This window comes from Paralichthys olivaceus, chromosome 15 (assembly GCF_024713975.1).
Source record: "Paralichthys olivaceus isolate ysfri-2021 chromosome 15, ASM2471397v2, whole genome shotgun sequence".
In the NCBI taxonomy this organism is placed as follows: Eukaryota; Metazoa; Chordata; class Actinopteri; order Pleuronectiformes; family Paralichthyidae; genus Paralichthys; species Paralichthys olivaceus.
The window spans coordinates 12896129-13032993 of NC_091107.1; the positions used below are offsets into that span (position 1 = coordinate 12896129).

Sequence of the window (136865 nt, forward strand, 5' to 3'; positions counted from 1 at the left end):
GGTGTTCAGAGGAGCTGTGGTTGTAGCAGTGGTGGAGCTCTTTGTGGATTTATTTGTTATTGAAGAGGAAGACATCAATGGAGCTGAAAGACTTGGACTCCTGACAGGAGTCTTTGAAAGTTCTGTTGCGGTGGGTGTAGGAGTTGATTTAATCATTACGCTGGAGGCAGAAGTAGAATCCGAGCTCAGTTTGACTGAGGGAGTTGTCAGAGTGGAAGATTTGGTCAATGTTGTGATGATTGTGCTCGGCTTGGAAATGGGTGAGGAGGTTGGAGCTGTCTTTGTCAGAGGAGTAAAGGATTGGCTGGAGGCCGTTGTGGGGAAACAGGGTTTTGCCGTAGCAGCTGTGCTGACCGAGATAGAAGTCAGCGGAGAGGAGATGGTGGGTTTGGTGAAGAGAGATGCAGATGATGGCGTGACTTCACTCACTGCTGCACTGATGGCATTGCTGGCTTTCCCCCACTCTGCCTCCACATCAGCCATGATGTCACCACCCCCTGAGATAGAGTCAAAGGTCAGGAGAGAGGAGATGTCTGCCAGCAAGGTGCTCAGGCTGTTATCACCGGGTACCAGGGGCGGTGCAGAGACAGGTTCATCAGTTCTATTCACATTCCCTGCTGTCAACTGGGGGGTTATGGTCTCTGACGGGGTCGGAACTTCCCTGTCCTGTGTTGTCAAGCTTGTGATGGGCTCAGAGCTGTCTGTCTCTGAGCTGTCCTGTGATCGAGGCTGGAACTTGGGGGTGAGGGTGAGGTCCTCTTTGATGATTTCCACGCTGTTGGCCCGGGACGACATGAGTAGTGGACTCGGAGGGGTATCCTCCTTGTCCTCTTTATCTTTTGAGCGGAACCTAACAGTGCCAAAGAGACCCTTCAGCCCACGACGTTGCCTACCTACAGGCTGTGACACAGTGTGGACCCGCCGGTCCCCCATTCCTCTCCGGCCACCCCTCAGTAGCGACAGAAAGCTGAGGGACTTGGCCGAGCTTGCCGAAGAAATGGAGGTGCGAGCAGGGGCTGCAGCCAGAACGCCATCTTCAACACCAAGTGGCTCCTCTTCTGCCTGCTCCCTCTCTTCTTGACTCACCTGTCTTTTTTCCTTGTCTGACTCTGGCTCCAAATCTGCTGCAGCCATGTATGGTAATCCATCTTGGGTTTTGCTACTGTTAACAGGTGACTTGTTGTTTCCATCACCTTTGCTTCGAATAGAAAAGATGTTACCTGGCTTGCGTTTGCCAAACAGCTTGAATCCTTTTCTGATTTTTCCACTCGGCTGGGATTCACCAGGCGGGGGGTCCATGTTCTCCGTTTGTACATCCATCTTCTCTCTGCCTCCCCCTTTCTCTGTATCCTCCAGTCGCTAGCTGCGGTTTTTATTCCCCAGCCAGTGGAGAGGGCATTTATTTCCTTCGTCCGTAACCTTGCTTTATCTCTGCTGCTCGGTGTGTGTCTTTATCGGTTGTCTGTATCACTCTCTCCCTCTATCTTTCCCATCCAGCCCTTTCTCCTCTATTTCTCCCTTGAAAGCCCCTCCCATTTGCCTCGTTTTTTTTTTTTTTGTCTGGCTGCTCTCCCCGGTTGCCATAGCAACTGAGGAGCTAAGCAGCTTTCGTCAGCAATGCAGAGCCAGGGGCTGTCATCAACCCACCCTGAACGCAGCTTTCTCTGCCTCTCTCTCTCTCCTCCTCTGTGTCTGATGACTCTGTTTACATAAACAGCAAAGACAAATACTCCATTAATATGGCCAAATTTTGAATTCTAAATGATCTGGATTTATATAAACATCTCATCCAGATTAATGCAGTGTGTGTCTATATGCAGCATATTAATCTGGAAGTGGAACAGATTAGATTTTATTCTAAATAGTGTTATTTTCACATCGACTTTGTCGGAGCAACCTAGAATAACCTATGCCAGTCTGTTAAAAAAAACATAAACCTACTGTTCTATAAATAGTTATTATCAAGTGTCACTAGTGTTTCAGCCGACATCTTCATATGAGCAAAATTTTATTTTTTCAATCTGTCATGTTACTATCAGTGTGTTTAAAAGAAACAAACATTTTAAATGCCCATCAGACAAATGTTAAAAAAACTACAATGCTTCCTGTGACAGGAAAACGTTGGTGTTTCTATAATAAAATCAAGATGTTGTTGGAGGCTGTGACCTTTTGAACATTTTCACAGAATCAACACCAGTCCTGCAGACAATGAAGCCATTGAGATTCGATTACATAACAGTAAACGAGTCAGTAGATTTCACTTTGAAGAGTAGAAGGGAAGGTGTATATAGAAGTCATTATCTAAAGCTTGATGTACCATATTGTTTTCAGGTATTTGCCATTCTGTGGGAATAAATACTTGGGCAGTAAAAGTGAATTCAGTTAAATCCGTCATGTGCATCTTGTTGCTATTAGTTTGAATCTCCTGCTTTATGTGAACAGGAATTAATGAATGATAGCAAATTTTAAATAGGTTTAACCAAAAAAAGAAATCAAATTTTGTGCAACTATTTTAAAACATTTTACCCGTTTAATGCCCAAACAAATAATTATTTATTTTACTCTCGGCCTGAATTATATTTGTCAAGATAAAGCTTGTTTCTTGTAATATCAGTGTTGTCTTCCTGCATTTAAGGACCGTGTGAGTGTTTTTAAAGTAGTCGTGAGCCAAGTAAAGGCAACTCTTGTTCATGAACAGGCTAAAGGTTGACGAACAAGTGGAACGAGTGCGGCCTCTTGTGGTGCCTCTGGAAACAAAGCATGGCACAGTTTGGCTGCAGACGGCCCTGAAAATTCACTGAGTCTGAAAATAAAGCTGCTGTCTCATCCACGTGTATTTCCTGGCCCAACTAAATCTGAGCAAGTGGGTCAGCAACCTTTGAACAAATCCCACAGTTTTTCCAGGCCATGTTAAGAAATTTGGTCTTTTGTTCTCTAGTGTTGTGTTTTAACATTGAAACAGGAGCAGTGAGAGCAAAAGGATTAAAATTCCAAGCCAACATATTGATGATGTAATTTAGATGTTCAATTCTAAATAATTTGATTCTCATCATTAACAATTCAATTATCACTGGTGTCAATGTTCATATGAGATCTACTGTTTTGAGATATCTAGAATTATATTTCAGATACGTTAAACTGCATTTCAGATATCTAAAATTGTAACAAAGAGAAAATATACCAAAGATATGTGAATTCCCTTCTGTAGTGATTGGATTTTAGATATTACTAATCAAAAGGTTACCATTGATATCTGCAATGATGAAAATCAATATGCTAATCAGGATCACATCCCAAAATAATATGCAAATTAAGGCACATTTTTCAAAAATGGTTTATTGTCATGTCAAACTAAAGCCTCAGACTCAGTTTCCACTGTTTAATGGTCTCAACTTGACATTTAAAGCCCCCCCGCTGTGTACTTTCTTAGACATCATGCTCCACGAGCGTGTCCAGCTTCTGGTTGTTGTCATGCACCTCAGTTGGAAGTGTGTCATATGTGCGACGGTACAAACACCGAGTGACCAGAGTGATGATGAACATCTCCACGATCATGATCTGCTGACTCAGCACTGCAGGGCAGAGGGAGAGAGAGGAAGAGATAGAATGAACCCTTTTTTTCTTTTCACTTCACACACCAGCAGCAGATGCAGAAAGAGATTCACAGATTTTTTTTATTCTTACTGGATCCCCAAGCTTGAGAAGAGAAGGGAGGGGAACACGGGATGGTTCCGTTCAAGGCCAGGATGTTAATGATTGACGTCTGCAGCTGACTCAACACAAGTATTAGCTGAGGACCAAAACAATTCCCAATCAGTTAGCTGCAGTAGATTATATTACACTGTGTCTGATTATCAGTCATTTTCTCTTGGATTTCAGGTTCTGGCACCAAACAAAGATCTCACACTAGTGCATATTTGCAGTGATTATGTTGTGTTCTAGTTTGAGACCACCTTTTCCATAATCCTTGTGGCTCTTTTTCTTTTGCTTTGTACAAAAACTGAAAAAGGGAAAAAGTTTTAGTTGTGGAAGAGGCTGGTTATCCTCTCGTTTAGTTTAATTTTTACCTCCACAAAGGAGGATGTGTTTTCACTCCTGTCCATTTCTTTGATTGTTGATGATTCTTGAAAACAAGAATACACCAAAACAAAAGAACAGGTTTTTACATGAAAATGTCAGGAAAAAATTTCTTTAACCTTACGAGATCAGGAAACTTAGTGCAGCTTGATTGAATTTAAGGGAGCTGTGGGGCCATGGTGCCGTGTGGTCTGCTGAGTGACATTAGTTGTTGTTGGTTGTTTTGTTTGTTTGTCATCAGGATTATGAAAAAAACTACTGAACGATTTTCCATGATATTTTGTAGAAGGATGGGACACGGGCCAAGAAATATTTTGGCACGAATCTGAACAGAGTGGTTGATCCAGGAATTCCTTTTTCTTTCTTTAACAGAATCCAAATTTATCAAGGATTCATTCATGGATCTTGATGGGGGAAAAAATCTGACATGTTTAGGGGGCAGATATTTATAACTGTGTGTATTTTGATGCAGAACTAAAAAAAAACCTAAATGCAGATCTAGCAGATTTAAATGTGGTTTCATAAGGGGACTGTTGGGCCTCAGTGGAGTTTAATCTGTAGCATTTAGAGGTTTTAAAGTAGGTTTTCCTCATGCTGTGTGAAGATAAATACAATTGTTTGACTCACTTGGTACATGGCATACTTGGGTATGATGTTGAGCTTGTGTAGATGACTGTTAGTGTTCATGAAGATGATGGCAACAGGCCACAGGGAGGTTATTGTGAGAACGCCAATGAATGGGTTAATCCAGATAGCTGTGCCCGTGATCTCCAGCTGAAAAAGAAGTAAAGAAATACTTAAATTTTATGCCATGCTTATTTATTTAAAAAAAAAATGTGTGTGTGTGTAACCAGATTGGTCGCAAAGTGTTTGAAACACTTACATCAGAGAGGTCAAAGTTGCCGTTTGTCCACAGTATTATGGAGAGGACAGACAGCACTGTCTTTAGGATTGCATACTGAAGAGCAGCCATCTTCAGCAGAAATAACATTCGCCTGCATGATCCCAACCAAAGAAAGATCGCCTTTAGATGCGTATATAACCCTAAGACAATGTCTATTCAATATAGGAAGAAGGATATAGATAAGAGAGTGGGATTTAGTTGCCAAATAAATATCAATTCAGGAACACAGACTTTAGTTATTGGAGCCAGAACAGTGATACTCAGGGTGTATCTGTATAAATACCGTGACATGGGTACACGGGGTAAACAGAGACAGCAGCAGCAGCAGGGTCCCGTGTTGATCCTAAAGGTTTTACCAGAAAACCTCTTCAGAAAAACATCAGTGCCGCCGTACTCCTCGATCATCAGAACCAAGACTTTGTACACGACCACTGCAAAATAACTACAGAGAGGAACAGAGGTCTGTGATGTTATATTCATGCTTCTCTCCCAAGTGCTATTTATTATTTTATTATCACACCTGACATGTGAGGAGTCACAGTCAGGGAACATGAAATGTAGATTTCCTGTATTCTAGTAAAGTTGAGCACATGTTAGCTGGAAATGATCTTTGATCTTTGCATGTAATGAGTCATCGGGTGGTTAAACTGTGCCAATGACATACTTGTAGTAGTAATACTGTATCTCAGGGGTTAGATGGATGGGAACCTTGAAGTCTTTGGCCAAACTCTAATTACCCATGTTTAAGTTTTACAAGATTATACAGTTCATTTCATCATCGGTTATTACCTCCACCAAGGAGGTTATGTTTTCACCCCTTTTTGTTGGTTGGATGGTTTTTTGTAGGAATACGCAAAAACCACAGGAGGAAAGATTAAGGAAAGAACCCATACCATTTTAGTGCTAATCCAAAAGTTAAACTCAGATCTAATGAATCATCATAATGCACTTCATTGAGTGCCTTTCAGTCTTTAAATAAGATAAAAACCAATATCATATTTCAACCTTTTAGAAATGTTAATGAAAGAAACCCTTAAAAGTATTTTGCCATGTGTACACATTTACGTGGTGTAGAGAAAACGTACCAGTTGGACGTCATGTCCGTGAACATGACTGCCCTGGGGATCCACATCCCAAAACAAGCCATGGTAGCAATGACCTAAAAAACAAATCTTCAAGTTTACTGTTGATATAGCATTTTTAGATTTCACATTGTGAAGCCTCTTATCCCACTCATTGAAACCAACTCCACCAAATACAATAGTTCGTAATGATTATATTTCTCTTGGTTAGAGAATTAGCAACACATCCTTACTGGTGCTGCACCATTTATCCAGATGATGGTCGTCTTCTTGGGGTAGGGCAGTTTTTTATAAATATAGATGCACTGCTCCAGGTACAGCAGCAGGGAGATGCAGGACATGAGCGTGAGGATGCCGTACAGACAAAATCCAAATGTATCGAGCTCTGAATAAATAAAAAAGAACAAGTTTTCCTCAGGGCTGAAAAGGGACATTGTTGTGATAACAGTAAACAACTTTATAACAGTGATTGTGAACTGGATGAACACTGATACTTGTTTGAAAAAAGAGGCTGATACATGATAAAAGCAGAAACGAATGTCGCTTAGTACATTCAAGACTTCAGACACAGAGATAAGCTGAGTGAAGTGTCCTGAGCACAAAAGTGCTGATAAGAAAACTACACGCTGCCCCTCAGTGACATCATTAGAGAGCACATTGTGTGTTTCTATGTTTTCAGATGACACTGTCACAACTGTGCAGCAACAAACTCCACGACTTACAGTCTTCTGACGGAAAGAAAATGGATGTGGATGTTCCTGTTACTGTAAATAACTCCCTGGATTAAATCTGACATAACAAGTCACGTGCACATTAAGAAAACGTGATTTTTCACCTTGGACATACACTTTAGTTTCAGCTTTTACAAATCCTAACAATCCTGAAAAGCTGATGCATTATTACCATTAAGATGACGTTATCAGTGAGAAGAATGTAAAGATGTGGGTCACTTACGCTTTATCACATCGATAGCCTGCGGAGGCTCTTGTAAACATGCTGGATCAATGGTGCTGTTGAGAGTTTCCTCCATGGTATATGCAGATATAAATTCCCCAAAAGACTAAAGTTTAAAAAACGAAAGTTCTAGAAAAATCTAATTTCTCCCTTAGCACAAAAAAGTATTTTGTAGTAGTAAAAAAACAAGATCTACTTAAATAACGTGTTTCCTCTTAACATTGCTGTGTCCAGCAGAGGTTTGCAGTAGCAGACAGCAACTGTAGCCCTCAAGTAACTTTTAAGGAATGGAGGGAAGATGACGGGTTCAGAGCTTATATGTTTATGAGAAGTCCTCCATATCATTAACTGTTGCTCATTCATTCACAGACTGAGGTCACAGCTATTAAAATAACTCCAAGGTCAATGAAACTCACTGTGTGTCAACAGACGTGAACTTTGACAAGGCGTGTTGTATTCCTTCCACTAAATATGAAAGCATATAAAGAGATAAAGATAAAAATTACAAGTGCCTTGAGAACATGAAATGATTCTGTTTGTGTTGGTTAATATGTGTTGGTCTGTGTCAGACAGTTCTCCATGCAGATGCTCAGGATATTACTAATGAATGACGTAGAATTAATTATTAAAAACAGTGTGCTGCAGAAGCACTCTCATGCAAGCTAAGGTTGGAGGTATTGTTGTCTTCAGGTTTGACAGAAAGAGAAATTATACCTTTTTATTACAGTAGAAATATCATTTTTAATCCAAAGTTATAGAAAAATGTAAACAAATGATCATGAAATGTCGGCAGGTTTGACAAAGAGGAAAAAGAAAATGACATTATAGGAGAGTGGCTGCATTTATCAGTGTCAGATCAAGTGTTTTTGAAGAAGAAGTATCAAGTGCAAGTCTGAGATTGATCATTTGAAAGTCCTGGTCCTTAAAAGAAGCTTGAAGATGAGGCCATAGTGATGTGGCAGAAAATGATATCAAGATTTAAAAAATCCATTAGAGCTGTTAATGATTATTATCACAATAAATGTCACATTATTATTTATTTTAGGTTTAAAGTCTGATTGTTGCTCCTGAGTGAAGGTTCTGCAACTGATACAGTTATGTTGCATAAATTATTGATATTATTTTATTGCCCAGTCCTAAAATGTAAAGCCTTAATGGATTGACTTTTTCCATTGCAAAGCATGAGTGTTGACTCTCATCAGCTTTTATCTGGAGCCCAGTCAATGAAGAGGTGAACAACACTGTGGTCACTCACCTCTGTGTGGTTCCCACCTCATTATGTTAGTCAGCTCATTATGTGCCCGACACTCCGAGCTTATCAGCAAGGTTCAACTTTTAATGAGCTTGAAAAAGTGAAGAGTTGCCTTGAGTCAGTTCAGTCTTGTGAAATAAATGTGCTTATAAATCTATACATGACCAGCACATCTGAGGGCTATAAATGCATGATGGATTTAATTTTTAACTTTACTTCAAACTGATCCACGTTCCTCATTTGGTATCTCTTCAATTCTTTGACAATGGAACATCCACCACTTTATTTAGCATTTCAGTAAAAATCACAGTCTACAGTCATGCTACTGGCACTATGACACTGTACTTATAGACACAATGGTGTCTATGTAAATTGTGTGAAAATGCTAATGCTGGCAAGCAAGCTCATGGTAATGTGAGCCCTTGTTGGATGTTGTTGATAAGTTTTATAGCATCCATCCAATAGTTAATGAGGAAAATTGAAAAACTGTAGTGGAAACACAAGATTTGGTATTTCTTGCATTGCTCAGGCAAAAATATTAGTTTCAATGACTTTTAACTTCATTTATGAAAACATGGAAGGCACTCTTAAAATAACAAAGTAATAGTTTTGTGAGGTCACAGTGACCTTGACCTTCCAATTCGAATTGATATTTTTAATCCGACTGAACGTTTGAATCAGATTTGAAGAAATTTCCTCAAGGCCTTATATACATAGATATATTGCGTTCACAACGATGGGACGGACAGACTGCTTAAAAACATCACACACACCTCCTCTCACTGGTTGTTGTCAGTGCAGAGACATGAAAATCATAATGAATTGTTATAATAATCACACTTTATAGCTTCTTACATTTATTACTACAGAACAATTCAAATCAACATGAATGATGTTCTCGTGTGTTTAGCCAGGTTTGATCAGTAAAATTAGTTATTCATCTGCCATGAGTACATTCACATGGGCGATCACTCACTCAGTGACATCACAACACATCTGTTATCTTCTGAAACTCATAATCCCACACTGTGCTGAGCATCATTTCTACTAACAGCAATATAATGTAACGACAGAGCTGCCAGGAGCACAGAGAGGAGCATTCATGTCCTCAGTCATAAATTAAGTCCACGTCGTCTATCCTAGTTTGTGCTCAAGGACGCAGGGGAGCAAACGTCTCTGACCGTTCTGACATTGCCTTTAAACATGGTTTCATTTTGTGCTCTTTGCTTTAAATAAATCTCATTCTCAAACGCGAACAATAGATTTAACTCATTATCTTCGGCATTAACACGCAAGACTGATTCATTTTACACAAATCAAAGGATAGATCATGAGTGTGAAAACGCAACAAAGACAAACAATCATATCATTTCTAAGAAAGAAATAAATACATATAAATAAAATCAGTACACATGGAAAGACAATAATTTATAAAAGCTTGATAACAAATAAATTACAAATATTTATGGGACAATGAAAAATGGCAATGTAATTAATAATTATAGGACAACATTATACAGTAGTTTATCTATTGGTTGTGCAAATCATTTGGAATGAGAAACAGTTTAAACTACAGTTAAACTGGATTTTTGGTCCTTGCATTTTAAGTTTCTACACCTGCACATTTACCAATCGTATAAAATTTGAAATGCAAAAATAATACAAAAGTGTAAACAGAAAGACATTTTAAATGTTTGGATCATTTTATAAACTAAATTAGATCCTCTGATAATTGACGACTGGTCTTAATTGCACTGTGCTTGGAGTTAAAAACTGATAACACATTATATCACACACTTTATCAATAGTTTTGAAATGTCTCACCATTCTGAGTGAGTTAAAAAAAATCTCGCTTTAACTGGTGCCACTACTCCACGTCAAACATCACCAGATTCAAGGCGTAGTCACTTATGCATGATTAATACTGACAAAAGGATAAGTCATGTTGAAATATGTAACGTGATTAATCCATGGAGATAAATGCCAATATTCTGTACAGTGGCTCAGAGGGAAAAGCAGTGGTCAAGTCCCAGAGTTTTTCAGATGCAATGATAAAAACTGTTTATCTTTGGCTCAAAACAAAGACAAAACCTTGGAATCACCTCCATGTGGTCCCTGTATTGTCTCAGCTGACATGAAGACAGTATTGTTTGAAGTAGACGAGGGATGATCCATGAGAACATGCGGCTTGAGGCTGCACAGACTCTAAATGAGGGTGGAGGACGGCTCCTGCTGAGGTGCTGATGCTCCCGATTTAAGGCATCCCAGTTGATGAGCTCTCTGAAGAGGTGCCACCTGCGGCGACAGCCACCAAAGTGCAAATAAACACAGGAGAACGACAAACCAGAGGAACTACAGTTATTTATATCATGTCTACTTACCTGCTACGGCTCAGTCTCCACTGTCACTGAGACTTTGAGGGCTTCGTCTGAAACCAAACAGCGAGGACAGAAGAGATGGTTCATTTTGAGCAGAGAGTTAAAGACTAAATTACTCAACATACAAGCTGTGATGACAAAAACAATGTGAGAAATAGCGCCAGCAACACACCAACTGTCTCTTTGCCGTTGTCCACAGTGTGTTGTATATTGTTACTATGGAAACAAGCGCCGGTCTCCACCCCATCAGCAGGGCTGTAATTCAAATCACATGATAGATTAATAAAAATAAACCTGGATGGAATCAGATTAAATAAATAAAAAAAGAGGGGGAAAAAACACTAGCCTTTTTCCATTTTGCTGGAGGACACTGTTTGCTTGTTCAGGATCTATGTGAACCAGTCTGGTAACAAAGGAATGCCCATCTCCCAGACTGGTATAAGAGAAATAAGAAATAGTGAACACATTGGAACTGGATTGATCCGGGTGTGAAACACACTGATTTTCTGCACTCTATTAAAGTAGCTTCAGCGCTGATGACCGCCAGTCGCCTGACTGTTCCAGAAATGTTCCTGTTGTTGTGAAACCATCTGACCCAGACAATCTCTTTCCATGTGAAAGGAACAAAATCTGGGACCATTTTCTGGACATCTTCAACGTTCATGTCTGAAAACAGCTCTTCACCCTGAAGCCCAGTGTGGACTTACACTAGCGCTGCCTATCAGTTTGCATCATTGTGATTGCTAAGGTGACTGCAGCTATATCAGGCCAAAGCACACTCACCTTGAGAAAATGGGACAAATCCAGTACTTTGCTTGGTCTCCAAACACCTCTGCTACATTTCTGCTAAAACCGAGTGAAAACCCATTTTTGTCTGGACCATTTGCGAATACAGGAGCCCTGAAAGCCTCTGGAAAGATTTTTTTTTAAAACACAGTCAGCGGTGACCTTCAAAGCACACAAGCATCAGTTTAATAAAATTGAAATATTTAGGTACAGTTACCTATAGTGGTCCTGTTCTTTCCCACGAGCCACAGATGGTAGCTGAGAAGTGACAAGATGCTGATAAAGAACAGGGCCGCCACGAAGAACAGAAACAAGATATGGAATTTGGCATGCGTGTCCGGTAGCTGTTTCTTTACAGAGGGGAAAAAAAACGGAACAAAGGTTTAAGTCTTGCCACTCTGCATGAGTGAAAGAATATTTGTTGTCCTCTGACTGATCAAGTCATGCAAAACTATCTGTTATTGTGTTTAGCAATTTTCTGACTGTATTTTTTCTGTCATTACACAATAAACTCCTTCACTGTTCGACCACATGACAGGAGCCATTGTCTCATGCAAAGCGGAAAGCTAAAGAGAGAGCACAGATAAGCGATCACATGACGACAGTGACACATTTGCAAACCGATCAGTCGATATCTTACAATGTAATCTGCAGTAGATCACATGCCTCACCAAAGCCTGACTGTACTTAAATTTAATCTAATAATTGATATCTTAAGTTATCTGAATCCTGGCCAAAAAAAATTGAAATATTTAAAAGCTCAAAAGAATTTGATGCTTGTGTTTTTAAAACCCCAAACTGCTGAATGTTGATGTATCTGTACTTACAGTCCAGAATTTGATGAAATACTGGACGACTGTCGCACATATTACGACACAGTAGAGCGAGGCGAAGGCCAAGAACAAGACAAAGAACTTGTAATTTGAGAATCCAACACAGTTATTCACCCTGAAAGAAAACATGATGGAAACGTGAGACAAACAGTGGATCTCTTAATATTTTCTCAGTTTTATTATAAAACAACGTGGCCAAAGGTGACCCACATTGAAGTAATTGAAAATAATTCATGTTTAAAAGAGAAAATCCTACCAGGGGCAGTGATGGTCCATTTTTAACACACACCTTGAGGAATTAGAAGGAAAACAAACATCAAATCAGTCAAATCTAGTAGATGTCTACATGTAAAATAATCAGCATGCTATCATCTTTAAAAAATAAATAGAAATGTATCTACGCTGATTTTGTTTTTAAACATTTTCTTTAAAACAACTATTTGCAGCGTAAATTAAAATTGTTGGAGTATAAATTCTCTATTTTCTTAACAGCAGCACATCTGCTTTTCCTCTTCTGTCTTCTGTTCACTGTCTGTTACCAGATTATGCAGGTCGTAGTAGTAGTGGTATTATTGGTGGTAGCAGTAGTAGTGGTAGTAGTAGTAGTAGTAGTAGTAGTAGATAGGTTAAAGCAAGGCAAAACACTCTTTGTATTAAGTTGTGACTGAAAAGGAAGCGAAACGGTTCCTAAATTCTTATTGATTGCAGCTTCCCCTCCAGAAATAAAATATAAAATAAATCCGATTAGGGTTGCAAATGTCCCCGTTGTGGGACTAATAAAGGATTATCTTATCAGCTTATTTGAGAAAAACATAACATAAAAAATACATCAGCAAGCTGCAATTATAGAGTAAACTGAGAAAACACTCACATTTCACAGGTGGAGCAGTGATGGCAGCGGTCAGGTTTGATCACCTGGCAGATGTCACAGTATCGGACGGCTGTTTAGAGAAAATGAAAGCAGAATTATGAAAGTGCTTCTGTGTGACTGGTGCTTTTCCACACACAGACAAACAAAACCTTGTACTTCTATCTTAGGGAGGACACTCAACTAAATGACTAACGCTAAGCCGAAGACCAAGTCTTAACCCTCAAACAGCCCTTTGAAAGTGGCACAGAAAGTAATGACAGACCAGTACAGTACAAAGACCTGTACAAGCTTGAAGACAAGGCCCCATAATGTGAGAGCAACAGATTTAGGTCCCCACAAGAGTAATACTTGGACCACACGCGCACAGCTCTACTATCAGAGATTGCACCATTAGAGTGTTTGTGAGGCGAAATTTAAGCAGAGTAAGAATTTGAGCTGCATTCTTTAAATCAGACCCTTACCACAATTTAGTTGAAACATTTCTTGTGTTCCTTCTTGTATTTGTCTCTTATTGATTCTGTAGGATATTCTAGTATGAGGGCATTATTTCAGGGTGTCGTTGTAACTTGTCCCTGGTGACATCGTGGCTCTCGATGAGGAGCCAGTTGTGTTCCGTAGAGATACGGAAGCACACCTGAGTCAAATTAATCCTCCTGGTACGCAGGGTTCCATAAACACAGGACGAGGCTGATGCAAACAGCAGCAGAGAAACAACACCTACGAGGATCAAGTTGTTTTTAACACATACAGTGTTGCAATATGATCCTAGAGGGGAAGAGACACGGTGACAACACATTTACACAATTTCGATTGCGCTGCTGATGTGAGTGACAGATATCAGCTGAACAATGAGGACAGTGTCTCTGCGTCCTTTCCACTTTGCTAGAGGCATTAAAAGAGTGAAGCAACCACAGGCCGTTTTGTTCCCGCCTCACCTCCCCCCGCCGTGCGCGTGAACACAGGTAAATTCCTCGCCACTTTCTTCAGGACCTCCTGTTGCCTCTCGGCTCGCTCCTCTCTCTCGTACATTTCCTTTTCTGCTCTGGGGAGACCAAACTGCCAGGAGGAGAAAAGAAAGCTCCTCAGTCGGAGAAAGTACCGTCACACATACAGGAATATATCAGAACGTTTGCTCGCTTCCAATCTGTTCAAGTGACATTTATTTATTTGCAGCGTCGCTTTCAACTTTGGTGAACTTTGACCCATGATATTCGTTTCACATTCACGTAAATGTGACTGTGCCCTTAAACTTAACACTAGAGCCCAGCCAATATGGAGTTTTGGGGGCTGATGCTGATTCCGATTTAGGAGTAAAACATTTCCAATACAGAGCAAGAGTCTCAGAGAGTTTTTTCAAACAGTATTTACAAATATCCTGCCATCCAAAAATGAATAGCATGTATATGTATATTGAAAAAGTGTGAATGGAAGAAATTTTTTTTATTTATTTTGGCTTACTGCTTTTGAGGGGCTGGCTGGTGTGGACCAGATAGTTTTCCAGTAGGACCATATGAACATGGTGATGAAAATGTGAAAGATGACCAAATAGCTGACTGTTGAGAGGGAGAAAAAAAAGGTTTGATTTGTAGCGTTAATCTTTGCTATGACTAATTAGCATGAGGCAAGTTACAGCATTTAATGTGAATTAGTGAGTAGATAGATACAATGAACCATGTGGTGTTGATTCACTTACTTCGTTCTGCATTGTTTGGGATTGTATCTACATGAGGCAGAAAAAGATCAAATCTATTAGTGAGTAGCCCTAAGAGTGCATGACTACACATCCCCCCACCACAGACACACACACTTTCTCTTTCTCACGCCATGTGGCAGCAGCCTGGCACGGCCAGCGGTGACCCACCCATAACAGAGTGCTTTGTTAAAGCAGCAGGGATGTCCCTGTCCTGACCACAGCCACTTGGTTACACACATAACTGCAGCACGTCTATCTACACACTGATAATTGTACAGTTTCACCCAACTATAAAAAGAAACCACTGTGAGTGCATGGATAACGATGCATGATCAATATCTATCTGCTGAATAAAACATACAGTACTCAGGCCCACTGAGCTTCTTTCAGACCTGCTGGTTCAGACTTCAAATAAATATGCATGTACACATTGATCACATTTGATAATAACAAAAGAAGGAACTCTTATCCGCCCCACGGCTGATTGATGATTACATTTTGAGAAGAATCATCAGTGATTTGATTGAAAAATAGTGATAACCAATTGTTCCTATGAATCAATCATTTGTCTATGATGTTTTTTAATTTCAAGAAGTTAAAATAAATCCTGACATTCAACCACTTTGACAGACACAAAAGCTTCTGCTTTATTACCAGTTTTAACTTAACGCATTACTTTGTATAAGTATCAACTATTACATAAATAATACATGTGACTGTTTTAGTAACGCTTTGAGAAGACTTTGAAGGTCTTAACAGTCTTCCTTCTTCTCCAGCCCACAGTAAATCTTCACTGGATAACACATGATAATTCAGATAATTAAATCAGAGCTGTAACCCGACTATTTAACCTCAGGATTTGGCAACTTGTAAATAGAAAATACATAAAGTAAATACATTCAACGTGTTAGTAATTACAGATGCAGATCACAGACACATCAAAGGACAAGAACTTTGGATAGGAATCTGAAACAATATCTTTATTTTAGTGTGCAAACTTGATATTTAAAAATAAATAGCTGATCTCTGTTTTGTTTTTTTAAACTGATTATGACACATTTGTGTTATGATGTATAGTTTCATTAAAATCACTCTCTGAAAATTTTAGCAAGAAAAACAAATAAGGAAGTTTTTCTTTTCAAATCTGTTCCACATTCACCCGAACTCTAATGTCACCTGGTTATTAACGACTAGTTATAATATTTATTTAAGCTTCCTAGACTCTGATAGAAATCTGAGAGAAAACCAAGTTTGACAGGGTAAAGTGATGCATGTGCAGCTGAGGTGAATGAACCGATTCACGTGAAGTGTCAAACTGTGATAAACTGAGGTTTGAAAGCCTGAGTTAAGCCAGAGGTCTGTAAACCTCACTTCCACCGGATGATCAAACTTGGCAAACCCCCCCCTGAAGCTGTCAACTCGAGGTAAACACGGAGGAAAGTGACGGTACTCACACACACACAGCTCCACCACATAGGCGTAGTAGGACCAGCCGATGACCAGGTTAATAAACAGGACAGGTATCCAGTTCAGAGCCCGCTTGCAGCACCTCAGCGCATGAGAGGGCGCCATCTTTAATCCGAGTGCTGCACACAAACTGACGGCGACGTCACAGCCTTGGGTTTAAAGGACGGAGGCACAGAAACTGCAAGTCCCAGAAGCCCCTTCGACTTTGAACGAGCGCAGAGGGTTTTGTAGTTCTGAAGATGTAGTTTGTGTTTTAACGTTTGATCAGAAAGTACATTTGCTGAGGTACTGCATTTAAATATAGATTAAAGTGGTATTTCTACTCAGGGTATTTCATTTAATTACTCCACTACATTTATCTGACAGCTTGTGTTACTTTATACATTTTCACATAAGAAAATACAAAGAGCCTATAAAATGTGACGATTTGTGATACATAAAACTTCTGAACCAAAATACAACTACAGCAGAGAAATTATTTGTGGACTGTCGTGACAGGATGCAACTAAGTTTATTAACTTTGTCACTGTATTTAAGTATTTTTTTATGTTTCTGTACTTAAGCAGGTTTACCGTACTTTCTACTTCATTGCATGTTTACAGCACAAAGCATTATATATTCATTGCTTATCTATATTTTAAAAAAGTAATCAATGATTTTGTAATAAACAGAATATACTGTAGGTGTTAATGGTGTAGTAAACTGTCGTATTAGGGTATAGACTACACTCAGCAAGCGCTCTTTAATACTTTAAATATTTCTCTCAAGTAGAAAAGTGTGGTACTTTAGTACTTCCCCCATCTGGTTGATTGACAAATTATATATTACAGAATATTTATATGATATTTATAAGTAAGCTGTTAGAAGGCTGTGGACCAGTTAGTAGTGAAATTAAGTTCATTTGACTTGAGTTGTGTTGTCATGTTTGAGGCACTTTTAATAGTGCTGGTGGTTTGATTGTTGTTTTGTCCCTCAGTGTTTCCCTGAGAATCTTTAGTATCTTTTGTTGCACAGCACCTCTCAGGCCACAAGAGTGCAGGCCATACCAACATGACACACTGGTGTCAAGCAAAGGTGATACAACCCTTCATTATTCTCTTCATTCTACCCTCCTCACTCCTGGGTCAGGTTAAAAAGTCCTCTGTTATTCCAGGGCACAATCCAACTTTCCCATTCATCCTGTTAATAGGTTGCTTCACTTTTACAACTCTGCCACGACATCTGCATTACATCAGTATCAACTTAAGGCCTCTAATGGCTGAATGATCTGGAATGAGAATTTGATTTGGATTGTACTAACATTGAAGACGTTATTGTGGCCACCAGCAAATTTCATACTGTTCTGCAGTGACGTAGCCTGTCTCCTGTACAGCTACATACAATGATACTCATTACATTACACAAGTCTGAAAACCCCCCTCTGTATAACTGCATTATAACTCCTTAACATTCAGTTGCTGAGTCCAATGAAATTGAGTATTTGTATGGAAGAATAACAAAAAACAGACAGCAAATCACATCAAGCTAAATTTTAATGTTCTTTTTCTTCTCCGTAGTATTATGTACATTAAAATATATTGCACTTGAATAAACCAGTAATGAATTGACGTTCTCATTTTTATTTGTTCCTTTTTTATCATTTTATGAATAGCCTCCTTAGATGGTAACCCATGTGTGAGCTTATTGCACATGTCTACTGTATGTGGAGGTAGCCTTGAGAGAGGAGCGGGTCCCCTTTTTTGGTGAGGAGGGGGAGGAAGGAGGGGAGAGAGAGGAGGGAGAGGCAGAGGGCGAGGCTGAGGCGGATGCAGAGGAGGAATCAGGAGAAACTGAGCGCCGTCTGGTGGGGCTGCTGCTTGGGGAGCCACGGGGTGAGGAGTAGGGTGACAGGGCCTGAAGCATCCTGCCACTCCGCTCCTGAATCACATGCTGAACAAAGACAGAGAGAGACGACCATCACTGAGTTGTTCTGTTGGGTTTTGTAGCAGTGGTTCTGTGGATTATATTGCGTTGAGATGTGTGATCTGGTGTTGTGCTTGCTTGTTTCAGAAGAGAATTGAGCTTTTTGTTTTGCCTAAGGCGAATTTCCTGACTACACTGAAAACATTGATGTAGAGATAACTATCATTTGAATAACTTTGATGAGGAAATCTTCTAAACATAATCTAACATTAAGATCTGATCTGATCTGATCTCCTTTCTTTATGATTTTCACACACATTTCTGGGGATGTATCTGCAAATAGGGGTGTAATCAGAGATGTAGTTTAACTTTCATACAGGGCCCAGTCTTCCACAGTCTTCCTGTTCTGTGAACAGCCACTGCTGCTCTTTCTTGACCCTTTTCTATTGCATTTGTAACTTTTGTAAACTTTTAAAAAGCGATAGCAGAGCGAACTTAACTGGTACCTCTGCTTTGTCTATTATGGGAACAGCTTTTTCTGATTGTTAAATCTTCTTGAGTGATTGTTATATACTATATATATATATATATATATATATATATATATATATACTTAGAACTGAATTGTTCTAAGGATTCAGGGATTTCCCCTCAGTTTCTTGTGGCCTAATGTAAAAGTTGTACCCAGGCTCCATCAGGTCCAAAGAGCTCCAGGAAGTTGCCAATGAATTCTCGTGACTTCTCCTCCCACTTGCTGATGAGGTCCTGGCTCTTCTCTTCCACCCTGTAGACAAAGTGTTTGGACTTCTCCTCCACCGTCCGCACCGTCTCTTTCATCTTGTCCACCTGGTTCTGGAGCCGGTATTTATTCTCCTGTCAGAGAAACACAAAGCATGCAACCGTCAGTACACCTGAAATATTTCTTTATTGTGTTTTGTTTCTTCAGTTTATTAAATAAGACTCTTCCTTACGTTAATAAATCCAACATTTAGTTCTCGGGCTGTGTAGCCTCTTTGCAGGTTGCGTCGCACATAGACGTCGTAGTCACGGACGATGCGAGTGATCAGATCAGATGTGGAGATGCCCTCTGTCCTCTGAGTGGCCACAAACATCCCTGACACGAACAGACAATTCAAACACACAAACACACAATTCAAGTAATATAAGAAGCTACAGAGCTGGAATTCATCATGGTGGTATAAGAATGTATATCTTCACCTGCTTCCTTTATGTGTTTATAGACGTCTTCTGATCCAGCAGAGGTGTACGGGATGTCATCATGGGCCACAAAGTCAATCTGTGAGAGCAACGTGACACAAGTGTTCACAATGATTGAACATCTCTGCCGCTGCCACTGTGAGACATTTTAAAGGTTATATATAAAATAATCCCAGCCACTAGGTGTCACACTAACACTGGCATCTCACATATATATATATAAAGATAGATGACAGGTCTGCTTCCCATTAGAATATGAACACGGCCATTTTGCAAAGGTCTGCTGTAATGATCATTGTGTGGACCCATGGTATCGAGTTAACCATGGTACATATATTTCAGAATTGTGGGATCCCATAAGGTCTAGCGGTTAGGATTCCTGGTTTTCACCCAGGCGGAAGCTGCTGTGGCATCCATGTTTTAATGAAAGGTCAGGACAAAAACAGGGATCACTCACTAATCGGAAGGTCTGTGGTTTGATCACTGGCTCCTCCAGTCCACCTATCAAAGTGTCTTTGAGCAAGACACTGAAATTGACAGCAGTGTTTAAATGGCATGTGTGATAGAGAGGCACTTTATGAATGTGTGTGTGATTGAGTGAATTTTGAAATTAAGACTAGAAAACTGTTATATAAATGCAGTCCATTAACCATTCAACTCCACCCCGCTGTGTTATCAGCAGGGTGTTGCCTGCAGTGTATGGTATGGTTGTTGTAAAGCCCTTTGAAAGTGGTCCGTAAACAAAAATACCACAAAAAAACAGAAGCCCAAATGAATAGATATCTTAATATAGAAATAGATGTTGGCTGTTATACATATAACCTTTAAAAAGCTTTGCTTCTAGACCCTTTGTGACCTTTGACCTTATGTTTCCTGAGGAACTCTGTGGTAAGAGTCCAGGGAGCGTCCCGCACCACCTCGTCAACATAACGGCAGTGCCTCAGGGCTTCGTAGCGTTCGTCCTCTGTCATCACTGTGTAGCCCTTAAACTTGTGGGTGAGTTCATCACTGCAGACTAGAGAGACAAGACATTACATGTCCAAGATCACTAAAATTCTGATCCTCTAAAGGCCTTTTTATTTTAAGCTCTTTTTGAAATGGGCATATTTTAATGTAAGCAGAAGGTTGGACAGTTTTACTCTTCCAGTATTGTTGCTGTACTTCATTGAGAGTGACTGTAACATTCGTTCTTTACCTCCGACTATCAGATGAGTGTTGGGGAACACGTTTTTGGCCTGCATCAGAGCTCGCGCATGCCCCGAATGGAAGAGGTCAAAGATTCCATCAGCGTAGACTCGCACCGGACGATGAGCTTCAAGATATGAAACATGAAAAATAGTCTTCAAGTACCAGCATGACATTACAAAAAAATTTAAAGTGTTTACTGATATGTCCTTCTGAATCAAATACTGATATCTTATCAGCCAGTAAAGATCTTAATACAGTATTTCCTGCTACCACTGGCTGGTTTCCATTCAATTCATTTCAATTTGTTTTGTTTGCATGGTGACAAATCTAGTATGTTATCAAGGCACTTGATCAGAAGACAGTTATGAGCTAATTCTCATTGTAGAAATAGAAGAGATTCTAATGCCATGTTGCAATGGTAAAGAAAATGAAAAAAAATTGCATCTGCTACTTAACCCACAATTGCACGAACGAAGAAATCGTGGTTCCACCTGTTTGGATGGTGGTTTTATAGTTTTTGCGCAATCCTGCTAACTAACAAATAAATGCCAATGAAAACACATAATTCTGATTTCCTCTAGATTTGTAACACAATGTACACACTTATGATACCAACCCGTTAAAACACCCTATCTCATAATATAAAAGAAAGTGAAAACAAATCCTGGATCTGCCCTCTGATCCGGATCCGAACACCAAAATGTAATGAGTTCTTTCCCATACTGCATCCTACCACCATGTTTCATGGTGATCTAGTTTTTGTGTAATGCAGCTAACAAAACATTAAACTATGAACAAACACTGATGAAAACATAACCTCCTTGGCAGAAGTAACAAAAGTTTTTGAGAAGTGTGACCTGGAGTTCCCCTTCGTGCTTGAGCAATGGACAGCTTGTCATGGGGGATCTGTGATTCACAACCTGTAGACTTCGCAAAAGCAGCCGGCTCCCGCAGAGCCTGTACAGGGACACAGAAAACACACAGACAAAAATCTGTTTCCAAAGTTTCCAGTTTATCTATAATCTGCGTTTGGTGAGGGTGGAAAGGCTGTTACTGGGAATCATGCTGCAGGTGAATCATGCTTGCTTTAAAAAGATAAACTGAGTTATTGCAAAATTTATAATTCAAATAATGCAATAATAACAGTGATATTACAAGTTGATTATGATAAAACATGAGCTGATGATTGTAAATGTGCTGGGTGGGGCTGTACATTGTAAAATTAATTACATCATCAACATGAAATAAACTTTGATCTGCTGGGGAGTGTTGAGAAGTCCCAGCTGCATGTTGGAGAACTGGGCATTGTGATTTTTCATGAACTTTGTGTTGTGAAGATACACATATACACACCAGCTTTATCTGCTGTGTTGTAAGATACTTTGAACTTTGAACTATCCGCTCAAACATTATTACAATTATTTCTTGTGTTAAACTATAATGTTGTTCAGTTTATTGACTTTTTAAATTGTTTTTATTTATTTAATTTCTATGTTTTTTTATACATTTTTCTTAGTTAATGTTATTTATATAATAACTAATTTAATAATTTTGCTATGTTTCCATGCTTCTTCTATATATTTGTCTAGATTAAATTTTATTTTATTTTGTTTTGTTTCCATGCTTTTTTTATATATTTTTTCTTATTCAAATTCATTTAATTTAATTTGTTTTGTTTCCATGCTTCATATATATATATATATATATATATATATATATATATATATGTATTGCTTAATTTTATTTAATTTAAAGGATCTTATATATTTTTCTTGGTTAAATACTATTTCCCTCTTTACACCTTCAAGCCTTTAGTGTATGATGGATGTTTCTGCAGTCAAGGCACGAATGTTACATATTAATATGCAGCTAATTTTTTAGAGCAATGCGAACTGAAACAAATTTTATCATAGCAAACAACTGCTGAATATCACTTCAGAATGATCATCAATGTATTACTATACAACACTCAACTGAGTCACTGCCACATTGTTTCACATCAACTAATCAGTAATCTCTCCACTCCCTGGTCAAATAGTCATAGAGGAAATATTTCCCTCTGTAATATTCAATGCCTGTTGTAATAATAAGTTGGATTTATACTTTTCATTTTTTTTTACAGATCTTTTTAAATAACGTGCAAAAGCCAGACAACCAGAATCTGTTTTACAGGACTGGTTATTCCCACATGATCTTTATTTGAAGTGTGAGAGTAAACAGTGGCCACGTTTCATATTGACAGAAGAGGACTCACCCCACGAGGGCCTTGCCTCTGGTTCTGCAGGGCCTGCTGCTGCTGGACGTTGTTTCCTCGACCTCGTCGCCTTCCTGCCATCCTGGACGTTCTGCTGCCGTGTCACTGCACCGGCGTGTCACTCCTCTCAGCTGATTCAAGTCGTGTGAAGGGGGCTGTTTGTGAGTACACTTCCCATCGGCCGGCCTGCCTGTTCACTGATGACGGGAGAACATAGTGAGCAAAGTTCACAGACTCTCTGGTGAAGGCATTTGGAAATGGAGATTGCACTTGTCATCAATACTGAACTTTTGAGGATTTTCCCTTTCTTCATTTGGTATCGCTGACACTTCAAAGTCACACTTTTAGTAAACTTCATGGTCTTCGTGGAACAGTCCAGGTAGAGGTGAAAGTTCAAATTCATGTTGTGAAACATTTCTTAGATTTCCTTCGAGACTATGTTGTGTAGGAAGTATGATATATGGTCCAGAGCTTTCACAACTTGCAGCCTTTGGAACCAAACACTGAAGCACAAAGTGTCCCAACATTGCACTAAACTGTCAGAACTTACCCACAGCAAAGCAGTTTGGGTACATCTTGAAATCAATAACGTGTCGCTGCATGTCATAGCACATTTAGTGTTTTACACCAGCTGCTACTTTATCATACACACTGTTGACTCTGTAGCACCAGCTGCAGATTGACCCTGCTGTTAAAAGATTTACACACAGGTACTGTCTAAAACAACCAAATCATATTACATAGTCTCAAATGCATGTGCAGAAATGCTTTCAATTTTAGTATTTATTTGGACATATATGTCAAGCGAAGAATTTTTAGCCGTATGAGCAAAACCATTAGTTTAAAGGAACAGTGTGTAGAATTTTGTGATATCTAGTGTTGAAGTTGCATGTTGCAGCTGATCACTCCTCACCTCACCCTCTCCTTCCAAACATGAAAAAGAACCTGTGGTAGCCTTTTATTGTCATAAAAACTCAAAAGGTGTTTAGTTTGTCCAGTCTGGACTAATGTAAAAAACATGGCGGCCTCCGTAGAGAGGGTCCCCTCGATGTAAATATAAAGAATTTGAATAGATGAAATGAACTAGTGAAAACATCATGAGGATTATTCTACATGAAATATCTGCCAATAGATCCCTTTCACCTTAATCTTACACAATGGTCCTTTAAATGTCTCAAAAACTATTGTAGTGGATTCATGTGAAATGTTCTGACATTCATGGTGCCCAGAGGATGAAGCTTATATACTGACTCCTCCATCAACACCACAATGAGGTTGACGTCTGTGGTTTTGAGTACACTGTCTCCACAGCTAATCGATGAGTTTCTATTAAATTTAATACAGAAGTTCATGAATTTTTGTAACTTTGGTGATGCCTTAACATTTCATTTGTAGCGCCATCATCACGTCAACAATTCAATCTGTCCAATACATTATGGTTTATGACAAAATAAATTACATTTCCATTAGATGTACTTTGAGTTTAGTGCTACTTCTGTTGCTAACATGGTGAACATGTAGCTGCAACATCAACATGTTAGTGTTGTTATTATAAATATGTTAGATTGAGATACCAAAACTAAAATGTCAATCAGTAGAACGCATAACTCCGCCAAGGTCCAACAGTCCCCTTATGTCAATTCACTAGATCCACATTTTTGTCATCTGCACCAAATCACACACACACTAATAATTATCAGTTCTCTAAACATCTATCTTTTATCTTTATTCATCAAGATTCATGAATCATCTTCTGAGAAATCAATAGCAATAGGGAGAGGGTGGTGGAATGTTTATTTATAAAAGGGAGGGCGGTTCCCTAGCATAATCAATAACAATCAATATAATTAATATCACTTATCAAAAAATTTATGATCAACATGTTGAAAATACAGCCACTGTCATTTGTGAATAAAAAGTTAAAAGATGCAATATTTGATATTTAAATAGATTTTTTTTAAAATACAATAAATAATACAATATAAAGACATGAGACTGAAAAAGTTAAAGCTCCTCCCTGCTCTCCCCTAAAAACTCATACAATCCCACCCAGGACTGATCACTGTGTAAATATAGCCTCAGTGAGACACATGGCTGCTGAATGTAATTAAGGGTGTGTTCTGTGTTCATAGAGGATACTTCTCAAACATTGTCATGAATATTTTTTGAATGGTTGCATAAACACAATGTTGTTTTTGTTGATTGTAAAGGAGGTTATGTTTTCACCCCTGTCCAATTTCCATGCCATTTTTGTAAAGTGGTGGGAAACAAACCAGAGAAGAACCTGTTTTGGTGTGGATCCAGTTCAGGGCGTGGAGCTTTCATCGACAGTTTCACATTACTCAGGGAATCATTCATGGAACTTGATAGAGAAAGAGAAATGAGGCACATTAAGTGAACTGATTACTATGAGTTTGTGAGATTTGGTGCAGCTTGATTGGATTGAAAGACACTGTTGGGCCTTGGCGTATGTATGTTGCTCTACTGAGTGCTGTTGTAGTTACTTATGAATTTAAACATTAATCCAACCTCTTTGTGAACATGCAGGAGACACCCAGAGCAACTGGAACATTCAGGAAAGTTCACAGAAATGTTCTTCACGTGTTTTACTTTCGTTCTAACATCTTCCACATGAATAAGAGTCGACTCAACGCACAGGAACATGGTTAAGGTTCTTTTATAGAATCAAATCAAGTTCAACAGAAACAGAAGAAACAGCCGCCCAACTGGTTTGAGGACACATGGATCAGTGACTTCACAGGAATTTTTCACCTGTGAACATAATGACCTGGAGCAAAGGGGTGGGGCTTTCCCTGTGAGAGCATGCAGGGTGGCAGTATTTCTTTACAGTGCTTCCTCTCACTTCCTGATCTCTGCACAAATATGTGGAGGGACAAACAAAGGACGGCCTGTTGTTATACTCTGGACCTCTGAGATATTACCCAGCAGCAGAGGTGAGACTGTGATGACACTGAAGTTACTCTCTGATTATTGTCAAAACTAAAGGTTGCTGGTTGAACCACAGGGAGATACTGTGCAGTGCTGTAAACGCCAGGTGTCGACAGTAGCAGAATAAATCAGACTGCAACACAGACTGTGATTTCGGCAGATTTCAGTTTCACTTGTTATCACCATGTCATAGGTTGAGATTAATCCAAGTGGGTGGAGCCAGAATAAGAATACAGATTTTCCGTGGATTGAAAACAGTTTTTCACCAGCTTAGTCAGGAGCACATTGTAATTACACTGAGAGGTGAGTAGATAAGTAACTAACTTCTGTCAGTGAAAAGTGTCTCAAAGGTTTTACAACAGTTTTATGTTGTGTGTTTACATCCATGTGATTTTTCGTTTAATTACTTTAATTAATGTCTGACTGATTTATTTTCATGTGAGGATCTGACTCTGATAACTCTCGTCTGTAGATTATTTGCCCGTCGCTGGTGTAAAGTATGTTCTTGTGGAATTATCTGACCGTGCTCCTGCTGATAGCTGCTCAGATATGTGAAGGTAAGGCATGATGCATGTTCACAGACACAAGTATAACATGCACTCCATACACAGTCAATTTGACAATAAGCGATACAACAGCAGCTTCTGGGAAACAGTCAGGAAGAATTTGAGGAAGTGACATTTCTTTGGAAAGCCAACATGTTGTGAGAAAATGACCTGAACTGTGGTATCAGGCTTTTCAGCTGATATACTGAATATGCAGCCATATGATGATTTATTGTGTAACAGCTACAGAGAGCAGCTGATTGTTTTTCCTCAATGTGGTAATACTTTGGATGAACTGTCTGTTTTGACAGTTCATGTTGACCCAAACAAAGCACGACAGTGACTTTAGGCTATGGGATAATAAACGTGTGTCATATTCCCAAACTAAAAATGTTGTAATCTTATTTATTAAGAAGCCTTGTATAATTTAATGATTGTAATAGAAATGTTAACTGTCTGTGAAACCTTGTATGTAATGTCTTTCTAGTCCATGAACAATGGTACTTCCGTTAGCACAGTCAGCACTGGATCAAAGCCAGTTCTAATGGTCACAGATGCATTTGTTTCTTAGGTCAAGGACACAAGGTTTCACAGACAGTTGAAACTTCCATTACAATCATCTGCTGAAAATATTTTTACATTTGAGTTTTCCTTCTTTAAAATCTGCCCCTGCCTTCTGGATCCTGTCTTTTTTTCAGACCATCAGTTTCCGATCAGCGTTGCAGGACAAAGCTGCAAATTAACAAAATGTATGGCGAAACTGAAAAGTGTGTGTTGTAAAATGAACTCTGAAACAACAGACACCAATAGGAGTGGGCATGTATGTCACCCTTTCAGTTCTAACGTTTCAGAATTGTTTTCCAACGTACGTGCACCAATTTTCAGATTAGCATTTACAAGGTTTCAAATCTGGAAAATAAACCGATGCACTGGGAGAAGACTGATACATTTCAAAAATTTGAAAAAAGAGCACTGCAGTTTAGGAAAACTCAAATTCAAAATAATTCAATTTTCATCCTTTTCTCTTCGAATCACATTTTTTAGATAACAAGTTTTGAAAGCCTTTGTTCCAGTTTAAGAAAAAGAGATTGATCCCATATTATAAGTCAGACCCTCTCATAAACCTCACGGTTGCCTCATTATCTGTTTTCCCATTTGAACTTGTTTATATCTGTCCGGGGGTTTCACTCTAGAATTGCTAGTCATTTACTCTGAGTCATTTGGAAATGATGTCATTGATGCAGGCAGAAACTGTGGATGATAAGTCATGAAATAGGTTACGCAACCTTCAGCAAAGCTTGTAAAATCTTAATGTTCCTGTGTCTAATTTATTCTTATTTAAAAGTGTCTCTCTTTTTATCTCTTCGTCCCTCAGCGGCTCACATATGTGACAAATTGGGGAAACTGAATTTTGGCCACGCGTTCTTTGGCACCAACGTCCAAGTTAAGTTGCGGCTGTTCACCAGGGAAAATGTCACCTGCGGCACGCTCCTGTCCCACACCAACCTGTCTGCCCACCCACAGTTCAACTTGTCTCGACCCACCACCTTCATTATTCACGGGTATCGGCCCACAGGGTCTATTCCTCTGTGGATGGACAGCAGCGTGGAGCTGCTGCTGGCCAGAACGGACACCAACGTCATAGTGGTAGACTGGAACCATGGAGCTACCAATGTGAACTATTTAAAGGTGGTGGAAAACTTGCAGGAGGTAGCAGCAAACCTCACTGGGTTCGCTGAAAGGATGCAGGTATGAGATGGGTCTGACACTCTCTGTGATCTCATGTTACTCAGACTGCTGTGTGTAACACGATGTAATAATGATCTCCTCAGGAACACGGGGCATCTCTGAGCTCCATCCACATGATTGGAATCAGTCTCGGAGCTCATATATCAGGTTTCGTAGGCGCCAACCTGAATGGCTCGATTGGAAGAATTACAGGTAAGAACGACTCATTTTGGAACATGGATTCAGATCATTTTGTTTCTTCCTGATCCACAATTACTGATTTTCTGATCACACTGATCACACTGATCACAAATTCATAAATTCATCCACTGATCGTCCGGTTAGTGGATGACCCTCTCTACCTCCTGAGCCACAGCCTCTCCAGCACCTATATCATTTACTGTTGTGTTCAGAAATAAAGGGACATTTCACCTGAGGTCTGCTGATGTGATGTTTGCAGCTCTGGATCCTGCCGGGCCTCAGTTCACTGGCACTGCACCAGAGTTGCGACTGGACTCCACAGATGCCCAGTTTGTGGACGTCCTGCACACAGACATCGATGGTGAGTTGAGCTGAATTTCAGTCAGATATATTCAAAACTATTTCAGATATGTTGTATAACTTCTTTTTCTCCGTATGTGTAAAACACTCATGTTCACGTTCACAGCTCTGGGCTACAGGGAGCCTTTGGGTCACATTGATTTCTACCCAAATGGAGGAACTGACCAACCCGGCTGCCCAAAGACCATCTTCTCTGGTACAGCCTGTAAAATCATGGGACTTGTGTTTCAAGGATACAAACATAATAATAACATTTCTTTCTCCATGTTGCTTCTGTACAGGAACTTCTTATTTCAAATGCGACCACCAGAGATCAGTGTTCCTCTTCCTCGGCTCGGTGAATCAGACGTGTTCCATCAGGGCGTTCCCCTGCTCGTCCTACAGCGACTTTCTGGACGGAAACTGCCTGAGCTGTGAGCAGTTTGGTGCTGCTGGGTGTCCTGTCTTTGGTTAGTACTCACATTATCTAGTTTTTTACTCTCAGAACTTACTAGAAAACAATATGTAAAGATAAGATCTACTGTTAATGGAAACATGAATTGTGTGTGATTCAAGATGTTTACTGTCACACAAGTTTTACAGAAACAATGATGCACTTTTATTAGAACAAACTGTTTATCTCCACAATAAATATTAAAATATGAACACTCAGAATAAACTCTTGAGTGTAGAATGATTTGTACAGTTTGTTGAATATTGCAGTATTGGGTATTTGAGGTATTTTCCATATTGATAGAATCCAAAAGATATTTTCAGGTACAAAGTTCTTTGGAGTATTAGTAAGGTCTGTCAATGTTTCTGAATAGAAACCTTTATTTACAGAATGTTATTGTTGACCTGACGCTGCTGTTTTTGCTCAAACACAGGCTATGACGTCGCACAGTGGAAAGACAGCCTGGTGGGACTGGGCCAAACAAAAATGTTCTTCACAACAAATCCAGAGTCTCCGTTCTGCAGTGAGTAACAGAACATGCATGATAACAATCATACTGGGGGGGGGGACAAAGGAGAGTAATGTAATCTCTGCATCTCTTGCAATAGTTTGAGGAAACACATTCAAGGGAAAAACAGGATTTGATCAAATAATCCCTAAAAAATGTGATGGCACATTCCAGTCTGTGAACCGAGTCAAGGACAATTGAACAGTTTTGTAGAAAAAGAAACAAATAATATCCAACACAATGATCCTTTAATATGACAGCATGAAGAACAACCTCACATTCTAGAATAGAAAAGGATAGAATGCACTGAACCAGCAGTTTAGGAGCAGAAAATAAAGAAGGGAAATTCAAAACTTGATTCCGAGTACACCTCATTTCAGTGAAGAGAAATATTTTAAAGTCAGAAGGATGAACGTGTTGTGTTTTTGTCTCCTCTTAGCTACAGGCTACACAGTGGATGTGGTGATATGGAACACCAATATTCAGTGTGGATACATGACCATTAAACTTCATCATAATGGTACAGAAGCAGTGGCGACCATTGACCAGTGAGCCTTCTCTCCATTTATCATAACGCACCAATACTACTAATAATACTATAATGCATAAACTATGACTTCTTTTGTCGGTGTATTACTGTGTTCTCTCTGTATAATGTGTTTTTTTTTTCACAACAGTAAATCATCAAAGTTTGAGAAGTACACAGAGAGCAAGTTGTTCGCCCAGTTTGACAAAGGCATTGAGTCAGTGGACAAAATCTCTGTCAAGTTCTCCACTAAGAACCTGCTTAAGTCCAAATATAAGCTTCGTGTTCTGCGAATCCGTCTCACGCATCTGGAACTCAAGAAAACGTAAGCAACATATTTTTTTAAATGCAATATCTTATTAATTTGACCTACTTGAGCCGTAATTTCCGTCATTCTTATAGTCGAATTAATCTTTTCTCCCAGCTCTATTAACAGTTATACGTGATCTCTATGTTACAGGGCTCTCTGTCGATATGACATCCTTCTTGAGGACAACACAGAGGTCACATTCAGGCCGATTACCTGTGAAGAATTCAACTTCTGAGGCACAATCAAACCTTGTGTCAGAAACTTTACTGTGTGTTCTGAGGCTGTCAGCTGCCTTGCACAGGAAAACAAAAAGGAAAAGAGAAAAGAAATCACATGGCAGCCAAAAATTTACTTACAAATTCAATGTGATATACCGGTGTATATACTGTATATGTGTTTTTAAGAGAAAATATATATTATATGTGTGTTTGTCTGGGAAAGGGACTGTATTTGACTTTCACTCCTGGTTAAAATCTGAGCCATTTTAAACAATGTAAATTCATTCGTCCTCAATTTTTAAAAAACAAAAACAAAAATACTCTGTCCTTTTGTTCATTCAGCAGTCTCACAAAAAAGTAAATGAAATGACCTAACCTAAGTATTTTTTAATGTTATATAAGTATGTGTATATAATATTTATATGTTTTACTCTTTTTAACTCAAGCATAGAAAAATATTTATCAGATATGGGTTCAACAGGATATTTAAACATAGTTCTTTTTGTCAAATCAGGATCTCATGTCTCCGATGTTGATTTCAGTCATTTAGACATGTGCTTCTTCATACGCTGAATCTCCATCTGCAACAAAACACCACAAAACAAACCATGAGAGTACTTTCTAACATTGAATCTAATGTTCTCAGCTCAGAAAACACAGATTCCACTGTTCTTCGTTTCTTTCGAGTTTCACCTGTAAAGTCAAGCGGATCCTTTTCTCCTCATCCAGCTCGTTCATCAGCAGTTTGATTTCTTTGCTGGAAAAACCAAATATTGTCACATTAGTTCAGCAAAACCAAATGATGGGGTGCAGGGATGGGACAGGCGGGCCATTTAACACAGATTTTGAACATAGATTAGAGCGACAAAGCCGTACTTGTGCTGACTCTTCATCTGCTCAAACTGGTCCCTCAGGTCCCTCAGCTCCGTCTGCAGCTCATCCAGGTTCGCTGACGTGTGTGTTGCTGGATGTCTGCTCGGCCGGGGGTCGGACCTGAGGCCCGGGGGCAGCACAGCAGAGAGAGCCTTTGGTAACAGAGAGGAGAAGGATGGGATGGGCTCACTTTTTGGTGCCGCTGCCTGTAGAGAATAACCCAACATTATTATTTGACAGAAATCTGAGATAATAATTACAAGTATTTTTTTCTCTTTACGCTCACCGGCAGGGCAGAGCCATTGTGACTTGCTTCCTGACAGTTTTCTTTTAGTGTTGAAGCATCCAGCTCTTCACTCAGGTTTTCTTTTCTTTCCTTCTCCATCATGAGTGTTGCCTGTAAGTTGAGTCTAGTTTGAGATGTCTGATAAGTAAAGTACATCTAAATTCTATTCTAAATATATAAAACAAATGTCCCAGAGTTTGGTGCTCTCCAAAGAAACTATTGAAACAAATTATTCTAGTGAAAAGTGAAATGAATATTAAATACAGGGTGAGAATCTTCTGCTGTGTGTGTCAGTGTGTGTCAGAGAGGCAGCTCAGAGAAGTTAAATTTACCTCAAGGACAGATGAAACACAAACAGACCAGACCACACACTCAGCTGAGTTACAATGGTATGTAAGTGGTTAATGTAACATTGCTCTGGTTGGATTCTAAATATATAATTTCAAATGTATACTTCCCAGAGTCTGAAGCTCTGACTGTAACCTCCCATCCCTTGCACCAGCTATCTGCTCATTCAGCTTCTCCGCCACTGACGCAATAGAGGCAAACTCCTCAGTGTCTTTGAGAGAAACGGAGAATTAATGTTAAAGAAAAATCCTCTTAGGACTAATTCAAACCCATCGTTATAGAATATATCGGCCCAATTCTAAAGAATACAGTAACATCCATTCTTTTCAAGCATGCAGCACGGTAGCATTTTATTTCTCATGACTTTGCCACAGATGAAACAGCAGTATGGTTGAGAGGCTTACCAGGAATGAGGGCTGAGCTGTAGCTGCCCATGAGGAATACAAGTGCAGTGAAAGACAGAAAGACCTGCAGAGACTTTAAATCTACATCTACAGACAGAGTGGAGCAGAATTCAACAGTCAGCTCAGTAAAACCTCGTGTTACATCTGAGAGACATTGAAAAGTTCTGAGAACAACTTTTTTCTTTTCTTTACTTCTCTACTTTTTGTGATTTTTAGCCATTTCAGACTTGGATGCTTCTTTATCAAACAGAATTTGGGGGTTTCTCAACAAACAGCTGTTCCTGTCATGCAGTGAACAAATGTGCAGCAAATGCAGGAACAGATGCAGTGACAGATCTGAACAGTCATTAGTGAACATACTGAACCATTTAGAAGATTATTGTGAGTTGCGGTCGAAGGATCTGGAGCAAACACTCACCTTGTTTTGCCAGTGTCACCAGTGAGATACAGCAGCACCTGTGGTCATGGGACACCCTCCATTGTAACCCAGTGTGGTGGTCAGAGCATGTTGTGATGAAGGGTGCTACTGTCAGGTCTAAGTTTAGCTCAGGACAGAGTGGAGCAATAGTGCCCCGCTCACAAATATCACCGGGGCAGAGTGAAGGGCAGCAGCAGAGGTTTAAAGGGGCAAAGACAATGAAGTCACTGATGTTTACACTGCAGAAAACAGGAGGCAGAAGACGTGATCTGCTTTTATTGTGAAAAGTTCTGATTGGCTCTCCTGAACAGCTCTTAAAGGGACAACCAAGATTTCCCACATTAAGTCCAGTTTACTCATCACAGATTATTCTGCCATGTTGCAAAATCATTTGTATATATATTATAGGGTGGGGGTGGTTGGTTTTGAGAAGGGTTTGAAATAAATACATGCATTATGGGAAATTTAGGCCCAAAATGTTTGGGATAAACTGGGAATATAAATTAGAGTCAAGATAACCCTGCTTCTTTTCCTCCCGGCAACTTTATGGACATTCAATTCCAAATTGCTGGAGTGCTTGAAGTTCTGCCACACCCTGAAATGAGTATTGATTTAAATTTTATTGAACAGTAATTAAGGGAATTTAGTAAATAATTGAATGTAGTAATTAAATTTAAAATCTAATATCTATCTGAGGACATAAAATAGTATGAGGTTTGATTAAGACTTAGACATTTCGACCATAGACACTGGCCTGAAAACTCCTGTATCCTCCCCTTTAATCCAATCCAACAGCTAATGGTTTATTCCTTGGCCCATACTGCACCTTTCCACATTCTTTCAGTAAAATTGGTTCAATAGTTTTTGCAGAATCTTGCTGACAGACAAACAGCATTTAAAACAACAGCACTACTAATGAACTGATTCTGCATCTGTTCAAATCAACAGTAAAAATAAACACAACTCTGAAATGAAGTTTGTTAAATCGTTTTTTACTTCAAGTCTCAAACAATAAACTGAACATGTGATTATACAAGTTGTACGTAGTAGTAGCCAAGAGTCAGTTGAGGGGCCACGTTTCCTAATCAGAAACACCCATGAGTGATAAAATAAGACACCTCATTGGATACGTTTTTACAAGCGATGAAGGTGAGATGTTAAAGTAAACATTTCTTGGATTGGACTCAAATGTTGCTGGACTGGTAAACAAACAAACAAAAAATGATAATACTATGTGAAATAAAGAACGCCAAGATCACTAGCAGCAATTCCCAAATCCAAAAATACGTCAGGAAAAAAACGAGACAATAGCATTTCATATAATACCATGTGTTAATCTTCTAAAACAAAGTACTGCAGTACTTCATAGATGAAACTGAAACACAAGTACCAGAGAACAAGTGTAAGCAACCACACTTCCTTATATACAAGCAGGTTGGGATTGTACTGAGAGAAGGGTTTGTGCAGTCCACCCAGCCGAAGAAATCTCAACGTTGTCTGCTTTCCAGTGTCACGTCTGCAGACTGTGCTGGGATACAGAAATAAACCACAGTGAATACATCCACATTTTTTTAATGTAATACAATATTACAAGTACTTTTATGATTATTATATAATCATGATTTATTGAGTTACATAACCTTTTTAATTCGAAGAAATGACATCACAGTAAGCAAAAATACCAATGTAAACGCTAGTGGATGATTGCAGACTTCAAGGGGTTAAATGAGGGATACAGTAGCAAAGCCGATTCATACTATGTACTGAACAGGCCTACTTATGACCTGGTGATGGACGTCAGGACAGTTTCTTACCGGAGGTTGTCACCAGCGTTGTTGGTTGGGTCCTCTGTTGTATGGCGCACGCTGACGCATCACTCTCATGTTGCGGTATTTAGACATGATATTATAACTTTTTCTAAACACGGGTCTCTGATTTAGGAAAGGACGTGGCACCAAGCTCTCCTGATAAGAAAAAACCCCAAATAAATTCACAAATTAGTCATTTTAAAAGAATTTTCCTGAAAAACGCAAGATATCTCTGAAGAGGGGTAAACATACCATGAGCGGTCTTCTTACATTTCCAGACATTTCAGGACCTGGGTTCCTTGGACCACCAGTGAACCTCGGTCTCTGTAAAACAACAGTGAACACTGAATACATAAAGTAAGAAATTACCCTCATTTATTCCTCATGCATTTAAAATTAAAGCAAGACCAGGCAGATGTAAATGTAACTTCATTGTCTAGTGATCATACTGCTGAAATAGTTAAATCTACCAAAAACACCCGTAGCTCACACACTTTTAGTATTTCCACACAATCAAGAATTAAACTTTAAGTTTACAGCTTGAAAGGCCGGACCCCTGTACATTGTACAACTGATTCTTTATGGTTTCATCACACAGAGCTCAACAGTCCATTAAATCAAACGCCTCACTCACCTGAAAGGGTGGTGGTCCTGGTTTTCTGAAGGGCCTCCCAGATCTGTTGCCGTCCACCATCACATTAAACGGCCTGAAAAACAAAGAGAATGTCAGAAACAGCAAAACACTTCCAGCAAAAATCTCACATTTAACAGGTGAACCCCAGGTCTCAAATTGTTGGGTATTATAAGAAATGTACCTGAACATCCTCTTGTCCATATGTCCCCGTTTTCTGTCTTCAGGCAACGATCTTGGATTATTCGTCCTTGAGAGTCGGCTGTCCGATGAGTCTTCTTCATCTGAGCTATGTTCTAAAAAAAACAAGGAGATAAAAAAATTAGAATAAAAGCCTATGGCTGAGAGGCATGTTAAATGATGGCATATAAAAAAACAACTGCACATTTGATTACAAAAATTATATATTTACCACTCTTTGACTTTGGGCTGTGATCTTTGGGAGGTGAGCCATCCTTAGAGGAGCTTGGCCCCGGAGGCCAGTGGGACAAAACAACAAGGTCACGTTTCTCTATGGGAGAAGATCTGTGGAATGTGTGGAAGAGTTAAGATCATAAGCGTTCATATAACAGCATCATGTACAAAACATTTATTAATTTGTCTTGGATACATTAACATGTTATTCAAGTGTTTCAAGAAACAGACTGAAAGTAAAAGGTAAAAATCAACCTGTTGACTCTTAAAAGAAATTTAAACCAGTAATGAACAGAAGTATTTTTCAGGCAGATTAAAGATTATAAAGCCACGCATTACACATGGGTACTTACAAAAAAACCATGGCATGTCCATGCTCCTTCTATTATTATACCCCGAATCAATCTGAGCTCTCTTCATTCACTCAGTGATTGTTGGAGTTGACTTTAAGATAGTGGTCTACATCACATCACCAAATCTTCTATCATCCCTCTCTCAGAGGCACAGGAGGAAAACGCCCTGGTTTTCACTGTCACACTGAAGTTCAGGTGTTTAATCAGGTCATTCTCTGTTGTTCCTTTAGTTTCATTCAATCATTTCCATTGTCCAAACAGGATCCCGACATGTATCTCAGAGAGGCCATGAGAGGTTTGAGTCTTGAAGACGTTTGTAGTTCTGACAGGTCCGGGCTGATGATTATGTAAGTTTCTTATCCATAACTGTGCAGTGGCTTTAAGAGATGAGCCAGTCCAGGGTTCAAAGCTACTTACTACAGGCTTTGTAGAGCTTTCAAGTGAGACGTCCATTTCTTCAGATCTCTTACTCTCCTTAAAATTGTTGGCATTGGGAATGGCCATTCATGAAAATGCCAGATTTTACAAGGATCAGATTAATTCTGCAGTAAAACCACAGTGAAGGAGGTTGTGCAGTGCTCTCTACTCCTCTTCATGTAGTAACTTTAAGTTACAGAAGAATGGATTGAGGACATGTTTTGTCCAAAACACTAGACGTCTTTACAGGTTGACAGGTTGACAGGTGCAGGCTTAGACTTTAAGTGCAGTGGGCTCTGATTGCATTAGCCTTGTAAAGCAGTGACTGAATATTGTGAGTTCCCTCGGGCTCATGATGAGGTGTTCATCATGATTGTTACATTTAGGCCAGACTTCAGATTGGACACAGTAGCTGACAAACAGACCAAGCCAATGTTGACCTGTGGGTCCAGTGCAAACATTTTCACACCGATAAGAATAAACCAGAGGGCGTGGTAAGGCTACACAGAGCAGGCTGATCTTGCTTTCGTCCACATGCAGTATCAAGTTGGAATTTTGGCCACTTGAAATCTCTTCCTTCATTTTGTTCTCATCTATTTCAAATCCAACCTCTTAACGTCTGTCTTAATTTTTCCACTTGTGCTTCGTCCTTTTTGGAGTTCGCCCTTCTGTTGAAGGTATTGCTGATACAATTAAAACAAAGCTGCTCATCTAGTAGCTCAATGGTCCCTGGTTATGCCTCATGTTGGTCATCACAAGGCTTCAAGATGATTCTCTGGCTTTGACATTTTTAACAGGTTCTGATAACGACTCCAGTATTTAAGACACTGTATGAAGTGCAAGTAGTAGTTTGTCTCCTCTTCATTCTGCCCAGTCTGAACAGAAATGATGTCCACAAGGGTTTTTGCTTCGGATGGTGCTGAACCGTGTAGTTTATCCAGATAAGCTGATCCGTTTACTCACTGGAAAAATGTCATTTCCACCCCTTTGTCACACGTGAACTGGGCATTACATTGGGTCATAGCATATGTGTGCATGTTGTTACGCATCGAATGAATGTGAGATAATAAGTATTCTTGGCTGAGTTGACTGCGCTCGATTGGGCCCCAAAAAAAAATCTTTGTCTTGAATGTTAAAAGTCTATACTTAACTTTAGAGCTTTATGAAGCGATTGTTATTGGTAATTTAATGTGCATAGACAAAGAAGTCCGAATTTTCAATCTTAATCTCTTTAGTTATTTTTCCGTGAATTTCTCAGTAAGAGTCAGACGTGTCCTCTAAATCTGACGATGGCTGGTGATGTCCAACAACAGAAATTCCTCTTCACAGTTTAAGGACTTTAAACTGTCTCTGTGACCGTCATCCATCTTGATCATGTTGTGATTACTCAGGGACTCAGGGAGATTAGCTTTGTTTTTGGAAATTCTTTGATAAAAAACGCCTTGACTTTTAATGCTTCTGTCCTGTCTGTTTTAGTTGGAGCCTTGAACGATCACCATTGGACATCCATTTGATGCATCTCTTTTTTCCAGAGTCCAGGTAAAAGGTGACTTTCTGCCAACAATTTAAAAATGGGGACAGTGCGAATTTCTGTGGAGTTTTCATGTCCTTATTTTGCGTACATGGATATACTGCTTTGCAATAGATGTTGTAACTTCAGCTTCAGATTTGTTTTCTACCAACGATGAAGGGTCTTCACGATATGCTGAAGAACAACTCTCTTTAAGATATTCATTGTTGACAAACTGATGAATCCTCAACAGCACAGATCAAATCATTTTCCCATGGACCTCATCACAGCAATAATACTTTTTGTCTGCTTTTAAAAACAGGCGGGCTTTGTGTCGACATGATGCTGTAACTTAGCACTTTCTCTTGAGCCCGGGAAAATATTTTTGAAACACAGGCAGCACGCAGACAGGGAGGCGTTAGAGAACTTTTGTAGCTTTTCATCAACTGAATCAGTGTTGCACATTTAGCCCATCACGACATCTCCATTTTCCACAGCTGGCACCCCCTTCCCATTGAGACATTCTTTCTTGACCTCTTAATCATCATCAAGCCCCTGCGAATAGTGCTACAAGGAAAATACCGTACCTGTGTGTGTTCAAGGACCGGCGAGACTCCACCTGTTCTTTGTCTGTGTCAGAGTCTCTTGAAGACTTGCTGCTAGTGCCTTCTTCTCTGGGGGGTGAATGTTGTGGTGTTGGCCTCCTTGGTTCCACCTTTCTCTGGGGAACTGGATTTGACTGGAAACGTCTCTTTCTGGTAGCAAAAACAGAGCTGAAATTTCCCCGTGGGGTGAAGTCGCCCACGCGGGGCCTGGGATTCACTGATGGGGGGAGCCTGAGCCCCATAAGAGACTCTGCTTTGACTTGTCTGCCTCTAACTAGGTAACTTTTATCACCAAAAGGTTTACCACCAAATGGCCTGGGAAAACTGAAAAACTGAGGTCGGTCTCTCCTGGGATGTTTCAGATTGCCATGCTCTTGTGCAGCGTCTGCAGGGGGCATGCTAACATCAGATATCTTCCTCTTGCGGGGTCCAGGCCCCTGCCTTTCCTGAGGGCTCCTGTGGTAGGATGTTGACTGTGGTGGACCTCCTTTCCATGAGGGAGATCTGAAAGGGAGCTGGTGAGGGACATCTTGTGCTCTCTCTCTACTGTGGGATCTGCTGCCCTGCCTCTCCACTGGACCACGCTGCCGCCTGGAGTCTTGCTCAGATGACCACCTGCATATCCATCAAACAATACAGAAATAATTACAATGACAGATCCATTGTCATGTTAAGTGGGAGGCGGAACTTTTAACTTTTATCTTAATGCAGCCCTTCATATTGTCATGACAGAATGAATCAGGTAGGAGAAGTACATTCACAGAGTAATTACAGATGTAACACTCCTCAATGGCAGGTGAAACCACATTTACATCAGACCCCCATTTATCCCCTCTAATAACTATGGGTTGGGGCAGAGTAGAGGTAATCATTATGACCCCTGTGATTTCGAGGACTGGGCCAGCTTCAGGCCTCCTCCTTACTAATTTTACCCAGCTGGGATAGTTGCATCACTCCTGTACCTCTCTGGACACGGGCCTCTCCCATGCATCTCTCTGGGGCTCCTCTGTGACCCAGAGGGCCTGTGCTCTCCATTGTGTGGATGAGAGAATGCTCCAGCCTCGTTCCAGCGCTTCATGCCATGACCTGAGTGCTCATAGGGCCTTTCTCTGGGGTTGAAATTCCCACGAGGATCTCGACTCCGCTGCTCCTGATGGGAAAAACCTGACTGCCTTTTGTGGCCCCTGAAGGACCCCTGAAAGGCTTGTGAAGAGCCTGGCCTCCTGTCAGCTGGGTGGTTACGAAAATGTCTCGGGGAAGGTGACCTGTGCCCTGAGGGTTGGCCGTGGAAAGGTGGGCCCCTCTGACCTGGGGATCCTTGTGCAGGACTGCGAGAGGTTGATGGGTTCTGGCCATGAGGGGGTCGATTTGGCCTAGATGGAAAAGGCCTCCTCTGGCTATGATGCGGTTCCATTTTGGGAGAGTATGATTGAAAGGAATCCTGATTAGGGGACCTCATGTTATTGAAACGTGGCTCCCTTTGCTCTCCCATCAGGGGGACTCTCTTGACAACTGGGGGTCGTCCTCTACCTCTGGAATCTCTCCAGTTAAAGGGGGTCTTTACTGTGTAACCTGGGGCATCTCTTCTATTTTTAGGGTTATAGTTCCCTTCATTCTGCCCCATTCCATGACCTTCTCCGTATGGTCTGAGAAGACACAAGAAAAACAAAGATGCGTAAATTAAAACACATCATCCCATTCTAAAGTACAATATTTTGCAACAACAACAATCATAAATACCAAAGATTAAGTGGAAAAAAATATATAGTACATAGTTACAAATAAAATGTTGTCAAATTATTACCTATATGTTACAACATATTGCTAGCAAAAACACAAATAAAGAACAACACACTATTGCACACTTATATGCAACTAAATAGCATAACTGTTAAAATCCTGATCTTCCTTGTCTATCTTTTTAATTTTTGCGTCTGCCGCATGTTAGAAGCGTCATTAACCCCCCACTGACTTTATACAAGGAGGCCAAGTGGATAAAGTCTGTAGAAACTGCGGAGCATCTCACTGGAACATTTGTGTTTACATGCACCTCCTCCGGAAAAAATTGCCCAGTGCATGTCTGAAAGTCGCTAGAGAGAACAAACTTGACCCAGTCAAAATACATTACCTGGGCTTTATGCGTGGTGGTCCAAAATGTGGTCGGACCATCTTAGGAAGTATGTGAATAATCTATGGACAAAAAAAAACATGCTCAGTAAATAGATAAAATACTTAATTCCTAAAGCTAGTCACAATCTTTGTCCTGTCGTCACTCCACTGTGGAAAAAAAGCACATTGCAGTCTGAAGTCTGAGTACAGCTGTTATTTCATAGTATAGATTAAAAATAGTTAAACAAATGAGCGGAGTCAAACGAAGCAATGGTGCAAAGTTCTATGGGTGTGACATTGTGGAAGCCAACCCACAGCATTGTTAACTATTGATCTTAGATAGGACAGAGTTCACTCAGTCTGAATCTTATCAGTTTCGTTTCAGACCAAAAAAAATAGACACTGTATTACAGTTGCCTTCATGATAATGTTCGGATGATTAAAACAGAAAACAAACGCGTTGTTTTTCATTTGATCTAGTAGCAAAACACCTTAACAGGACTGTACTAAGAATTGTGTAATTCATAATTCAAAATGACCATAATTTAAAAGAACATATCACAGATTGTATTTGAATATGTTGGGGCATAAAAAACACACCATGGTCCCTTTCCTTCGTTCAACAGGAATATGTGCGATCCTAAATTTAATATCGCAGATTAAACTTTCCCAGATGATTAAATTACAGTAATGCTCCAACTCGGTGTACAAGGGAACAGCGTGTTTAGGTTGGGTCTGTTTCAGAGGTGGCCGCTGTGTCAGCTTCTTCCCGGATCCATTACTCATGCGGACGGGATCATGGAGCCTCCATTTACGGTCAGAGCAACACGACACACATTAGGTTGAAGCCATCGTGTTGTCTGTGTGCGGACACCAGGTCCTACACTGCAGCGGAGGAGGACATTTTATTATCACACGGAGCCTCCATGTTTCCACTGGGTTTATTTTTAGCAACGCACCGTGGAAATACAGGTCGAGTTAACGCTAACAACCTTAACTCGCTGCTAAGTCAGCTAGCATGGGTGTTTCGCTGGTTTGTGACGCTGCGTTTAGAAAAATGGCACCGAGTCGTTCGAATCATCTTATTAACAACTAGACAAATTAAAAAAGGACAGAAAACGTAGTGTGATGTGTCAGTAAGTGTGATTCAACCACGAAGAGCAGAACTTACCCGAGCGCAGCCGTCGATCAGATAAAAGCTACGTGCGACACAGCTGAGCTTCTTCTTCGTCGCACGACACTCGTCTCCTAAAATAGCATTTGACAACCAGACTGCAGCGCCACCTGCTGCCCCGGAGGGTGAACTACGGGCTTTACTCCTAAACATGCTTGAGGTGTTAGTTTGACTTTAAAGGGATAGTTCACCGAAAAATGTAAATTCACTCATTATCTACTCACCACTATGCCGGTGGGTGAAGTGTTTGAGTCCACAAAACACTTTGGGAGTCTTAAGGGTGAACAGTGTTGCACCCAGATCTAGTACAATTGAAGTAACTGGTGTCCACTTATTCTTCAAACATAAAGAAAACGTTCGTAAGCCCTCACATTCAAATTTGACTACAAATTTGCAGCTAAATGTCTCTGGAGGATAACAGCAGACATTTACCTTTACCTTTACCTTTATCTCTACCTTTAACTCTTAGTGTTTGAGGGTGTTTATCTTTTTCCCTCTGTATTTATATCAGTGACATTATAGCCATGTACGAGAAACAGTGTAACAGTGTAATGAAACATGATTTGATTCAATAGCATCTTGAACCACAGCTGCCAAAATGTCACATCAACTGAATCACCTTTAAAAAAAACTCATTATTATGACGTGTGAGGCTTGTAGAGTGGAACATGAACCTATTAGATCTCTAACATTATGCATTGATGTGTCCATGCTTACACTGTGTTGTATGTGTTATTTCAGGTGCTGTTGCCACTGTCTCAATTAATAAGAGAAATAATTACCTCCACAATGTTCTGTTTTCTGCCCTGTCCGGTTTTATGTTGGTTGATTTTTTTTTTTTTAAGCAAGATTACGATAAACTGCTGAAGGATGCTGTATGGGTCAAGGAAGAGCCCATTCAAATTTGGTGTGGATGCAGGATTTTTTTTTAACTTTCTTTAACATTGTGAGATACAGTGTTTCTCAACATTTTAGTTGTTTTCTCAAAGAATAATTCATGGATCTTGATTAACTACAATTTCACGGGTGCCTGCAATCTGGTGCAGATCCAAACAAAAATCTATTGAATGTGAATGTGGTTCCATTAGGGGACTGTTGGGTCTTTGCAGAGGTATGCACTCTACTGAATGCCCTTCTAGTTTCTGTCTGTCTCTGTTCAGGGGATTAAAAACAATTGATTAACAGCCAGAATGATGGGCGTAACCAGGATTAAACAGTTTTCTCTATTGTTCCAATGCAGCTAATTCATCAGGAAGTGTTTCCCCCATCTAGTCAACTGTTTCAAAGCAGGCAGCCTGAGTGATTTCTTTAATTTCTGTAATTTACTTGTCTTTAAAGTTATAAATCTCTTCTCATCTTTGCAATACATCTGTGATCACCTTCTGTTCAGGTTATCAGCTCAATAACACCCATGAACACACACACTGAAAATGCAGAGCTCCAGTTTTTTACTTTTTATTGTTTCTGGTAACATTATCATGACCATGCTAACCATGCACAATGTCTACAGAAGTTACGTCACTTAAAGAGTTAATCTGATTGGGAGAGATTGCTCTTAAGAGCAGACAAACAATGTGGTTGCATGTATGTATCGTATTATCTTTGTATTTTCTTTTCACCCCCCTTGCAAAAAATCCTAAATGTGGAACAGCTGTTTGAATTTGCCCCAAACATATAGAGCAAATCCTGATTCGCAGATGCAATTATTGGCTACTTCACTTACAGCGATTCAGAGAGCTGAAGCAGGGGATGCATTGTCTGAGAGACACATCTTAATGTCACTGTATACAGTGACAATACAGTATAGCTCATAATCATTTGCAGCATGGGGGAAATAACAAGTTTCAAACCAAGGTTCAAGTATTACAGGTCACACACAGTAATTCCAGTGGCCAAACATACACTGTAACACAAAACTAAAGTAGCTCTATCAGTCTAAAATTAAGCATCTCTACTGAAATTACATTTAGACATGACACAGAGAAAGAAAAAAGAAATCAGTGATTAGTGATGTGATGAACTGTTTGTCAATTTACAGGAGGTAATTCCTTCACAAGACCACATGGATGGAGAAAAACATGAGCAGCAAACAGCATCTTTATAGCTACAGGGCACACGTACTTACGGTGATTGTTAACATTGTGCCACTTCAGTCTTGGGGCCTGGTCACATATACACAAATGCAAAGCAAATATTGTTGGTTAAAGTTCATCAAAGTTGAACCCCACACATTCGCATATGCTTGCCCTCAAAATCTACTGAATGGAATCTATGCAATTACTGTACATCTGTTAGATGAATGCATCCATTAGCAACCTTGGAAACACATTTCAGCTAAATCAATCAGGAGTACATGCGAGAGGAACAGGACAGACATTTTTTAAATAAATCAGGAACGTGAGATGCCTCACCCAGCTACACATTAAAGGCTTAAAAGAGATTGTGAAATGCAGAGGTTCAAACAGTCCTCAATGCTCTGCGGTGAGGGGTCTGTGTGGGGACAATTAAAGATTCTTACCGAACAGCTAGCTCACAAAACAATATTTTCTAAAGGCCTATATTTAAAACCCTGATATTTGTTTTTCTGTCGTTACATCCAGAGACGCCTTCTCTCTGTGAGGCTTTCACATGTGCTCATCTTGCACTCACACACATACACTTGTCCCAGTAAAAAGGACTGCATGATAAACAACATTTCTGCCACACAATTTAAATGGTAATTAATTACCTCCGCCAAGGGGGGCAAGTCTTTGCCCCTGTTTTGTTTGTTGATTGGTGGTTTGTTTGTTTGTGAGCAGGATTTAGTAAAAACTACGGAACAGATTATCTCAAAACTTGATGGAAAGATGTGGTATGGGTCAGGGAAAAGGATTCAGACAAAGGGTAGATCCAGGATTTTGTTTTTCACCTTCTTTAGCTTTGGGAGATGAGGTGTTTTACTGACATTTTCACTATTTTCCCAAGGAATAACTCATTTATCGTGATGGAAAAGTTCAGACATACTTAGAGGATTGACATGAGTTTGTGCAACTTGGGACTGTTGGGCCTTAGCAGAGGTATGAACTCTCCAGGTTCGTCAAAGCAAGAAGGTTTTGTTTTCATCAGTTCGGTGGAATAATGCAGAATGGGTCAGGGAAGAAGCCATTACAGTTATGTGCTGATCCAGATTGGGGGCGGATCCAGGAACTTTCTTTAACATTGCGACTTTTCAAAATTTCCTTGATTTTTTACAGAATTGTTTATGGATCTTAATGAAAAATAAATCAATATCCAATAAAAAGTGAATTAAAATGTGGTTTCATGAGGGGACTGTTGGGCCTTGGCGGAGGTTTGAACTCTATGGAGTGCCATTCTATTTGCTATGAGATTAGATTACAGGAGATATTTTGTTTATACTGCAAGTCATGATTTATATATCTTTTTAATTCAATCTCTATGGCTCTAATCCCATAAATGTAGCACAGGGGCACATGCTCAAAATGTGACAACCTGTGAGTGTATGTGCGTGTGGGGAGAAAGAGAGAGAGAGAAGGCAAGCGACAGAGGAAGAGGGAAGGAGATTAATGGACTACTGGATGCTAAATTTATTCGATGACGAAGGCGACATCCCGATGAGCTTAGAGTCTGACATGGGACTAACAACGCCCTCAATGAGGTTCTTGTTGCAGTCGCCCATGTTGCTCTCAGAGGTCAGTTTGGGGAAGGTGACGCCGTCGGTCAGATCCATCAGGTCTTCGAGAGCACGGGTGTTACTCAGACCACTGTGCTGGATCTCAATGACCGGTGAGAACTCTGGGATTGAAATCAGTTCTTCCTTAGAAGCTGGGCTGAAATAAATCATATAAAAAACATGCAATATCAATGGTGCATTAAAGAACACTGATATTCAAAATCAGCTCACCAGAATAACGTTTCCCACTCTAGACGACTCACCCCACTCTAGACGACTCACCTGACCTCCATGGACTGCACCTCATCACATGACCCCTTCCCCTTCACATCCAGCAGCTCCAGCTTGATGATTGACGGCGACAGGCGCCCCACCAGCGGGGGTGTCACAGAGGGTCTTATAACCTCCACCTGGGACCCTCTGTTATCGTTTCCCTCTGCAGCTGACACACGCAGGCTTTGTTGTTTGCTTCCCTCAGCAGTTTGACGGCTACTCGACAAGGCACTTCCACTACCCTTCAGTGCTCCATTCATCACACCCCCCTGCTTTACACTGGTTTTGGCATCTGCTCTCAGCTTTGTTGGCTCTTTATTTATTTGGTCTTTGGCTTTTACATTTTCGACACGCTGCTCGTTTACATTCATTTCCGTCCCTCTTCTCTGCTTCTTCACATCACAGGCCTTGCCTTCCTTGCTAAGTCGTCTGTGATGATCGTCACTGGTTTGTTTGGCATCCGGTCTCTTCTCGGGAACACTGTGTGTTGGTGTTACATGAGTGTTGTTTTTAGCTTGTAAAGTCTTCTGATTGTCCATCTGTGCTGCAGCTGATGCTCCTGCTGCTTCTTTCTTCACCAGGGCACATTCCTTTGAGTTGACCTGGACTGTGACTGGCTCTTTAACCTGAAACTCAACATTTTCGGACGCTTGCCTGTTCACCTGAGCATTCGTTTGAACAGTCTCTATATCCCCTGTGGAGAATGAAAGTAAAATCACAGTGGGGTTCACTTTATTTGGAATGTCCAGTTAAAATGAACTGAATTTCATAAGTAAAGAAACTGATCATTTGCCCAAAGTCCTGTCCTGCTGACACGTACCAGGATTATTGGACAAACTGATACTAAATAATGACGTGAACTGTAAAACCCAAATGTGTAGATCATTATCACAGGACAGTTGAAGTAAAGTGTTGGCTCACACTGTACAGAGCAATCCCCTATTGAGACTGGATATTTCTTCAAGGTCATTTTCAAGTGCAGCTAATTCTACAGTCAAGCCTTCATGGCACTGCTCTGCATTAAAAGGGTCTCTGTCAGCACCAAGAGTATTGTTCTTGGCTGCTGCTCTATATTCCAGAAACTATGTAAAACTGTGTAACCCCAACCTCAATGCACAAAAAATATAACAATATGCACAATTTTGCTCGGCCAACATAAGCTCATGTAGACAAGGATCACTGCTGTTCATTCTTCTGAATAGCCAAAGCAAAAGCATCCTAATGAATTACAAAACAAACACAAGACTGCTGGGAAAAAGAATATTGGTGTCTGTGTCTCCGCCTGACATTTCACAAAAGCCAACTCATAAAAATGTAGATCTATGCCACACATGCTCAAAATAAGCTGATAATGAATCAGATCACAAACCGCACATGCCCTGTTTGCATTTTTACAGCTGCAAGGCATAAAGCGAGTCATGGAGTGAGCACAAGAAGCAAAAAAACTGAAAGCATCGCAGGGCGATTGAAGGACATACTAACCTGAGACAGACTTCGTCTCCACCTGCTCCTCCTTTTGATTTAGTGCAGAGGAGAGACAATCGAGTCATTATTTGTGGTAATCAGGACACAATAACCAAAGTATCACCAACAAAATAATTTAATAAAGGTAATAACAACAGAAAGTCAAAGTTTTCATAAATAAAATTTGAAAAAGAAATCTCATTCGCGTGATGAGCAGGTGCTTAAAGGCAGCAGGTTTACTGTATGAGAGCAGAGGGTGTCTCTTACAGTACCTTGAAGTCAGCTTCACCCTTCCTAGTTCTCTTCATGATCTCCTCAATTCTCTGCAAAAAAACACATCAACACATAATCACAGTGTGAACCTTAAAGGGAGTTTGATTTTTCAAGTGTTACATTCAGTCAGCTTGCAGTGAACGCTTGGACTGTCCTCTCTGAGAGTTTTAATAACCTTTTTTCTCAGTTGCCTCTCCTCCTCTTCTTGTTGTGCAAGTACTTCTCTGTCCTGCCGCTGACGCTCTGCATCCTCCTGAGCCTGAACTTTGGCTTTTTCTCTCTGTTAAGGTCAAGATGAAATCTATTAATATGTTGTACAAACTGTGAGACAGATTTTATAGTTTTGCAGCATTTGCCAAGATCACGTGAAAGTCAAAAGAATTCACCCCAAAATATCAGACCCAGACAAAGTAAGATATCTGGGTCTGTCAGATCTTTAGAAATTATTTATCCGATGTGCAGTGTCAGTGCAAAACTGTATGTACAAGCCGACATGTTGGCACAAAAATGTTTTGTTGTATGTGTAGATGATGTTAGAGCCAACTGTACTCCATTATACACAGCACAATTGGGTGCAGCCATGGTCATGCAAAACTGAAAAAACCTCAGGTGGCTTGTAATGTTAATAGCAAACAATGCCTTCATCTTTCAAGCATAGCTTTATGTTTCTATTAACTCAAAAAGCATGGTCATGAGGGCCTTAACTGAGAATAGGTGCTCACCTTGTTTTTGGAAACACTGGAACAAAAGTCTGAATGTGTTTACAATCACTGTGTAGCCTACTCGTAAAGTGTGATGATTGTATTCTATATATTTTGCGCTGCAATTAGTAACTATTTTTATCTACTATTGTTATGGTCAGCTTAAGGTTTTTTTTATGGTCAGTTTAAGGTTTTTTCTCTAACCTCTTTATCCATCTCTTGCTCCTTCTCCTGCTCCTCCTTCTTTTCTTGGTCTTCTTTTTGTTTCAGCGTGTGAACATTCTCATTCTCCTCATTTTTCTTCTTTTCCTCCGCTTGTTGAGCCTTCACTTCTTGCCGCTGCCGCTGCTCCTCTGCCAGTTGCTTCCTTAGCTTCTCCTGCTCCTGCAGTCTGATCGGCAAGTAAAAATACTCATTACACACATCAAAACATATGACTCATACTGTCTTTAATACAAGAGTCAATCAATAAACTCACCTCTCTTCTTCCTCCTGTTCCCGTTTTTTCTCCTCCAGTTCTTTCTGAGCTCGAGCCTGACGCCTCCGCTCTGCCAGCAACCTGGTAGCCTCCTCTGCGTTTGTTGTGCCAGCTGCCAACTTCCCCATGCATGATGCTGCTTCTGTCACAGGACAGGCTGGTGTAAGAATCATCTAAATTTATTAAAACTGAATGATGAAATTAAAAAAATCTTGGCTAATCACCTTTTTTCTTGTCTCCATCCTGCACATTGCTCTGCAGTGTCTTCTTCTCTGGGGAATCCACTTTGGGAGACAAGTGATCCTTTCTGTCAGGAGACTGAATTCTTTCCGGTGTGTCGCCTCTCAGGAGCTTATCAGACGTTTCAGCCTTAGATGATCTTGTTTTAGTGATTTCAGTGTTCGCCACAGTTTTCTCAGCTTGCAAAAATGGATTAGAGCCATTTGTGTCGGTATTCTTTTTCAATGCTGTCTCAGCTCTGGATCTTTCACCCTGTTTTTCCAACTTCTTGTTTTCTGCTTTCCTGTCATCACTTGACACATTTGGACGATGTCTTGTAGGGGAGCAATGGTACTGGTGTGCGTTGCTCGGAGACTGGGCACGGATCTTAGATGCCAGCCTGCACACAGATAGAGATGTTTGGCTGAAGAATTAAGTTTTATAATAGGAAAGAAAGAAATAGGTTAATAGGTCTAGCTGACCACTGCCATCCCAGATCGCATACGGACATGGGCCACTTCAGGCAATAATGCAGCACTTCTGACCTTCTTGTGGCATGGACAAAACAGATGTGAGCCTAAAGTGGTCCAGCAAATGTGATCCAAATATCCCAAAACAGATGTGGGCCCTTTCGGGCAAACATGCGGTGTTCTAGGTAAGGTTTAATCTGGATTAGAACCTCAAAGGGCCCATGTGGTAAATGGTGAATATGGCCCAAATAGCACAAAACAAATTTGGGCCATGCGCCTTTGGTTGACATGCGGTATTGCCTCGGCTTACTTGTGGCCTAGGTCTGCCAAACAGGAGCAGACCTGGATAAAAGTGTGACAGTGAGGGCAACCATGTGGGATTGTCCGACATTCAAATCAATGAAGAAAATAATCTTACTTGGAGGTATTAGGTGAAGCCAGGTGCTTGGCTACACTAGCTGGAGATTCAGATCTTCTCAGAGGTGATCCACAACCTGGTGATGCGGTTCTTCTCTCTCTGCGCAGCCGCTCTTTCTGCAAGCATGTGTTTCAGTGATTCATTTAAGCTGTATGATCCAGCAGTGAGTGTTTGATGCTGTGTTAGCACATAATACGTTTAAGGACTGACCTTGGGGGTACTGGGAGTGGACTGGGAGCCTCCCTGAAGTCCAGCTCTGTTGTGATCTGCAGGGTTCAGCGAGCTGCAGAAAGGCGATCTGTGAGGACTGCAGGGCGCTGAGTGACGACAAACAGGACGCTTTTCAAACCAAATGATGGTTAAACGGCAAGTGACAGAAGGATATTAATGATAAAGTATAACCAGGGGGAGGGGGGTGTCTGGACAGTGTGTGCTGCATTCAACTGGAGGGTGCAGACTCGATTCTGCAGCTGGCAGGGATGATACTGCGATACAAATTAATATGAGGATTAATATGAGGTTCTGTTTCAGTTTAAACCACAATATTTGGGTATAAATCGAATAGTGATACAGGTATCCATGTTTCAATCCATGTTTTTTCTTGGGGCAGAAAAGCTGCAAACTAACACCTGAAATGAAAATATTTCATCATCACTCATTGTTTATTTTGCTGTAAAGCATTGTGGCCTTTCTGCAGCTCACAAACATCATGTGAAGGGAGACATTAGTTTGTGATTCTGTGAAAAAGTGGTTATTGATTTTCCCCAGAGTCTGACTGTTTCAGGGATAATGAACCCTGACTGACTCAGCCAACAGTCCCGCGTGATGGAGAGTGTTAATGCCCCAGTTAAGTCTGTTTTTTTAATTAATCCCTGTATGTGTTTTACGGCTGTGCAGTATGATGCAAGCACACACATGCCAGCAAAGTCTCTACGAGCAATAATCTCAGACCCAGTCCCGAACATGTTCTCACGCCGCCAAAACAACGACAGCAAATTAAAACACAGACCTTGCGCAAACTCACAATCACAAAAGCAAAGGTCCTAAACGTGTACAACACAAGGAGCGGTTTTCTTAGGCACCTCTTGTAACTCTTGCCATCTGTCACTATCTCTAAAAACTCATCTCTAAAGAGCACAGCCATCTCAGTGGGATGACGGTCTCAGCATCTATTTTAGTGCATGTATTTTTATTCTAGGTCATTTGCGACGATTCACCAAAACTGTCTGCTCCAGGAATCCGGAGTCAACAGCACTTAGCTGCTTCCATTTTGAAACGCTAATCTCGAGACATCAAAAACACAAAAGTGACACAGATCCTGCCCACACAGCTACGCTCTATTAAAATAATATCCCTTGTGGAGGAGATCATTGAGATGTTCTTATGTCCTTTAGCCTGTGTGTAATTACTGAGATGTTACTAATCTGGGGCAACTAATCCAGAGTGTTGACCTCTGGGGAAATTTAACAGAGAGTTGAACATACTGAAAGTACATGTTTACGAAAACAAACATGCCACATAGGAATACTGGGCTGAGGGAAAATGAGTTTCCAGCAGCAAGATTCAGTCTATGAAATAGCTGATGCAGATGCATTTCCTTATTGACCTTTTCTGCATGGTGGTCCATGAGAAGCTGTTCTGCAGAGAGGAAAGAACTAAAGTCCTGCCACAGCATTATGCAGAAGGAAATATTTTGCCTCGGTGTTGTCTGAAAATTTGGATAGATAAGTTTTAACCAATAGCTCAAAGATAAATGCCATTGCAGCAAATCATAAGCACAGCAAACATAATTAAACCTGAAGCACATACAGATTACTTGCAAGCTTTCAATGTATCACACTTGCACAAAAACATAAACCTTTAAATTAACAGAGCAGCTGAACATGCACGCATCCTATGCAGAGAACACATTTGCCTTTGGTTTAAAGGTCCAGTGTGTAAGATTTCGTTGAAAGGGATCTATTGGCAGAAATTGAATAGAATATAATCCTAGTGATGTTTTCACTAGTCTGACTCATCTAAATTGTATGAATTGTTGTTTTATTCACTCTTTTTATTGAAATACTTTATATTGACATCGGGAGCAGGTCCTTTCTACAGAGGCCGCCATGTTTTTTACAGTAACCCAAATTGGACAATCACCACTAGATGTCATTAAATTCTACACACTGAACCTTTAAGTTTAAATTTCAGCTCTGCCCAAAGGCAAACACAACGCAAACACGGTAACTGTTAGATGACCATGAGGGAAGATAGATTTGGGAGGTCATGGGGGGGGGGGCTTAACGTTACCAGATTCGCTGACAGCAGGAAGGGGGGAGGCAATGCCATGGGAAAAGGCGGAGGCAGCAGAGAAAGGGAGTGGTGCATTCTCACTGTCACCTATAGGCAGCAGGCGGAGCAGAGCAGACAGAGCATTATGAACAGTTCATCTGAGCAGTTCCTCATCCAGCTGTACACACCTGGATGGGAGTTAACGCACCAGCAGAGATGTCGTGATGAACTGTAAGTCATATTTTTTTCATTTTTCTGGTTAAAAACCACAATGTGTAGTTTTAGAAAAAGTGCCACATACAGAAATGTACTGTTGTGTTTTGAAAGTCAGGCACAAATGTTCATAACATGTAGTTTAGTTCTGCAGAGACAACAGCAAAGACATAACTCCATCCTGTGTCTGTAGGAAACCAGAAACACATCTCTGCTCATGCGTATACTTCAGCAGCCACGATGCCATCAGCAGTAATCAGGCCAAAGGACAGGCTCTCTCTCTCACACACACACACACACACACACACACACACACACACACACACACACACACACACACACACACACCGGTTGTGTCTCCATTACTCCATCAAACTTTAACCTAACCTCAACATAAACCTAACCATTGTTACTATTTGTACCCTAACTCTTACTTTAACATAAACCATAACCCACAACCCACACTTTAACCTTAACCTAACCTAATACCATCTCTTTTGAAGAAAAGAACAAAATATTCTTCCATTTCCAGCTGTTCCACTTAATTCACATTTATATTAAATCCTCTGCCTGGTATGTATTCACAATAATCTCTGTTTGCCTTTATATTCTTTGTGCTTACCTGCTCCTGAAGAGCAGCCCCTGCTCCAGCGCTTGGTCCTTTGCTCCAGCAGAAGGCTTCTCTCAAAAGAGCGTTTCATCAGGGCCTCCAACCGCTCCTGAAGGCAACACAGCAGAGCCAACCTTTTCAAACACTGTTCTGTCATTACCGGCATAGTTTTTGTTTGGTACTATAATAGAGAATAATATAGAGTCTATCACAGTCCAACATGATATGTCTGTGCATTTGTTCCATTTGTTCCATTTGTTCCTTTCAGGGTCGTAGAGGGAGCTGGTGCTAATCCCAGCTGACATTGAACAAGGTTCACCCTGGACAGGCACAGTCATTGTGTCGCAGGACCAAAATATAGAGATAAACCATCATTCGCTTCACATTCTTACCTATAATCAACTTAGAGTCTTCAATTAATCTAACCCCAATATGCATGACTTTGGACTGTGGGAGGAAAACCCTCACAGACACAGGAACAACATGCAAACTCCACACAGAAAGACCCTGAACCAGGACTATCACTGTGATATCCTGTGAAATCTTTGTGTCCTCCAGAACGTTTTGTACATTCATTGTCAAAACCTCACACCAGCACAGATAACTGGAGTTGCACAGAGATGACCAATTAGTGTTTTATCCAGCTGACCCTCTCCTCCTCCAGCTGCTGCCTCCTCTTCTCCTCCACTGCAGCCCTGCGGAGCTCCTCTTTCTGCCTCTGCTCCTCCAGCCGCCTCCAGCGCTCCTCCACTGTGCGCTCGTACTGCAGCCGAGCTCGACGCTCCTTCTCCCTGATAAGCTGCTCCCTGGCAGCTGAAATAGACAAGACAAAGAATTTTTGGACATATTTTCAATGATTATCCTCTAACTTTACACTCACAGAAAAACATTTGATTTTAATGTGAACTTGTTACAGTGACTTTGATTCTGTCTGTCAGCCCAAACTCTAAATCAAGAAGATAGAACTCCTTGTCACCATGAGGCTAATTCAAGAGCTAGAGGACGAGGTGCAAGTGTGAGACCTACTTTTTTCCACTATTCTGTGACACTGCCACATCCTCTGAAGTGACAACGCTCATCAAATCAGCAAGTCAGTGAACTCAAAATGAATACTCTATTGGTTAGAAAAGCCCCTCTGCAGCCAATTAAACTGTCCAGCCGAACAGAAACCTACAGGCATTTCAGAGCATCTCAGTTCATAAAATGGTTGGTTTCACGGGTACCAAACAAAACCGGGACATCACCCACCCAGGCTTCTCTCCCTCTCCTCACGTCTCTCTTTGGCCAATCGCATCCTATCGTCCGTCTTCATGTAACCCTCGACGGCTGAAAGAAGAACGAAGACATCACAGAACAAAATAACAGACACTGGCAATAAACACATAATTAAAGGACAGAGAAAAGTGGGTGTAAAAGAAAGCAAACAGTGAGACTTACTTTGTTTACCTGCATGGTTTGCTGCTGGGTGCGAAGGAGACGCGTGTCCGTTTATTTGTGGCCTTTTCTCTGTGTTAGATGGAGCTGGAGTCACCGTGACAGAAGAAGGAGAGAGCACACACAGCTTTGTCCAAAGATGCATAGTATCGGTGTCACATTACTGAGCTGCAGTGTAGCTTTAATACCACCAGAGGGAAAGCATCCTGCACTCTGTCTTGAGTGAATTATGTTGCAAAGTGCCCTCGTGCCAAGGGCAAACTGCAGCAATATGCAGCAGAGGGCTGGAAACTGTCCTTGATGAGACAGTTGCTCCACATACGTTCACTGTGAGATGCATTTTTCTGATACGCACATGCCTCTAGACTCATATTAGGCAATGTGCAAGCAGGAAATATACCAAATCATTGTGCTGTAAATGATGATGGAAGGAAAGTGTGTGTCATGTGAGGATTACTCACTCGTTTTTCCTGTTCGGGCTGGAGAGCTTTGACCGTTCGTCGGAGATCTCTTGTCAGGAAGTAGAGTGATGGATGGTGGTGCCATCTTTTCACCTAAATAGCACACACAAAGCAAATGAGAAGAATAAAGAAAATAGTGTTTAGATCAATGAAGAGTATTTAGTACATCAATATTATAAACCACAGTTTTTGTTAATGGTGTTAATGGATAACTTGGCTGGTTTAGATACAGTCGCAAAGTGTGTGTTGTGGATGTGTTGAGGGGTCAGAATTTTCCATTGGGATCAATAACGTATCTATCTATCTGTCTATCTATCTATCCATCCATCCATCCATCCATCCATATGTAAATGAGGGAGGGAGTTGCATGTGACATCACCTTAACACAAAATTTTAATAAATCTATTATAAATGGAGTGAAAAAACATAACCTGAAGTAAATTTGAAAACTTATTTTGATGCAGAATACAAATAAAGAGCAGATGTCTTATATCAATACTTAGGGAAATCTATGACGTAATAAAGATATTGAATAATGAAAAAAATTGGTTTCCAATAATTATACATCTACATCTTGACACAATAAAGAGCAGCAATCAAAGAGAGTTCAAATTGTTAATTAATTCCACAAATTCACTGAATCAGTGTGTGCACTTCAGGCTAAACTGCCAACAGCCGCTTCACTTGGTCAAGTGAATTACTCTTGTGTCAGTCTGGGCTTTCATTGTGTAGTGAAACCTGGCAGACAACCCTGACTCCCACTTAAAGATGGTTTAGAAGCCAGGAGACAGCTGCTGATGCTGCTGTATTTCACTCTGCTCACTTTGACCTCAACTTAACTGACTTAACTAAACATGTTACTGCACTCGTTCGTCATGCTTAACTTGTGTCATTCATCATTTTCCATAATAAGATGTATTATTGATGATTTCAGTGGCCACATGGGTAGACTTCACTGGAATGATGCAGGGTGTGTTTACTACAGCTCTATGGCTTTGAAGCACTCTAGCATCTTGGTTTCAACATTTGTCTTTGTGGGTTGCTAACACAGCGTGGCTACATCTTTCCCTGTACATTCTGTAGTTTCATTCATGCACTTGTATCTTTGTTTACGTTTCATCTTTCCTTATCTCATGTGGAGACTGAAATCCAAATAACAGAGCGAAGGTTTAATCTTATCCTGAACTGCAAAGTGGATGACCCCAGTCTCCACCCCAGTGAGTCACGAAACAATGATGCTTTTAAATTCAGTTTAATCCATGGGTCCTCCTCCTGTGCCACATGCAGCAGTACAGTCTCTCCACCCTCTTAACCCCCCTTTTTCCTAGTCAGTCATGTTATCAGACAAAAGAAAACACTGCTAATACACTGATTGCCTGATTTTGCTTTTGAGTTAAAGTACCACTACTCTCATGGATGAAGACAAAGTGCAGCTAACACAATAACAGGAGATACATGCAGCACATGCTCACTTTCTCTCCTGGTTAAAACCCATTAGACCTGTGATGAGGGTTTATTTGACACGAAATAAACATTTCTCTGAGTATCGACTTTGACCATGCATTTTGCAGCATGTGAATCACAACAACCAGCACAGTTTTATTAAGCGATTAAGGAATATAAAAAACCCAGATCGCCGGATCATCGCTGCGCAACCAGCAGTGCAAATGTCAGTTACGTCATTCAGGTCTGCTTCAAACCGCAATCACAACAACACAGAGCCGAGTGATGGTGAACGTGCGTGGCGCTTACCTGTAACTGCGCTGGATGACGGGACTGTTTTCGCCATGGTCACAAGAAAGAATAGACGCGATATCGTCAGGACGCGCAGTCACCCACGGCTCTGCAGTGGTGCCAATGCGCTGCTGCACCAACCGGGGTCCGCGTCTCTCCACCACCGCAGCAGCAGTGAGAGCAGCCACACCGCATTCAGCTGGGGAGTGTGGAGGTCATTGTGGAGGCTGAGGATGGGGAGCAGCCCGCGGCACAGGAGGGTTTGGTTCGGATGCGGGAGAGAGATGCTGCTCAGGCTGAAGCGGGTGATGATGGTGATGATGGTGCGCGCACACAATCCAGTTTACTACCGTGCGTCGCTGCATAAATCCCGCCCACTTATGAGGGCTATTCACACATTATACTGGTAAAAGGGGGAGGCCCAAACACTGCAGCCAGCGATGACAGCACGTTTTGAGATGAGACTGGGTTGGCTATACACAACATGATCTACCATAAAATAAGATAAGATGAAATAAGACAAGAGAAGTGGAGACAAGATAAGATAAGATGAAGATGAGGTTGGCAAGTATAAAAAAGGCAATACAATAAATTAATATATAGACTATATGAACATACTATACACCTGCATCATCATATGCAATATGCATATCCACACATTATGTCTCCTGCTGCACACTCACCCCCACCAGCCTTAAACACCAAATGTAGCCAATGATGACAGTCAGATATAATCCTACTGCTGACTGGGCTATACACAACATGGTCTACCAATTAAGATTAGAGAAGAGAAGACAAGACCAGAGAAGAGAAGAGAAGAGAAGAGAAGAGAAGAGAAGTGAAGAGAAGAGAAGAGAAGAGAAGAGAAGAGAAGAGAAGAGAAGAGAAGAGAAGAGAATAATTTGCACGAGGATACGTTATATATAAGAAGAAATTGAAATAAATGTATTAGCATATATAGACTGTTATGAGAACAAAGGCAAATACACGATATGTGTGGTGTAAATAATATAACCTTTTATTATTGTTATAGTAGTTGTAGTCGTGACATATACTCAGATTATGAATTAAATGTATTTTATTTTATTTTATTTTATGCATTACTTTTACACGCTGTCTCGGTTGTTCTGCCCTATCGAGACCAGAGAAGAAGAGGGGCAGCAGCACTGCTTCCTGCAGGAATTGACGACAGAGAGGAAGAGTGAGCGGAAGCGGAAGCGCGCAACCTAAGGACAGAAGTGCTGCTGACTGCTGTGAGCTAGTGAGTCCAGGAAAGATGCTGAGCAACATCTCTAACGTGCTGAGAACCTGCGCTTCAAGAAATGTAAGTACACACACTCGAAAGTGTCCCATTCAAACAGTGCAGGACAGCGTGGAACTAAAACCTCCGCTGTTCTCAGGAGACATGACAGCCGCCGCTGTTCTGACCTTGTGAGGCCGGATGATAGCTTGTTTGGCTAACAGCGAAAACTCGGCGTTAAATCCTTCTGACACTTCAGTGTGTTGGTTAATGAAGCTTCTGCTCTTTAAAATGTTCCCTGAACTTTACTCAGTGTATCGCTTTGATTCACATTATGTCGTCAGGAGCGCTGTTATCATAAATGACAGCTAGCGTTCATAACCTGTAAACTAGAGACCAGGCAGCTCATTCTGTGAAGTAGTGGAAATAATACAGAGCTTTAATAAAGTCTTATTTTATGGTCATCTATAACACTTCTGCTGAGATTAATTTCTTTATAAGGACTTAACTAACATGTCTCATTTTTTTGTACTTATTTTCCTAAACTGGCTGATCACATAATCAGAATACTTGCTGGAAGTCCTAAGAAACTGTCAAATACAGTTTTATTTAAATAATAATGTTAGACTTTATCTCAATTATACATATGGGCTGGAGAGGGTGACCAGATATGTGTCTATTGTAAAGAAAACAAAAATGAGAAAGCTGTTTTCTTTATTCATAGTGCTATTTTAAAATATTCTGATTGTTATATGCCGTTTGATAATGTGAAATACAGTAAGGTGTCTTTGACATGCACTGAAGTTGAATATGCAAATTGGTAATGTACAACAAGCATCAGGTACTAAAAGCTACAATCAAATGTGTGGTCAGACAAAAATAATTTTATTTACTCATTGTCTGAAGAAATAATTACATTAAAACATTTTTAAAGTTTCTTTTAAGACAATATTTCATGTATGAAATCTTATTGCTTATTTTGCTGAATAGGAAACTTAAAAGTAATATTGTATCATTTTAGGATTAATACTGACAAGTAATTTTTCAGAAATTTCAAACACTGAAAGCATTTTTTTAATCTATGATATTTTTATATTCCTCTTCTGTCCCATGTCAGGGAGCTGCGGTGGTCATTTCAGCACGCACATATGCTGACTTCACAACCCAGGCTACCTTTGAAGTAAAGGTAGGTGGCATTTTGCACTCAACTGATCAATGCACATGTGAGTTTGTGTCATGAATTATTATGTATTTTTTCTTTTCTATAGAAATGTGATCTGCACAAGCTGGATGAGGCTCCAGCCACTCAGGTGGTTATGACTCGTGATGAGGGTCTGCAGTACTACCGAACCATGCAGACGATGAGGCGTATGGAGCTGAAGGCAGATCAACTCTATAAGCAGAAGATCATTAGAGGGTTTTGCCACTTGTATGATGGCCAGGTAGAGTCAACTATATTTTTTTCCAATTCTTACAACAAATTGCATGGAGGGTTTCATTCCAGTTTAGAGCTGTGTCATATGTTTGGCAGCACAAGATGTGATCACTCAAGATTATTAAAAAGAAAAGTCAGAAAAAGTTGGGTTGTCACTTTTTATTTGAAATTCAATCATACATGCAACAATCTTTTTTCGGGAGCATCGACACACAGACAACATGTCAAGCTGTTTGTTTTCTCCCTCTAGGAAGCTTGTGCAGTTGGTATTGAAGCATCCATTAATCTGTCTGACCACCTGATCACTGCGTACCGCGCCCATGGATACACTTACACCAGAGGAGGGACAGTGAAGCAGATCATGGCTGAGCTCACCGGTGAGTCTGAAATGCTGACACACAGTCTGAGACATTTTCATTCGTGAGACAATTTTGAGCCCTAATCATTTTTGAGTTAAACATATTATTGTTCACTTTTTGTTTCACCTCAACTTTCTTACCCCTGGGTGCTTTTGTTTTTAATGTGCAGGCAGAAGAGGAGGTATTGCAAAGGGCAAAGGAGGATCAATGCACATGTACTGCAAAAACTTCTATGGAGGAAATGGAATTGTTGGAGCACAGGTATGTCACCATAGTCTAGTGTGTTTGATGACAAACATGTCAACTGGTCCTTTTGGTCTCTTCACTACAATTTAGCTAGCTACCAAAGCTACCTTATAAACCAGTGATATTTTAGAATTAGATTTTATTAGAGAAAACCACTTACTCTAATGTTTTCTTAGCACAAATCTATATTTACCAGTATTTTCTCAGTTTGAAGTAACTGGGAACACAGACATGATAAGTGGGTCTTCTTTGACCTTCTTTACACATAATGTGGAATTAAAGCAATGTGACGCTGGTCATTAAATGTTTATTTGGCCTGACTGCTGCCATGGGTACCTTAGCTCTGCTAGAAATCTTATGGCAACAAACCAACATCAACCAAATTCTCAGTTTATAGGAATCCTTTGTATTGATCTAAGCTGCCACTGAACAAAAACCTTTGGGTCATAACAATTGTGATGCACCGTCTTATATTTTATGGTTTATATAGCTTAACCCAGACATATGTTGATTCTCCTCAGGTTCCCCTCGGTGCTGGTGTGGCTCTGGCCTGCAAATTCCAGGGCAACAACCAGTTGTGTGTCTGTCTCTATGGTGATGGTGCTGCCAACCAGGTATGGCACAGAAAACAATGGTTTAGTCAACCTTTCAGTCACAGAGTGGGTTTAACACCAGCTTGTTGTCTTTCAGTGCTTTGTTACACAAAATTCCTTCATATGCTTTACAGGGTCAGATTTTTGAAACCTATAATATGGCCTCACTTTGGAAGTTGCCCCTCATCTTCATCTGTGAGAACAACAGGTATGGTATGGGAACATCAGTGGAGCGAGCTGCAGCCAGCACAGACTACTACAAGAGAGGAGAGTTCATCCCTGGTCTGCGGGTACTGTTCTTACTCTTTTCTTTAAACCTTTTCCTCAACTGATGCACTTTTTGAGTAGCAGGGACAGTCGTCCAAATTGAGGAAAGTTAATTTCACCTTGTCAGTATGTGTTATTGAGTTTAGACAGATGAGGGTGGAAAATGGCAATTTTATTCATTTAAAGGTGAATCAACAACACAAAGTGGGCAAAGGAGCGCTTCTGTATGTAGCTTTATTTAACTTAAGGGGACTGTTGGACCTTATATCTTCAGCCATTCTACTTTAGTATCAACTACTGTAATGAACTCCCTGAAAACGGCACCTCATCATTCAATGACTTTGTGCGTTCAGGTGGATGGGATGGATGTCTTGTGCGTTCGGGAAGCAACCAGGTTTGCTGCTGATCACTGCCGATCTGGAAAGGTAAGTGAATGATATTGAATCACATTACATGACAAATATGATTTTCATTTTCACAGCTTTTTTGTTTTTGTCATACTTTTCTCAGGGTCCCATTCTCATGGAGCTTCAGACTTACCGCTATCATGGACACAGTATGAGTGATCCCGGCGTCAGGTAAATTATCACTGTACCTGGGCCTCTGTAAACTACTGTAAAGATGACTCATCACACTTTCTTGTTTATCTTAATGCCAGTCTACATTGTGCTTTGCTCTACATGAGAAAATAAGTATATTAATTTGACCGACTGATGGTATCTGCACTGTGCTTCCTCTTGCTTCTGCCACTGTCCCACAGTAGTCTTCATGTATTCTCCTTTCCGCTGTAGTGACCTCGCAGTGCCCTGACCACAGCTTAGGGTTGGACTGAACACTGACACTAATATTGATATCCTCTCCACCAGCTTATAGTTGTGATTAGAAATGTAAACACATCACAAATCACATCAAAATGTTTACCAAGCAATGCTATTAATGCAAACTGCAATAGTGTTACAGGGATTATTATGGTTTTGCAACAACCTCAAATCAATCCCCTTAATGCAAATAGTAGTAGTCAGTAAAAAGTTTATATTGGAAGATTTTCCAATACGTGTCTTACAATACAATTGTATTAGTGCATCCCTACAACATCCCTGCACCAATCTGCCCTCTCAGCTACCGCACACGTGAGGAGATCCAGGAGGTCCGCAGCAAGAGTGACCCCATTTCTTTGCTGAAGGATCGCATGCTTAGCAACAACATGGCCAGCGTGGAGGAGCTCAAGGTAGGAAATACTTTGTTTGTAAAATTAAGGGGGAAAAACTGCTAAATGACCAAACCCTTTGAGATCATGTATCTATTGCCAATAATATTAATAACAAAACACAACTATATAATACAAGCAAATTACTATAATTCTCTGCCTTGTGTGTGTTGCGTCTGTAGGAGATTGATATAGAGGTGAGGAAGGAAATTGAAGATGCTGCTCAGTTTGCCACCACAGATCCTGAACCCCCACTGGAAGAATTGTGCAACCACATCTTCTCCAACAACCCGCCTGTGGATGTGCGTGGCACGAACCCGTGGTCCAAGCTGAAGTCTATTAGCTAAAGGTGGTTTTCTTTCTCGCCTTTTCATCACCTCTTCAACTCTAATATATTATCCCCCCTCCCTACCAATCACATGTACGCAAACATCACATAATGTACCGTATGGTGCCTCAAACCCAGGACATAATGCATCAGCAAGTATTTAAAATTTAAATACTTACCTTATTGTCTTGCCAGTTCACTTCATAACATTACTCCACTCCATGTTCTTGAATTTCTCATGAAATTTTGTCTCATATTTATTTATTTCTCATAAAAGCTTTCATTTTATGTTTAGTAAATAAAACTCCATCCATGACAGTAGTGGGTTGTTTAAAGTCATGTATGAAGTACTCGAATTAAAAGCAACGCCGAAGAAATTCTTTACTACTGTCGCTACTGTATTTAAAGTCTCTTAACATTAAGCACTCTGTAATTTTCCCCTTCACAAGGTTTTGCAAATCTGGCCCCAAGTGAATATTCTAAATCTGCCTGGTTGATATTTATCTTGGATCATTCATTTCTGAGGTGTAATTAAACAAACGTTCATCCATCACTGCTTAACTCAAAAACAAATTGAATTAATAATTCAATTTGAGTTAAGCAGCACTTGTTACAAAGACATAAATGGGAGCAAGGTAAAGATTGTTGTCAACATTCTTGATACATCTCCAAATGTTCTTCTTTCTGTGGACTATATGTAATAAAGAGTAAAGACTACCAAGGGAAAGTTTTGAAATATTTTAACTTGCCAAACAAGACACATGCCTGGCAGGTATCATGTCGCTTAGAGGATGACTGTGTAGTCTTGTGTTTGTGTCGCACTCTGAGCTGTGCAGATGATTCTATGAATCACTACAGTCAGTTGTGTGAAGACTGTTTTCCACAGTGTTTTCATTCAGGTGGTTGTGTTGCAGGTGCTCAGGTGCCTTTTTGAGTTTCATGATCATGATACATAAACAGACTTTCAATACATACTTATCCCATTACTTACATGTGTATGTAAGAATATGAATGGTGCTAACCATAGGTGAATGTAAACATGACTTCATGTCTGAATACTTTTGCTAAGTTAAGCTTTTTCAAATCCTCGGGAGATGTCGGGTTACGTACTGTTGCTTCAGCTAGCGGTTCACTTACAGCCACTTCAATGTTTCCATCAGAAAGTGTTTTTTGATATTTCACCACATCAGCAGGGGGACCTGAATGGCTCAAATGTGCAGGAATACATGGACAGTATGAATTTCAGTTTGTTTCTTTTCAAAATCTAAAAGAAATGATTGTGAAAAAACTGACAATTGAGGTAGCACAATGAAAACTGCCTGCATATCAGCATGTTATAGCAGTCAGCTACCGTGAAATCACTTATTAGTGTTAATTAAACTTTGCAGCATTTCTCATAACTCTCTAAAGAATGCCAGGAGTTCCATACCTGCAACTGCACAACTGAAAATGCCTACAGTGTATTTGTTGTGAACTGTTACATTGAAGGGGGCAGATGGCTCAAAGAAGCACTCTCAAGAAATATTAGGTTTATGTGTGAGCCACAAATAAAAAGACTGAACGGTACAGTGTTTGCAGTCTCGTCTTGACAGTAGTATGTTGGGTAAATTCTACAAATTCACAAAAAAGACTAAGGTGGGTATTGGTCTGAGCTCACTGCTGTGCTCATATTTCAAGAACTTTAATAATTTTATATATTTTTATGTTTCTGTCTCCTGGCGTGGGGCCACCACTCCACCAGGTCTTTGATATTGCCAGTTTTTAAAGAGTAACATCACGTGCCTAAGATCATTATGGAGGGACATATATTCCTTTGATCTTTACAGAGATATCACATTCCTGGGACCTTATATGGAAATAAATCAAAAAAGTTAGAACACAGTAGATGTTGGTGAAGCACCTTGACATTGGTTGGCACCCGCTAAATAAAAAATTGAATCATCAAAGCATTTACATGGTAAATTATGGACACATCTAGTGAATCGGAATCATGGGACAGGTCGCAGAGACATAGCTTTAAGAGGGGTGAAGCTCACTTCAGACCTAACAGGGACAGTGGAAGTAACAGTGATCAAGCAGGACATATCTCTAAGAAATTCAAAAACCTTACAGAAACCTTGCAAGACATGAAAAGACAATTGTCCAAAGTAGACCAGAGGCTAGAGCTGTACAGGGACAAGACTGAAGTCACGTCAATGCTCGGAGAAATCCTGAAGGAGTCAAACAACTCAACATCAGAGAGACAAGTTTTAGAACTGAAAAGAGCCATGGATGAGATGAAGGAGAGGGACCAACTCAATAGGGTGGAGAAATTGTCATCAGAGCTAGAAGAATTGAGGGAACTACACAACAGAGGGCAGATGGAGAGAGGGGAGATGGAGGCATCACTCCTGGAGTGCAAGAGCAGCAGAGATGAAATAAAAAGCAGGGCCATTAAGGCTGTGCGCCACTGGACGGCAAAGTGCAAGAGAATTCAGGCTCAATTCCAAACTGAGAAGGCTTTGCAGGCAGCCAGGGAAAAGAGCTTTCAAGACCAAATTAAGGTGCTGAGCCAGCAGACAGACACAATTCACACAGATGTCAATGAAGTCCTAAGCTGTTTGGCCCAGCACAAGGAAGAGCTCAAACACAAAGACTTGTCACTGAAGCAGGAAACACAGGAGTTAAGGGAGACCTTAGCTGCCCTGAAAGAAGAGAATCAGAGTCAGGCTGCCCTCCAAGCATGGCTAATGGAGCACCAGAGGCTGGAGGAACAAACTGACTCCCAAGTCTGTTGTTGTCAAAGATCCCAGGACATGCCAGTTGAATTCCAGGTCATCCTGAAGAAGATGACCCCAGCCCATGCTCAGGTAGCTCAGCGGTTAGCTAAGGAGGATAGCTGCAGGAAGGAGCTCCAGAGAAGCTCTTCAGAGCTAAAAGGTAAACTGACAGTGGTACTGGAGGAGCGGGCTGCACTGGAGCAACAGCTGCAGCTTGAGAGAGAGATGCATCAGAGGCAAGTGCACAACATGAAGGCAATGATGGAGGACAGCAGCATAAATCGGGATCATGAAGTGCAGGCTAAAATGCGGTCACATTTGAAGAAGGTTAAGGCATGTGGAGAGAAAGACAAGGAGCTGTGTGGGGTGCTCCGTGCTATGTTAGCAAGGACACAGGATGAGTCTGATAAGATGGCAGTGCAGCTGAGGACAAAAAATGAGGCATATGCACTTCTGCAAACAAAATGCCAACAATTCCAACAGGAACTGGATGACAAAATTAGTTCAAGTGATCAGAGGTATATTTCAGAACTGGAGGAGAAGTTGTTACAGAAGGAAGAACAAAAGGAAAAAATCCTTGCCATCATTGGTGAGGAACTGGATGCAACATGCTGTAGCTTGGCTAATAATAGTAAATACAAACAGGCAATATCACAGAGCCCTACATTAGTGAAAAACATTCCTCACTGGCTTGCAGAGACAATGGCAAAGCTACGCTGGCTGTGTGAGGAGGTGCAGGGGTGTGTCACAAGAGAACAGTGTCTGAAGAAGCAGCTACAGCAAACCAGGGATCCGTTGGACCAACAGAAGAACCTGAACCAGTCCACTAGCAGTGAAAGAGAGAGCTGGTGTACAGAAGTTTAGGAAAGAGGAAAAAATTGGGGTTCTTCTGGACCACTCTGAGTCAATTCCTAAAAAAACATTATCTGAAGGACAAATTAAATGATTTGAAGGAGTTCATTATAATTATAATCTTGTGCATAGGACAATAAACCCCTTGAACCTTGAACCCTTGAACCCCTGGATTGCTTTCCTGCTGCTATTATGAACAGATTAATTCCCATTATAAACAACATGGGTGTGTGTGTTCCAGACACCCAGAGAGTCCTGGGATTCCACCCTTCTGGACTGATGTATCCATAACCTGTCTTTCATCTATGGATTCTAGAATCTACAATGTGTGTGTGTGTCTCCAGTTAATTCATGGAAGTGTATGGTTACTGCAGGAAAAGTGACCATGAACATTCTGAACGAATTATATCATAATCACTAAACTGCCATAGACAATCATTGATTATTCCTCTTGAAATTGGAAACAAACCATAACTTTATTTTTTAAATGAAATAGTGAAATATCATTAAATTAACAAAAACATTTCACTAAAACTTCTGTTTAAAATATGAAATCCTGAACTATTTTGGTTTCATTCTGAAGAAACTAATATAAGGGACAATTGATACATTCAAATGAAATAAATGAATTGTGTGTCATTTTGACAACAGGAATCCACCCTGTGTCCAAGAAGCTCTGCACACAACGTCCAGCAGGCAAACAATACAAACAAGTCACAGTGTATTGTAGATCTGTTTGAGGTGGACTTACCAATGACAAGAAATAACTAATGTAAATGATGGATAGATAAATAGGTAGATGGATGGATAGATAAACTGATAGACAGAAAGATATATAGATAGATGATAGAGAGACAGACAGATAGATGGATGGATAGATAGACAGAAAGATATATAGATGTATGGATAGATGATAGAGAGACAGACAGATAGATAGACAGAAAGATATACAGATAGATGATAGAGAGACAGAGAGATAGATGGACAGATAGATAGACAGAAAGATATATAGATAGATGATAGAGAGACAGACAGAGAGATGGATGGATAGATAGATGGATCTATAGATAGATAGCTGGACGGACGGATAGTTGGATAGAAAGACAGATAGATGGACAGATGTATAGAGACAGACAGACGGACGGACAGATAGATAGATAGATAGATAGATAGACAGACAGACATACAGATAGATAAATAGATAGAAAGATAGATTGAGAAGTACCTTTATACCTTGTAGTTGGTAAATGGAAACAATAGGTGAAGCAGTGAGCTAATTAAATCCAGAAGGTGGCAGTAATGTGGCAATAAGGACGCAGGCTGCTGCAAAACTTGAACGTAGAAGAAGAGGAGGAGGAAGAAGGCTCCTCAAACAATCCTGCTCTAAAGCCTGATCCCTCTGTAGTTGAGAGAGAGAGAGAGAGACGACACCATGGAGTTAGTTTCCCACACCGGAGTGAAGCGGCAGGAGCCTTTGAGCACCGCTGTCCTCCTCCTCCTCTTCCTCGCCGCCACCACAGTCACATCTGCAGAGGAAGGCGCCAACGTGAGAAACTCCCAGTGTCACAACTACGCGGGAGGACACGTCTATCCCGGGGAGGCTTTCCGTGTGCCCGTGTCCGACCATTCCCTGCACCTCAGCAAAGCCAAGAGTGAGTGTGTCTCTGCGCCTGTACAGCCACATGTGTTTGTGCACAGCGGGTTTTGTTTTCCCGTGAGAACCCAGCAGCTGCAGCTTCATCATGCTGGTCCCGACCCACCGACCCAAACAGTGTCTCAGCCTCTGTCTTATACTGACTGTCGGTCTGTCTGCCGCAGCTTTCAAGACTTTTCTGTCACTTACACTTTAGGCCTCAGTTTGAATCAAATTGATTTTTTTGTAGGACACGTCATTCTGTTCACTTCCCTGGACTGAGTTCCTACCCACATCCACACATGCCCGCCCCTCCGGCACATGACGGTGTGTAGCCCAGCACCAAACTTAGTTTTTAACCCATTAGTGGAATTACACATCATTTTAAAGGGATATTTCACTTAACAATCCAAAGTTCACTCATCATCTACTCACCACTATCTTGAGGGTGAAAGTGTTTGAGCCCACAAAACACTTTACAGGGGTGAACACTGTTGCAGCCAAATCTAATAAAAGTAAAGTAACAGGATCGATTCTAATAAAGCTACTGTCACTCTAATGTTGCAGGACAAGTATGCAACTTAACGAAGATTCATATATCCATGTCCACAAAGGGTGAACTTATAGTTCAGTGGAGTTGTGTCCATTTTTCTTACACACAAACAAGAGAGGGGCATAACACTCACCTTGTCATGCAGTGTTTATTATCAAATGCATATGTTTGACTTAGGTTGGGTGAAGTGGCCAAAAATATTATCAAGATAAAAAATATACAATATCAAATGATATCAATAATTATCATGATAAATGTCACATTATTAGTTATTTTGAATATAAAGATTCAGTTTTGCTGGTTTTTATCTCTTTATAAACAGAGAATGACAAACACTTGATGAACAGTAAAACATTTAATAATCTGAGGTAAATCAATTATGTGTTAGAAACCTGATGACCTGGTGATAGTTCAATAAAAATTGATATCGTTTTATAGCACAGCCCTAGTTTGATTATCATCATTATATTTATGGTGTCTGTGTTGTTCCACTTCAATGAGTTTCTGTTTGTCCTTTGTCGTCATGACTTTTGAGACTTTACCCCATAACACAGCACCTCATTTTTAGCAGCCAAATGCCCCTTTACCCATGCTGCCTGTGGTAATAGAGACAAACATTACAAAATGATGTAATGCCTACACTTTGAGTCGAAAAGTATTGAAAATAATGACATATCTCAAATGCAGGGAAACTGCACCTGCAATGAAGACCTGAGGTCACAAAAAATATATATATATATTATCACGACCAAAATTGGACTAGGGTTTTGATTAAAAATATTTCATCATCAGTCAACTAATCTTATTGTTATTATTATTTATTGATTATTTGCTTTTTCTATAAATGTCTGGAAATAGTGAAAGGGATTGGTTATAATTTCCCCTTGAGCTCTTCAGATTTTGTCCAACTAACAGTCCAGAACAGAAGACACTCAGTCTTCTATCATTTATGACATGTGAGCAGAGCAGCAAGTCTTTCCATTTGAGAAGTTAAGAAGAGTAAATGTTTTGCACAAAAATGATAATTCACTTATAAACATGTATTTAAATATATGTAATATAAATATGCATGTGACGATTTAACATTTGAATAGCAAACATGTTTTTAAGTACTTAATAAAATCCTAGTTCAAACGATCAAACATTTACTTTTCTTTCTACATTAGTTTCAAAGCCTGCACCACATTGGGAAGGAACAGCTGTCATCAACGGTGAATTCAAGGAGGTGAAGCTGTCAGACTACAGGGGGAAATATCTCGTCTTTTTCTTCTATCCCCTGGACTTGTGAGTAACGTCCGAGGCGCAAGTTGCATAATCGTTTTTTGTTTGTGTTGCTAGGATTGCTGCCTGACGGCATAGGTTAATGTGACTGTTGTTTCTTTTGCAGCACATTCGTCTGCCCTACTGAGATCATTGCATTCAGCGATCGCGTGCATGAGTTTCGTGCCATCAACACGGAGGTGGTCGCCTGCTCTGTGGACTCCCAGTTCACCCACCTGGCCTGGTAAGATGGCTGTCCCCATTGAACCCATATGCTGTCAGGCTTCAGTGCCTTAAAACAACCTAGTAATAACAGATGTCCAACTGCAGAAACAACTTTGGAATTTCAGTTGATCTGTTCTACTGGCTCTGGCTTATCTCTGAAGTGAGGTTTTTTTGGGTTGGATAATATCGTGTTCCTCTTGAAATGTTCCTTTTTAACAGGATCAATACGCCCAGGAAGCAGGGGGGACTTGGACAAATGAAAATCCCTCTGTTGTCTGACCTCACTCATCAGATTTCAAAAGATTATGGAGTCTACCTGGAGGACCAGGGACACACTCTGAGGTACAGTTTCACATTTACATTTATTGCTATTATCAGAGTTTGATCAGTAATCAACTTAATGAAACAGGTCATGTTATATAACACTTATGCAACTCTGAGGTGCTGTAAAAGTGAACATTGGGCGATAAGTTATGGGAGCAGTTACAGGTGAATATTTTGGGTGGGATCAGTGGTTCAGTTCCTAAAATGAATATTTGTCCTGAGAGATCTAAACTGGTCAGCTGTAAGTTCATCTGTTCACCTCTGGCATTAAAATGCACCGGAGTGTGTCTCCTCTGATCTCCTGACTTGTCCATGTCTGTACCAGGGGACTCTTCATTATCGATGACAAAGGCATCCTGAGGCAGATCACCATGAACGATCTTCCTGTGGGAAGATCTGTGGATGAGACACTTCGGTTGGTCCAGGCCTTCCAGTACACTGACAAGCACGGAGAAGGTACGAGAGGCTCAATGAAAAAAAATTGGCGTCTGAAATGTCTTTTTTTCATTTGCAAGTTGATTTATAGTTTAACATGTTTTTTTTGACTCTGGAGCTGTTTTTGTTTGTGCTGACTGGAATTCTGTCATTTTTTTACAGTGTGTCCAGCAGGATGGAAGCCAGGCAGCGACACGGTGAGTATCTCTGTGGCAGAGACTGACTTTAATTTTTTTTACCAACTAGTATTGTCCTACATTATACCGGTGCCATATATTTGCAGAACCGTATGTGCAGTCAACACAATAACAAATACTGTGTTTGTCTAAAAGTCCCAGTCTGTCTCAGTCTGTATTGATAAAAAGAAAAGCAATTACGTTAAGAGATACAATCTGTGAGCATCACCAGACAATTTTGCTTGTGCACTCACTCGCTTGTGGTGAATCCAGCAGGGGATGCCCTGCTGTGTTCAGACATCCAATCCTCCTGAATTTCTACAGACTTTCTACTAGGAGGCCAGGCAAAGAAAGACATTTGCATTCACACATGCACGTCCTCCAGGGAAAATACGGAGGAACTGCAGTGTTCAGTGCATATCTGAAAGCAGCTTTACTGTGCACTAATTGAATGCATTCTTTCCCACAGATCATTCCCGACCCTTCAGGCAAACTGAAGTATTTTGATAAACTGAACTGATCTGCGTTTCTGTCGTCCCAGTCTGTGAAATCCAGCACTTACTGAAGGTTCAAATAAAATGTGTTTTCTTAGAAATGCTTTCTGGCTATTCTTTTGAGATCCATCTGACAGTTTTAGCTCAGTTCATACACTAATGCCTGCAACGCATGTTGTCAGAACAGCTGTCACTGATGTGAATTCACCCTGTGATTGCCAGATGCTTACTAGCAACAGTTGATTACAAAGTAGGAAAGAAGTGTACCGTATCACCAGACGGCTGGTCACAATATTAGCTCTACTGATCATGCTGTCTTTTATTTTGTTAAGTGTAAATGTATAGTTAACACAACATAAACTGCCTTAGAAACTAGCAGGAAGGTTCCCGGTCTGTGGCTTTCTGTGTTTGCATGTTCTCCCTGTGTCAGGGACTGAGCAGGCAGACTAGAGAGCCACAGGTAGTCTCCTTGAAAATCTTTTTTTTTTAATTTTTGTTCTGAGTAACAAAAATGCAAAGAAATGGGCCAACCAACAAAAGTAACCTTTGATAACAGATGAAGATATATTAACAGCACAAAAAACTCAACTGACACACAGGGGAAACATACATAGTGGCAGATCAAGCCACTCAAACACCAAAGGTATGAGACATACTAATTTTGAAAAAACGAACTATGGCAACCACAAAACACACCAGTATAAGGCCATATAATATTCACTGAGGAAAAATAATTAAACAGTAGACCAAGATTAACTAAATTAACTAAAAACCTAAATAAGGAAACAATGTCCCGCCCCATGAAACATTCAACTAGTCTCCTCTGTCTTTAACTTTAAACTTTGCCTCAATTTAGCTCTGTCGGAACAACTCAAAAAAATAAAATAAAAAACATTTGTATTTATTGCACATGTCTGTACTACTGGAAGACAATAATTTCCCCTCTGGGATGAATAAAGTATGTCTATCTATCTTATCTATCTATTATGAGGAACATGGTGCAGTCCAATTAGTGATTCAGGCCATTTAAGGTTGTCTGCTGCAAAACTTGATTAATTCTCACAAAAAAAAGATTAAAAATAAATTTAAGTATGTCATATGAAACCAAAATCTATGTGTCCAGTTATTTATCTGTGACGTGTGTTTGTGTGCAAAAAGAAGCTTAAACTAAGCAAATTAAAGAAAGATTACCACCATGTTACTGAGTTTCAGTGTCTGGTTGCTGGTGCGGCCATCACAGTCTGCCTGGCTTTTTTCCTGGTACTCTTTCTTCCTCCCACAGTCCAGAGACATGCAGATTGATTATAAGGTAGACTGGAGAATTTAAATTGACTGAGTGTGTCCAGTGGTGACTCCGCCTCTATTGCCCCTAAACCCTGCAACCCTCAAAAGGATAAGCAAATTAGATAATGGATGGATGCACTAGTTTAATTTAACATCATCTTGGAAGAGTTAACACACCCCTGCTTGGTCCTGATGAATAAATAAAAGTGTAGTAATCATAAGAAATATTTATGCTTTTGCTTGTAGGAACATTGGATGAGAGTGTAGCTGACTGGGAAGTTGTGGAGAAAACAGCAAAGTTAAAGAAAAGTGCTGGAGTAGGTCAAGGGTTAGTTTGTTTATGACTGCCAGCAGGTGACACAACATGCAAGGTCATTTGGAGTATTGAGCCAGTAAACATCTCCCTGATTTAATCATCACATCAAAATATGCCATCTCACCTCTTTATGATTAGTTATTGTTAGTAATAGTTATCTAAATAACCACAATTAATTTCTGTTACTTGCATTATATTGGTGGTACAGGGTCCCCAGATGAATGAAAGATTCCTCTTTTTCAGTCAGCAAATGATTGTTTGACTGTATATGACCCTTCTGAGTTATTTTACTTTTGAGGGTTCTATTTGTGGAAATACTTCACACTCATTTTCACTTGGGTTATTGTTTACTCAGCTCTACAGAGATTGTGCACAGGTAATGTTCTTTTTCCTTCTGGTTAATGTTTAGCTTCAAATGAAGAACAGTGGTGAACACAGAGATAAGAAGTCAACAGGAAAGGAATAGAAACCGGATGTAAGTTGCTGTTTAGGAGTTCCTGAGAGGCAAGTTTTTTATTTTTTATTGCCAAGGCCCTGAAAGACAAGTGAAGTTTAAATGCTCATTTTAGCCACAAACACAAGGCATAAAAACTGTAAAAAGTACTACTGTGTTTTTTTGACTAGAAGTTAGCTTTGGTATGAATTTTATTTTTCAGCTGCTTTCATAGGTTGAAAAAAATAACAAATTAGCCTACGAAATATTCGAACAATAATCCCGGCTCTGTTTAAACAGATGGAAAAAAACAGCTAGGAAAAGGAAAGGGAAAAAAAAGTCCCTTGCCTCGCCTCTCAGGACTTCGGTAGATGTTTGCCTCGCCTCTATGTGGGTTAATGAACAGGTTTGCTTCCTGGATACATAAAAGGGACGTTACTCTTGGTACTCTACCACTCTGCATGACAGCCAGTGCTATTCTGTACATGCTGATTTTCTCAATTCAATGTCGGGGGGTAAACTCCTGAGGAGCGGATGAAGAAACACATTTTGCTTTTATTCACATTCAGAGGACTAGTGAGAAAAGGTAAAAGGGGTAAAAGGAGAAAATGGCCAAGTTTATATTACGGAAAGCTGAACCCAAGGATGTGTCTGATATCCTGCGACTCATAAAGGTAAGAAGAATGTTGAGGCCTAATATTAAAACAATCAATATTTTGTCCATGGTGGCAGATCTCTCAGTCTTTTCTGTTATCTCTTTGTTTTGCCTTTTAGGAACTTGCTAAATTTGAAGAAATGGAGGAGCAGGTCATACTGACAGAAAAAGGTGGTTTAGTTTAGTCGACATTATGTTAAGTTATGTGTATATATATGTTATGTATTAAAAATGTTTTCAGTCTTCATACGTTCTTATAAAGTGTATTTCCCACTTGTAGACCTACTTGACGATGGTTTTGGAGATCATCCATTTTACCACTGCTTGGTTGCAGAAGTCCCAAAAGAACAGAGCTCAGATGGTAATAAATATGTTAACAACACAAAGCTCTTCACAATTTAAAAGTCATGTTTATCTCCATTTCCTGATTTTCGTCTGATGGTGTTTTCCAGGGCACACTGTGATTGCTTTTGCCATGTACTACTTTACATATGACCCTTGGATCGGGAAGCTCCTGTACTTGGAGGACTTTTACGTCATGGAGGAGTTTCGAGGTGAGGTTTTTGACATTTGCTGTTATGATGGTTACAAAGTTATGATGGTGGTAAAAGGTTAACAAGTTACAGATATGTTTTGCAACAAATTTTACATTTCATCTTACACCAGGTCTTGGCATTGGTTCGAAAATCCTGCAGGTTCTCAGTGAGGTGAGTTTGCAGTTAATGCTTCCTTGCAAACAGATTCAACTTAATTTAATTCAATCCATCATTTGTCCTTGTTTTGTTTTCTATTTTCCAGACAGCAGTGAAGACTCGGTGTAGCAGCATGCACTTCATTGTTGCAGAAAACAACACCAAGTCTATTGACTTCTACAAGCGAAGAGGAGCCACTGACCTCTCCTTTGAGGAGGGCTGGCGGCTTTTTGCAATTGAAAAGCAGGAGCTGTTGAAAATGAATGCAAAATAGGAGTTTACAGTTGATTGTCTTGACTTTCCCTGACTATTGGTGATAATCCTGTTTTTTCTATTTTTATCAGTCTTCTGACAAACTTTGCTAATAAACAGCTTTTCTTCATTTCAGTTAATCTAAAATAAGATTGGAAATAATTGCTATAAACCGATGTTGAGTAATTTTGTAGATTTTTTTTAGACCTTTAAATGTATAATTCTTCAACAATTAGGGAAGAATTACAGGGAACATAGGAATAAATCATCAAACAACCTTGTTCATGACATAAATAGGTGTTAATCAGAATACTGTTAATTAAGATAGATTTTAAATATTATGTATGTAATGGAACTACTTTTTGATGTTTACATTACTCCTGTAAATATAAGTAGGTCTAGTTTAGTCAAATGTAAGAACATTTTACCCACCAAGCAAGTTACCAAGCCAAATTACCAACAGAGCTACTTAAAAAACGCAGAGTGGAGACCATACAATGTACAACATGCATGATGAGTAATATATTTTTGACTGGTTATTTCTATCCAACAATGTAATGTCTAGGAATTTTTTAACCACCGTGTGCACTAATCTTTTGGTATGTGAGCTTGCTCCATCTTTCTGTCAGGCATTGCAGATTTACATCATTATTTGTATCTTTTTTGACCCATTTGGGGGAAAACTGAATTAAAACTGATTGAGGATTAGTGTCAATGCCAATGTACCAATGATATGTGACAATGTAGAGATAATGTTGAAGTAATTAAAAGTATTGAAAATATGTAATTTGCTGTATTATTATTATCATTATGGAACACATTACTAATGTCAAAGGGTATGTAGTCTGTAATCTGTAATAAAGTACATTTTAAAGTAATGTGGGAACATTGGAATAATTAATTTTGTAGTAACACCATGTTGTAAGACAATGCTAAGTGCGTAGAATCAGTGATGGAGTTGTTCTATAGATATTTTTGTATTGAGAATGTTGCTCAAGCTAGAGGTAACAAAAAGCACTTGAATTATCTCGAGTAAAAGCACTCAGTGTTTTGTTTATTATCATACTGGAGCCATACTAACTAACATGGGTGTAGAACTGGCATTAATTCAAACCTTTTTACATATACTGTTAGCACTGTTGTAAAACACATGTATAGTGAGTTATAGTCACTGTGAATGTAATATCAGTTTGAAAGGGTAAACAAAGTTATGTAAAAGTACAGGATGCATCTCTGAAACCTGGAATGAAAACACTAGTGTATGTTTGCGATGATACTATTCACGTTATAATATATTACTTTTACATCATGTGCACTTTCCCATTAACTTCTCCTTTTATCATTACCACTTGCTGCCACTTTGTTTAGTTTTAGTTTCAGTGCTTGGCACTGGTTCTGCATTACTCTGTATATACTTTATATTTTTTATTTCATTAACAATTCAATTTACACATTTATTTTTATTTTCACTTACATTTTTTGATTTAACACTTGGTTATTTTATTATCTGTAAATCTGGTTTTACAGATTTCACAATCTATTGTTCATTCAGTCAAACTGATTCCCAGGCTTGATTAAAAGACTTCTTCTTAAGATGTGAAAATGTTGAGCCTCAGCAGAGGGGGGTCGTGAACAAAGATGGTTTTATGAACCCAGGAGATGACACTGGAGCTTCCATTATAAACTGGAGGGTACTTTGAATGTCTAATGTTCTCGGAGTGGGGGGTCATAGTTTAATCACCTGTGATTGACCACCCCACCGCCGCAGAGGAGTGTGCAGTGAGCGGGGAACAGAAGCCGCCATCGCCCCATCACTAGCTCCACCAACCTCGGGGACATGAACTCATTAATTAACACTGCGGTGCTCGTCTCCACGCAGCCCGTCTGAGCGGCGTGTCTTCGGAACATGGCCTGTTGGTTCCTGCCGGTGCGACTTCCACCGCAAACCCTTCCGCATTTTCCTGCCGCTCTCGGGCTGTGACGTGTCGTGCTGACGGCGGCCTCGGAGCTGGAGGAGCGGGGGGCTGTAGCACGACAAGAAGCTGGCTCCGCACGTCCCGCTTTGCTTTCAGCGGAGCTCCAGAAACAACCCCTAACCCCTCCTTCTCTGCTCCTCTCCGGCCCGCCCAAATAACACAAAATTCCCGACTGAATCCTGCCCGAGTCTGGGGGAACCAGGCGGCCTGGGAAAGCCGAGAAGCGGACCGAGGCCATCCCTGCAGCACAAATCCGGTACGCGGCTCATTTTACTACCAAGGAGCCAGTTTGCACAGCTACGTTTGCATTAGTGCGTGTCCGTGCCTCTTTGTTATCGCATGCATGTGGGCTTTTGATTTATTTCTCTATTGTCGCTGAGAGGCCGCAGAGGGTTGGGCCTTTTCTCCTCGGGCCCGGGGCCTGAATAGAGGCCGTAATTTGGTAATCCAGGCCTATCCGGTTAGCTAGCCAGCCCCGCTCAGAGTAAAACGGCGTTTTGTGTTCGCTACTCGTCCCCAGCTAATGTCACATCTAATCGATTGTAACGCTTAATGCGCGATGTAGCCTTTAACACGAGCCCAGTTCAGATAGATCTCCGCCGAGGAGCGTTTTCTACAACCGTGAAAAATTAGCATCCGTCCAGACACTAAGCTAACAAAATGGCGGACGCTGGTGTAAATGAAAATCGGCGGTTGCGAAGGAGCGTGCTGTTAGCCCCCTCCCGCTAGCCTCGCTAATGTAGACACAATAAAACCCTCAGTGTTTCTCCACACGTGTAATATCGCTGTATGTGTTTTATTTGTATTTAACCGCTGGAGCTCAGCGTGTTTTTGTGGCTGTGACAGTCGGGACTTTGCGTTGCCTGTGATCGGCGCTAACGCTTCTCCAGTGGTCAGATGGAGACACTGCCGCTTATCGTCTCATCTGCCTCCACAATGTTGAGTGCAGCGTGGATGGGAACGCTGGGTCAGTCCGATCGCCCGCGAGGTTTTCACCGTGTTCAGTGCTTGTATCTGAACACTGATGCTCTCATGGTGCGTGTGAGCCGCATCTGCACACACCGTTGTTTTCTACCTGGGGGTGGGGGATGGTACACTCTAATGGCACCCCCGGCTGCAGCGTCCACGCCACTGTTTACATCCCAACACCCCCGGTGTGTGTGTGAGAGACACGGGCTTCTATCGCATACGATTTCACCTCATGATGAATCCAGTGTTGATGTTTTGTTGCTGAAGCAGAGATGCAGTCATTGCTGTTGTGCCACAAGCACTTTCACTTTTGTGCAGACAGAAGCTGACACCACAAATATCAGTAACTTGATTGAATCGCGAGGTTCCCCTTAGTCAAAGTCTGTCTTTAATTTCTTTACACAACCTTTTTTTTGTAAATCTTGTGACCTACTCTTGTTGGTGTGAATAAAATATAAAAACAAATGAAGCTCCTCTCACATAATCTTGTGAAATGCATCAACTAAATCAATATAATATAAAGCGTGATTGCATATAAAACAGATAAAACATGAGTTATGTAGTAAGGCTTCAGGAGTCATTTAAATATGGTTTAGAAGAGCGTAGAAGTGCCTGCTTGTGACCAGATAAAGTATTGAAGAGTAGGACCAAGTTTTATTTAGTCAAGAAGTCTTAATATACTGGATTTACTCCTGAACAGTCCTTAACAGATGGCTGTGTATTAATTGTAGTGATATTCAAGCTGTCCTTTTTGTACACCAGTCCAGTGTTCCTCCCATCATGTGAATCACATTATCATATCAAATTAACCACACACACAATGTTTCTCTTCAACAAGCAAAGGGTAACAGGCTCATTGTAGCTTTCCCTGGTTTACCTTCAGAAGAAATCTACTGGATTCTGTGTAGCTTAACATTCAATGTTATGTTATTATCAATGTTTTAAAATCCAAATAGTTTAAAATCAAGACATGAACCCAAATTAGATTTTTTTTGTGTGTGATGTCCGCATTTGTCACACAAACAGCACAAGGATCAAAACTTTAAAATGTGTAAAAGACTAATTTAGTGTTATTAAAGTTGTGACTGTATCAGCGGTTGACTGCTTTTTGTTGGGGTTTGGATGGTTTTAATGTTTTTACTGCTTCCACCTGCTTTGGTTATTGAGATCTAAGATTTCCTCATCTGCTTTCAGCTGTCCAGTAACAAATGCAGTGCGAGGACAATGGATGAGAATGTCACCAGGCTTGCAATACATTCCGAAGAGCCTAAAATAATATTACACGGATCGGGTAAGTCACAATGCTTGCATTACTGTGTTTTTATGGACTCAATGATTGTAGGTATTTGCAACCTCTGCCAAAATGTGGTGTTTCAACAAGTCAGATGGTTAACTTCAACATTAAAGTAAAATTGTTTGAATTGATGTGTTTGCATTGTGCCGCGATGTCAGTAGGAAATCAGCAACATTTAACGTAACAGTTAAAACATCCACAACACCAAACTATTGCTTTTGATTGTTTTCTGGCTAACTGGCTTCTACTGCTTCTTCACAGATGAAGGTGGTGCCGGCGGACAGGAGTTTGTTGTGGAGCTTCAAGAGACTGTGTTGGTGTCGGAAGGTGACGGGGAAGGCATGGCAGTTCACAGGTTTGCCCCAGACGAGCTTGTCATCCAGGATGCTGTCGAAGATGTGGTGTCTGAGTATGTGCACTGCGATGAAGATGAAGACGTTGCTGTAGAAACCTGCGTGATGGCTCTGGAGGGCGAGGAGGAAGGTGTTGCCATGGGTGATATCCCTGAAGATGGGCTGGACTCAGAGCAGCAGGAGGATGACCAAGATGGCTGTGGAGATTATCTAATGATATCATGTAAGTTTACAAGTCTGCATTACACAGATTGGTGGATCGGATATCAGGCTGATCTTAAAAAAAGTTTAGTGTAAATCCATTTTTAGACAAATTAAAATGTAATTGCTCAAATTACCCTCCGAGGTGGGTTGAGAGACATTCAAGCCCGATACAAATTATACACCCACAGTCTGTCTCCTCATCATTCTATTTGTGTTACCATGTGGATATATCAGTATACTAAGGCCGCCCTGAACACGATTTTGAGACCTTGATGCTTCAGTAAAAATAACTCAGGAAGCACTCCTCATTGATTTGCCGGTTTCCTTTGACATATCAGATTGTTTGGGGATCATCTTCACAGATTTGAAAGTTATTCCACACACATCTTGCTAGTTTAGTTTTTGTAAATTGTCAGTCATTATGCCAGTGCTGGAAATGGACTGCAATAAATAAATAATAATCAATATTGATAAATCAATGTTATTCGTGATGAATAATGTTGGATTGCCATTTCATGGCTTATTCAGACTTTGTATTGGTAATGCATAAATAATATGTATATATTTTTTTAATATTGCATTAAAATAGATTTGGACGTAATGTGTCATGGCAGTGATCTTAAAATTTGAAGCATTCAGGTCAGACAAAAAACTGCCAAAGTTCAAAAGTTGCATTTTTAAAGCTGGTACGAAACAGCTTGAGTTATTTTGCTACCTGAGGTGCATATATTTGGTAAAGTGTGAATGAAAGTATGTTAGGTTTTTCTACCCAAGTTTAATTTCATCTGCAGTTTATGGGAAGTATTCATTGCAATCAGTATAATAAAATATATTGATATATTGAAATTGTCCTGCTGCATCTTCACTGAATGTAGCTTAAATACGGTAGAGGTATTAAGCATTTATGTTCTCACCAGCTTCTGGCTGGCAGACCCAACACACTTGAATTAAATCTTATATGAAATATGATGTGTGTCCTTTCACAGTGGACGAAGCTGGTAAAATGGTATCAGAGGATGGAACAGAAGTGACAGTGGAGGGAGCAGTGGAGGACCAGGAAGTGGAGAAGGATGAGGATGGGCAGGAGGTGATAAAGGTCTACATCTTCAAGGCTGATTCTGGGGAGGATGACATGGGTGAGTTGCAGTTAACTTTCAACTTTTTTTTTAGGATTTGATTTAATGCTTCATTATAAAATACAAAATACACTAAGATGTGCCTGTTTATTATACTTGTGAAATTAAAAGTGGAGAATTTAAAAGATGTGTTTATTCTGTAGGAGAATCGGTTGATATCAGCGATGGAGACACAGAGAGTGTGCGGTTAACAGAGTCTTCAGGCCAAACGCTCAGAGAGAAGATGGTTTACATGTCTGTTGGAGATTCTCATCACAATCAAGGAAACCACGGTGAGTCGACGGCGTCTAACGAGTGGGGATGACATGTCATGAAACTAAACGTCACTAGATTTTGTGGTTTTGTACCTGTTGGGCTCATCTGCAGGTGGGTCCAAGGTGACTGATGAGGTATATATGGAGGTGGTGGTAGGAGGTGAAGAGCCAGTAACTCACGACCGCTCGTATGACAGCGTGTCTCTAAGAAAGGACTTCATGCCTGTGGCCTGGGCAGCTGCTTATGGTCAGCACCCTTGTCTATTAAATTGCTTTTAAAACAACACTGGAAGCCTGTGCATCCGCCACGTCTCTGAGTGTGTTGGTTTTAAGCTTTACAGGTGCTGCTCTTGTATATTTTTGTGTTTTACAAACATTCTGTCACTCTTACAGGTGCAGAAGACAGTGAAAGTTGTGAAAACCGCAACGGTGCAGCCAGTGCTCTCCTGCACATCGATGAATCGGACGGGGTCGACGAAATCAATAGACAACGCAACAAGAAGCAGAGACGGTCGGAGCCTCGTCAGGTCCAGACAGGTAAGAGCCTCGCATAGGATATGGAAGTTGCCTCCACAGGCCAGTTTAGCATGTAAATATTAATTCTCTGATCACAGCATACTTAAGACCTTTAACTGCTACAGTGATGCGGTGCCATGCTCAGCAGTGACGGACAGGATGCATTTAAGAGGAAAACACAAGGGCACTATAATCATTGTGAACAGGTTTATAATATTTTTATATAATTGATTAATAATAATTACTCAATTCATGAAATCATTGTCCAAAATGATTTTTCCTGTATAAGAAAAACAAAACAATTCACCACACACAGGATTTATTAATACAAGGAAAAAAACCTCAAAGCGATAGTCTTCCATTCATTGTACGTACAGTGTAAGGATTTATCAAGGTTGCAGTGTATGAGCACATCATGTTAACCTTGTTTCTCTCCAGCTTCTCTGTGCCTTAAAGCAGCAGTTGATCTTTGTTTGTATCCTATACAAAGTCAACTCATCTCACCAGTTAAATGCTTTCAATGTGAAGCTGTAGCAGAAGGAAATGTATGAGTTGTATAAACAGCAATCGAATATGGCATTTTATTTACATTAATGTTGCTGCAGACACCTCTTGAAATTGGGGTTATTAGTAAAGGATTTAGAATAAACATACTTATTTAGAAATTAAAGAATGGAAGAATTTTAATACTGTTATAAGCTACATGACAAAATGTTTATTGTACAGAATTATGACCATGTAGTCACTTGCCTCTCCCTCTTGTCATTGTTCTCTCCAGCCATCATCATCGGTCCATACGGTCAGCCTCTGACAGTTTACCCCTGCATGCTTTGTGGTAAGAAGTTCAAGTCACGAGGCTTCCTAAAACGCCACACCAAGAATCATCACCAGGAAGTTTTGACCAGGAAAAAGTACCAGTGTACAGACTGTGACTTCACCACTAACAAGAAAGCCAGCCTTCACAACCACATGGAGGTGCACGCCCTGAGCAGCAAGGCTCCTTTCGAGTGTGAAATGTGTGGCAAGGAGTTCCACCAGCAGGCGGCACTATTCTCTCACAGACTGCAGCACCACCACAGAGAGCCCAAGAGTCAGCCACCTCCACCTCCCACTAAGATGCATAAATGCAAGTTCTGTGACTATGAAACTGCTGAGCAAGGACTACTCAATCGGCACTTGTTGGCTGTTCACAGTAAAAGTTTCCCTCACATCTGTGTGGAATGTGGAAAGGGCTTTCGACACCCCTCAGAATTGAAGAAACACATGCGCACGCACACTGGCGAGAAGCCTTACTCCTGCCTGTACTGTGACTACAAGTCGGCTGATTCCTCCAATCTCAAGACACACATCAAAACTAAGCATAGCAAGGAGATGCCATACAAATGTGAGCGCTGTTTCCAGACCTTTGCTGAGGAAGAGGAGTTAATGCAGCATGGACTAACACACGAGGAGAATAAGACCCACCATTGTGCCCACTGTGATCACAAAAGTTCCAACTCCAGTGACCTGAAACGCCATATCATATCTGTTCACACCAAGGACTATCCACACAAATGTGCTGTCTGTGGGAAAGGCTTTCACCGACCATCTGAACTGAAGAAGCACTCAGTAGCTCACCGCACCAAGAAACTCCACCAGTGCCGGCATTGCAACTTTAAAATTGCAGACCCTTTTGTTCTCAGTCGCCATATCTTGTCTGTCCACACAAAGGAGCAACAGGCCTCTCCTGAAAAGAGTGAGGGTAAGAGGACAGAGACGCACACTCCTGTTGTGTCTCCTAAAAAGTCTGCACCTAGCAGCTCAAGTGGCCCCAGCCCTGCTACTAGAGTCAGTGCAGCCAGTTTAGCCAGCAGTGTGACTGTAGTTATTGGCAAAGGTCAGAAGGAAAGGAGAATTTACCAGTGCCAGTACTGTGACTACAGCACCGGGGACGCCTCGGGTTTCAAGCGACACGTGATTTCCATTCACACGAAAGACTATCCACACCGCTGTGAGATCTGCTCGAAAGGCTTCCGACGACCATCGGAGAAGAACCAGCATATCATGCGCCACCACAAGGACGTAGTGAAGGCAGAGTGACTCTGACCGAGCCAAATACTGTGCCACAAAACAGAACAATGTTGAAGCAACTATCACACCCCAATCACTGCACCCTCAGCACAACACCTTTCACATTGAAATAATGTGTATGTGTGTGCTGCACTTAGTCCGCTCTGTTGTTTTGCTCCTTTCTGATCCTCAGCCTAATGTTTGTTCAGAGATGTATACACATGTACATAACATTAATGCTCAGTCAGAGGTAGCAAAAGAACCCCTCTGTAGACTTGCACTTTTAACTGCATGTCCCTTTGCCGGTGACAGTGTGCATGGCAGATTGTGCAAATGTCTCTGTAGATACACATTATGATTTTTGCAGGCAGCAATCAGTTCTCAGTCACAATGGTCCTAATTATTTGTCTCAAAACAGAAGTGTAGTTTGCGTCATAAAAAAAAAAAGTACTAAACACAGCAGTAAGGATTAGCAACCTGTTCACAGTAGCACTTGCCATCTTGGTAAAGATCATTTATAAATGCAGTAATCAAGTCATGTATGTAACTATGAGTGTGTGTGTGTGTGTGCGCGAGAGAGTGTGAGTGACAAAAAACATCTGTTGTTCTTCCGGTGCTCAGACCCCACCACCCTGTAACATAATGCTTTTTGTTGTGTTAACAAAAACACATGGCCGGCTGTATTCAGCACCCAGAGAAAAGAAACAATCGTTTTTATTTTTGTCAAGAGCAGTCACAAAATACAGAGCGAAGTAGTGGAGGCATCATGGTGTGTTGCTAATGCACCTGTATCGTGATCCGATCACTAACTAGATTATCACACACTTGTTGGTTGTTTCTCTTTTTAAGACAGTAGTCATACTGTAGGTTGTTCCCAACAAGTGCCCAAAGCAGCAGAGGAAGCACTGACTGAGATGTTGCCTGGAGACAGAAATCCTATTCATTTGAAAAAAAAAAAATTGTGATGAAAAATGTTAGTTTCAATATTACTGATGACGAGCTGTTCCAACGGAAGGGTTCTTTTATCTATGAACAAACTTGTTTGAATTGATTATATCTATTAACTCACTGAAAAAAAGCATAATCTATAAGCATCAGTATGATCCAATATTAGACTTGATTAATGGAATTTGGCATCAGTGTCCTGGCCTCAATAGGAATCATACAGCATATCTGGTGCTTGTGTTATGAAACCATGAACTGAACTTTCTTTTCGCCAACACAGATGTACTTTTGCCGGTAGAAAGGGAAAACGTACGTAATTTTTCTTTTTAAGGTGCAACTTCAGAAGACAGGTGCTGGTGGTCTACTTGTACAATGGCTTTTTAAATATTTTTGTTATCACCTGTGACCATTTCTGTTTTTATATTTATTTCATTTACAAGTTGTTGTATAGTTAAGTGTAACTAGACTTCTATGGGACGTAAATTATTGTTTTGTATACAAATCTGTACAAAACGTGTAGATGTAAACACTTGATAAAAACAAAATCTGAACCGTGTTGTTATGGATGTACTTCAACGTATTTGTTAAAAAAAGTTAATAAAAGCAAAGTATTTTAGCCCTTTGTCTTTTATTTGCTCACTTTAGGTCCAACTTAGATTCAGTCAGATTTTTAAAGGTGCCCTGTGGACATCTGAAAAAAAGTGTTACCAAAACCCTGTGTGGCCGTTAGTTGAAATAAACTTACTTCTTCATAGAACATTTGCAAAGCCAAGTTTTTTAAGTTTGGAACATGAAATATTTCAAGTGTTCTTATGACTCGACCTTGTTGGAGCCTCACTCCATCTCTGTGCATTACTGTTTCCTGTTCATCAGTGGAATAGCATTAGAATAGAGTATAAAACCACTGTGAATGGGTATCATGATGTGCATGCATATTTGTCTTTGTGACATAACAAAATGGCCAACCACACATGGAAAAAAAACCTTTCCACAGCACAAGTTGAGGACAAAAACCCCACAGGGAACCATTAGTATTTATAAGCATGGTTTGTGATATACGCTTTGCTTCATTATCCAACTTGCAGCCAAGTGTGATGTGGAAACTTTAAGCCTCCAGTGCACACATACTGAGGACTAATGGACTTTTCAGAGATGTAGGCCAGTGCTTCTCAAATGGGGGTCTGCAGAGCGCAGGGGGTCTGTGAAAAGTTTCCATAGTTTTTTGAATTCTTTGTTGGAGGAAACATTTTGAAAAGCAGAAACAGGCTATTCAAAATGTTTCCAACGGAGATTCAAGAGGGGATCCTTGACTGAAAAACCCTCTGATGCAGGCGACAACTCCAGTGGTGTAATCTTTAAAGGTACATTGTGTAGAATTTTGTGATATCTAGTGTTGAAATTGCATGTTGCAGCTGAACACCCCTCACCTCACCCTCTCCTTCCAAACATGAAAAAGAACCTGTGGTAGCCTTTGTTTTGTCAAGAAAACAAAGGCAACAAACTATCAAATACAATTAAAAGCAGAGCATTTTTTAGTTTTTCATCAGGTTTACTCACTTCTTAATACATTTTAAAGAGCAAATTTAATCAACTGGAAAAAATATTTGGTCAAAACCTTTGGCATTGACTTTGATTGATTATAGTATTCACAACAATGGTAAACGTCTTCAGCAACGCTGACATACGATGACCGAGGCAGAGAGCTAAGCCGGTGGACACTCCCCTAAAGAAAGAAAGAAAAAATAAAAGAGTTCATTTGAATAGTGCTTAAGATCAGTCTTGTTTATAGATTATTTTATATCAAATGTCTCCATTAACTTTAAGTACCGTTTCTTGGCAGGAAAGCAACGTTTCCAGGCAGGATGCCGGTCTCCAAGGAGAACTGCCTGAACTTCTCAAGCAGATCTGGGCTGAGGTCAACTCCACGACCTGTCAAAACAGTGTTGTATTGATTTACATGCTGTGCTGAGCTGCTGCACACACTTACATTGACTGGCCAGACTGTGGCATCAGGGCAGATGCTGATAACTTTACCATATAGCTTGTTGACAATGGTGATATCGCTTCCCTTGGTCTTGATGGTGTGAGTCAGAGCGTACTCGTCGTACTTGACATCAACCATACGCATGTCGTTGTCATTCTCCCAGCCTGACAGAGGGGAGGAATATACATGATGTAAACCAGAAGATTGGGAATGGTTTAATTGTGACTGTTGCCTGCCTCTTTGTGTTTGTGTTCACTCACTCTCACTGGTGTATCTGAACCTTCCAGGCACGTCAGTCCTTTTCGCCAGGCCGCTCATTCTCCAACAAGAGCCATCGGGGCTGCAATGACACCATTAAAACATGATCAGCGGTTTCATCACTGATCTTTGTTTTCTTTCTTCCTCCCTGTCCGTCGTCTTGCACTCACGTGAGACTGGCGTAGGACATGTCCAGGTCCCCATCGGCAGTAGGGGTGAACACGGCTGTGCCCATCTTCATGCTGGCTCTGCGGACGGTAAACCACTGGGCGTTGGTGGCAAATCCAATCAGGTACCACTTTCCTGCCATCTGTGGTCACACATAAGGCAGACATAGCAGAAATAAAGAGAATGCTAAGAATGTGGTGGTAGGTTTAGAAAAGTAAATTCCTCACATCTTGGTTTTTTCCACAAATCCTAGTCATTAAAAAAATGATGCCACACAACTCATTCAAGTACATAGTTGTTGAATGTAAAAAAAAATAGCCAGGAAATTTTCACATCTTTACAACATCAATCAAAGTTAAATTAGAATGGTGCTCTGTAGAGTTTATACCACTGCCACTGCAGTAGATCTGGATTTTTAATTCAATAAATATAAACTTTTAATTATTTCTATTTCCATGACCCATATTTATTTATATGACTTAGTATTTTTACAAACTGACAGGAGTGAAAACATAACCTCCTTGTTGGAGGTTGGAGATTTTATTTATAGAAGCAAATTCAATGCTTATCATTAAATAACTTAATGTGACACCCGCTTCCTAAAGGAGGCTACAAAAGCCTTTGCCAGATGCTCAGGCTGCAGTTGTGAGAAGCAAAAGGAATTATATACATGCACAGTTAAACTACATATGACTATGTTTACTCAGTTATGTGTCTTACCCCCTGCAGATTGAAGTCTGCCTGTGGCATGATCTCAGAGGAAACCGCCAGGAAGCAGAGCACAGTGCCCAGCACAGTCAGCAGGGAAGTCATCGTCACAGAGGAGCAGAGTCGGCTGCAGCAGTGATGATGGAGGAGAGAGCGGGTGAAGATCTGGAGGCTTGTTGCTGAGGTTCTGCACAACGACCCTTTATATAGTAGAGCACGAGATACCCCTTTCCCTCCCAGTGAGCGCGCACACAATCGCACACGCACACATACATAAAGACCCTGGAGCTGGGATGGGTTCAAACAAGCTTCAGAGAAACCCACTAACAGTTCCACAGCCACAAGCTAAGCTTTTTAGTCCTGCCAGGGCAGAATGAAATCAATCATGTGAGAGGGTGATTTCGTGACAGTCGACAACCGGCAGGAGAAACTTGCCAAGAGTCTACATACACTCAACAACAGTGGATAGATATTATATCCTGTCTGTCATGCAGTTTGAATTGGAAAGCACAGTATTTGATAATGGCATTTCATTACGCAGCTTCCCACGCGTAGCAAAAGCTTAAACAGAACAGGAATCTAAACAGGAACAAAGCTTCCGCTGCCCTCCAGTATTTTCTGTGGCCGAGAGCACAGAATTAAATCCATCCGTCAGCAGTTGCCATAGTAAAACATGAGACAACACAAATGCACATGCAGATTGGATTCATGCAGCACCACATAATCTACGTCTCCTCTATAAGTTTAACGTCAATAAATACTTTCAACTCATCATTCAACTTGCAATTACTGGTCGGAAGGAACATGATGATTTACTCTGTATGAAGCCGTAACTAAGAGAACGAACAAAACAGCTGTTTCCAAGGTCAACAATCTCACACTCTCTCCTGGTAACTGTCACGTCACATGATTTTCATTAGCAGAAGTAGCACAATTGATTCAATCAACCACAAGAATAATAATTCCAATTTTGCTGGTAAATATCATGTAAGGCTACTTTGTAGTGGTGGAGAATGTACTCAAACATTTATTTTAAGTCAAAGTACAAATAAATAGACACAAATCAGTAAGTACCAAGTACAAGTTCTTACTTTTTAATATACTTTAAGTATTTAAAGTAAAAGTACTTGCAGGGTATACTCTGATCCCTAAGCCAGCCTTTCCCTACTGTATATATTGATTTACCTCCACGTCAGCAACAGCCATTTTTGTGAACACAATATCTCAAGAACACCTTGAGGGTATTTCTTTGAATTTGGTAGAAATATTCAGTTGAACTCAAAGATTTTAGATTTTAGTGTTCAAAAAAATGTATGCAGAGTATATAGTTTGATACAAGAATAGTACAGACTCTGTCATATCAGTGAAGCCTTGCATTGTCATTTAATTAACGACTGAGTCTCGGCCCTGATTGGTCAGTGGACTAATTCCTTCACCATATTGATTTTTTTAAGTTATGAAAAACACAATGTGAACATTTAGCATAATGCATTGTAAAAATTTTGTAATGTAGAAAATACATATTATAGATACAGATATTTGGTACATTTATGCAGTGGATTGCAGCAGATGCTAAAGAAAAATCACTTATGTTATATGGTTTTCCCATGTGACAAACACCTACATGATGAATTCTTCCCAACGAGTAACTTTTCAAACTAAGTATAGTTTAATGCAAATCAACACTTTTGGATTTTAACTTTGACTCAAGCAAGATTTTGAATGGAATTTCCTGTAAAGATAAGGGACCTTCATTAAACTGTAATCTAAAGAAGTGGAAAAATATTTTTAATATATACAGATTTGCGTGTTTTTCTGATCATTGTCAGTTTTAAGGAGCATGGTAATGACGTTGAGTTCTGGACTTTCTGCAGGATCTTTTCTCTGCTGCACACTTGGAAAAATGAATCCTGAAGTAGGAGTGCTGATGAGATGAATTAGTGTAATGAGCTGGAATCAGACCAGCACAGGCAGACACATGCCACAGTACAAAGATTCCTCCAACATACCTTGCCGGTTCCAACAGGTAAGCCTGTCAGAAAGTGAATAGCTCATGTTGGGTGGAAATGAGTTCATACCATGGTGTCAAAATGATTAAATGACAATGTGTTTGGAACAATTTTCAAATTAAAGTCTAGTTGCACTAACAACGAACAAGGAACAACTTTAATATACATCTTACTGAATTAGGAACATATGTAAATTGTGGCCCCCTTTATTGACCCTAATTTAGAAAAAGCCCTGATTCGCCACTGCAAGAATAGCACTCAGCAGAGCACAAGCCTCCGCTAAGGCCCAACAATTCTCTTAAATTGAATTTATGCACCAAATTCCAGGGGTGAAAAAAACAACGTCCAATGTGGAGATAATGATGTAACCTGAATGATAGTGGAATCAATCTTGAAACATTTTATTTGCCTCAGCACATGGAAAACAGGTATGACTCAACCCACTTTAAACATTTATAAATAACAGAAATGTTCATTTGACCTGATTTAACTGTAAATAACACTATAAATCATTACAGGGAAAATTGGACTGAATATTTCATTAAAAACTCATTGCCCACAGCAATCGCACACACACACATACACACACACACACACACACACACACACACACACACACACACACACACACACATGAACACATATAAATATGACATGACATGTAATAATATATCCTTACAGCTCTACCAGTGAAGCTAAAAAAAAGTAGTTTAGCCTCAGGGTGGCATAACATATAGAGTTTATAGTTTAATTTGCTGAATCTGCTGGTGAAGCCATGTTGTTGTTAAGATTTTATGTTGGCCTGAGGGTGGCGCTAGAGGACAGTTCATGGATGTGTTTACTCTTGAGCTATGTGTTAAACGTCATGTTGATGATCATCAGAAATGCTTTGCAAAAACAAGCAGAGCCACGGAGACATCATTGAGTTCATAGTTTTCAAGATAGTCGCAGACAAATGTGTTGGAAAGGAGAATTTTTTTTTATTGAATTTGAGACTCAAAATTAAATATTCACCAAGATTATCCGTAATCTGATATATGTGCATACCACATTTCATTGCAGTATCACCAGTGGTTGTTGCTTTGTGTTGTAGTGAACCAAAGCATTGGAGAGAAAAACTGATGTCACACATTCTTTAGGCTTTACCACTAAATTCTAAAAACTAACCAGACATTATCATCACATTTGGCTGTAGGTTATTCACATGGGGAATAATAATGACAGAATATGTTTTATCTCTAGAACATCTCTATTACAGAATTAAGAAGAGAGAGAAGACTTGCAGATTTTTATATCTGACACGTACCTCTGAGATAAACCAACACCTGTATCTGTGGCACTGAATACAACATGCATGAAATAATATAAACTAATAGTAATACTTTAAGGTCCAGTTTATATAATTTAGTGGTGAATGTGCATGTTACAGCTGAATACCCCTCACCTTACCCTCCCCTTCCAAACATAAAAAACCTGTGGTAGACTTCAATTTTTATGAAAAGGTATTCAGTTTGTCCAGTCTGGAAGACTGTAAAAAACATGGTGGCCTCTGTAGAGAGACCCCCTTCCGATCTAAATATAAAGTATTTAAATATAAAGGGGCAATTCTAGGGTAAAGAAACAAGAATTCATACAATTTAAATGAAACACACTGATGAGAATGTTGCTAAGATTATTTTATGTTCAGTTTCTGCCAATAGATCCCTTTCACCTAAATCTTACACACTGGACCTTTAATATATAAAACTTCATTTGTGTAGCACCTTGGAAAACTGCCATCACAAACAAGAGAAATAAAAACAAGAGTACACGACATCTGAATCCAAACAATGGCTCCAAATATTAGCAGTAGCAGTTACACTAAATTCACTCCAGCATGAAACATAATACTTACACTGGTGACCTGGCCAGGGTTTAGCCCACCTCTATCAGCTGGGATTGACTACATGCAGCCCCCCTGAGACCCTAATAACTGTGTTATTATTATATAAATGTATGGTTAAGCCCAGAGGAGGCACTATGACTCACTGAGTTATAATTCATGGGGTCTAAATTACTGTTTCCAGTTTATTTCATTATAGATCACAATGTTGTCATTAAGCTGCATCTCATCGAGTGTATAGTGAAGTCATACAACACTAATTACACAGATCATATGACCTCTTTAAAACAAATGTACATCCAGAGAGCACTGCTGGGTGAAATGCACTGATTGTCCTGAGGGTGGCACCAAAAATTAACTCTGGAGCCACCAGCAGGAGAGTATGGGGGAGTGGAGACACCATGTAAACCTTTGAGTTGAGTGATTTTAAATGGAGGACATTTATTGATTTTAACAGTTTGATCGATTGCTCTCCCCAAGATGTGCATTAAGATAGCTAATAATGGGAAATAATGGACAGTGTGTGCAGGGAAACTGCAGACATTGCAGAAGCATGCAAGACGCATAGATATCAAAGAAGGCTTGAGCTCCTGCACCTTTTCTTCCTTGAGAGAAAGTGCCGTTTTCCTGGGGTGCTTCTTTTTTCAAATCAATGAATATTTTACTCCTGTTTGTGCACAGCTTCCCTGTCAACAAGTATATTGATTAAATAAAAAATCCAGATATCAGGTCGGGAGATTGGACTAGTCTCTACCCTCCATCCCTCCATGTCTCTTGCACAGTGCTGAGCACTAGAGCTGTGGACATTTCTTGATGCTTAGATGCTTCGTGACACGTACGACTCTGCATCCATGAGACAGAGACAGAACATAATGATGTTCAACTTTTTGTTCTAAAACTTTTTTTTAATAAATAATTGAAGTGCCCTTTTTCTCACTTGAGCTCCTGGCCCCACAAATGTTTGTGCATGTCCCTGTGCAGAAAAGTACGGTTTAGTTTGCAGTATAATTATTGTAGCAGAAATTTAAATATCACATATTACAATGGGCAGGATTTTTGCGTTCATCCTATTATGAATAAATAGTATCTGCAGTTGATTATTTATATAAGCAGCTCCTGCATGTCTTTAAACTTGTAGGTCTGGGCAGTGTAGAAGGAGCACTCATACTATAAGACAGCGATGGAACAAACACCATTAGATTAAGGGAGTGCAGAGAAAAATTAAGTAAATAAAAGCAGATTGTATCAGTCGTACAGTGAGGACGAAACCGCTCCAGGAAGTTACGACTCTACTCCCACCAACCATGTGGGAGTGACAGGAAGGGATATGAAGTATACCCATCGTCTCCACTGGGCGGACTGACGGACTCACACCTCATTTACTGCAATATTTTTTATTATTTTACTGTTTCATTTTCTAACAGACAAGTTGTCAAAAATATGTAGAAACCAGTCAGACAGCATAAGATATGTTCAGCTTCATTTCATAAAGAGACAATTCCATTACCGACTCCAAAACATGTAGTGTTAACTTTTTTAAATAGCTAACACTTGAATAATCCCCCTCAACTTATTTCCGAATTAAAGACAGTTTGTGATGTTTGATATTTAAGAGGGTGGAATGCAGTGATCATTGGAAGTCATCAGCTGATAAATCCAAGGAAATCCTGGAGATGAAATTCTTCACACATGCTGCATTAACAGTCTGTGATCATGAGGAAATATAAAGTGAAACTAGACCAAGTCAGTGAGGCTGGAGCGAGGGGAAACTGAAGCATCTGTCATGGTGAGGAACTCAACCCAGTTCTGACAGAAGCCACGAGAATACTCTCCTGTGTCGATGACGAGTCCCCACAGGCGGCTCTGGCCCGTTTTGTTCCTCAGAGCCAGCTGAGCCTCCCGCTCCGTCACGTTGAAGCTGATATTTATAACCTGCACAACTAACAGGTAAAGCAGTCCACCTGTAACAATGCTGCTGTACCACGCACACGTGAAGCAAAGTGCTGTGCTGTGAAGACAAAGAAACGATGATTGCAAGACTACAGTAATAAAATGTACGTATTGTGTTTTAAGCAAATGTTTTTCACAAGTCAACTATTGACCAATTTTCATTGGATATAAAGAGAGGAAAGATTATGAAATAATAATAAAGAATATTTATAAAAGATTAAAAAGAAAAAATACTTGACCAAAGGCTCTGACTTGTTTTAAATTAATTATTAATTAAAACATGGACATCTATAAAAAGTGATCAGTCAATCATTTCCAAATAGAATCAAATTTTAATTGTTTCATACAACAAAATATAAATGACTCTAATACATTAGTGTATCAAAGACGAGGCAGTAGAATATATGTCCTTACAAATTCTAATAATATTCATTGCAAAGCTGCTATTGATCATAACTATTATCGAATAGCAACAAGTGTGTTTGTATTAATTTGTTGAACTTTTCAATGTGGAATTCTGATGTTGTTGTTGGGATGAGACCGAACATATAATATATAAACATGTATTTATGATATATAGAATGCTGTACCTGGACTGGCTGTAGACACCGGGGCAGTAGAAGAGAGCCGTCATGACATACTGCTGAGGACAGATGCTGCAAAGCACCAAACTGATCCCATACAGAGAGGTCAGCACGAACACCGAGAGGGTCAGCAGGAAACTGCGGTGGTTTGCTTGTCCAACACAGCTGTTTATCCTGCAACACCTCAACACAAACACACAAACACAGACACACAAGACAACGGATCTGAGACCCAAGCTGACCTGGATATTTTGGCTCCATATACCTGTCGTAAGTTGACGTAATATTTGAAGTTTACATTTGAAAGACTTTTGAATATTTCCTGGTTGGTCAGTTTTGGTGGTAATAGATTCAGTATACTCACAGTATATCATGGTTGGTTCTGGAGTTTCTATCTATATAGTGAATGTGAATAATAAACAGGAAGATTAACGTCATGTATACATTTTATTTTTTTGTCTTTTAGGTTATAAGTCTATTGCAGACAAGGAAACAATTCAGCAATTGTGTATGAGGTATCAAAAGATTTGTAAAACTGACATCATCATCTTTAATGTTCTTGGCAGTGTGCAGTTCTGGAAAGTGTCTGATAAAGCGTCTTCCTGGTTGCTGTGGAGGAAAACCACGCACAGATAGACCCCAGGTGGAGCTCAAGGAAACTTTGCTGAAGATATGAATGTTTTTGTGTAATTACAGGGCAGTTATCTAATCTATCATGATTCAGTGTTCACTTCCATGACCTGGTGTGAATGTACAATTCAGAGAAGTATAACTGATTCACAGGCCACATAATAGAAATGTTAAATCCAACCCACCAGACACAGTGGTGGTCCAGACGCTTGACGCAGGAGCCACAGGTTCGACAGTGTCCGGCCCGCGGGGGTCGCATTGTTTTGCACACAGAGCATCTGCTCCAGTGTTCTGTCAGGGCAGGAGGAGAGGAGGAGGAGGCCGCTGATTGGAAGGATCCATTCAGATGTGTAGAGTCCTTGTTAACCTCCTCACCCTGGCTGTGTGATTGAAATAGGGAGGTGATGACAAACCCTGGGCCTCTCTTGGTGTGAATCAGAGATCCAATGGTGAGAATCATCCCAGCAGTCACAGTGCACACCTGCAGCTGGCTGACGTCCCCACGTGGTAGAATCTCTGTGATGAAGAGGTAATACATGTAGGCCAGAGAGTACAGCGCCAGAGTGAGGAAGAAGAGGGTGCGTCTCCTCTTGCGGTGCGTGGCGTAGTAGTACCAGAGGACCAGACTGGGCAGAGCTGTCAGGATGATGATGCCCAGCAGGTAGTGCAGCGCTGCGGCCCGGAGCAGGAGAGGAAGCAGCACCAGGGCCGGGATCATGGAGATCTCCAGGTTGTCAATCAGAGCCCCGAGAACAGGAGACTGACACCCGCTGTGAGGTGGTTTGTGTTTCAGCCACCTGCAGCTCACACATTCAGGCAGTAAGTTACAAACACTTGTAAAAAAGTTTTAAAAAGTTCTGAAGGAATGATGCTAATACACTCAATACACTTTCTGTTTTCATTGATCAAACTAATGATATATGATATGAGGAAAATCACATAAGTTGTTTTCTTATTCTTAAGGGTCAGATCCTGTAATTTTAATATTGTGCTTTGGTGTGATGTCACACATGTTTACATTTAAATAAACGGTAAAAAGATAAATAAATGGATAATATTAATATTAAATGAAATACATTGCAACATGGAGTTGTCAAGCAGAGGTGAGCAGAGGTTCACAAAATGTTCCGCCCTTGATGCCCAAAATAACCGAGTCAGAGATATGTGACCCCCCCATTATCCCAAAGAATATTTTAGCTCCTGTTTGCAATGTTCTCTGTGGTGCTGTAAACTGATCCGCTGCAACTGATGCTGTCACTTATCTGTTATGCATGATTATTTTCATGGTTTGATTCTAAATTCAACAAGTATTTTTTAGCTTTTGGAACAATTATGGCTAAAATATGATATTGGAAATTGCTTTTGAATTGTATTTGATGTCTGGAAATCATCGTGTCACCCTTCTGTGTCTCATTAAAGGACATGCGTCTTCTAACCTGTTAAAGGCCTCGTCCAGATCTTCACAGTCACAGCAGCATCCGTACTGGTAGATATCACACTCGCAGCAGCACATGGGATCATCTGGCTCCGGAGGCTTTAGCTTCTCCCATTTCATTATGGCTTCCTGAAGTTCACAGGGCAACTTTGTTCTCTGGAGCAAAGCAAACATATTGGGAACATATCTATAGAAATGTACTGCCAGAATCAATAACACAAAAACACACACACACGATCTTCAACTCTGGAAAAAGCTTATATATACACATATATATATATATATATATATATATATATATATATATATATATATAGGAGCAATTATTGTAATTATAGAGAGTTAACGTTAAATGACAGACTCTGACTTTAATAGTGTCAAGAATTAGAAAGAAAAGGAAACACATCTGAATTGGCAGCAATGTCTATTTTACTGGCTATAATGATATAATGAACACTAATCAATTAAAAGCAACACATTTTATTTGACATTTATAAAACCACAGAAAAGAATTACATTATACTGGACTGAACCTGCACCCGTAATACATTATATAAAAATATTAATAATTTCTATAATCAGAAGATTCTCAGTTCTGCTTCATCCCCAAGAGCTTCAAATTGTAATTTATTGAAACAAGGCCACCGTGTCCACAGGGACAAACTATCTGGGCCAGCAACCCCAGGTCCTGAACACTCAGAGATGAACTTGAGTTATTGTCTGTGTTATTATTATTTTAGTCTGGTTTATTGGGTTCTTGTGCAGATCCTGACCTTTATCTACTCAGGAGTAATAAGAGATAAATATCTAAACTGAGAGAATATATCATTTCAGTCATCTGTTATTTCTTTGTTTTAGTTTCATAATTCAAACAGTTTTTACATGACTTTTTACAAACTGTATAATCATCGTTAGCCACACTCTATTTAAAAATTCTACCTGAATTAAAAGGAAAGGACAACTCCATAAAACCGAGATAGATCATTGCTGTGTTGACTTACCTTTTGTCTCTGCAACCAAAATACAGAAGCATCAATACATACAGGCTGAAAAAAATATATCAAGAAGATGAGCCCTCGTCACCAATGAAAATAGCTTCCTGGTTTTTCATCAGTCATTTGTGTTGAAAAAGGAATTGAATTTGCAGCTTTCTGCTCTGGTGGTGCTGCGGCGACACCGAATCAGTGCAGTGAGATGGTTTTCTTTTCTTGGATTCCCTCGGTGGAAGTGTCCCAACTGAAGGCAAGTTGGATTCCTCCTGACAAGTGGTTTGATATTGTGTTGCATCTGCTGGCGGACTGGTCCAAAGACGACTGTACCGTCCTCACATTTCTTTGAATAATTCAAAAGTCGTTCTCAAGTAAACTCAGCCTTCTTCTGCGTTCCAGCTTGTGTCAGTTAGTTTTTAAGGCTTTAATTCTGGCACGCTTGGTTATTATAGGTGCTGCCTCAGCAGAGAGCCAGAGAGTCTTTCATACCTCTACCCACAGCTGAGGGGGTCTGTGTTGAGGTGTTCAAAAGCTGCATGGGCACCACTGATAATCCACACTGAGCTGGACAAGGGTGCGTATGAGAAATATGACAGGCACTCATAGATGAGAGAGGGCGCTGATCCAGGAGACCCCACCCTCTGGGATCATATTTCCTCCCATAAGCAACCTGACCTTACTATTCACACAGAACACTCCAGAAGGGTGTGTGTGTGTGTGTGTGTGTGTGCGTGTGTGTGTGTGTGTGTGTGTGTGTGTGAGTGTGTGGTCCTGGTTTTTCTCACATTATGGGGACTTTTCTTTCTTTGGGGGAGTTAAGTTTAGGTGTTGGTTTAAGTTAAGGTTAGGGAAAGTGTTCGGCAAGTAGTAACTATGGTCAACATTAGAGCTAGTCTCCAGGAAGTCAATGTAAGCAGCTACCCTGCAGGTGTTGTAGGAACTTCAGATTCTTACCCAGAAACACTTGAGGAGCTTGTTTGCGGAATCAGACCTTAATTCCAGTTGATAAAAACTAAATAACAACTTTTGTTGGTAGAAGCAGAAGATTGAAGGAATTTGCTGAGGGACTGACATCAGTTAGTGGTGAGAGGCAGCTTAAAAACTTTTTAACCACTTAAAAACTGCATCACAGCTGACAACTCAGTGAACTATGGGAAAACACAGTGAATTTCAAAAAGTAGTCATAAAGCTGATGCTGCAGGTGCAGGAGTCATCATTATTGGAGAGAGGTTGACCAATAATAACTTTTGTAGACTAGAATTCTAAGTAATGTAACTAAGACATGATCTTCTTTAAAGTGGACTGGGAGAGATGGAACCTGCAATCCTTCACAATTCACACACAAACACACACACACTGCTCGTCAGTCATTACAAATGAAAGAATAAGAGATGCATTATAGGCTCTGAACTGGTATATTCTAAGACCACTGCAACCTCTTATGGTGTATGCACCAGTGTGAGTCTGGATGGATTGAATCAATGCAGAGAAACGAGGCTCTTGCTCCTGAGGGTTATACTTCCATTAGTCTTGATGGAGCCCGGAACCCGAGATACAGGCGCTAATCTGTTTTGGAGGAATTAATGCCGCGAGTCGTAGACAACAGACTGAGCCAACTGCATGATGGACATTACACATCAGCAAACTGCAAAGATGCTGTGTATGCAACAAATAAAAACTGATGGGTAAACACGGCAGACTGTGTCTCCACAGAGCAGCTGTTTTAACCTAAACCTCCATGAAAACAAATCACGTTATCCACCTGAAAATATGGATCCTCTTCTTTTTTATTTTTTTTCGTGTATTAAATCATTAATTTAGTCCAATAATCGATACATTTATCAATCAAATTTTACGTTTGCTTTAATTGAGTTTGTTTATTTTGACCATTGATCTGCTTCCCATCCACTTTATTGTTTGCCAGAGACAAGAAATATCTAATAATAATTTGAGTCTGGTTTCATAAATAAACATGATGGACCTCATGACCTCATTGTCTTGAGGGCTTATAGTCCCCTGAATGGTGGTTAAAGGATTTCAATGGTAGCATGTATGTTGATGTAACATTATGTACACAGATAGTTAAAAAAAAGTGAAAACACAAACTTTTGCGCATAAACTATCTTTGTTCTAGCTACTAAAAATAAATGTATGGGGAAAACTGAATTTCAGTAGTTTAGTTAATAGTCACCCTATTGGTACATGTGCGCCACCTAGAGGTGAAAGTCGTTTCCTAAATATCAGTGTGTTCACAGAGGTTGATTCTCATTTAAACATTCAGCTGTTTAAAAGGTAAAGGAAATATATCTTTATTATATTTTAAAAGACTCACAAATTAATTTATCTCACTTAGAATTAAATAAAAACTAAATGCAGCTTCTCTGCACATGATAAAATCTGGACGCAAGAGAAATCAGTCATTTCTTAACATTTATTTCACACAACAGCAATGTACCATGAATATAATAGTCACACATCTGTTACAACACAATTCTAACAGATTCATCCATTCACATTTTTTGTACATAATATCAAGTATATATTCCACAACATCAATATCACACTTAAGAGGTAAGAGATGGAACAATGCTTTTAACCCTCTGATATCACTCCGTCCCTTTACCGGTGTGCATGTTCCCAATAATAATTATAGCTTTTATCACCGTCATAACTGGGGGAAGAACAATGTCCCTTTCCACTCTTTGTTGCAAGTTGTAATTAAGTGCAAGTGCAGCACCTGATTGGGGCCCACTGATTTTAACCACCCCTATATGGAGTTGTGGTCGCTAAGTGCTCTTCAATCATAATATTGTTTGGGCTCTCAGGGGATTTTCCAGTGGTGTGTTTATGAAGCAAAAATCAACTACACAAATTTGTCCGGGACATGGAATGTTTAAGGGGACGTAAACACCAAGGTAGACAAAAGTATGTAGACATTAAGAACACGGGCCGTTGAATCTGCACTGGGGTTTGAGTATGTGGGAGAGGAGAGAGGACGTGAGAAACTCATTCCTCCAGGGTCCGGAAGGCGTTCTGCATGTCTTCCAGCAGCTGAGCGCAGTCTGCTTTGATTTTAGCTTCGCCATCCTTCACAGGGTCCTGAAGAATCCAGTGAACATAAACAAAGATCAGGTTATTTATCATGGGTGAAGAAAAAATGTGGTCATCTCCTGAAAAAAAACAAGGAAGTCATGTACCTTGAACTTCATGGAGCTGATCCTGTACAGGATCTCTCCCATGTTCTCCTTGATGATGGCCCACGTGATTTTGTTGTCGCTCTGTGCCGTGGACTCCACCGCGTGACGGGCCAGGTCGTAGAAAGCAATCGTGTTCGAGAGGATGCCCACAGTTTTGTAGAAGGGACAGAACCTGGGTATTGACAGAAGAATGTGTGAAGCTCACAGTTTATGATGTAAAGGAAGGATATTTAGACGTCTCCCCTTCACATCTTCTTGAGAAGCAGTTGATAGCTTGTTTTAACCAAATTATTTTTCTATTGTTTCTATGGACATCCCCAATCTAGTCTCAAACACCAATTTTAAACTGTGTGTCGTCCCTTAAAAGGAACTTAAATCTGAAACTATTTTTTTGTTGAAAAGAATGCAAAGCTGGAAAGCCAGCTCATACATTCTCAATGGAAATGATTGATGTTCTGTGGTTGGTGAGTTGTTCTGTTTTCACCTGTCATATGGGGTATAACCATTCTGCTGCAGGAAGTCGTCCTTGATGAGTTTAGCAACTTCAAGAGTGATCTTGTCACTCTCAGCGAGGGAGGCCTGTGAACAATAACAAGATCAGTCTCATTTATATTTTCAGAGCCATTGATTTACCAGGACAGCATGTCAACAATTTAAATAATTAATCAAATATAATCAAATACTTGAGCTACAACTTTGACAGAAATGTCTCCACTGGTTTCACACAAGAGATTAACAGTCTAGAAAATAAATGACATTAACAGCTGGGCTGTTTTGTTAGTGGGTAGTGAATGTCAGTGTTTCATTTAACGAACAAACATTTTTTAGCCTCTGACCTTCATCAGATAAACTTCTCAGGACCGAGATTATGTTTCCCCCAGACAACAGTTTTTGATCTGACACTGTTTTTTGCATTAACTAAACCTAATTAATAATGATAATAATCATTTATTTTCCTGAATTTGAGGTCAGATGTTTTATTTAATCATAATCTGCCAAACCTTTCCCACGAGCTGCACGATTTCAGCCAGGTCCTCCTCCTCTTGTAGAATCTCTTTGGATTTTGTACGGAGAGCGACGAACTCAGGGAAATGTTTGTCGTAGTATTCATCCAGAGCTCGTGTGTACTTGCTGTAGCTAATCAGCCAGTTTACAGAGGGGAAGTGTTTTCTCTGGGCCAGCTTTTTGTCCAAACCCCAGAACACCTGCAGAGAAGAAAACAACAAATACTAAGGCTCACTCAGAGAGATGTGCAGGAAAGAAAAAACGACTGAAGAGAGAATTACATACCTGAACGATTCCCAATGTGGCTGAAGTGACAGGATCTGAGAAGTCTCCACCAGGGGGCGACACACTAAGAGATGGTCACCATGTAAAAGGAAAAGTGAGCCTGATAATTGATCATTTACCTTTTTTGTCAGAGTTTATCATGCTATGCGGCGTACGTTGTTTATTCACCTGAAAAAGTTTCAGAGGAAAAACTCTAAATGAATTAAATGAGATCTTGAATTCAAAAACCTTTTCAAGACCCAATATTTCACTGATGTCAAACAGACAAACCAAACCAGCTTCAATCAAACCATATGCAGTAAAAACACTGTTCACCCTCAGCTTTTTTTATGTTATATGATGCTATGAGTGTAAACCAGATAGATGAAACTTGGACGTGAACCAAGAAGATGATTGTCAGTAGTTCAGTTTAAGTTTAATGAAGCCAACCTTTGATTTCAGTCCAGTAAGTGGTTAAAAGATAAGGAAAAAAAAAAAAAAAAATGTTTGACCTATTTTTCCATGCTGATACAAAGAGTCAACTCACGCTCCGACGATGCTGACGCTGCCTTCTCTCTCTGGATTTCCCAGACACTTCACACGGCCAGCACGCTCGTAGAAGGAGGCGAGCCTGGCACCCAGGTAAGCAGGGTACCCGCTGTCTGCAGAGGACGACACACACAGTTGAAAGCGTGTCACTGCAAACTGTCGTAGCGGCTGTCAAAACATAAAATGAATCTCATGTAGCTGAGGAACTTACCGGCGGGCATCTCAGCCAATCTTCCAGAGATTTCTCTCAGAGCTTCAGCCCATCGAGACGTGGAGTCAGCCATCATGCTCACATTATAACCCATATCTCGAAAGTATTCTGATAATGTGATACCTGCAAAGGAAGTTATATATAACACATTCAAATTCATTCAATAGATTCTCCAAAATAACATTCAAAATAGGTTTAAGTTCTTGCCATTGCTTGGAAAGAGAAATAAGAAAGGGAATTTATTTCTGTTTTCATATAAAAAATAAAATTAACAATGTTTTGCATATGTGAAGGGTTGGTACCTGTATAAATAGAAGCCTCTCTGGCAGCCACAGGCATGTTAGATGTATTAGCAACCAGTGCTGTTCTCTTCATGATGCTCTCAGTCTTTCCATCAACTTCCATAGTTAGCTGTTGGGCAAGAGCAGTGTTTTATTACAGAACATGATCACTGGTACTCAAGGTTATTTTTATTTAGTCATAAAAATATTCCTTCTCATTGCTTATTATTCAGTTTCAAGCTCAAAAGTAGCTCAACAGTACGTGTGTGTGTATCTGCGTGTATGTATATTTGGTAGAAATCGACAAACCTCAGGGAAATCTCGCAGTACTTCAGACATTTCGTTTCCACGCTCTCCGCAACCGACATAGACAATGACATCACTGTTGGAATACTTGGACAAGGACTGAGAGATCACAGTCTTGCCACATCCGAAGGCTCCAGGTATGGCAGTGGTGCCGCCCTGCACGCAACTGTAAAGCACAAAAGCCATGCAGATTTATGCAGTGTAAATAATTCAAAAAAATCTTGAGGTGCAAAGCTTGACAATCTGAAAAAATAACAAATCCAACAGTGTTAATGATTTAGAGACATTCTTTAGCTTTGCAATGACAGACTAAAAGAAAAGATACATTTATAAAGTATTGTAAAATACAGCAAAGTTTCTTCTACAGTAAAATCAAGATTTGTTGCCTCCACCACTGAGAGCCAGTTGTTTAATGTCTGCATTTACAAAGGGAAACAAAAGCATCATTTAATCTTGAGATGATGACTCACGGGAAAAGTGCATCCAGAACTCTTTGACCAGTCAGCAGCGGATGATTAGCAGGTAGTTTCTCGGTTACGGGGCGGATTTGTCGTACTGGCCACACCTGCACCATAGTGAACTTCTCCTTCACACCTTCAAATTCAAGCTCTAGAACCACATCCTGTGATGCAACAAGATCAGATCAGAAAATCGGTTTCAATGAAATCTTTTATCAAACAGAAGAGCATTTTGTTTCAGCAGAAAAAAAAAAAAAAAACGCTCACTGAAATGTCGTAGTTTCCTGGGGGGGCCACGTAGGTGACAGTGCCTCTGTTGCGAGGTGGAATCATCAGCTTGTGCCTAATTAGGGAATTTTCAAAAACCATGCCGTAGATATCTCCGCCTGTCATGTGATTGCCAACCTGGAGTTAAGATCATGTGAAATTAGTGAGAAGAGATCGAGGAGAGAAATCCAGGTTTACAGTGAAAATACTTGTTTCTTACCCTAAGGTTCTGGCCAGGGGAAAAGTCCCACTTGATATCTCTGTTAAGAGCGCTGATGTTTACTCCTCTCGGGATGTAGATACTTTGAGTGAGGTCATTGATATCTTTTAGTGGACGCTGGATACCATCAAAGATGGAGCCCATGATTCCAGGTCCCAGCTCTACAGAGAGGGGTTTTCCTGTTCGCAGGACAGGGTCACCAACAGACACACCGGCTGTAGCATGAAGTTAGGGAAAACAAACTGCCAGCACTTTGACACGCTGGGCTTGTCTTCAAGGTATTATGTGAAATATATTTTGGAACATGGTTTTGAGAAGATAGAGAAACATAATGCAGCAGCAGGAAGGATACAAGTCTCCTCGTAGACCTGGATCGTCGCCATGTCTCCCTCTAAACGGATGATTTCTCCCACCAGCTCACTGTGACCGACACGGACAAGCTCGTACATGGCTGCTCCTGCCATCGCAGTTGCTGTCACCACTAGAAGTGGAAAACAACATTTAAAAATGTACACAAACAAAACTATTGGACTTGGACTACCTTACAACTCCAATAAACCGGCTGATACAGTGATGTGATTTGCAGACTGCTGACCACTGAGGAAAACCATCGAATAATAATATATAACGATGTGTTTCTCTTTTATTTAAACAAAAAATATAAATGAGTATTTCCACTTTTTTTATGTGTAACATGGGGAATGTCACAGAAATGATGCCTGGGTGATTTTTTATATTTGTTCTATACTGTCACCAAGTGTGAACAGGATTTAAACCAAGACGCTTTTAGATTTGGATGTTGAACCACTCAAGAATTTGAAAATATGATGATAAGTATCACGATTTGATAAATTTGTGTGGTATCACATTTCCTTGAATACTTTATGTAGTGGTCACACAGGTTTCTGGAACAAATGACTTACAGCTGCGTGGCTTATGAGACTGAACAATCTAAATAACATTGTGCACCAGACCTGGTCCAGAAACCCCATGCACATATCCAAACTGGCTCTCTCGCTCCTCATCCCGGATCTTAGGAAGTTTAGAGGTGTCCATCTTGATGGTTTCTGTCCTGAGTAGTCCCTGGAGGAATGAATGAGACACTGTCAAGTCTGATCAGAATATCAACAGCACATTAATAATAACAGACTAATGTTGCAGAAGAACTGAGTCAGATTATTCACACGCAGCACAGAGGGATGACTGGATTTATGATCCACCATAACACGGTGTCAGTGAACTGAACCTCCAGGTCCAGCAGCGTTAGCGCGGTGAGCTAAAGCTAACTCAGCAGAGGCTTTAAAACCAACCCTCCGCTGTTTCCCCCCCCCAGTGTTGATGACAACACGTTTGGATGTCGTGTCGTCGACTGCGACATGTTTTACACACAGACAGCAGCTTCGTGTTACCGAACACAAGTCCGGTTGAGAGTAAAGCCGATTTGTGCGGATGAGTCATGTGACTAGCTAGCAAACATTAGCCGTCTTCATCATCATCATGTCCTGACGCGCTCTGAGCTAAATGCGCTGACAGCAGCACGGTGCTTGGTCCAGGTGTTAAACACCACACAGCTCCATGTCCCACACAGGTCCAGTAAATGTCTCACCTTGTCTTCAGATGTCCAGGACTGTGTGTACCGAGGAGGAGGAGCAGCGTCACTCTGCTGATCACCTGCTGCCACCGGAACTGTCACGGGGAGAACGCGTCACCATTGTGGCTCAACGGGATCCGCCGCTCTGCGTTCTGTTGAACCAACATGGCGGCCAGGACTCTGCAGTTTCCTAATCGACGATGCGCTCCTCCGGTCTGCACACGGTCTACAGGTGCACTACTGACTCCTGCTGGACACAAAGGGAGCCTCCACCTCTGTTTACAAACTGAATTCAGCATGTAACATGTAATAATCTATCTATCTATCTATCTATCTATCTATCTATCTATCTATCTATCTATCTATCTATCTATCTATCTATCTATCTATCTATCTATCTACACAATCTTAAATATGAGTCCTCTAAATACACTGATTTTTTCCAGATAGGTCAATGAATTATTACCCTGGACATTTTTAAATATATAATCTTGTAATATTATAGATGGTGGAAAATAAATCCATATATAAATCCAAATAGATACATATATAAAATCAATGGGTTCTTTCCTAACCCACGTAACACCCTTCCACCAAGTATCATGATCTTTGCACTAGTTTTTGTGTAAATAACAAACAAACAAACAACAGGAACAAGAAATGTTTCTTCAAACTGAGTCTCTGTCTTAAACCTCTTTGGCTGCTGTATCTGAAGTTTTCCTTCCTTCAGAACAACCATTTTTATCTTTTTATTTAAATCTTTTGCCTTGGCTGACCACAACATTTATTATGTTAAGCCTACATGGCAACTGTTGTAACAACATTTGATACCTTTGTGCCAATAACTATATTAATAATCATAATAATAAAAACATTTTTTATACACAGTCCCCTCTGTTATTGAGTAGCATCTCATATAATTAGCTTCCATTGTGATAAATAATTAAGACTTACTTGAGAGATACATGACAGAAAGATAATAGTGTGTTTACTGCATACTTGAAAAACTGACTGCATGTCTGCAAAACGAAAAACAGATTAATCATTCAGGCTCAACTATGATCAGGACTAGATAATTCTTGGCATCCACTATCTAAGAGAGTTTAAAATTAAGTTAACAATATGACAATAACAAATGATATTTGAACAGTTTGTCTGAACAATACTGAGTCACTACACATTATTTAATGGCAGAACAACAATTCGTAGTTCACATTGTGGGGCAGGGAAATGTCACAAGTTGAGGTAGCAATTACAAAATATTCATTAAACACTCAAATAATAAAGGGAGGGTACAGATGATCCAACACATTTAAGGAATGTGTGATTTCACAAAAATGATACATGAAAAACAACTGGCATTTTCACAGACGACATTTTGACTTGTCATTGTAGGAAAAGCACAAGTTATAATTAATTATGATTTTATCAGTGGTATAAAACTAAACATTTATTTATTATACAATTAATCTGTTTATGCAAACTGTATACAAACTGTTCTTCTATTAATTTTCCTCTCAGAGCAGTGGCCGTGCACGAGCCCACTAGACGTAGCCAAAGAAATGGATTCACATTGTTGATTCATTTACACTGGAGATCCAGAAAAGCACATCTTCAATATGTGTCCCTTCAGTCCGACCACTCGTTTTCGTCCAGCTCGGAGTCGTCATCAGAGTCACTGTACTCCACAGCGATGCGTCGGGACAAGATGGTGGCCACGTCGTTCCCCACTGGCTCCCGCTTGTTCTGCTGCTCCTGCTGCTCTTGAACTTTCTTCAGCTGGATGCCTGAAAATGGCACAGATACAGTATTTTGAAGTAAGAATACATCTTGTAAGCTTTTATCTGAACAGCAGAAAATAGTGGGAGTCTGACCACGAGGATACCAAAATAAACTCACCCATGCGAATGGCGGAGAGCAGGTCACTTCTCGCATCCCTCACTGGTTTAGTCTCAGCTCTGCTGCCTTTGCTGTGTCCCGGGAGGTGTGAGGGTGCAGCCGGGAGAGGGAGAGGCGGTGGACCTGGGGGAGGCGGGAGGCGAGGCCCTGAAGCAGGCACAGGCGGGAGCGGGAATCCTGGGCCTACGTGTGGAACTCCATTATGTGGCGTTGGCGGCAGTATACCCAGAGGAAAACCAAAGGCTGTTGATGCCGATGGGATGGATGGGCCACCCGAGGCAGGAGGTGGAGGGGCACAGCTGGTCCATAGGGAAAGAAAGAGGATTATAGTGGAAGAGCAATGTTATATTGAATTCTACCTCTGATTATGCAAATGAAACCAAACAAATGTACTTGTAATCTGCGGGCGGACGTATTGAGCCATTGGTGTGGTCCGCAGTGCGAGGCTCCGCCGTGGCATAGGTTACTCTCTTGTAGTTGACATCAATGCTGTGGTATTCATGCTCCACAGGTGGTGAGGGCTGTGCATTCCCAGGGACGTAATTGTGAGACTTGGCATAGTTACAAGTGGCGTGGACAGGCAGCGGAGGGACGGGGTAGTCGGGGAGGTCAGGCCTGGATAAACAATGAGAGGCAGAGAGCTCATGCTGATGCCTTCACGTATCCAGATGGTGGATCTGGTGTTACGAAATTAAAACCGAAGCACAGATAATGTTTTTTGTGTCACTGTGGCGGTATTAATGAAAAGAGGCCCTTCGATATGGCAGTAAAACAATTGTTTTAAAGGTCAATCTTCAAGGTTAATGTTGCATGTTTAAAATTGAAGAGCGGCAGAAAACATAAACTCATACAGACAATCCAATTTTCTTTTTTATATTATTATCCATGGGTTCTTTCTTATCTTTATTCTTGAGTAGAATGCCAGGTGTAGTGATGACAAATACAATTGATTACCACTGGTGTTGTGCATGCTCTCTAGAATATAAAAAAAGCAAACACGTGGGAACTTTCTGTAAAATTAAAGTACTAACCTGCCGTCTGGGGAAAGGGAGCCCTCAGAAGAAGCCCCTCGTCGTAGAGTCTGTGGATGGCGGTGGTCCGGACGAAGCTCTTTGTCGAATGCCATCATGTTCCACTCTTGCCTGCGGTTCCGAGCCTTTCTCACCTTCTTCACCTCACGCTGAAGGGTGCTGCATTCCACGCATCGCTTCTGCTCCTGGGAAAAAAGGGACAGAGGAGAATGAGATTGAAAAACCATTAGACTAGGAGGAGGGGGGGCACTCAGTGGAGCACATACTGTACCTCCACCAAGGCCCAACAGTCTGAATTCACTAGGTCCAGATTGCAAGATTCCAAATTGCTCATTCTAAGAAATATCAGTCCCCTAAATGTCTGTTTTTTTTACATCAAGATCCATGAGCTATTCTCCAGAACTCAACAAAATTCTTGATAAACGCCCAATCTTGCAATGTTAATGAAAAAAAAAAATCAAAATTGAATGGCTTCTTTCCTGACCCATAATGCATCCTTCCACCACATTTCTGGGAAATCCGTCCAATAGTGTTTTCGTAAACCTGCTAATTGTCAGACAAACAGACGAAAACATGATCTCGTACATAGAAATAAAGAAGAGGGTAGAGCCGCCCTCACCCTTTGCCTCCTCCTTTCTTTCCTCTTGTGCTCAGTGTCCTGTAGCATTTTCTCCTTCCACAGATCAAAGAAGTACAGAGGGTCTGAGTAGAACTTCATGGCGTCAGTGGAATCCTCTCTGTTTAAAAAAAATTTAATAGTTTAACACATAAAAACTGACTGGAAACGTGACCTGTGGTCACTTGTGACAACACATGCAGTACCTGTAAGCAGTGAGGGTGCTGAGCGGAGGAGGCCTGTCGCTGCTGTTGTACATGTCGCCCACGGAGCTCGGCATGCTGCCCTTGGACAAAACCTGCTGATCCTGGGCCGCAGAGCTTTTGAACGCCTTCCTCATGTTTATGTCCTGGAGAGAGACTGCGAAACAGCAGTTAAACACAAAGCTTGAGAAAATGAATGACAGAGTGAAAGATATTAAACTAAAGAGAAGGAGGATTTCCCGTGAACTGACCCTCCTCCACACTGGAGTCCAGCTGAGTAACTTTGACGGCCAGGCGGTCAATGCGGTCCTGCAGGGAGTTTGCACGCACGTAGAAGGTGTTGGCTTCGTTGAAAAGTTCCCCAAAGACATTTTCTGCATGTTGACCTGCAGCCGCAGCAAAAGTGAGGACAGGAAGGTAGAAAAGGATGCGTTAGGGTGACAGGAACATTTCAAAACATGTCTGTTTGTTTCTCCATGCTGCTTCTCAGTATTACTTCAGCCAAGGACATTAGATTTTTAGTCTGCAAAATTATGCAAAAACTAAAGGATAGATTACAACAGAACTTGGTGGAAGGATTTAGATTCATTAAAATAGTGCAGTTCTAGATCAGGGGGCAGATACAGGTATCACAGGCATTTTTAACCTTTTACCATTTTCTCAGGGAATAATTCATGGATCTTAATGGAGAAAAAAAAATCTGTTGGGTTTAGGGGACTGATATTTATGATTGTGTGCAATTTGTTGTAGATTCAAATAGATTCACCCAAACACATGAGAAACAGATGAGTGAGCTGAAAGAAATATTTGGATATAATCAGATCAAATAGTTTCTAGCAGCAGTTGTATAGCAGAGTCATACTAACATGTTGTCTGAGTACAAATCAGAAATACTACTGAACATTTTGTTGTTCAACTAAATCTCTCATTATAGGGTGCATTATGTTTCTCTCATGGATTATACACTTTCATTAAGTGTTTGGTGTCCGAGCATAACAGCACGACAGGCACACGTCAAACAGCTCAGATCCACTTAATGTGGGAAACCGTCATTAGACCGCACTGTGTCTGTGGTCTGTGTCTGTGGTCTGTGTCTCCACCCACTCACTCTCAGTCTTATCTGCCTGCAATACAAAGGCTTTACGGTATAAGCTCTAAGCTCCTGCAACTTCACTAAACCCACACCCACACACACACACACACACACCACACACACACACACACACACACACACACACACACACACACACACACACACACACACACACACACACAGACACACAGCCTCCCCTATGACAGTTTGGTGATAATTGCTTTGTTTTGATGTTCTCCGTGGCTTGTTAAGAGTCCACCAATGAAATTGAAATGAGGAAAGGATGTATGCTTCTAATGCAGAGTTAGATGCACGCCAGTATGTCGTGGTCAAACTGTCTGAAAGGCCACAAAGAAATTATGTTAGTTAATGTTAGTTCCATAAAACTAAATTCTACACACTGAACCTTTAAAGAAGCATAGTGACATGCAAACATGTGCTGAAAATGAGTAACCGTGATCTTACTCAGACTGCTGAGCTGGCGGATGATGGCGGACAGGGTGTTGTTGGTTACACATTCCAGCTCGTTGCCGATTCCCTCAGGCACCGCACCCTGGCACAGGTGTCGGGGCTTGATGTTTCTCTTGACCAGAGGCATGACCCCGTCTCACATCTCGACCGCAGCACCTGCTGGGAGACACAGGACAGCGCTGACAGCTCATTGGACACACCAACATATCCTCGGTTCATGCATTTATAAATGTTATTGTATTGTAATAGATTTTCTTACCAAACACTGGATTGATATTAATGTGTCGATAGATTGTATGTTGATGTTGGAATTGATAATTTTTTCTTGAACTGGATCTAACCTTTTAAAGAACAAACCTTTTTAGTGTTTTTATTCTTTATTCTTTTGATTATTTTAGTATAAAAGGTAAGGGTTAGAAGGTAATGGTAAGAATTCAAATCAAAATTACACCCTTTGTGATTTTGATGTTTTTGCTTTGTTGTATATTGAGCCATTTGTAATTTGCAATTCACATTCTTAACAAATACAACAAATACTTATCCTGTATAAACCATCACATGAATCCACAAATTCAGGGGTCACTTCTGTGGTTTCTATGTAAGTTAACTGTTCTTACTATTGCAGAGAGATCTTATATGGCCTACAGCAACAAGTAGTTTGTTCCTTTTTAGATTTTTAACAGAACTTTCATTTACTCAGGTCATCATTGTGTTGCTGGTCTGAGATAGACTCTTTAAGTCTCATAATGAACTTAAGATTTCACTTTTGCACAGAATAAGGACTGTGGATATTGTTCTGCATCACTATGAAAGTTGTTTTAAGAGCTGCATCTCTTTGCAGCCTCCTCACAGTGAGAGAGTATTAATACAACAAATCAGCAACTGAGAATACAAGAATTGAAAACTTCAATGTTTTTCTAAGTAATAATTTTAAAATCTTGACAAAACTGTGAAATCAGACAAAAATGAATTATGGCACTTATAAAAGGTGACATGCGTATAAGTAAATATGTAAATAAACTAAAAATATTTGAGTGAATGAGTTCCTTATTTTCAAGCACAAAGAAAAGTAATTTGTTTGCAGAGCAGCGTCCTGGTTTTCTAACAGCAGGGAACATCCTCAACACTCATGAACCACAATAAATAACAATATGGCATCAAAGCATCTTACCATGGGGTTGTGGATGGTTTTTCTTGTCCCTTGGTTCGAAGTGTGTCATTCTGTCTTCACGTCAGCACGGTGAAAAGGAGCGGTGACAGTGGAGTGAAAGCTGTCTCATCCAAACCAAACAAACTTTCTGCTGACCTGCTGCAGTCGTGTGTGGGACAGTGACAGTGGTCATCTCTGCAGGGAGCAATTCACTCTGAAAACAAATCTCTCTGGTCCAAATCACAGCTTGAGCCATGAGAGGATTTGGTCAGCAGATTTACTCCTGTCGTCCAATCACAGGCCCCGTGTCGGTTGTTTGACATCCAATTGTTTTATTTCAGGATGTCTTGGTCTTGATGTCATTGTCTTCAGGTCAGTAGCTGTCTCTATGGAATATGTATTTCTAACTAAGGATGCAACTGATAAGCTCTTTGATTATCGATTAGCAAGATGATAGGGCCCTGTTTTTCTTCAGAAAATAGAAGAAACATCCCAATGTCAAGTCTTCAATCTTTATCTGAGTCCAAAACAAAAAAAAGTCAACTAACAGAAAAAAACAAATGCTCCTTTATGGAGAAGCAAAATATTGACGTATAAGAATTCTGAGTGATCAAGATACATTTACATATTTGTGATTCATTTCATGCTGATGAATTAAATCAAAATGTAAATACGAAGCTTTTCAGTTTCTTCCATACACTGTCATAACTATCCCCCCCAAACATTTTAACTGCTAGCTGTAGTCAGTTGTTCTTATTTTTGATGACAGCATGTCAGTTCCTGCCGTCCATTAACATCTTATATATGACCTGGATTAATAGTAAAACAAGACACTCTGCATTTGATTTGAAAGCTACACACACACACACACACACACACACACACACACACACACACACATACACACACTATTATCACAGATGGCATCATCTGGATAGTGGGTGGGTGGAGTGGTGGGGGTGTAACCCAGATATGGAGGCTTAAATCTTCATAAGTCGCACACCATGAAACTCAGTCATGATGGGTTGAAAGGACAAGTTAACGTCTCATTTTTTCATGAATACTATATATGAATTTGAAGCAGCAGAATAAGGAATATTTTGACTTTTAGGAAGATGCTTTCTTGATGAGAGTCAGAGGACACAGAGGCTGTTAGCTTAGCATTAATAAAACAACTGGACTTTTGTTGTCACAGCTCATTTAAATGTTAAACTTTAACATTTGCCTTAAACAGAAAAAGTGTTGATTATTGAGCTTTAGAATTTGTTTCTTAATGTTAAGCTAATTGGTTCCTTTTGCCATACATGTAGGTAACTGAACAAGCTTATTTCCCCCCAAGTCCAGTGGCGCCCGAGCCTGTGGTTTTTAAATCTACTCTAAAAGTGACATGGAGCCACTTGAGATTGTGGAGAGAAGATAAAACTAAAACTGACAATGATTTTCAATTTTGTAATTTACTGTAATGTCCCATTTTATATTAAGGCAGGTGCAGGGTGGTAAAGAAAAGGAGAGTGTATAATAACATCCCATAAAAATTATAACGTAGTACAAAAGCTTTGTTTGACTAAAACAAGACAATGGCTAACATGAGGCAAAAGTGAGGCAGAATCAGTTTTGATGCAAAATAGATTAAATGCAAGATACAGGATCAAATATTACAATAATTCATTAACAGGCAGAAAATTCAGAGGAAATGGAGCATCTTTTTTATATTTAAAAAAAATCTTAAAGAAGTGCACAAAGTTTAAAACATCCCAATGATCAGGAAACAATAGTGAAGACAAAAATACATATTACAGATAACCTGCCACATAATACTAGACAAAATTTCAACAAATCAAAACATTCATAACAAGATTAAAAAATATTAAATCCAGGAAGTTTCATGCTATGGAAACTGTTTATTCCCTCCTCATTTCTAAAAATTTCGATCATCATTGTTTATTTTGAAATTTAAAAGCTGTTTAGTGACCATCTCTAGGTGCATTTACTGATAGTGTCAGTTCACTGTTATATTTCACTGAGGGGTCTTCACATTTTGGACGGTGCCATAATCTCTTGGCCAGCTCAGAAGTATTAACCCCAATACAGCACTTACCCTCCCCATTATCGCCACCATTGACATGATGCAGCCGACCAGCAGCTCACCCACTTACTGCTCACACTGACACCTCCATCATCCATTTCACACCCACACCCACACTGCCTCTCCTCGGATATTTGTCCCCACATTATGGCTTTCTCCTACTCGATATTGATCACTGTCAATGCTTTGCCAGTTATTACCGAGTGAGAGGGAGCAACACACACACACACACACACACACACACACACACACACAAAACTGTAAACTATCAAAATAAAGATTTTAAATCATCAAGAAGCTTTAAAGGGATAGTTCACCCAAAACTCACCATTACGGAGGGGTGGGTGAAGTGTTTGAGTCTACAAAACACTTTTCACACATTTCAGGAGTAAACAGCCCCAATTCAATACCATGGAGGTAAATGGTGACCGATTTTTCAAATGTCAAATAACTAAAGAAAAAACAGAACATGCCTCCATACTGCTCCTGTGGTGTCATCCAACTGTCCTTAAGCCCCAAATTCATTTTTTGAACACTTTCCCAGGAAATGATTCATGGATCTTGATGTAAAAAATATGGTTCATTTAAAGAACTGATTAGTATAAATTTGTGAAATTTGGTGCTAATGGATTGAATTTAAAGGGAATGTTGGGTTTGATGGAGCTTTGCAGCAATTTTAAAGTTTTGACACGTTAGAGACTAACACTAACTTTGTGATTGTCCAAATATCCAACATCAGCTGATCGCTCCTTGAAATCATCAGGAATCTGAAATTAAGGAAAAATATAACATTGTGCTGTGGTGTTTAACTTGTTAGTTCATCTGCAACCTGTTAGAATGTGTTTTATAAACATGTCCAGGCTACAGGTACAGTGTGACCCTCAAATGCTCAAACTTTTCACTTGGTGCCATCTGTTGGTAATTGTTGGTAGTACAACTGGAAGATGAGCAGTGGGTTAAAGGTCCAGTGTGTAAGATTTAGGTGAAAGGGATCTATTGGCACAAATTGAATATAAATTAATCCTTGCAATGTTCTCACTGGTTTTTTCATCTGAATTGTACAGTTTTTTTATGTTTAGAATGGGAGGGTAAGGTGATGGGTATTCAGCTGCAACATGCAAATTCACCACCTTTTAGATTATTTTACACATTTATAAATAAATCAGGCAACATGGTTGTAAACCATCTTGAACTACAGACCAAAGTAATTCACTTAACTATGAATACGTATCAAATGCTGCTCTGTCCTGGTGTTTAATGTATTATTTCATTGTTATTTTTCTTTGAGAAAAGTGATCTGAGGTTTGCACAAAAACAACATTTAAATGAATATATTTCTTCTTTAGATCTGATCCTGCTCTGTGGTGAGAGCGATGAAGAGGATGTTGAAGAGCTTGTGACACCTGTTGAGTCTGACTCTTCTCCTGAGCTTGTATTTCTCAAACAACCTTTGACCTGAGTAATATACAAATACTTTTGTGAAACTCATTTCTGAGGATTTTTAACAAAACTAACTTGAATGTTCTTTCTTTTTTTTACCTTTACAACTACCAGACCCACTATTTGCGTCTACATTTCATAAATATGTTGATTCTATTCTCGTGATGGGTCAGAGGTGCCTTTAATGAACTATTATAATATTCTCATTTTTATTAATCAAACATGATTCTATTCAAAATACATTTTCCTTCAGTATTTGGGGATATGACAAAACAATCTAATCTGTGTTTTGTAGCTTCAAACCAAATCATCATCATAAGATTGTGATGTTCTCAACTCATGATCCACTTTTTTGAGGGGAGATTTCAACTATATCACATATCTTGTTTGGGATTTGTTGGGTTGTTTGTCAATCTCTCTCAAGGTTTTTATGGATTTAAGGAATTTGCAACCTACTGGTCTAAATTAGATGTAGTTTGTATTTCATTTCAAATTGTTTTGCACAGTTACAACTGCATTAACAAATTTAAACTCACCTTACCTTATCGTTATAAATCTATCTGTTTTCTTCTCTGCTTGTTTACAATGGGCCTTTACAAAGCACAAAACCTGAGATTTTCCCATAGCAAAGTGCAACCCATCACACGACAGTGGGAAAAATGATCAGCCGGAGCTTAACGCTGTATCAAAAGCCTCACAGTTCCTGAGCAGCCGCCTTTAGAGGGGGTGACTCTTAGAATGCCTCGGCTTGTTTGTCTCATGGTTTAAGTGGTGCACATAGCCATGGAAAGATCATTAAATCACTGTTTTACCACTTGGCTTAATCCCCACAACAAAAGGGGAAGATACAAAAAAAAGAGAAAATGGGGGGAAAGAAAAAAATGGTGGGTGAGATTAAGTGGGGACTTGATGGATCTAAACTGACGGCTCTGTTTCCCAGCGTTGCCAAGGGGAGTTAAGAATCTTGATTCCACATCTCCCAGGCGGAGAGGAGAGGCTGCTGATCGGACGTTCCCTGTTACCCCTGCAGTGGCCGGCCGTGGTCATGGTATCTGCTGCTGTGGCCATCTGCCGGATTACCCAGCAGGATATATTTTTATAGAGAGCATCCTATTCATATCCTGCCTGCAAAGGTTTACATTAAGGTTGAACTCGGGTGCACTTACAAAGGCAGACGAAGTAAGCTCTATCCATCCTGCGGCACCCCCTCCCCATCTTCTCACTGTTTGGGAGACTGATAGCACTGGGCTTAAGGGGGCTGCTTCACCGTGGCATGAAAGAGGATCTCATGCAATGCCACTGTCTGCTGCTGATTTTTTTTCAGCCGCTGACAATAAAGTGGTGCCCAGCATGAAAAAAACATTTGTATGTGCCAAGTGTGATTGTTTCTTCTAATAGGCATCAACAGACCAACTTCTCTGTGTTACCATACAGGTGAACTCATTCCTGGGAAAATGTTTTTTTCTTTCTCAGCCTCGTAGGCGCGATGGCGTCCCCCTTTTTCCTTGGCCTAACGGGATTAGTCGTGCCAGTGCTACCCCGGCTGTCACGGTACTGTCTACTTCCCATCTCTCTTCTGGGCCTCTAATGTGATTAACCCATTCCCTGTGGTCCAAATGGTTCTGAAGGGTGGGTAGAGGTGCGGGGGGTGCTGGGGTTTTGGTAGTGGTGGGGGGGGGGTGGGGTGAGGGGGGGGCACCTCCTTGGCATGTTCCTCCCCATGCCTGACTCACCATCATTGGCACCTTTGTCGGCCAGGAAGGACTGAGGTCGAAGGTCTGCTAGAGTTTGGAGACAAGAACAAGTAGCTGAGGAAAGAAATCAATAATCTCTGACAACTAAGGTTGAACCTTGCAAGATTTTATCCAAAGATACATTTGATTGATTATCATATTGAAATATTAAACATCAATCCACTATGTTTTTTTTTGCATGCAGAATTAGAATATCTAGATTAGATTAAAGATCTCACTTCACCAGTCTGTGTTGTGTTGGATCTCTGCAGACACCTCATGCAGCCAGCGATAAAAATCTGTTCAGGCTGATTTGTATTGTGGCTTTTGCTTTCAAATCGCTCTGCACTGAATATTTACTGCTTGCTTAAGTGGAGACAATAATAATTGCCTACACCCATCATCTTGTCATATGTCAGGGTTGTGGGGCTTCGCCTGTTTAACACACGTCACGCTCATTTTCAACTCATCTGTCGCAAGTCTCCTCCGGGGCATCTGCTGCACACTGAGGACCACATGCCCTTTGCCACCGCTCAGAGGGAGAAGCCTCACAACCAAAGGGCCACGTACCAAATCACCTTTGCATGTGGCAAACACTTGTCACTTCATATTTTAGATCTGTGTGTTGATGCACAGCATTACTGAGAAACTACTGAGAATACTAAAAATAACATACGCATGTTTACTTTTCACTCCTCTTGGAAACGTGGTTTAGTTTTTTAGAGAAATTCCACACAAATAATTATAATCGAATTCCACATTTTCTTGAATAGACAAAGACAAACTTTTGAGCTGCATTGAAACAGTCTTGTGGATGTAGAGTTTGTCGGAACCAACAAAATGTATTCTTTGGTTTTAACAGTCAAAGATCTGTGTTTTTTTTTTTTAGATTTCAGTCTTTTCCTCTCATCCTGCCATCTTGAAAGCAAACAAAGCAACCTCATCAGTGCTTCACGTGAGCGCACAGCCTCGGTCAGGCGACGGCATGGAGAATTAGGAGTCTTAATTAAGATTTTTCACAACTCTGCATGTGCTGTTCGTCTGCGAGACAACAGGCTTGAATAGGGTGGGGTGTGGTGGATCTGTAAACAGCTGCCGGCTCTGAAACAAACCCCAGAGTTAACACCAAGATCCGCACAATGAAGGAATGTGTGTCACTTTAATTGCACCTTCAAAGATGAAAAATGTGGGATGTTCACCAGAGAGAAACAAGTAGCATGTGCAAGTATATATATATATATATTTATTTATACTTTAGATACTTGTGAAAGAGCAAAGAGAAAACAATTCAACATTGTGGCTGAAAGACAATACAGTGCGTGAGGGGGTAGCGCCCCTTGTGTGGAGATTTGGTGGCTTTCCAATCCTGATATCCAGCCCCACACCATGTAATGGAAGGTGACACTTATTGTATTAGTTGGGGCTAATGAGTGTCTAAAAGCCTGTGTGACTGTGTGCGCCCAGGAATCTCATCGTGTGTGTGGGGTGGTACAAAGAAAAGACAATATCTTTGCAAAGCAGACAAGGCCATGAAGTGCAGCCTGGAAAAAAAAAGAAAAACGTCCATCATCAGTGGCGATCTCACGGGGCACGTGAGGCCCCCAAAGAGTTTCAATCACGTCAATTCAAATAGAGATATAAAGAGGAGAAAATGAGCAGGGCAGTTTTATCGGATGAACAAAGCAGATGACTTTGACCAGGTAAACCTCCGCTCTGTTCACACCGTCTGAACAAAATGTCAACATTAGTGATGAAGAGCAGTCGTTGGGACAATGGAATCCTGGGTTTCCTTAATTGTGAGAAACAATATTTAATGATGTTTCAAATTATATGCTTTCCACCAATCAGCAAAACCTAGAGGCCAAATGCAAACTAATACAATATTGACCTGTGTCTATTTTCTCACTTATTCTAAAAGGTGCCAATAAGAAAAGCACCAAAGAAAATCTAAACCTTAAATAAAAGTTAGGAATGAAATTACAGGATTTATCTTTGTTTCTGCTCCTCTGTTGTGTAACATCTGTTGCCAATACTTCCCATTTTTTGGGGGAATATTCAACTGATAATTCAATTTATTAGAGAGATGAAGTCATGATTAACATGCACTGTCAATCAGGGTAGTAAAAGTTGTAGTACTAGTTTCTAACCACAAGGTGGATATCTAAGTAAACTATTGGAGCATCATTTCTAGTTGGGTATGTTTCCTGTTAATGCAATAACTTCTGCTTCTTATCAGAAACAATTCATTTTAATTAATAATCTTTTGTTGCAAATTCTTGTGCAAAGTTTTGAATATGCCCCTTAAATGATCTATTTTAATTTTACATTTGAGTTTTTACTTCACTGATCACTAAACTGTCTTTAAAGTCACATCTCGTCATAAATTCAAGCTCCTGTAAACTTATGGAAATGTTCTGACATTGTACTTTGATATACTTTTAAGACCTAATATAACATTCAAGACTGAAAACAGAAGAATTCTATCAGTGTCATATGTTTGCTTTCAACATGAAGCTGCAGCCAGAGGAGTGGAAACAGGGGGAAACAGCAGGAGCCTGGCTCTAACCAAAGAATAAACCGGCATCTGAAACAGACTTATGTGTCATTTCAGAAATGACAATGTGTGTAGCCTGAAAAAAGCAGCCTGTGTTCCAACCTGGGAATATTTCCCCCTAATGTCTTGTGCTCAGAAAATAATGTCAGGCTGTCAAGCAGAAGTACTTAAATTTAATTTTCAAGCATTATTTCCCTTGGTCGACCCACTTTTTTTAATGTCTATTATTAGTTATACAGGAGGAAATGGTATTGATGTTTTGAGCGTCATAGTACTGCATCAGCCTGCTTTATGGCAGCGATGTAAACAGTGTTGATGTTGTATGCATATCTGCTGAGTCCGGCTGCTGAGTGGAAAAGATGACAAAATAAATAATACTGCAGGGACAATAAAGTTGCCAAACAGACGACAGAGTCTGTTTATGCAACACCTCTAATTTGTTGTATGAACCCAATGCTCCATTTTTTACACCATTTATATATTTAAATCCAACATATATTCTCATTGGGAAAATTGTACATTCCAGCAGAGCGACAAGTCCTTAGTCTACTTTCCAATGTGCTAATATCTTTTATCACAAGTTATGCATGTTTGTTATTGAATCTCTTGCATAATATTCCGGGGAAGCCACGCTCGTCTCCTCAGTGGGCCGACGTATAAGGAAACTGAACCTGTTGGTGTCCAACATTTTTATGTGATTATTAGGGTGAGATGAAATAGGTTGTAGCACGGACATGAACCCCCGTCTCTAAAACAGTTCTTACATTATTCTGCCATTCTATATTAGATCTCTTTTTTGGCAGAAGGAAATCATGGTTCTCTCACACACTGGGATCGGCTGGTGCTATTAACGGTTGCATGATGTGTATTTTAATATCTAACATGCCTTTAAATACATCCATCTGTAATCCATGTCCTTTTCCTTTACTCAAGTTCTATGCTGATGTATGAGTAAGGTACCAACTGTCAGGGTTTACATGCTAGTAACTAAAAAACCTTTTATTACACAGCACCCTGTCTTACACAGGGAGTTTAGCTCAGTTATATAAAGCATCTTAATGCAATGTAAAATTTTGATAACATCAAATTGCTGAAATAACCTGAAATAACAATTCCAGGCCCTGCCTACACAGGGAGGACGCAGTCACAGTCCTCTGAAACAGGCTTTTGAAGGTTATCCTCTGAATACTAGAATTCCTGTCATTGTTCTGAATTTATGAAAAGCCCAATTTGTTCCCTCATCACTAATGTGCTATTTCTCAAACGCGGCCGATTATGTGACGCTTTCACCGACGGGTCTAGCTGTGAAAAAATAACGCGGTGAGACCATGAGGCTGTCAACTGAAGGCACATGGCCCACTGGAGATATAATGACATCAAGGAATCAGACTGAAAGCAAGCGTTTTAAACAGGCCGGTGCAGCTTTACACTTGGAACACAGGTCAACTCCAGTGCACTCATCTGAACGTAACTCAGGTTGACACAATTTGACCTCGGCTGATACCCCTCTCCACTGGCCTTTGTTTTCACGCTCTCCCCTGAGAGTTGCATTTAATACTATCCTTACACATTCTATAAAAATTTCTCGTCTTCTAAGCTCTCATTTCTCAACATTTGCTTTTCTATTATTTCTGAGAACTCCTCGTCCTTTCAGAAATGGCTCTTTGTCGGCCTTTGCTGAGGGTGGGGGTCCGACGGAATTGTTTCTCTCGGCCAGGCCATCAAAGAAAAAGCCTCTGATAGAAGCTTGAATTAAGAGACTATTGTTGTCTCATCTCAAATCTTACAAAATACAGAAAATCTATCTAACTTACTAACTTCAAGTCCACTGTAAAACACCAGGTTGCAATTTTCTTCCACACTGGTTGAACTTCAAATACTGGTAAACTTCCCATGAGGTAGGTTCACTGATTAGCTTCACTCATTGGTCTTTAGAAACAGTGATTCCAGAGATTTCACAGTCAAACGAGCAGCAAAAGATTCATGTGTTTAATGCTGATCGGCACAATGAGGGTCTAATCTTTGTTTTCTTCTGTGGCTTTAACCTCGGCGTCGGGCCGCGGAGTCGAGCGTCTTAAACAACTGTTTTAAATAAAGCGTCACCTGCTCGTAACACAGGTGTCTCCTCATTGTTTGAGCAAGTGGAAGCAGGAAGACAGAGTTTGTTTTGAGACTCAGGTCAGACTTTCCTCATTACAGCCATAAATGTGTACTAAACAATAATACAATACAACTTTATTAATCCTGAAGGCAAAGAAAGGAAAAAACAAGACGCAGACATGCACTGACAAACTTGCACTAAACAATAACACAACAAAACAAGAGGTGGTTGGTTGGGTTGAACTAAAAGAAAAACATTCTATTCCTTTTAAAATATTAAAAGTTGAAAATATAATTGTTCACACGACAGACATCCAAGAGTAAGTGTGATTTTCATGTGCCAGGCTCGACATGGTGAATTCTCCTGTAATGCTTTGTTGGTGGATGGTTTCTGGATTGAATGATGTTTATTTTCAGTTATCTCTTTATTTGTAGATTTGGTGGTGTCTGAATTTGCATTGGAAATCAAAGCATAACTATTAATGTGTTTTTTTTTATGTAACTCTTACAAAATGATGTCAGGAGAGTGTGTTATGAACTGGTCAGGGAAGTCAGGACCCAGTTGCAGAGTTCAACAAAAAAAAGTTTATTTAACAAAAGGAGGGAGGACGGTTCCTCAGGAAAATACTCAAGAAACAAAGTAGCAACTGAAAATCTCCATAGAAATGGGAAAAAGGCTCAGGAACAAAAAGTACAACTGAAACAGTGTCGAGGCACAAAACTCACAACACAAAGGGACATAGAAGAATAGCTCGAGGCGAGGCGATCAGCTGGAGTCACACGAAACACTGGCGTGGCACTGCAATGCAAATGAATCATCCGGCACAGGAGACAAAGGGAGAGTGGCTTAAGAAGCCAACCAATGAGGGCATGATGAGCTGCAGGTGTGCCCGGTGCTCTGTGCTCCAGGAGATTGCCCCGCCCCTCGGAGCACACTCTGTATGAGGGAGAGAGAGAGAGATGTTAACACAAACCAAAACCTGATCCTCAAAAATCGAACCACAACAGTACCCTCCCCTCAAGGGGCGCCACCTGGCGTCCTACCAGGTTTACCTGGAAACCTGATGTAAAAATCCCGCAGCAGTTGCGGGTCGAGGATGAGGGAGCGGCTGACCCAGGAGCGCTCCTCGGGGCCGTATCCCTCCCAGTCGACCAAATACTGGTAGCCCCTACCCCGTCTGCGCACATTCAGAATCTGGTTGACCGTGTAGGCTGGGTGGCCGTCGACGAGACGCGGGGGAGGCGGTGGAGGTGCAGGAGGCTGGAGAGGGCTTTCGGTGACTGGCTTTAGGAGGGAGACGTGGAACACAGGGTGGATGTTTAAGGAGGCTGGGAGGCGGAGGCGGACAGCGCTGGGGTTTATTATCCTCTCCACAGGATAAGGGCCAATGTACCTGGGGGAGAGTTTTCGGGAGTCGGTCTGGAGGGGGAGGTCTCGGGAGGAGAGCCACACTTGCTGACCCACCTGGTAGTTGGGTGAGGGAACCCGAAGTCGGTCCGCCAGACGTCGGTTGCGCTCAGCCGTTCTGCCTAATGCTGCGCGGGTCTCTCGCCACACGCGTCTGACCCGGCGGAACTGAGCATGGACAGAGGGAACTGCTGCGTCGGACTCTTGGTTAGGGAATAAGGGGGGCTGGTAACCGGTGTTGATCATGAATGGTGAGAACCCGGTGGCTGAGCTGATGAGGGAGTTGTGGGCATATTCCACCCAGGGCAGGTGTGTAGCCCAGGATGATGGGAGGCGGGAGGCGACGCAGCGCAGAGAGGACTCTAGGCTTTGGTTGGCCCGTTCCGTTTGCCCATTAGACTGGGGATGAAAGCCGGAGGTGAGGCTGGAGGTGGTTCCCAGGGCCCGGCAGAAAGCCTTCCATACCCGCGAGGTGAACTGAGGTCCGCGGTCCGACACAATGTCCTGTGGAATCCCGTGCAACCTGAAGACATGTGTCACTAGTAGATTAGCAGTCTCCAAGGCGGTGGGGAGTTTAGGGAGGGGGACAAAATGAACCGCCTTGGAGAAACGGTCAACCACTGTGAGGATGGTGTCGTTACCTTCGGAGGGGGGCAGTCCAGTAACAAAGTCCACTGCAATGTGTGACCAGGGACGTGGAGGAATGGGCAGAGGTTGTAGGAGCCCTGCCGGGGGTCGATGGGAAGACTTGTTGCGGGCGCACTCTGTGCATGCAGCGATGAAGACCCGAATGTCAGAGATCATGGATGGCCACCAGAAACGCTGCTGGATGAGAGCCAGCGTGCGGTGGACCCCTGGGTGGCAGGCTATCCTCGACGTATGCCCCCAGGTGAGCACTGATGACCTGGCAGACGGTGGCACGAACAACCGACCCGGCGGGCAACCGTCTGGAACCGTCTGGCCCTGCAGAGCTTCCTGAACCTCCTGTTCAACCTGCCAGCGAACCGCCCCCAGCACACACTCGGGATCCAGGATGGTCTCCTTAATGGGCCCCCCTCCCTCCAGGGTGAACTGACGGGAGAGTGCGTCCGGCTTGATGTTCCGAGACCCGGGGCGGTAGGTGAGGGTGAACTGGAAACGACCCAAGAACAGGGCCCAGCGGGCCTGGCGGGTGTTCAGGCGGCGAGCTGTGCGGAGGTAGGCGAGGTTTTTGTGATCTGTCCACACGATGAAGGGCTGAGCTGCCCCCTCCAGCCAGTGTCTCCACTCCTGCAAGGCCAGGACCACCGCCAAGAGCTCTCGGTTCCCCACATCGTAATTTCTTTCGGCGGGGGTGAGTCGACGTGAGAAGAAGGCGCAGGGGTGGAGCTTATTGTCAGTGAGTTGGCGCTGGGAGAGGACGGCCCCGACCCCGGAATCCGAGGCGTCAACCTCGACCACGAACTGCCGCTCAGGATCTGGGTGCACAAGAACAGGGGCGTTAACAAACATGTCTTTTAGTTTCACAAAGGCGGATTGTTCTACAGGAGACCAGGTAAAACTGAGTTTCGTAGAAGTGAGACGAGTAAGAGGGGCCGCCAGGCGGCTGTAGTTCTTTATGAACCTACGATAGAAGTTGGCAAACCCCAGGAAGCGCTGCAGCTGCTTGCGGGTGGTGGGAGTGGGCCATTCTTTCACTGCTTCCACCTTGGAGGGATCCGCCCGCAGCCGCCCCTTCTCCACCACATAACCCAGGAAGCTCACAGTCGACACATGAAATTCACATTTTTCAGCTTTTACATACAACTTGTTCTCCATAAGCCTTTTCAACACATCTCTAACATGAGTAACGTGTTCTTCCATGGAGCTAGAGAAAATCAAAATGTCATCGAGGTATACAAACACAGTTTTGTTAAGCAGATCCCTTAACACATCGTTCACTAGGCTTTGGAATACAGCGGGGGCATTAGTGAGTCCAAAAGGCATGACCAGATACTCGAAGTGACCTAAGTGGGTGTTGAATGCTGTCTTCCACTCATCCCCCTCCTTAATCCTGATGAGGTGGTAGGCGTCCCTAAGGTCTAGCTTTGAGAAGACGCGGGCCGAATGTAAGGGGCTGAAGGCGGAGTCAATCAGGGGGAGTGGGTACTTGTTTTTTATGGTTATGTCATTCAACCCGGTGTAGTCAATGCAAGGCCGCAGGGTTTTATCTTTTTTCTCCACGAAGAAAAAACCCGCCCCCACCGGAGAAGAGGAGGGGCGGATGAGGCCTGCTGCCACGGACTCTGTGATATATTTTTCCATGGCCTCTCGCTCGGGTTTGGACAACTTGTACAGCCTCTTAGTGGGAAGAGGGGCCCCTGGCAACAAGTTAATAGCACAGTCGTAGGGTCTATGTGGGGGCAGTGAGGTGGCAGAAGTTTTGCTAAAAACTTGGCTGAGGTCATGGTAGTCAGGGGGTACATTTGTTAACTCAATTACCTCGACTGCTGGAGCTGGATCTGCAGGCCTGGCGGGCAGAGCGGAACGGAGGCAGTGGGCGTGGCAGTGGAGACTCCAGTTACGAATTGTGGCGGTGGACCAATCAACGTGGGGATTGTGAAGCTTTAACCAAGGGAATCCCAGAATGACAGAATTCAGAGGTGAGGAGATTACAAACAGTTCCAAATGCTCATGATGGTTACTGGAGAGGACCAATTTCAATGGTTCAGTTTTATGAGTCACAAGTTCTATGAGCTTGCCGTCTACTGCGTGTACCTTTATGGGAGAGGACAGCTCATAAAAAGGAATGTTGTTGCTCTTCATAAAATTTCTGTCAATGAAATTGTCATCGGCACCGGAGTCTACCAGCACTTGGACTGGAAACGAGTGTTCAGGTCCGTGAATCATACCTGAAACCTGAATTCTCGACGCGTGAGAGGAAGAGATGTGGCTCACCAGAGTCCTCTCTATTACTGGTGAGCCCGGTCTTTTAGCAACTCCGGGCAGCAGGAGACGAAGTGGCCACCTTGTCCACAGTAGAGGCACAGCTTGTCACGCATCCTGCGTTGTCTCTCGGCTGGGGTGAGGCGCGCCCGACCCAATTGCATGGGCTCGTCGACTGGTGACGGTCGTAGCTCTCGAGCGTAGTGGGTGGTGTCGGGCAATCCCGGAGCGGAGCCTGGTGAGCTGGGTTGCGTGCCGGAGATGAGCCGCCTGCTCCCCGTCCTCTGCCGTTCCCTAGCTCTTTCCCTCATTCTATTGTCGAGGCGGATAGCTAAATCAACAAGGGAGTTGAACGAGTTACATTCCTCCCGAACCGCCAACTCATCCTTTAATTCCCCTGCCAACCCCTTAAAAAATATGGCTTGAAGAGCCGAATCATTCCACCCACTCTCTGCCGCTAAAATGCGAAAACTCACGGCGTATTCTGACACCGAAGAGCTACCCTGTTTGAGATCGAGTAACTGGCTTGTCGCCTGTCTGCCCTTTACCGGGTGGTCAAAAACTCGTCTCATTTCCTCAGTGAAACGGTGAAAATCATTAACCAACTCGTGTTGTTGTGACGATATCGCTAAGGACCAGGCAGCCGCCTGTCCTGTGAGCAAACTCATTATGAAGGCTATCTTAGCTTGAGGCGTAGCATAGGTATGGGGTTGTTGGCTAAATACTAGCTGGCACTGATGTAAAAATAGCGAACAGGTACCTAAATCTCCTGAATACCTGATTGGTATGGGGATGTACGGCTCGCGGGCTTGCGGGGCAGGGCTGGGAGGAGGATCGTCGGCTGGGGGGTGAGCGGCGGCTCCGGGAGAGGAGACGAGCTGGTCCTGCAGGGCGGCCAACTGACCGCCCAGTTGTGAGACGCTGGCACCGAGCTGCTGCAGGTGTTCCATCACCAGCCGCAGGGAGGACTCGTTCTGGTTGATTTTGGTGGCTTGCGACGAGAGTGCTCGTCCGTAGTCGTCCAGCTCTGCTGGGTCCATGCTGGGCCGGATGATTCTGTTATGAACTGGTCAGGGAAGTCAGGACCCAGTTGCAGAGTTCAACAAAAAAAAGTTTATTTAACAAAAGGAGGGAGGACGGTTCCTCAGGAAAATACTCAAGAAACAAAGTAGCAACTGAAAATCTCCATAGAAATGGGAAAAAGGCTCAGGAACAAAAAGTACAACTGAAACAGTGTCGAGGCACAAAACTCACAACACAAAGGGACATAGAAGAATAGCTCGAGGCGAGGCGATCAGCTGGAGTCACACGAAACACTGGCGTGGCACTGCAATGCAAATGAATCATCCGGCACAGGAGACAAAGGGAGAGTGGCTTAAGAAGCCAACCAATGAGGGCATGATGAGCTGCAGGTGTGCCCGGTGCTCTGTGCTCCAGGAGATTGCCCCGCCCCTCGGAGCACACTCTGTATGAGGGAGAGAGAGAGAGATGTTAACACAAACCAAAACCTGATCCTCAAAAATCGAACCACAACAGAGTGCCCACCACCGCCGAGGCCCAACACTCCCCTTCCATTCAGTCAAGCTGCACCAAATATCCCACACTCAGATATCTGTTCCATTAATGTGCCTGATTTTTCTCATTAAGATCCATAAATCACTCCCTGGGAAGACAGAGACAATGTTGAAAAACGCCCTAAAGGTTCCTGCATTTCCCCCTGATCCAGATCCACAATAAGATTCATTGAGTTCTTCCCTGACTCGTACCACAATCTTCCAGTGTCATGGAAATCCATATGGTTATTTTTGTGAAATCTTTCTCACAGACAAACAAAAGACAGACGAGTGAAACCAGAATCACCTTGGTGGAAGTAATTATCAAATGATCAGATTATTTGTCATTCACTTATTTATTTATATAGTTGTATGTTAAATACCCACTCAGTTATTTACAACTAGATTCTGCGGACTGCCAAACCCAACAATCCAGCACCCTGTGGCCTGGCAGTGTTGTCTGTGTTGTGGGGCACAAAGTGCACACATTTGAAAACACATTTAAATTCTTTTAGTAAGAAGCAGAACAAAAAAAACATCCATCATTTAGAGGTAGCAGGTGGATGATTGTGCACGGTTGACCAATCACAAATAAAAAGATGCCCGGAGGAGCATTCAAGGCAGGAAAGGGCGATGTTCCTCATTTCCTCATTAGTGTTGGGATTCTGCTGCCTTGTGCGCAGTCTGCATTGTCGCAGCGAACCAACCAAAAAGTTGAGTCAAGCCACAAAACCCTTTCAGAGGACACAGCTCCTTTTTCTGGGGGCCGGAGCAGCCGTGTTTATTTTCTAATAGTGAATGGGTGTGAGGTGTGAAGCTATGAATACTGTGAGGTCAACCCACCATGATGCTGTAAATACCAACAGGACCGGTTTTGGTAATGAGTGAGGCCACGGCTCAGTTCTCTATTCAGGCCTTTAACCAAAGAGCCTGGACATGGGAACAGAGTTGTTCCTGAACAAAGATGCACATAAAGAGAGATACATTAACAACAGACACAATGAGAAACTAATTGTTATTGATCTCTCATTAATCTTGTCTGGAACTACAGCTGCCGACATTTTGTTTACAACAAAGTGACCCAACAAACTGAGAATCCATTCACGATAAATATTTAAAATTACAGCTTGATACACAATACTTTCAACAATAAAATATCTATCATTACCTATCAAAACGGGCGTGTTGCAAATAGTAACTGACATTTACTTTGGGATTCTTTAAAGAATCCTGGATTCATGTGAATGGATGTTTTTGTGGTTATGATGATGATGATCAAAACCATTATGTAATTCTAACAAAATTATTTGTTTGTGTAATTCAAAGAGCTTCACAGGTGACTGATAAACTGATAACACAGCGGCACAATAATATATCAATTTGGATCTAATGCACCAATTATAATAGTGAAGTGATAAAACCAATCATAGATACAAAAATAACTGGCATTAAAAAACATTTGAAGCGAGAATATAGATGCAATTCAATTCAATTAAATAGCCATATAATCACTATAGTGTCACAATTTGTCTATTATACACCATTTATTTACATTTAGCAGTTTAAGGTTTAATATCCTGCCCAGGAGCCGGGGATAGAACCACCAACCTTCTGGTCAGTGGATGACCCTCTTGACCTCTGAGCCACAGCCGTCAGAGAAGAATCACTATAGTTAATCTCAGATCATCAGACAGATAAACATTTTATGTTGGTGGTTCTATCCCCAGCTCCCTTTTAAAACAGATTGGTGCTGCCCTGGTTAATTTGCTGCGGACATGTCAGACACATGGGCTGGTGCACCATCATTTACTGCTTTATTATTAATTGAAACAATAATATCATGATTTGTATGAAAGAAAATGAACAGGCCACCAGTGTAAAGACTTTAAAACTGATGTTTGTGAACTCTCTTTCTGTCTGCTGGGACCGTGTTTACTGAGTATGAGAGAGGAAAGTGCACAGTGAGGGGGGAAAAGAGGGCGACAACATGATTGTCCCTTAAATCACAGCAGCAGGTCAGAGAAACAACACAGGCTGTTGGTGAGAAAACCACAGGGAGCCTGTAGTGATCTGCAGGACTCATGTTAAATGAAGCGTGTGGCCCATTATGTTCAAATACCTTCATATGCTAATCAATCATTAGACTTGGTATTTATCTGCACTTAAAAAAACAGCTATAGGTATTAGGTAGACGTATGTTTTGTTATCATGTGGCTGAAGTAAATGAATTCTAAAGTTAGTGACAGAGCAGCTGAAGCTCTCAGAGAGATGATGCTCACAACAGGATTTAACCAGGAGGTCGTGCAGCTTATTCTTGTCCAGACTGAGTTTAATGCATCGAACAATGAAAGATTTTTACCAGAGTGTTAAAAAACTAACTTGTAAACAGCTTGTTCTGAGAAAGCTTTCATTAGTTTCACTCATTTTTTAGAAACACTGTAGGTTTGGCTGCTGAATGACTTTTTGTTGATCAAAGACGCTGACCACAGATTTGAATTGAAATCAAACCAGTAACTGCAGTTACACTATTCGACCATAGGATGTCACTATATAGATGATTATTGTTGTAAACTACAGTATCTGTGATGGATAAAACTTGTTCATTTCTTTCATATATAATTACATCTAATATAACCAAGGGGAACTTGTTTTGTCCTGTTTCTAGGAAGGAAAGTAACGTCTCACTATATTTGTTATGTCTGTATTTCCACAAGACAATAATTATACTTACAACTTTTTATGACACCATCTAAAAAATTACATTAAATAACACCAAAAAATATTTTAATGAATAGACATTTGTTTGATGAGTGAAATGTCTAAAACTGGTAACAGCAGGACTGCTTGATGTAAAATATGTCAACTCAACTCAACTGTCATTGCTGCTCCTTTCATTTCTATGAGACATTTTATTATGTATAAAAACTTTAAACATTAACACAAACTTTCCACTATATTAAAAACTAATCTTATCTAATCAGTTTTGTAAATATTGTAATGTTGATGTGTTTAGTTACAGGCAGCATCCAGTGCACGTCCGTCCTCCTTTGAAATACAAAAAGTATTAATGGATTATCAGAAATAACTGTTTATTATTTTGCTGTTGATTAACAGTCAATAAGCCCAGCTCTACAAAATAACTACTTCCATATCTTCTCAATGACACTGATAAAACAATATAATACATAAAACATCATCTATCAAAGGACAGTGAAATAATCAGAGATATTAAATCAGACAGCTGAATACATCAAGTAGATCACCCTGTACCACTAAATCCAACCCAGGGTTATATCAATCAAAATGAGTCAAATTTAAAGTACACACTGAAAACAGCTACTTGCTTTATATTGAACAACTTTGTTGATTTAGACCCCTTTGTTAATACAACAACAAAACAGAAATCCACAATCTGACACTGACAGGACTATAAAATGATGCTATCAGAAAAGGATTTGATTTAATTTAGTCCTCCTAAAATGGCTGGTACAGTTTTGCAAAGTTTCTTGAGTGATAATACAGTGTGCTTAGCTTTGTTTGGGGCCTTTTTTTGTCCGGCAGCAGGCTGGTTCAGCATCACTATCGCAGTAACACATGTCAAAATATCAGATCTTATCCTGAAAAGTCCAGATATTTAACTTAGCAGATATTTTCTGCAGCATCTGGAGATGAAACATTTACTTGATGGAGAAACGGAGGAGCTCCAGTTGTAACATGCAAAACCATAAAGGGAAACTCGTGCCTGAAATTTCATGCATGAACATATCCAAAGTAAAACGTTGAAATGTTAAAACAAATATTATTCTTGTTGTTCTGACTAAATACATCAAATTAAGTAAAGTTTTAAGAGGAATAGTGACTGATAATCTTAACGTTCCTCTGGAATATGTTGAATAAAGCTGGTTTCCACATTACCTGACTGCTCACATTGTTTCTTCACAGACTTTATCGTCAGTTGAATCTCTTACTCCTTCCTCTTCCTGCTCCGTTCATACATTATGTTGTCGGCAGGATGAGGCCGAACACGTGGTGTTGACTTCAGTTATTGTGTAACGCTCGCTGTGTGCTGTGTTGTTTTCCTCCTGCAGGCTGGACGAAGCTAAACTTGATGACCCAGTGAAAACATCACAGGGGGTTTATTTCTGGGAACATTTTTTTTGTTTCTGTAGATAAACTTTCTTTGCTTATGTTCATCAAGATGATGGACATAATGGAAGGAATGATACAAAGCCTATTCCGTAATTTAAAATGTCCTTGTTTGGGGTTTTTGCTAGAAACGACATAATTCAGCACACATTACCTAAAGCTATAATGAATGTTAATGTAGTACAACATGATGTATTACATGTGCTCTCAGAGGCCTGTAGTCTTGATGGTGCATTCAGGGACTGTTTAAAAATCTTAGTTCAGCAGTGAGTATAGAAAAATGTGAAAATCTTTGGATGAAGACGTGAGAGGGAGATTTCTCCCAGCTGAATGGGTTCTGTTATCAGTGTGTGCAAATGACTACAAGTCATATAGTTAAACAGGGATTTAATGAAAAGAGGAAAAAACTTTCTCGTCAGATATTGTTTTAGCAGACACTGTAACCTCTAAATACCTATAGCTGTTTTTAATCCAAATAAAATCAAGGCTAATGCTTCATTACCGGGTATTTTTACATAATGATCCTCATGCTGCTGCTGTAAAAATTTTTATTAACGCAATTATGGGGCTCTTAGTGGACGGGGTCAGAGAGGTCTAATTACCCTGCGTCATGCTAGTAAATAGTTGGAGGTGTCTCTGAGCAGGTGGCCCTGGAGGTAAGAGGGAGACATGGGGCATACCGAGGCGGGCAATTACTGGATGAATTTCACTTTAATAAATGTTGAGCTACATTTGGAAATTCAGATAACAGAGCTTTCTGCCTAATGGGTGCTGCACTGAGGCCACTTGAGCAAGAAAATGATCTGAAAGAGGGTTTAATTAACACGAGCTACATGATCCAGGGAGCGCGTGACAGCATGTTTAAGTGAGGGGGAGCGCACACAGGCTCGGGGATAATATGAAAATTAGCGAGGAGGAGGGTGAGATGGGAAGGGAAGAGGGCTGAGGTGCCAACTTTTATTTCACAGGTTTAAAGTCTGCAATTCGCTGCTGGTTTTGCACATTACTACAGATGCAGGAGCGTCTGTGTCCAATCATCATCATTGTGTGTGCAAATGGAGATAAGACATGAGTGCAGAACATGAGGCCTGTCATGACCACAATGTTTTCATATTCCATTTTATGTTAAACTACATATTCATACTATTTATGTTAACAGATTTCATAGTGAATTAAACAATTTTTTTTTTTTTTTTAGCATTTCTTACTTCAGGAAGTTAATTAATAACTTAAATTGTGTTGATTGGTTTTGAGGCCACTTTTCTGGCTCCGGCACAAGAAGATTAGCATTGATAATAATTGGCCATGTTGTTTTTGCAACTGTATACAGCACCAGACCAACTGGAATCCCTGAAAACACTATAAATCACTCAGCACAGCTTAACACAGCGAAGGCCTAGCAGTTCCCCTAACTTCAATCAAACTGTACCAGATTTCACACATCAGTTCCCTGAACATGTCTCTGTTTTATATGTTTCTCCATCAAGATCCATGAATTATTCACTGGGATATCAGTGAGAACACCGAATCTCTAAATGTTAAAGAAAGTGATAAAAACTGTCTTGATCTTTCTACTGATCCAGATCTGCACCAACATTTAACGGGTGCTTCCCTGGCCGATATGGCATCCATCCAACAAGTTTCATGGAACTCCATTGAATAGTTTTTGCGTAATTTTGCTTCCAGACAACCAACCAGCAAACAAACGGGTTAAAACCCTAACCCTCTGTCTTGGAGGTAGTCAGAGATGTGGATGGCGACTCGCTTCTGAGGGGGACAAAGACCTTTTCTTCTTCTTCCATAGGTTATTCCCTCATTTGACGTTTTGATGAAGGTTCAACATGGTGGGGGATGGTAAATGAACGGGGCAAAGGTCTTTCAGGTGTTCAGCTGGGATCAGGTCTGATGACTGTAGAGCTCACATCCTTTTCAAAGTTCCATGAAGTGTATGGAATTGTCTCTGCTCATTTGGTTTGTCCTTTAATTTGTGTTTCCTGTCAAAGAGATTCTTTGGGGCTGAAATGGTGCCGGATGAATCCATCACAAACTTCACCTGCAGTTGAAATAACTAAACAGCTAAAGCATTGCTGCGACCTGATTTCCACGGCTAGTGTGTGAATCTTGTAGTTTCCAGCTTTCTGATGATGCACAACACTTTTAAGTGGTACCTACTGTTGACCCTGTCGTCATTATAGATCATCTGCAACCCTGCTACCTCAGCCCACCCCCCAAAACTCAGCAGGGTCACACAGTAAGTACTCTCAGCTATTTATAGCCGCTGGTTACTCAGATGAGATGGTTTTTAAAGGGAAACCTGGAAGAATGCATATGTACATGAGGTAGCTTACCCTGCGGTGACATAATCACATGTTTGAAAAGTGACAATACACATAATTCAGTGCTGCACCTGCATTATGTGTCAGGGAAATGACTGTGTTTTGGCCTGCAGCTCGCATCGCGTTTTATGTTTTTAGTGTTTGTTGCACGAGAGCCGCACTAAAGCTGCACCCTATAGGTCTGTGTTATGTGTATGGAGGACGTGGGGTTTTGTTTTTGTTTAAACAGTGTATATGTGTGGTTTTGTGCATGTAAGGTCCTCATGGTTTTACACGCCGCGGTCTCCCTCCACTCTCCACTGGAGCTAAAAGCCCCGAAACAGAACGGTAATTGCCCAATTAGGGCCCTCGCTCTGTGGGCCGCGGAGCACTATGCGCCTCCACATGCTCACAGAGTCAGATAATTGAGCTGAAAGCAAATGAACGGATGGCAGACAAACAAGCTACTAGAAAATAATTACTTGGAGTGTTTCTTTTCAGTACCTGTACAGCGAATTTCATTATTGTCAATAGCCTCTAAAGCTGCTCGAAACGGTGGTATTTGTCATTTTCATAGAGACTTGATAATGACATTAATTTGTCTTAATGGGCTGGTTCTATTGTTAAAAATAGTAAAATGAGCAGAAATTGTCTTTCCTCAGTAGGTAGAGAGGACTTAACCACACTCCCGTCAGGCATGAGGAGATAATTTGGTGTGCTTGTCAAATTTCCAATAATTTGTTATATGGAACATGAGTAATGCTAATACCATTAATGTCCATTTTCCTCTAAATTCATTACTGCCCTTTTCCCTTTTATGTTTTTAATGCCTCCGCCATTTTTCAGTTTTTCAAGAGGGTAACCAGGACTGATTAAAAACATGCACATTTAGACTTTTGCCTCTCACACACGCACACACACACTTGCACATTATTTAAAACATCTGTAAGATATACCTGTCATCAGTCCTCCTCCTTGAGTGACAGTAGAACTTGAATTATCACTTCAGTTTATTTTTTTATAAAAAGGGAATTCACTCACAACACCTGCTTAAAATGACAACATTTTAAATATCCAGTAAAAACGGCTCCTTAGTTTCATTAATCATAGAAAGTGTCAACACGGGGTGAATTTTAAAAGATGATGTATCTGTTATTTTTAATTTACAACTGTGAATTTGTGTTTAATATTAGAGTCATATCACACACACTCAATTACTTCTCACATGCTAATTTTCATATAACTACAGCTGATGATATTAAGTTACTTCAAACACTGGTTATCTAATTATTTCTAATTTAAGTTTCGAATTATGAAACGATAGTGTGTCAAAAAAATAAATAAAATGAAATATATTTGAACAACAACCATGAAAAAAAATATGATGAATTATAGATACATTTACAGTCAATTTTACAATCAATTTCCAAAAATGTATTTTTCAGATTTCTTGTGACTGAAAGATTTGTATCACTGACAGTATCAGATAGCAGAGTCCGAATTAAGCAGCTACAAATTCCTGAATATTTATTTTAAAGTCATATTATAGTACCAATTAAATGGCAACCATTCCGACTTTCTATTTTTAATTACATTTGAAATTATTATGTATTTTTATACAGCTTAAACACTGGCAGTAAACCTTACAATTCAAATTCATAAATGTAGGATTATGAAAAATTGTCTGATTATAACAAATTTTGGTGAAAATTAAAAAAGCTGTGGATGGAAGAAGCACATAAAACTTTAACTAGTTTCAAACATATACTGCCCGGGATCAAAACTAGATCTAAACTGGATTAATACTAGAGAAACTGAATCTGGTAATTTTACAGGTGATTTCCAAAAATTTAAAAGATACTGCAAAAATTGGAATAAAAAAGCAAGTGTTAAACGTTTGAGTGGGATTCTCTTACTGACTCTTTAATCCACCTCTGATGATGAATCCCTTCCTCCAGCATCACAGGGACAAAACAGCAGTGAACACCCTGAACTCCTGAAAGTAAATGTCCTCTGTGGCTGAAAGACAGAAGACAAGATGATTTCTCCTCCCTCTCACTCGTCATTTCTCTGACAGTCGGCAAGTGATGTGAAGGGATGAAGAAGATGTATGACAACATAACAAAACATATCATCTAAGTTCATTATCCACATAGAATGAAATGCTGCTGCAGTGCTCTCAAACAAGCTTAAAGATAAAGTCATGTCCAGAGAAAAAGGAAATTGCTGAACTACTTTTGCTGATATAAGGTTGAAAATGTTTTAATAAAATAAGAATAAAGTGTTTGAGAATTATATGCAACACCACTCAGTGGATTGGCAAGTCTCCCTTCATCGGTGCTGCCTGCAGAGGGCGCTGGTAAAAATGAAATGACATTGTAATGAAAGTTTGATATTTAAAGTGTTGCTTTATAATGACAAGTGTGTCATGATGTTTTGTATGAAGTGTTTACATTTTTTTGACTTATTCTGTATTTGAAAATGACAGATGCAAAATATTATTGAAATTAATTTGACGGTGAAACGCCAAAGATTTGAACAATATTTTTCCATTTCAAGGTGTTTTTAAATTCTTGCCTTTTAAAATGAAAACAATAAAATGATATAAAATGGAAATGTATGTCTATTGGGTGAATTTATTTGTAAAAATACATTGATATTATTTCACTTTCTTGCACACTGTATATCCTGAAGTTGAGAAGAGGATGATGATAATGACAAACATCTATATTTCTATTTTTCAGAAACTCATGCAAACATAGTAATAAGTAATTAATAAGTTATCATGTCAGAAAATTATTGACAGCACTTTATATAGTTCTGT

General features: G+C 40.6%; 16 protein-coding genes across 29 annotated transcripts in view; 6 read left to right on the top strand and 10 right to left on the bottom strand.

Moving 5' to 3' along the window:
- Nucleotides 1-1454, bottom strand: part of LOC109628388 (APC membrane recruitment protein 2-like) — a 4427-nt gene extending 2973 nt beyond the window's left edge. Inside the window, exon 1 of the mRNA XM_069539617.1 lies at nucleotides 1-1454. This exon is cut by the window's left edge and continues 2973 nt beyond it. Coding sequence (XP_069395718.1) covers nucleotides 1-1320 — 1320 coding nt within the window. The 5' untranslated portion in view covers nucleotides 1321-1454.
- A 1847-nt stretch (nucleotides 1455-3301) lies between these two features.
- Nucleotides 3302-7310, bottom strand: LOC109628525 (organic solute transporter subunit alpha-like). Its single transcript, XM_020085637.2, has 8 exons — nucleotides 7018-7310; nucleotides 6297-6448; nucleotides 6067-6140; nucleotides 5265-5423; nucleotides 4961-5072; nucleotides 4705-4851; nucleotides 3685-3790; nucleotides 3302-3572 (listed from the first exon to the last, which is right to left on the bottom strand). The coding sequence occupies exons 1-8, from the start codon at nucleotides 7091-7093 to the stop codon at nucleotides 3427-3429; spliced, it is 972 nt and encodes a 323-aa protein (XP_019941196.1). The 5' UTR covers nucleotides 7094-7310; the 3' UTR covers nucleotides 3302-3426.
- Nucleotides 7311-9091: 1781 nt separating this feature from the next.
- On the bottom strand, nucleotides 9092-16441 carry LOC109628342 (palmitoyltransferase ZDHHC20-A-like). Its single transcript, XM_020085414.2, has 13 exons — nucleotides 16285-16441; nucleotides 14831-14857; nucleotides 14596-14690; nucleotides 14073-14193; nucleotides 13138-13207; nucleotides 12523-12555; nucleotides 12261-12381; nucleotides 11651-11783; nucleotides 11431-11557; nucleotides 10994-11080; nucleotides 10820-10902; nucleotides 10651-10697; nucleotides 9092-10564 (listed from the first exon to the last, which is right to left on the bottom strand). The coding sequence occupies exons 1-12, from the start codon at nucleotides 16400-16402 to the stop codon at nucleotides 10654-10656; spliced, it is 1059 nt and encodes a 352-aa protein (XP_019940973.2). The 5' UTR covers nucleotides 16403-16441; the 3' UTR covers nucleotides 9092-10564; nucleotides 10651-10653.
- Nucleotides 16442-17814: 1373 nt separating this feature from the next.
- Nucleotides 17815-23074, bottom strand: LOC109628842 (choline-phosphate cytidylyltransferase B-like). The gene is made up of 8 exons (XM_020086262.2): nucleotides 22860-23074; nucleotides 21463-21562; nucleotides 20613-20729; nucleotides 20281-20432; nucleotides 19418-19496; nucleotides 19171-19313; nucleotides 18884-19072; nucleotides 17815-18226 (listed from the first exon to the last, which is right to left on the bottom strand). Exons 1-8 carry the CDS (start codon nucleotides 22938-22940, stop codon nucleotides 17978-17980), a joined length of 1110 nt encoding a protein of 369 aa, XP_019941821.2. The 5' UTR covers nucleotides 22941-23074; the 3' UTR covers nucleotides 17815-17977.
- A 2587-nt stretch (nucleotides 23075-25661) lies between these two features.
- LOC109628840 (lipase member H) lies at nucleotides 25662-30955 on the top strand. 2 transcript variants are annotated; one of them, XM_020086259.2, is made up of 11 exons: nucleotides 25662-25813; nucleotides 26281-26365; nucleotides 27729-28102; nucleotides 28186-28294; nucleotides 28542-28643; nucleotides 28749-28838; nucleotides 28924-29091; nucleotides 29509-29598; nucleotides 30023-30131; nucleotides 30261-30434; nucleotides 30570-30955. In XM_020086259.2, the coding sequence occupies exons 2-11, from the start codon at nucleotides 26308-26310 to the stop codon at nucleotides 30652-30654; spliced, it is 1359 nt and encodes a 452-aa protein (XP_019941818.1). In that variant the 5' UTR covers nucleotides 25662-25813; nucleotides 26281-26307; the 3' UTR covers nucleotides 30655-30955. The 2 variants fall into 2 exon arrangements, with proteins under 2 accessions (XP_019941818.1, XP_019941820.1); XM_020086261.2 differs by lacking the exon at nucleotides 25662-25813 and adding an exon at nucleotides 26035-26111.
- A 126-nt stretch (nucleotides 30956-31081) lies between these two features.
- LOC109628843 (SH3 domain-containing kinase-binding protein 1) lies at nucleotides 31082-33092 on the bottom strand. The gene is made up of 7 exons (XM_069539629.1): nucleotides 32967-33092; nucleotides 32549-32635; nucleotides 32254-32355; nucleotides 31797-31906; nucleotides 31514-31716; nucleotides 31331-31394; nucleotides 31082-31218 (listed from the first exon to the last, which is right to left on the bottom strand). The coding sequence occupies exons 2-7, from the start codon at nucleotides 32577-32579 to the stop codon at nucleotides 31180-31182; spliced, it is 549 nt and encodes a 182-aa protein (XP_069395730.1). The 5' UTR covers nucleotides 32580-32635; nucleotides 32967-33092; the 3' UTR covers nucleotides 31082-31179.
- Nucleotides 33093-33937: 845 nt separating this feature from the next.
- LOC109628655 (serine/arginine repetitive matrix protein 1) lies at nucleotides 33938-42155 on the bottom strand. 4 transcript variants are annotated; one of them, XM_069539626.1, is made up of 10 exons: nucleotides 41985-42155; nucleotides 40833-40894; nucleotides 39667-40350; nucleotides 38687-39319; nucleotides 35818-35930; nucleotides 35590-35701; nucleotides 35409-35481; nucleotides 35027-35098; nucleotides 34781-34930; nucleotides 33938-34489 (listed from the first exon to the last, which is right to left on the bottom strand). In XM_069539626.1, exons 1-9 carry the CDS (start codon nucleotides 42138-42140, stop codon nucleotides 34790-34792), a joined length of 2046 nt encoding a protein of 681 aa, XP_069395727.1. In that variant the 5' UTR covers nucleotides 42141-42155; the 3' UTR covers nucleotides 33938-34489; nucleotides 34781-34789. The 4 variants fall into 4 exon arrangements, with proteins under 4 accessions (XP_069395727.1, XP_019941453.2, XP_069395726.1 ...); XM_020085894.2 differs by having other exon boundaries at nucleotides 33938-34494; XM_069539625.1 differs by having other exon boundaries at nucleotides 41414-41986.
- A 3252-nt stretch (nucleotides 42156-45407) lies between these two features.
- map7d2a (MAP7 domain containing 2a) lies at nucleotides 45408-56873 on the bottom strand. Of its 4 annotated transcripts, none has more exons than XM_069539621.1 (17): nucleotides 56698-56873; nucleotides 54946-55038; nucleotides 54497-54571; nucleotides 54299-54376; nucleotides 53700-53863; nucleotides 53063-53159; nucleotides 52246-52335; nucleotides 50164-50270; nucleotides 49954-50069; nucleotides 49071-49465; nucleotides 48847-48988; nucleotides 48573-48759; nucleotides 47843-47947; nucleotides 47667-47717; nucleotides 47413-47443; nucleotides 45940-46624; nucleotides 45408-45814 (listed from the first exon to the last, which is right to left on the bottom strand). In XM_069539621.1, exons 1-17 carry the CDS (start codon nucleotides 56732-56734, stop codon nucleotides 45556-45558), a joined length of 2712 nt encoding a protein of 903 aa, XP_069395722.1. In that variant the 5' UTR covers nucleotides 56735-56873; the 3' UTR covers nucleotides 45408-45555. The 4 variants fall into 4 exon arrangements, with proteins under 4 accessions (XP_069395722.1, XP_069395721.1, XP_019940944.2 ...); XM_069539620.1 differs by having other exon boundaries at nucleotides 48847-48985; nucleotides 54488-54571; XM_020085385.2 differs by having other exon boundaries at nucleotides 54488-54571.
- A 971-nt stretch (nucleotides 56874-57844) lies between these two features.
- On the top strand, nucleotides 57845-62923 carry pdha1a (pyruvate dehydrogenase E1 subunit alpha 1a). The gene is made up of 11 exons (XM_020085767.2): nucleotides 57845-58003; nucleotides 59037-59105; nucleotides 59188-59361; nucleotides 59605-59731; nucleotides 59883-59974; nucleotides 60481-60573; nucleotides 60687-60842; nucleotides 61173-61244; nucleotides 61330-61397; nucleotides 61939-62047; nucleotides 62209-62923. The coding sequence occupies exons 1-11, from the start codon at nucleotides 57956-57958 to the stop codon at nucleotides 62371-62373; spliced, it is 1173 nt and encodes a 390-aa protein (XP_019941326.1). The 5' UTR covers nucleotides 57845-57955; the 3' UTR covers nucleotides 62374-62923.
- Nucleotides 62924-64200: 1277 nt separating this feature from the next.
- Nucleotides 64201-66122, top strand: LOC109628594 (centrosomal protein of 128 kDa-like). Its single transcript, XM_020085765.2, has one exon. The coding sequence runs from the start codon at nucleotides 64319-64321 to the stop codon at nucleotides 65975-65977; it is 1659 nt and encodes a 552-aa protein (XP_019941324.2). The 5' UTR covers nucleotides 64201-64318; the 3' UTR covers nucleotides 65978-66122.
- A 1139-nt stretch (nucleotides 66123-67261) lies between these two features.
- prdx4 (peroxiredoxin 4) lies at nucleotides 67262-71166 on the top strand. Its single transcript, XM_020085768.2, has 7 exons — nucleotides 67262-67617; nucleotides 69318-69435; nucleotides 69539-69655; nucleotides 69856-69978; nucleotides 70286-70416; nucleotides 70558-70592; nucleotides 71041-71166. Exons 1-7 carry the CDS (start codon nucleotides 67398-67400, stop codon nucleotides 71089-71091), a joined length of 795 nt encoding a protein of 264 aa, XP_019941327.1. The 5' UTR covers nucleotides 67262-67397; the 3' UTR covers nucleotides 71092-71166.
- A 2349-nt stretch (nucleotides 71167-73515) lies between these two features.
- LOC109628600 (diamine acetyltransferase 1-like) lies at nucleotides 73516-75479 on the top strand. Its single transcript, XM_020085777.2, has 6 exons — nucleotides 73516-73772; nucleotides 73873-73924; nucleotides 74034-74114; nucleotides 74206-74307; nucleotides 74420-74460; nucleotides 74552-75479. The coding sequence occupies exons 1-6, from the start codon at nucleotides 73707-73709 to the stop codon at nucleotides 74717-74719; spliced, it is 510 nt and encodes a 169-aa protein (XP_019941336.1). The 5' UTR covers nucleotides 73516-73706; the 3' UTR covers nucleotides 74720-75479.
- Nucleotides 75480-76069: 590 nt separating this feature from the next.
- On the top strand, nucleotides 76070-85009 carry LOC109628599 (zinc finger Y-chromosomal protein 1). 2 transcript variants are annotated; one of them, XM_020085774.2, is made up of 8 exons: nucleotides 76070-76929; nucleotides 78837-78933; nucleotides 79198-79512; nucleotides 80480-80629; nucleotides 80773-80901; nucleotides 80996-81130; nucleotides 81277-81420; nucleotides 82178-85009. In XM_020085774.2, exons 2-8 carry the CDS (start codon nucleotides 78867-78869, stop codon nucleotides 83476-83478), a joined length of 2241 nt encoding a protein of 746 aa, XP_019941333.1. In that variant the 5' UTR covers nucleotides 76070-76929; nucleotides 78837-78866; the 3' UTR covers nucleotides 83479-85009. The 2 variants fall into 2 exon arrangements, with proteins under 2 accessions (XP_019941333.1, XP_019941335.1); XM_020085776.2 differs by lacking the exon at nucleotides 80996-81130.
- Nucleotides 85010-85902: 893 nt separating this feature from the next.
- Nucleotides 85903-97139, bottom strand: LOC109628511 (palmitoyltransferase ZDHHC23-A). 3 transcript variants are annotated; one of them, XM_069539628.1, is made up of 9 exons: nucleotides 96003-96157; nucleotides 94752-95363; nucleotides 93943-94110; nucleotides 93173-93410; nucleotides 86806-86945; nucleotides 86638-86717; nucleotides 86428-86541; nucleotides 86221-86322; nucleotides 85960-86116 (listed from the first exon to the last, which is right to left on the bottom strand). In XM_069539628.1, exons 1-9 carry the CDS (start codon nucleotides 96119-96121, stop codon nucleotides 86097-86099), a joined length of 1593 nt encoding a protein of 530 aa, XP_069395729.1. In that variant the 5' UTR covers nucleotides 96122-96157; the 3' UTR covers nucleotides 85960-86096. The 3 variants fall into 3 exon arrangements, with proteins under 3 accessions (XP_019941182.1, XP_069395729.1, XP_069395728.1); XM_020085623.2 differs by lacking the exons at nucleotides 93173-93410; nucleotides 93943-94110; nucleotides 94752-95363; nucleotides 96003-96157 and adding an exon at nucleotides 87524-87699 and having other exon boundaries at nucleotides 85903-86116; XM_069539627.1 differs by lacking the exons at nucleotides 85960-86116; nucleotides 86221-86322; nucleotides 86428-86541; nucleotides 86638-86717; nucleotides 86806-86945 and adding an exon at nucleotides 97003-97139 and having other exon boundaries at nucleotides 92998-93410.
- Nucleotides 97140-99407: 2268 nt separating this feature from the next.
- Nucleotides 99408-105553, bottom strand: LOC109628772 (V-type proton ATPase catalytic subunit A-like). Of its 2 annotated transcripts, none has more exons than XM_069539918.1 (15): nucleotides 105355-105553; nucleotides 104723-104831; nucleotides 104101-104229; nucleotides 103749-103963; nucleotides 103529-103666; nucleotides 103274-103425; nucleotides 102807-102969; nucleotides 102519-102627; nucleotides 102217-102339; nucleotides 102004-102118; nucleotides 101478-101541; nucleotides 101189-101392; nucleotides 100672-100766; nucleotides 100188-100359; nucleotides 99408-100089 (listed from the first exon to the last, which is right to left on the bottom strand). In XM_069539918.1, the coding sequence occupies exons 2-15, from the start codon at nucleotides 104802-104804 to the stop codon at nucleotides 99997-99999; spliced, it is 1854 nt and encodes a 617-aa protein (XP_069396019.1). In that variant the 5' UTR covers nucleotides 104805-104831; nucleotides 105355-105553; the 3' UTR covers nucleotides 99408-99996. The 2 variants fall into 2 exon arrangements, with proteins under 2 accessions (XP_069396019.1, XP_019941680.1); XM_020086121.2 differs by lacking the exon at nucleotides 105355-105553 and adding an exon at nucleotides 104933-105180.
- A 951-nt stretch (nucleotides 105554-106504) lies between these two features.
- Nucleotides 106505-111963, bottom strand: wasf3a (WASP family member 3a). 3 transcript variants are annotated; one of them, XM_020085625.2, is made up of 9 exons: nucleotides 111824-111963; nucleotides 110647-110808; nucleotides 109340-109474; nucleotides 109092-109245; nucleotides 108889-109006; nucleotides 108270-108454; nucleotides 107632-107853; nucleotides 107239-107537; nucleotides 106505-107126 (listed from the first exon to the last, which is right to left on the bottom strand). In XM_020085625.2, exons 2-9 carry the CDS (start codon nucleotides 110777-110779, stop codon nucleotides 106969-106971), a joined length of 1404 nt encoding a protein of 467 aa, XP_019941184.2. In that variant the 5' UTR covers nucleotides 110780-110808; nucleotides 111824-111963; the 3' UTR covers nucleotides 106505-106968. The 3 variants fall into 3 exon arrangements, with proteins under 3 accessions (XP_019941184.2, XP_069396020.1, XP_069396021.1); XM_069539919.1 differs by having other exon boundaries at nucleotides 110647-110811; XM_069539920.1 differs by lacking the exon at nucleotides 111824-111963 and having other exon boundaries at nucleotides 109092-109234; nucleotides 110647-110784.
- Between the last annotated feature and the right edge of the window lie 24902 nt (nucleotides 111964-136865).

What these genes read in the sequence shown, in the direction of transcription:
- LOC109628525 (XM_020085637.2), bottom strand. Translation starts at nt 7,093, where the DNA reads ATGGAGGAAACTCTCAACAGCACCATTGATCCAGCATGTTTACAAGAG. An exon ending in CCCCGTGTACCCATGTCACG is followed by an intron (nt 5,073 to 5,264) that starts GTATTTATACAG and finishes GGGATCATGCAG; the next exon opens with GCGAATGTTATTTCTGCTGA. An exon ending in CCAAGTATGCCATGTACCAA is followed by an intron (nt 3,791 to 4,704) that starts GTGAGTCAAACA and finishes TTTGGTCCTCAG; the next exon opens with CTAATACTTGTGTTGAGTCA.
- LOC109628342 (XM_020085414.2), bottom strand. Translation starts at nt 16,402, where the DNA reads ATGGCGCCCTCTCATGCGCTGAGGTGCTGCAAGCGGGCTCTGAACTGG. An exon ending in CAGCCAGCCCCTCAAAAGCA is followed by an intron (nt 14,194 to 14,595) that starts GTAAGCCAAAAT and finishes TCCTCCTGGCAG; the next exon opens with TTTGGTCTCCCCAGAGCAGA. An exon ending in CTCCAGCAAAATGGAAAAAG is followed by an intron (nt 10,903 to 10,993) that starts GCTAGTGTTTTT and finishes TTTGAATTACAG; the next exon opens with CCCTGCTGATGGGGTGGAGA.
- LOC109628842 (XM_020086262.2), bottom strand. Translation starts at nt 22,940, where the DNA reads ATGGCAGGAAGGCGACGAGGTCGAGGAAACAACGTCCAGCAGCAGCAG. An exon ending in AGAGGCAAGGCCCTCGTGGG is followed by an intron (nt 21,563 to 22,859) that starts GTGAGTCCTCTT and finishes GTCCCTGTACAG; the next exon opens with GCTCTGCGGGAGCCGGCTGC. An exon ending in CACTCATCTGATAGTCGGAG is followed by an intron (nt 20,433 to 20,612) that starts GTAAAGAACGAA and finishes TTGTCTCTCTAG; the next exon opens with TCTGCAGTGATGAACTCACC.
- LOC109628840 (XM_020086259.2), top strand. Translation starts at nt 26,308, where the DNA reads ATGTTCTTGTGGAATTATCTGACCGTGCTCCTGCTGATAGCTGCTCAG. An exon ending in CCCAAAGACCATCTTCTCTG is followed by an intron (nt 28,839 to 28,923) that starts GTACAGCCTGTA and finishes GCTTCTGTACAG; the next exon opens with GAACTTCTTATTTCAAATGC. An exon ending in TCCAGAGTCTCCGTTCTGCA is followed by an intron (nt 29,599 to 30,022) that starts GTGAGTAACAGA and finishes GTCTCCTCTTAG; the next exon opens with CTACAGGCTACACAGTGGAT.
- LOC109628843 (XM_069539629.1), bottom strand. Translation starts at nt 32,579, where the DNA reads ATGGGCAGCTACAGCTCAGCCCTCATTCCTG. An exon ending in ACAATGGCTCTGCCCTGCCG is followed by an intron (nt 31,717 to 31,796) that starts GTGAGCGTAAAG and finishes TATTCTCTACAG; the next exon opens with GCAGCGGCACCAAAAAGTGA. An exon ending in GGATCCGCTTGACTTTACAG is followed by an intron (nt 31,219 to 31,330) that starts GTGAAACTCGAA and finishes GTTTTGTTGCAG; the next exon opens with ATGGAGATTCAGCGTATGAA.
- LOC109628655 (XM_069539625.1), bottom strand. Translation starts at nt 41,599, where the DNA reads ATGAGTAATGGATCCGGGAAGAAGCTGACACAGCGGCCACCTCTGAAA. An exon ending in CGGTCCTTGAACACACACAG is followed by an intron (nt 35,931 to 38,686) that starts GTACGGTATTTT and finishes CACATTCCACAG; the next exon opens with ATCTTCTCCCATAGAGAAAC. An exon ending in ATGTAAGAAGACCGCTCATG is followed by an intron (nt 34,931 to 35,026) that starts GTATGTTTACCC and finishes TTTTCTTATCAG; the next exon opens with GAGAGCTTGGTGCCACGTCC.
- map7d2a (XM_020085385.2), bottom strand. Translation starts at nt 56,734, where the DNA reads ATGGCGAAAACAGTCCCGTCATCCAGCGCAGTTACAG. An exon ending in AGCAGCTGGAGGAGGAGAGG is followed by an intron (nt 53,160 to 53,699) that starts GTCAGCTGGATA and finishes TGTTGCCTTCAG; the next exon opens with GAGCGGTTGGAGGCCCTGAT. An exon ending in GAACAGGAGGAAGAAGAGAG is followed by an intron (nt 48,760 to 48,846) that starts GTGAGTTTATTG and finishes CTTGCCGATCAG; the next exon opens with ACTGCAGGAGCAGGAGAAGC.
- pdha1a (XM_020085767.2), top strand. Translation starts at nt 57,956, where the DNA reads ATGCTGAGCAACATCTCTAACGTGCTGAGAACCTGCGCTTCAAGAAAT. An exon ending in GATCATGGCTGAGCTCACCG is followed by an intron (nt 59,732 to 59,882) that starts GTGAGTCTGAAA and finishes TTTAATGTGCAG; the next exon opens with GCAGAAGAGGAGGTATTGCA. An exon ending in GTGATGGTGCTGCCAACCAG is followed by an intron (nt 60,574 to 60,686) that starts GTATGGCACAGA and finishes TATGCTTTACAG; the next exon opens with GGTCAGATTTTTGAAACCTA.
- LOC109628594 (XM_020085765.2), top strand. Translation starts at nt 64,319, where the DNA reads ATGGACACATCTAGTGAATCGGAATCATGGGACAGGTCGCAGAGACAT.
- prdx4 (XM_020085768.2), top strand. Translation starts at nt 67,398, where the DNA reads ATGGAGTTAGTTTCCCACACCGGAGTGAAGCGGCAGGAGCCTTTGAGC. An exon ending in GCACCTCAGCAAAGCCAAGA is followed by an intron (nt 67,618 to 69,317) that starts GTGAGTGTGTCT and finishes TTTCTACATTAG; the next exon opens with TTTCAAAGCCTGCACCACAT. An exon ending in CACTGACAAGCACGGAGAAG is followed by an intron (nt 70,417 to 70,557) that starts GTACGAGAGGCT and finishes ATTTTTTTACAG; the next exon opens with TGTGTCCAGCAGGATGGAAG.
- LOC109628600 (XM_020085777.2), top strand. Translation starts at nt 73,707, where the DNA reads ATGGCCAAGTTTATATTACGGAAAGCTGAACCCAAGGATGTGTCTGAT. An exon ending in GGTCATACTGACAGAAAAAG is followed by an intron (nt 73,925 to 74,033) that starts GTGGTTTAGTTT and finishes TCCCACTTGTAG; the next exon opens with ACCTACTTGACGATGGTTTT. An exon ending in AAAAGAACAGAGCTCAGATG is followed by an intron (nt 74,115 to 74,205) that starts GTAATAAATATG and finishes GGTGTTTTCCAG; the next exon opens with GGCACACTGTGATTGCTTTT.
- LOC109628599 (XM_020085774.2), top strand. Translation starts at nt 78,867, where the DNA reads ATGGATGAGAATGTCACCAGGCTTGCAATACATTCCGAAGAGCCTAAA. An exon ending in AATAATATTACACGGATCGG is followed by an intron (nt 78,934 to 79,197) that starts GTAAGTCACAAT and finishes GCTTCTTCACAG; the next exon opens with ATGAAGGTGGTGCCGGCGGA. An exon ending in TTCTGGGGAGGATGACATGG is followed by an intron (nt 80,630 to 80,772) that starts GTGAGTTGCAGT and finishes TTTATTCTGTAG; the next exon opens with GAGAATCGGTTGATATCAGC.
- LOC109628511 (XM_069539628.1), bottom strand. Translation starts at nt 96,121, where the DNA reads ATGAAATGGGAGAAGCTAAAGCCTCCGGAGCCAGATGATCCCATGTGC. An exon ending in CTGGACGAGGCCTTTAACAG is followed by an intron (nt 95,364 to 96,002) that starts GTTAGAAGACGC and finishes TGTGAGCTGCAG; the next exon opens with GTGGCTGAAACACAAACCAC. An exon ending in ATGTCCTACGCCAGTCTCAC is followed by an intron (nt 86,718 to 86,805) that starts GTGAGTGCAAGA and finishes GTGTCATTGCAG; the next exon opens with CCCCGATGGCTCTTGTTGGA.
- LOC109628772 (XM_020086121.2), bottom strand. Translation starts at nt 104,971, where the DNA reads ATGGTGGATCATAAATCCAGTCATCCCTCTGTGCTGCGT. An exon ending in CCCCTGGCCAGAACCTTAGG is followed by an intron (nt 103,667 to 103,748) that starts GTAAGAAACAAG and finishes TCTTAACTCCAG; the next exon opens with GTTGGCAATCACATGACAGG. An exon ending in CCACATTGGGAATCGTTCAG is followed by an intron (nt 101,393 to 101,477) that starts GTATGTAATTCT and finishes TCTTCTCTGCAG; the next exon opens with GTGTTCTGGGGTTTGGACAA.
- wasf3a (XM_020085625.2), bottom strand. Translation starts at nt 110,779, where the DNA reads ATGCCTCTGGTCAAGAGAAACATCAAGCCCCGACACCTGTGCCAGGGT. An exon ending in AGCACCCTCACTGCTTACAG is followed by an intron (nt 109,007 to 109,091) that starts GTACTGCATGTG and finishes TTTTTTAAACAG; the next exon opens with AGAGGATTCCACTGACGCCA. An exon ending in TCCCTTTCCCCAGACGGCAG is followed by an intron (nt 107,854 to 108,269) that starts GTTAGTACTTTA and finishes TTGTTTATCCAG; the next exon opens with GCCTGACCTCCCCGACTACC.